This window comes from Primulina huaijiensis, chromosome 2, assembly GCF_012295235.1.
Source record: "Primulina huaijiensis isolate GDHJ02 chromosome 2, ASM1229523v2, whole genome shotgun sequence".
In the NCBI taxonomy this organism is placed as follows: domain Eukaryota; kingdom Viridiplantae; phylum Streptophyta; class Magnoliopsida; order Lamiales; family Gesneriaceae; genus Primulina; species Primulina huaijiensis.
The window spans coordinates 416,604-544,315 of NC_133307.1; the positions used below are offsets into that span (position 1 = coordinate 416,604).

General features: G+C 35.1%; 14 protein-coding genes and 1 long non-coding RNA gene across 24 annotated transcripts; 8 read left to right on the plus strand and 7 right to left on the minus strand.

Moving 5' to 3' along the window:
• The first annotated feature begins 545 nt into the window (after positions 1-545).
• Positions 546-7,774, plus strand: LOC140962624 (DUF21 domain-containing protein At4g14240-like). The gene is made up of 13 exons (XM_073421574.1): positions 546-951; positions 1,563-1,639; positions 4,041-4,124; positions 4,260-4,373; positions 4,585-4,668; positions 4,798-4,869; positions 5,158-5,225; positions 5,827-5,914; positions 6,000-6,073; positions 6,449-6,800; positions 6,865-6,911; positions 6,993-7,074; positions 7,446-7,774. Exons 1-13 carry the CDS (start codon positions 702-704, stop codon positions 7,521-7,523), a joined length of 1,470 nt encoding a protein of 489 aa, XP_073277675.1. The 5' UTR covers positions 546-701; the 3' UTR covers positions 7,524-7,774.
• Positions 7,775-20,655: 12,881 nt separating this feature from the next.
• Positions 20,656-23,559, plus strand: LOC140962629 (uncharacterized). Its single transcript, XM_073421578.1, has 6 exons — positions 20,656-20,926; positions 21,561-21,797; positions 21,958-22,069; positions 22,151-22,325; positions 22,461-22,701; positions 23,128-23,559. Exons 1-6 carry the CDS (start codon positions 20,752-20,754, stop codon positions 23,415-23,417), a joined length of 1,230 nt encoding a protein of 409 aa, XP_073277679.1. The 5' UTR covers positions 20,656-20,751; the 3' UTR covers positions 23,418-23,559.
• Positions 23,560-34,383: 10,824 nt separating this feature from the next.
• On the plus strand, positions 34,384-38,949 carry LOC140962656 (glutamine synthetase leaf isozyme, chloroplastic). Of its 2 annotated transcripts, XM_073421612.1 has the most exons (15): positions 34,384-34,677; positions 34,922-34,980; positions 35,216-35,484; positions 35,639-35,678; positions 35,769-35,872; positions 35,954-36,002; positions 36,114-36,220; positions 36,510-36,597; positions 36,824-36,952; positions 37,044-37,118; positions 37,548-37,601; positions 37,688-37,725; positions 37,821-37,980; positions 38,264-38,324; positions 38,594-38,949. In XM_073421612.1, exons 3-15 carry the CDS (start codon positions 35,231-35,233, stop codon positions 38,731-38,733), a joined length of 1,299 nt encoding a protein of 432 aa, XP_073277713.1. In that variant the 5' UTR covers positions 34,384-34,677; positions 34,922-34,980; positions 35,216-35,230; the 3' UTR covers positions 38,734-38,949. The 2 variants fall into 2 exon arrangements, with proteins under 2 accessions (XP_073277713.1, XP_073277710.1); XM_073421609.1 differs by lacking the exon at positions 34,922-34,980.
• Positions 38,950-39,417: 468 nt separating this feature from the next.
• LOC140962633 (protein FAR1-RELATED SEQUENCE 7-like) lies at positions 39,418-43,459 on the minus strand. Of its 5 annotated transcripts, none has more exons than XM_073421602.1 (4): positions 43,355-43,439; positions 42,592-42,693; positions 42,324-42,426; positions 39,418-41,943 (listed from the first exon to the last, which is right to left on the minus strand). In XM_073421602.1, exon 4 carries the CDS (start codon positions 41,926-41,928, stop codon positions 39,661-39,663), a length of 2,268 nt encoding a protein of 755 aa, XP_073277703.1. In that variant the 5' UTR covers positions 41,929-41,943; positions 42,324-42,426; positions 42,592-42,693; positions 43,355-43,439; the 3' UTR covers positions 39,418-39,660. The 5 variants fall into 5 exon arrangements, with proteins under 5 accessions (XP_073277703.1, XP_073277694.1, XP_073277701.1 ...); XM_073421593.1 differs by having other exon boundaries at positions 39,418-41,963; XM_073421600.1 differs by lacking the exon at positions 42,592-42,693 and having other exon boundaries at positions 43,355-43,459.
• Positions 43,460-44,674: 1,215 nt separating this feature from the next.
• On the plus strand, positions 44,675-49,127 carry LOC140962671 (serine/arginine-rich SC35-like splicing factor SCL28). 2 transcript variants are annotated; one of them, XR_012172587.1, is made up of 8 exons: positions 44,677-44,904; positions 45,490-45,567; positions 45,648-45,812; positions 45,922-45,980; positions 46,193-46,232; positions 47,591-47,792; positions 47,885-48,140; positions 48,396-48,630. XR_012172587.1 is itself a non-coding variant. In XM_073421629.1 (7 exons), exons 1-7 carry the CDS (start codon positions 44,768-44,770, stop codon positions 48,881-48,883), a joined length of 750 nt encoding a protein of 249 aa, XP_073277730.1. In that variant the 5' UTR covers positions 44,675-44,767; the 3' UTR covers positions 48,884-49,127. The 2 variants fall into 2 exon arrangements, 1 of the variants encoding a protein (XP_073277730.1); XM_073421629.1 differs by lacking the exons at positions 47,591-47,792; positions 47,885-48,140 and adding an exon at positions 48,877-49,127 and having other exon boundaries at positions 44,675-44,904; positions 48,396-48,659.
• On the minus strand, positions 49,009-50,865 carry LOC140962682 (uncharacterized). Of its 2 annotated transcripts, XR_012172591.1 has the most exons (3): positions 50,287-50,865; positions 49,964-50,062; positions 49,009-49,873 (listed from the first exon to the last, which is right to left on the minus strand). It is a non-coding gene; the product is annotated as an uncharacterized lncRNA (long non-coding RNA). The 2 variants fall into 2 exon arrangements; XR_012172590.1 differs by having other exon boundaries at positions 49,009-50,062.
• Positions 50,866-51,454: 589 nt separating this feature from the next.
• Positions 51,455-56,122, plus strand: LOC140962666 (uncharacterized). 2 transcript variants are annotated; one of them, XM_073421619.1, is made up of 8 exons: positions 51,455-51,726; positions 51,830-52,748; positions 53,250-53,367; positions 53,555-53,849; positions 54,391-54,463; positions 54,619-54,709; positions 54,790-54,869; positions 55,509-56,122. In XM_073421619.1, the coding sequence occupies exons 2-8, from the start codon at positions 52,290-52,292 to the stop codon at positions 55,644-55,646; spliced, it is 1,254 nt and encodes a 417-aa protein (XP_073277720.1). In that variant the 5' UTR covers positions 51,455-51,726; positions 51,830-52,289; the 3' UTR covers positions 55,647-56,122. The 2 variants fall into 2 exon arrangements, with proteins under 2 accessions (XP_073277720.1, XP_073277718.1); XM_073421617.1 differs by having other exon boundaries at positions 51,456-51,726; positions 52,341-52,748.
• A 267-nt stretch (positions 56,123-56,389) lies between these two features.
• Positions 56,390-58,412, minus strand: LOC140962713 (acyl carrier protein 1, chloroplastic-like). Its single transcript, XM_073421678.1, has 4 exons — positions 58,214-58,412; positions 57,209-57,301; positions 56,857-56,979; positions 56,390-56,703 (listed from the first exon to the last, which is right to left on the minus strand). The coding sequence occupies exons 1-4, from the start codon at positions 58,277-58,279 to the stop codon at positions 56,581-56,583; spliced, it is 405 nt and encodes a 134-aa protein (XP_073277779.1). The 5' UTR covers positions 58,280-58,412; the 3' UTR covers positions 56,390-56,580.
• Positions 58,413-60,217: 1,805 nt separating this feature from the next.
• Positions 60,218-62,660, minus strand: LOC140962693 (uncharacterized). 2 transcript variants are annotated; one of them, XM_073421653.1, is made up of 6 exons: positions 62,331-62,660; positions 61,892-61,992; positions 61,076-61,725; positions 60,798-60,995; positions 60,609-60,695; positions 60,218-60,507 (listed from the first exon to the last, which is right to left on the minus strand). In XM_073421653.1, the coding sequence occupies exons 1-5, from the start codon at positions 62,486-62,488 to the stop codon at positions 60,657-60,659; spliced, it is 1,146 nt and encodes a 381-aa protein (XP_073277754.1). In that variant the 5' UTR covers positions 62,489-62,660; the 3' UTR covers positions 60,218-60,507; positions 60,609-60,656. The 2 variants fall into 2 exon arrangements, with proteins under 2 accessions (XP_073277754.1, XP_073277749.1); XM_073421648.1 differs by having other exon boundaries at positions 60,218-60,695; positions 62,331-62,659.
• Positions 62,661-63,807: 1,147 nt separating this feature from the next.
• Positions 63,808-64,686, minus strand: LOC140962704 (uncharacterized). Its single transcript, XM_073421666.1, has 2 exons — positions 64,335-64,686; positions 63,808-64,221 (listed from the first exon to the last, which is right to left on the minus strand). The coding sequence occupies exons 1-2, from the start codon at positions 64,598-64,600 to the stop codon at positions 63,861-63,863; spliced, it is 627 nt and encodes a 208-aa protein (XP_073277767.1). The 5' UTR covers positions 64,601-64,686; the 3' UTR covers positions 63,808-63,860.
• Positions 64,687-65,628: 942 nt separating this feature from the next.
• On the minus strand, positions 65,629-69,526 carry LOC140958660 (E3 ubiquitin-protein ligase MIEL1). The gene is made up of 12 exons (XM_073416191.1): positions 68,973-69,526; positions 68,166-68,253; positions 67,936-67,992; positions 67,808-67,840; positions 67,636-67,713; positions 67,432-67,475; positions 67,306-67,346; positions 66,630-66,712; positions 66,465-66,556; positions 66,295-66,364; positions 66,051-66,092; positions 65,629-65,960 (listed from the first exon to the last, which is right to left on the minus strand). Exons 1-12 carry the CDS (start codon positions 69,026-69,028, stop codon positions 65,835-65,837), a joined length of 810 nt encoding a protein of 269 aa, XP_073272292.1. The 5' UTR covers positions 69,029-69,526; the 3' UTR covers positions 65,629-65,834.
• A 13,671-nt stretch (positions 69,527-83,197) lies between these two features.
• On the minus strand, positions 83,198-87,203 carry LOC140962722 (serine/threonine-protein kinase PBL27-like). The gene is made up of 6 exons (XM_073421689.1): positions 86,985-87,203; positions 86,711-86,889; positions 85,720-85,916; positions 85,000-85,189; positions 84,152-84,543; positions 83,198-84,052 (listed from the first exon to the last, which is right to left on the minus strand). The coding sequence occupies exons 2-6, from the start codon at positions 86,847-86,849 to the stop codon at positions 83,471-83,473; spliced, it is 1,500 nt and encodes a 499-aa protein (XP_073277790.1). The 5' UTR covers positions 86,850-86,889; positions 86,985-87,203; the 3' UTR covers positions 83,198-83,470.
• Positions 87,204-94,498: 7,295 nt separating this feature from the next.
• On the plus strand, positions 94,499-100,180 carry LOC140962733 (probable serine/threonine-protein phosphatase 2A regulatory subunit B'' subunit TON2). Its single transcript, XM_073421697.1, has 12 exons — positions 94,499-94,813; positions 95,320-95,411; positions 95,878-95,940; positions 96,149-96,247; positions 96,662-96,820; positions 97,105-97,176; positions 97,293-97,425; positions 97,506-97,570; positions 97,661-97,736; positions 98,544-98,645; positions 99,058-99,250; positions 99,764-100,180. The coding sequence occupies exons 1-12, from the start codon at positions 94,672-94,674 to the stop codon at positions 100,008-100,010; spliced, it is 1,443 nt and encodes a 480-aa protein (XP_073277798.1). The 5' UTR covers positions 94,499-94,671; the 3' UTR covers positions 100,011-100,180.
• A 1,901-nt stretch (positions 100,181-102,081) lies between these two features.
• On the plus strand, positions 102,082-104,910 carry LOC140962740 (uncharacterized). The gene is made up of 5 exons (XM_073421710.1): positions 102,082-102,356; positions 102,648-102,798; positions 103,387-103,437; positions 104,097-104,148; positions 104,300-104,910. Exons 2-5 carry the CDS (start codon positions 102,688-102,690, stop codon positions 104,542-104,544), a joined length of 459 nt encoding a protein of 152 aa, XP_073277811.1. The 5' UTR covers positions 102,082-102,356; positions 102,648-102,687; the 3' UTR covers positions 104,545-104,910.
• Positions 104,911-111,821: 6,911 nt separating this feature from the next.
• On the plus strand, positions 111,822-118,040 carry LOC140962749 (peroxiredoxin-2F, mitochondrial). The gene is made up of 5 exons (XM_073421721.1): positions 111,822-112,116; positions 112,230-112,259; positions 116,824-116,982; positions 117,507-117,601; positions 117,709-118,040. The coding sequence occupies exons 1-5, from the start codon at positions 111,913-111,915 to the stop codon at positions 117,812-117,814; spliced, it is 594 nt and encodes a 197-aa protein (XP_073277822.1). The 5' UTR covers positions 111,822-111,912; the 3' UTR covers positions 117,815-118,040.
• The last annotated feature ends 9,672 nt before the right edge of the window (positions 118,041-127,712 follow it).

The following is a 127,712-nucleotide window of genomic DNA, read 5'->3' on the forward strand; positions in this document are numbered from 1 at the left end:
TGTTAATGTTGTATTCAATGAAACTGAACTGATTGATGATCAAATTAACCTAGTTGATCTAAGTAATAAAATGAAAGACATCGACATGTTCAGATCCTATCAGATTCAAATGAAGGAAAAAGCAAAAATCGACGGCTGGGGACTGAAGGCCAATTTCTCTTAAAATGGGATGTTGAGCTAAATTGGGTAGAAATCTAAACAAAATGTACTACACAACATGAATGAAGAAAATAGTATTATTTACTCAAACAAATTTCGTTTGGAAAAATTATTAAAAAAATAAATGCACTAAACACCTTAAGAAAATAGAATAAGTCAAACACAAAACATTTGATTCATCTAATTTTTTTTAAAAAAATCGATAATAAATTATATATCAAACAATTTAAATGTTCAAAATAATATATTGATGATTTTTTAATTAAAAATAGATTAATAGAATGTTTGGACTTGTGATATTTTTTTTATATACATTATGTTTAAACGATGTTTTAATGAATTTATTTTTTAATAATTTTTTCGATTTAGACCAACGAGCTGGGGATTTCGTTCCAGTTTAAAGATCACAATTCACAAACGGCAAGCCCAACTCTCTCTAGTCTCTTCCTCTCCATCTCTCCTCCTCACACAGTGACGCAACGCAGAACACAAACCGTGAAGCTCCACGGGAAGAGAGGGAGGGAGCAATCTAGAAGGCGATCATGCACCTGGTGAATGCTGTGGCGCTGGCATCTGTGGCTATCAGGCATGGGGGGCTCCAAGAGAGCGGCTTTTTGTACGCAGAGATTGAATTCGGAACCGTCTGGTGGTTCGTGTACGCGGGGATCTCATGCGTGTTGGTGCTCTTCGCCGGTATCATGTCGGGATTGACTTTGGGTCTCATGTCATTGGGGCTGGTCGACCTCGAGATCCTTCAGAGGAGCGGCACTCCCTCTGAGAAGAAACAGGCTGGTCTGCCCGCTTTTCTTGCCCTGAATTCTATCCATATTTTGTTTCTTTTGGTTGATTAAAAAAATGGAAAGTATGGGATATTTGTTGTATTGTGATGGTTTATGAATTATGATTGGGGGATTTGATTGGAATTTGTCATGATTTTTGGAAAAGATGACATTTTAATTTTGTTTTTGTGTTTCCTGTGTCGGTCTTCAAATTACCTTTTTGCTTGTATGATATGTTGTATTGACGACAGTTTGTATCACATACTGATCTCTCAATGATAATCGGAGTCTGAATTTGATGCGTAATTTTCTGAAAATGCAAGCTTAATCAATTACATACATTCAGTTGCCCCGTAGACTTAAATTGTGGCTTGGGCCGCTGATTTCCACGTGTGTTTGTAGTTTAGGTTTAATCATCAGTTGTGGTATTTTTTCTGGCTCAGCTGAAAAATGAGGATAAATATCCATCCTGAATCTGGCGGTGCTTTAGAATATGCTTTATATATATTGCAGTTTTATGTTGGAAATCTATCACTTTTCTACTGCGCTGTCTTGAAATTTTTATGTTTGAAGTTGTCCTGTTATTTGTTCCTCTGATTTTGATGGTTAGTTTGTAATGTTCAGCTGCAATACTTCCAGTGGTTCAGAAGCAGCACCAACTTCTTGTGACATTGCTTTTATGTAATGCTGCTGCTATGGAGGTACTGATTATGACTTTAAAATTGTTTTATGAAATTTCTTGAATGTGGAATGTCGATGTTGTGCGAGGAGCTGTGCCTATTTTCTTGCTTCTTATTGTTTGTTAATGTGCTTTATTGAGGCAAGTGATGCGTTTTAACTGAAATTTAAACAGTTTAATTGGTGAAGTTGTAATGAACAAAAATCTGTAGTTTTCGTGTGTTTTTGGCCGTTCATAATGTTCAAATCTGAACAGATACCGAATATCAAGTAACTTAACAAATCAAGGTATCGGCCGCCTAAGAAATACCAGTGAATAGAGACCAACTAAGAATCGAATTTTGGAACTAGAACAGCATAAGGTAAGCATAATCATATAATACATGGGGCTACCGATTGGAAATTTCTGCAAATTATTTGGGCAACTTGCTGGAAAAATCATGAAACTTAATTCATTTTGATATGCATGGCTGCAACCCATGCAAGATTATTTAGGTAAAGTAAAGTGCTAAACTTGAGGTACCTCTGCCTTACAAATGAGTTGTGTGTGGGCTTAGAAGTCGTAGAGGTGCCTTTGCTTTGTTTTTCTCGTAGCTGTCTTATCAACTGAGGGAGTATAGAATTTTAATCATTCAAAATATCCATCTACATATGTTTAAATATTTCCCTTTTACTATTCGTGCCAAACCTTTTCCATAGGCCTCTCAGTTATGCATTTGGCAATGAGATTTTATGTGTTACAACTATTATTACTGTAGCACACTTACCCGAGCCACTACTAAACATACAGACTAATAAGCATGCATAATTAAACTTGATAACAACAATTAAACAACGGAAACTAAATAATTTAATCATCTTACGACTCAAACGACAACAGTACAATAATCTCAATCTTAATCGTTAATACAACTAAATCAAAGTCATAAATCAAATAAAACCTCCACTGGATCACCACCGAAAACCCAACTGCTCTAGACACTGCCCTGGCCGTCCGAACCATCTAACTTAAAACCTATCTTGTGGAATGGTGCGTCCAAAATGAAAACGAGGACGTGAGCGACAATTGCCCAATACGAGAATGTACGAGTATACAAACTAATATGATGCGTGTGAAATGCAATGTGCTCGGATATTAAGGATCAAGTCAAGAATCTTATGTTCAGTCCAGAGGCTTCTGAGTGTGTAGTCACTGATCTACCCTAGACATGTTTTGGTTCCTACACTCATCATCAAGACATGGACCTACAATGTCTAGGGTCATCAGAGCCTGCGGGTCCAGTCGGACACTGTAACTCTATGATACCCAACCGTCCACAATACAGAATAGGGCTGAGCGGCCCCAACAAATGAGGCATATCTCAAAAGATATCAGGCCCAACGTGATATGTCACGCATAATATGTCAAATCAGTAAAACATGTGTTATGCAACCGATAAATATGCAGCATATAAGTGTGTATACTACGCTTGGATATCTCAGTGAGTACATCACGTACCTCGTTAAAACAACCTGACAGAAAGTTTATTCGTCTGAACCTAGAAATACCAACATGTTGATCACTAATTAACGAGTTACTTAATAATGCTTAATTAACAACTCTTTAATCATGTCTTAATTAGTACTTCATTCAAAATAAGGCGTCGGGTCATTACAATTACATGAGGCTCCTGATTGCAATTTCATAACTTGCAGTTTAGGTTCAAATGGAAGGTGTAGCCATAACTAGAGCTTGGACACGAATTGGTTCCAAATCTTTATGTTCTAGTTTTGATTTGGTCATCGCTCGAACTGATTTGCCTTGAAGTTATGCTTTTAGCTTTTAATGGTAAAAAAAAATTTGTACTGCTTGTGGGTTCATCAACTATGAAATTAATTAATTATAATTATTGAATACATATCACAAATATCATGGATATTTTATTTTGTATCAGGAAAAAAAATAAGTGTGTTTGAATTTAATATATATAAATCAAGTAAGTCAAAATATATAGATTAAGTTATCGATGTATGCTCATGATTTTAACGCTTTAGATGAATTTGTCGTTCCTGTAGTTCCAATTTACTATTTCTAGGAATTGGAATGAAACCGCAAGTCTTGATTTTGGTTTCACTTTTGGTTCTGATTTTTCTGTTTCAATTTTTCAATGATGACTCAGATATCTGCTCACAATTAAAAATGAACCGGCTTGGGCCCAATGATACTATGTGTTACATTTGATAGGGAAAATGTGCATGTGATTTAAAAGAGAAGACTGTGAAAGGCATGAAAGTTGTGTGAACTTTTGTTTGCTTGCAATATTCTTGAGCTAATCTGGGGAATTTTTTTTTCTTTTATTTATTCAATTCAAGAGGTTTGTATGGATTATCTTACTGAATTACGTCGCTGATATTCTGCTTTCAAATCATTCTTGAATCTTGCAGGCCCTTCCGATATACCTGGATAAGCTTTTCAATCAATATGTTGCTATTATATTGTCGGTGACTTTTGTTCTATTTTTTGGAGAGGTACACATGCATCTACTATGTTATGTCTTTGATGTAATATTATTTCCATGATACATTATTTACTGAGCTGACATCGGCTAATTAAGTACCGAGACTCATATGATGATGGATTCTCTTGTTACTTGATGCTATCAGGTTATACCTCAAGCAATTTGCTCTAGGTATGGACTTGCTGTAGGTGCAAATTTTGTATATCTTGTGCGCTTTTTGATGATCATTTGCTACCCAATCTCTTACCCAATTGGAAAGGTAAATTTTATTTTACCTAAGCAAAATGTCTAAGTTTACTCTGGATTTAATTGTTTGACAATCAATTTATTTGCATGTTCCAAAATTTTTGGTGCTACAAATGCATGTTGATATATGGATATGGATTGCCTCTTGTGACATCATGCTTGAGACCTACTCATTCAAAATATATTTTGACCGCCATTTTTATTCATTATTTTCATTATCATAGATTCTAGATTGTGTACTGGGACATAATGAGGTGTTGTTTAGACGAGCTCAGCTGAAGGCTCTTGTTTCTATTCACGGTCGTGAGGTAATAAAAATTCCAATATATCTATTATGCCTCTTATTTTTCTAACTGTTCGTACCCGTTATTCTACTGAAATCTTCTATGCACTGAATGTTTTCCTCGTTTGGTATAATGTTTGTTCTGTATCTTTAGGCCGGGAAAGGAGGGGATCTCACGCATGATGAGACAACGATTATTAGTGGAGCACTAGATTTAACAGAGAAGGTATGTCTGATGCTGATGCTGTGTATGGCGTACATAATAGGGACTCATCATATATTTTCGATCTCAGCTATTAGAATCTTCAATAGCTTCCGTATTTGATTAACATTGGAAAATTTTATTAATGCTCTTTCATTAATAGTACCTTAATTTTCATCAGTAGTAAATTTTGGCCTCACGAGTCAAGATAGCGTCTAGTTCATCATTACTTAACTTTTTAGTGTTTCTATAGTTTCTTGAAAGTGATGTTCTTTCTGTTTCTCTCTCTTCTTTTACATCATCTTCAAACAGACTGCTGAGGAGGCAATGACACCAATCGAGTCCACATTTTCTTTGGATGTCAATTCGAAGTTAGACTGGTAACAAATGAAAGTTCTATAATGTTTGAGTGAGAGTGGAAATTTCTTATTAGAATCTAGTCTGGAAATTCTCTATGTGCGCAAAGGCATGTATTAAGATGGTGCTGAGATGGCGAAACTGTTTAAAAGTAGTGCTCTTTTTTAAAAATGCGATGAAAGCCCGACGTTGAGAATCTAAAAAATATGATTCATATGGTTTCTGTTTTTTTTAAAAAAACTAATATAATAAAGTAGAAACTTTATCTTTCACTATTAATGTAGACATAAAAGTCACTTTTTTGAGGGAAAAAACTCTTAAGAAGGCTTTGCTTAATTAATTGTTCATGAGCTAAGTACTTCTGCATCCAAACTCGCCATAAGTGAAACCACTCATTGACCATTTTGTCATTGTTCGTTGTCTTAAGATCAAATGTAAAACTATTCTCTTATTTTTTTGGAATATCTTAAATTTTGATTGTGGCAGTTACGCCTATCTCATATACAAGTACCAATCTGAAAGATGTTGGTTCCAGCCAGTATGACAGCGGGCGGCTTTTATTTCACTCTTGTTTTATAATTCTTCTTTTATTCTGTATATTACACAAATTTCTTGTTACATCAGGGAAGCAATGGGTAAGATTCTGGCTCGTGGGCATAGTCGAGTTCCTGTCTATTCTGGGAACCCAAAAAATATAATTGGACTTTTACTGGTAAAATTTCTTAACATTGGTACATTTTTCTTATTCTTTGTATATATGTACTAATAACGCTCGGAGGCCTCTATGTTATCATCAGGCTAAGAGTCTTCTTACAGTGAGAGCAGAAACGGAGACCCCAGTGAGTGCTGTTTCTATACGGAGAATCCCACGGTACAGTGGAGAACTTTACGGCATGATTAATGTTAGGAAGCAAATTATATCAAAAGATTTTTTGTAATCTCAATATTATTGCATCTTATCCCATGATATATTCTTTATTCCCAAAGTTCCTGCACAACTGCACAAGTTTTGTGTGTAAATTTGATCTGTGGTGTTCAACTTAAAACACAATAATGTCTTGAATAAAATCTTGCACCATGTTGTATTCAATCCCAGAGACAGAGTCGGTGATCAGAGATCTATTAGCAGCAACAACATTCAACATTTCATTTTATTCCATTATATGATTTCTCTGTACCTAACTATTGTTTTTCCAACTGTTTGTTTACGATGGTTGAAGTATTTATTTACAGAGTTTCTTCTCAGTGTTCCAGCAGATATGCCGCTATATGACATACTCAACGAGTTCCAAAAAGGTAGCAGTCATATGGCAGCTGTTGTCAAGAGCAAAAACAAAAAACCTCCTTCGATTGTGGAGAAGTCTGAAGAGAACGAACCCACGGATGGGGATTCAAATTTAACGGCCCCGTTATTATCCAAGAAAGAAGAAAAGGTGGATAGTGTAGTGGTTGATATTGAGAAGGTCCCAAGGCCTGGCTCGAAAAATAACCTTACATATGACATGATCGTTGGTAAATTGCCTCCATCAGATGACTCTGAAGATGGTGAAGTTATTGGAATTATCACCTTGGAAGATGTATTTGAAGAACTCTTGCAGGTAAAGTAATAGCGCTATTCCCCTCTATTTTATACTTCTACTCATTGTTCTATTGTTGACACAGGAGGAAATTGTTGATGAGACGGATGAATTTGTGGATGTGCACAAAAGGTGCTTGACATTTGAAGGTTCTTGTTGCTATTTTGTGATGATTATGGTTGAAAAACGATATAATGCTGCTTCATTTTGCAGGATACGAGTGGCAGCTGCTGCTGCAGCTTCATCAGTTGCTCGTGCACCATCTTTCCGACGGGTATCCGTCCAAAAAGGGCTTGTAAGTAAATAATCACAGAACTCACATTCTCCTAGTTTTCTCGATATGATTGGAAAATGCTCAGCATTCAGTGGAACTCATGGGACTTACTTACTCAGACGACTCGAGCTCTGTTCGGTTTTGTTTTTGGCGGTTTTTCGAAAATATTTTTCTCGAAAATATATTGAAAGCACGTCGTATATCCAGTTTTCTTTTCTGACCTTGACATTTTTACACGAGTATCATTTTCATGTAAAAAATGCCACATTATGTTACACACATTTATAACAGTATACCTGTATAATTTTATTAATTAGAATATAATATAATATCAAAATATTTCTGATCGTTGCTTATCAAAATTCATCTTATCCTTTCTCGCATCCTCTTAGGGAAGTCAAAGTAAGCTAGGACACCCTCTCAAGAAACCACCAGGTGAGGATGATGAAGTTCCAGCAAACAAGAGATGAAACCAGCAGCCGATACGGAAACCGAGACATTCGTGTAGGTAACATAGTCATCAAGAAGCTCATCGTTGCCGCGATGTCGAGCTTACGTAGTCGTTTTTACGTATGGACCCTAAATTTCGCAATGCAATAAAATAGAACTTGAGGTTGTGAAAAAGGCGACACCGAATGGTTCTTTAGTGTTTGTTGATGTTTGATGCAACGATAAATATTTAATAAAAAAATTAATATGATTGGTATGATCGCTTGTATGATATTTATCGTGAATTTAGGAATAGTTGTTAAGATGTTTGTGAGACATATACACTTATTATTATAATTTACATGAATACATATAATTTGGAGGATATAAATTGCACAATTAGTAATACTATAGACTCTCATTCAATTACAAAATTGTGAAATTTTCGACAATTTCTTTTATGAGCAAAAACCATCAATTGTATTTAATTTTATCGTTGAAATTCTTCAATTTAAGTTGAAAATTTAGAGTAAACAATTGTTGGTTTATTTTATTCATCGACTACGATTTGTGTTTTTTGAGGTAATTATATTTTCTTAATGAAAATTCAAAACGCACTCACACAAATATTACAAAAATTGAAGGCAATTAAAGCTGAGCTAATCCAAACGATTTCCGACATTATTATTTGATTAAAATACCTTATTCATTCATTGATGATTCTAACAACACTACTGTCTTTATTAATTAAATTTATTTCAAATTAATACTCTAATTAGATGATCTTGTTGGGGAAAAAATAAAAACATATATAAAAAAGAATCATGTCGATACAATCAAATCGAACTTTTAATAAAATATATATCATGGATTAGTTTTAATGTTCATTTTTCAAATTAAACGCGAACAATTAAATCATTTTTTCAACTACGAAAACTAATTATTTTGATAAATTTGAATCTTTTTTGGATAATTAAAAGTTTCATTAGCGTACATCATATTAGATATACTCAATACATATAAATATGTCAAGTGATGAGACCAACATTTAAGTAGGTTCAAAATATTAATTTGAGCTCGAACCATTAATCAACGAGAGCTAGAGAAATCAAATTTAAAACAACTTGGTTTCATATCATGATATTCATCATTCATAAGTAATTAATTAAAATTACTTATTGGATGATAGCACATGAAATATGTATGTATATATGGATGGTGCGAAAGAATAATGCATTTCTTCATTAATTATTAATACAAAACCCTTCAATTTATTAATGAATCAAAAATATTTTACATTATCTAATTAACATGCACATTCATCTTTTGAACTTTTCTCTAAGAAATCAAATAAGATATAGTGACAGCGGTCAAAACCGTCGCTAATAGTCAACGACTATTGATATAGTGACGACCGTCAAATCCGTCGCTAAAACCGTCGGAGGTCGCAAACTTTTTTTTTTTTTTTTTTAGCGTGTGCTATAATTAATACATTACAAGAGTGTTGCATTAATATATAATAGCTCAGATACTACACAAGATCATGATTTTCACACTTCCAACCCTTCATTACGCTAAAAGTTAATAATCCTCACATATATTTTTACACGAAAGAAAAATTTGAGCTTCAAACTTGTCAATATATAGAGGAACTGCTACTAAAATATATATACATGCATCAAATTAATTGCTTGCATTTTCCCCACCATATATACAACTTAACGATACATGTATCCATTTTGGCATTAAATGTCCTCTTCCGGCCTATCAATCTTCAAAGTTTACACGTTCAAATTTCAGTTGTACGAGCGTCACCGAGCACCTCCATACGATGTATATGCGGGTCCTTTGTTCTTGTATGTATCGGCAGCAGTACTTGGGCCATAACCGGAACTTCTGCACTCGAATCAAATCCATATATAATAATACGCTTAATTTAGGTGGACGGGATCTGAGAACCCTATTCAAGAGTTTAGTGATCGATCAAGAATTTGATTTTCTTGCGGGAGGGAAGAAGAAATTGGAGAAGGATTGAACAATAATTTTGGTAGCTGAGATATCGTCAATCTGACATGTGGTAGTAGGAATATAAATACAGGTTATATTAGGGCAAGATTTTGTTGTGGGTGACATGTGTCGGGTTCTGATTGGATGCCAAGTTTCAGAAGGCCCCAACGTTAGATGAACATGCAGAGTCATCGATTTGTCTGCCTCCAAAAACTCCATGGGAAAAAGATTAAGTAACTAACCCTAATTTGGCACAATATATATTTATTTTCATATCGATTACCATTCCCTGATGTTATGGATGGAATTGGATGTATTCTAGTCACGTGTGTGTTCTTCTTTAGATTTTTCTTTTACACGAAAATGAAATATATGTCGTACAATATTTCGAAATTAGCTCACATCGAAATATTCTTGAAAGACCAGTTCTTTCATATGACAAAAATTATTAGGTTATTTTCAAAACAATTATCATATAGTTAATGTTAGCTGACATCCTACATGGATCATCCCACTTTTTAATTACATCAATATGGTTGCTTTATCTATTTTTCAATTATGTATGTATGTATGTATGTATGTATGTATGTATGTATGAGGTGACATATTACATATGAATAGTACTAGAATATGTATTTTTTTTTATAATTTGTCATAGTAAAATGATATAGATTAATCATCTTATTTTAATATTGATTTCTTATTAATTAGCTCCAATTTGATTGGGAAATAAACTAATTACAAGATTCCAACAACAAGAAGTATACTTTTAAAAAAATAAAATAAAAATGAAGTGGCTATTAATATTCGAATTCTAAAATTTTCAACTGCCACAAGTTTATTGGTATGGATGTAAAAGATTGAGGGTTTGGTGTAGGGACATTGTGCAACCTTACACTACACAAACATCACATGGAAAAAACCATATCTTCAAATCTTGCATTCATTAAACATCATTTCCAACCGTGTAATCCATCTTATTTGAATCACATCTTTCTTCTCCTTGCTTTACTTGAATATCTAGATTTTTTTTTCTAAAACATAAATAAGTGGGGTCGGGCTGCTATATATCGATTGATTTACTTGTTAGAGTAGATTTTCTGTAAGCCAACTGTTGGCTAATAGAATTTATTGACTCAAATGTAATAAACAATCTTTATTTTAATATAATTTACATTTTATAGTTTTGTTTTACTCTATGTGTATACTCATGCAATCAACATAGATAAAGTCTTTGATTATACTTTAATGCAAATGAATCGTAATTCGATCTTGAAACTCGTTTGTAAACAATGTATCTTCTAAATTCGTTCCTAGTCGATTCAGCCGCCTAAAAACAAGGATAAAGGTCGCTTGAGCTTGAGACTAGCATATGTGATGTTGTGTACCATGTTTCATGGTAAGGGCATAGAGATTTTCAATCATACAGATGGGTAATCATAGAATGATTGTACCGAACAAACCTCCAGCGGACTTTCTAATTGGTTATCATTCATCGAGAGGAAAAGTCTGTAGTTGTGATTGTACATTATTAGTCCTTACGATCCGGGACAACACTGAGACTCTACGTACTAGGATTGTGCTTTGACTCGTTTACCGACTCCGTGAGGGTCACAAGGTGGCGAGGTTGGGTGCAATTGCAACATGTGTAGGAGCCAGTGCGTTGTAGTCGGGATTTCACCGCTCACCTATGGGTGTGGATATCCTATGTGATCTAACAAAATAATAGTGCATGAATTCTCTTGTCATAGTGTGAGATGTACATTAGAGAAAGAGTTCTCTAGTTGTGCATGATATGACATTATGAATATTTCATGATTGTATCACATAGCTATCGAATCTAATATGCAACCCTTGATGAACCAATGGTTGCAAATTTGATCGGAAAATATGAGATGAAGAGATCGTACTGTACGTTAATCATAATCGATTGGTTCTTGCAGGCGCTATCAGTGATGCCTAGGGAATCATGAGACGATGCTACTGGGCGCTCTTACCATGATTCAATGAGTTTAATCAAAAACATTCTCATGACGAAATGTTGGTACATGAAATGGGCAAATTAGGGTAAGCTCACATAAAAGACTATGTCCTGAATCACAAAGAGTTGTGAACACACAGCTAACTGTATCCTTGAATCATTGAGGGTCACACAAGCATTGGTTTACTTGTTCTCGTTGAGATAATAAATTCAATGAATTGAATTTATAAGAAATAAGTTTGATATGATCAATCGATAAGTTTATAAATAAAGTTTATAAAAGTCGATCGGGATTATGATGAGATTAATATAATGAGAGCATGGATCATAGGCTTGTAAGAGTATAAGCCCATCATGCTAATTTGTTAAAATTCAAATGAACTTTAATAATTAAATTATATTTTAATTGAGTTAAAATATAGCTCATTAAATTTTTATAAAATATGGTATTGATTTATGTAATATGGAAGTATTCATGATATCATAATTTTAAAAAACTTGCACACAAAGCAAAATAATATTAATGCATGATATTCTCAAAAAATATATGCATTAAAATCGAGATTGGTTTTTGTTATGGCATGCAATTAGAATCTATAATTAACTTAAGTAATCTAATTAATTAAGTAAAAGATGGATTAGAAATATAATAAGGATTTTATTATTCTTTTTACATAGAAGCATTCGAAAGAAATTTTATAAGAGAGAAAAAAATTTCAGCTCTCAATTTTTGAAGTTCTCGGCCACCTTAATTCATAAGTATTGAGTCGATTTCTTCTTCGTATTCAATCTCTACGCAAATACCAGAATAGTTGGCGTCAAGTGAAAAATTTCACAAAAGGTATAATTTCAAACACCTTATGTATGTTGATTTAATATAAATCATACGAGTGTCCAAAGAAAATTTTGAATGTCAAAATAAAATTTTAAAACTTCTGATGCGATTTGGACACGAAAAAATCGATAACTCAACATTACTTCGTAATCAAATTTACAGATTTAATGTGTCATTTTATTTTAAAAAAATGCGTGATTTTTCTGTAGAGATATTGTACTAAATTGTCGTGTTTAACTCGTCGAAGTTCATCCATTCCGTCGCGAAAAGGGAAGCGCAACCGATTGTGTAATCAAAATTATATAACATGCTTATAGCTTTTGAAAATTTATAAACTTGGCAATTTGAGTCCAATAAAAGTTCGGTCATGGATATATNATATAACAACTGGGCTTGATTGATAATATTTTTAAAAAAAAAATCGACGATATTTTCAAGAAGGCGACGTACGCACATTTTCTATATATGTGAAATTAACGCAAATAAAGAAATAGTGGGACATTATGTTTCGAATGGAGGGAAAATTGGTATAGACATTTCATGAAGTAGTTCAAAAACATTTTCTTCAACTTTACTTTTCATGAAGCATAACTTGCAATATTGCATCTGATCTCTCTCANAGGAGAAAATACTAGCACATACAAATGTATAGAGGGGAAGTCATGAACCTGAATAATGATCATATATTTAAGTTGAAATTTTACTAAAATTAAAAATCGACACTAATTTGGTCCTCTTTAATAATAATAATAATAATAATAATAACAAAGGTAATTCAAACGATGTCCACGAGCATGCAAAAAAGGAGTGGCAGAGAAGGGTTTTCAGAGTGTGACATGATGCCTTATCTCTCTAAAGCAATAGAATCAAAGATAAGATTTCTAACAACATTTTTCCATCCATATGGACCCGTAATTTCATAGATAAAATAATATTATATACGTCCGTATTTTTTTAAAAGACAAAAACTTGTGTGAGACGATCTAACGAGTCGTATTTTGTAAGACGGATATCTTATTTGGATCATCCATGAAAAATATTACTTTTTATGCTAAGAGTATTACTTTTTATTGCGAATATCGATAGGGTTGACCCGTCTCACAGATAAAGATTCGTAAGACCGTCTCACAAGAGACCTACTCAATTTCATTTTAGAAGTATAGAAAATAATAATAATAATAATAATAATAATTATCTCTACAAGTGGAGATGTGACCAACTGAAACACCTCCATCACGTCAATATTCTCCTTTTTTATGTAACAATAATAATTTGCATTTCTTTATTTGACAATGTCTTACAAATTCTTTGTATAATTAAATTTGATACAAGAAAATGTTGAGCTTTAGTGCAACAAGATCGAGTGATGGCAGATGTCTGCTAGTGTTGTTTGGTATTCAATTATATGATTTAATACATGGAGGACGACGATTGTTTTTCAAATTTAATAATTCATTATTGCTTTGTTTTTATTTAATTTAATATGTAAAATTTGGGCCGGTAGATCCACTGGGCTGAATTTATTGGGTTAGGCCCATGACTTTGCATAAAATTAAAGATAATAAATATATTTGTGTGTTTACATTATTAATGATAGAGAGTAATTAATTTTTGTTGAAAATAAGAGTTGAAAATTAGTGTGTGATGATGTATGTAATGATGTAATTATTTTTGGATTATTTTCAAAGAGATTCTATAAATAGGTCTATCAATTTGTAAAGAAGATACACAATTGAGTGAAGAAAATTTTATAATAGTGTGTAGTTTTTTTATATTTTGTGAGTTTGATATTTTTATTCTTTACCATAAATTTTTATTTTTAACACGTTATCAGCACGATACTCGAAGGTTCTCCATATTTTTTCAAGCTCCAAAACATAAGAAAAAGATAACAAGATTCAAAAATAAGAATATTTATTTTACTGTTTATTTATTTTTATTGTATATATATTTAATATATAGTATCATGTTATTACATAAAAGTAGTCTATGACACCTCATTATAATAAAAGAAGTGTGATCATTCTACTGTTTATATATTTTTATTATGTTGTATAATTATTATATATATACATAATTATTTAAACATGATTAACATTATATACATTATATTATTAGCATAAAATTATGCATATACATACATTTATTTTTTAAGATTTTGTATTTTTATAAACGGTCATAAACGACTAGTTTTTGTCCTATAAATATGTTTTAACAAACACATTCCATCACTCCAAACTTACTCTTCCTCCATAAAAATATTTCTTCATCAATTTTTCGAAGAAGAAAAAGATGGTTCTTTCAAGGTTATTTTGTATAATTATTTTAGTTATTATACTTACTAGTTTTTTATTTATCGGAGAATATTTGTCTCGCATTTTTTTTCTTTATTTTTAAGAATGCTTGTACTTATAATTTATCTGTTACTTTGTGTTGTCATATTAATATATTTAGAACTTAACTAATAAAATGCATTGTTATTTTTCTAGTACCACCATGTCAAATTTGGCAGAGTTCGAATTCGTTGTGCTCGACATTACGAGAAAAAATTATATATGATGGATTCTTGATGTAGAAATGCATCTTGAGTCATTGAATCTAAATGAGACCATTAAGGAAAATGGTATCTCATCATCTCAAGAAAAAGCAAAAGTTATGATATTTTTACGTCGACATCTTGATGAAGGATTAAAATATAAATATCTCATTGAAAAAGATATCATGTCTTTATGGAAATGATTAAAAGAAAGATTTGAACTTTTAAGGGAAGTTATACTTTCGACCGTCCGTGATGAATGGAATACGTTAAGATTCCAAGATTTTAAGAAAGTCGGTGATTACAACTCGACAATGTATCGAATAATCTCGCAATTAAAATTTTGTGGACATGAGGTTACGAAATCGAAAATGCTTGAAAACATTTTTCACTTTTCACGCATCAAATATAACTCTACAAAAACAATATAGAGTGCGTGGATTTGCGAGATATTCTGAACTTATCGCATGACTTCTTGAGATGGAAAAGAACAACGAGCTGCTAATGAGAAATCATCAGTCCCGACCCACTAGATCAACAGCATTTTCAGAAGTAAATGTTGCAAGTAAAAATGAATTTAAACCTCAAAATCAAAATCAAAGTCGAAGACAAGGTTTTGGTCGAGGTCGTAGTCGTGGTCGTGGTCGTGGTCGCGGTCGCGGTCGTGGTTTTGAAAACAATCGAGATAGTCACTTCTATAACTCATCTCAAAAGAGCGTCACAAACCACCCACTAAAAAGATATCATGAGAACATGAGTGTTAATGAAAATCACTCAAAACGATTTGAAAGTTCTTGTTTTAGATGCGGCACTCCAAGACATTGGTCTCGTATTTGTCAAGCTTCTGAGCACTTTTGTGAGCTCTATAAAAAATCAATAAAGGGAAAAAAAATAGACGAACTTCACTGAACATATTGACCGTTTGAGTGATTCAACTTATTTTGATGTTGTATATTTTTCTGAATGATTTCTTAGAAAATGATCAATATACTGGTGGAATATAAATATAAAATATTTTATTTTTCATATACTCATATGATAATGTTTTATTATATAATTATGATATGTGTTATAATCAATATACTGGTAGGATATAAATATAAAATATTTTATTGTACTCATATGATAATGTTTTATTGTATAATTATAATATGTGTTATATTTTTCAATAAATTACATATGTATTGTCAGTAATTTTTTTCATTACATATTTTTTTTGAAGTTCAAATATGGAAAATGCTATGAACAAAGCTAAACGAGGAACTAATCCCAAAGAAGTTTGCATACCTAATAGTGGTACAACACACACTATTCTCCGGGATAAAAAGATATTTCTTGTAACTAAAACCAACAAAAAAAATGGTGAATACAATATCAGATCTTGTAGACTTGGTTAAAGGTTGTGGTAAAACACATTTTTGTCTACCTAATGGTACAAAATTTCTGATAAATGATGTTTTGTATTCACCACAATCGAAAAAAATTTGTTGAGCTTTAATGACATATTCTTATGGGTATGATACTCAGACAATAAATGAAAGAAATGCGAAATATATATGTTTTACCACATACAAATAAAGAAAGAAATATGTAGTTAAAAAAATACCAATGCTCCCTACTGTATTGCATTATACACATATAAGTCCAATTGAATCAAACATGGTAGTTGATAATTATTCAATATTAATTAATTGGCATGATCGATTAGGACATCTTGTTTCAATAATGATGCGAAGAATTATAGAAAATACACATGGTCATCTGCTAAAAGACTAGAAGATCTTTCAAAATAATAAGTTTCATGTAAAGTATGTTATCTTGGAAAATTTATTATAAGACCATCATCAGCTAAAATTCAAACTGAATCACTCATGTTTCTTGAACGTATTCAGAGTGATATTTGTGGGCCAATTCATCCACCATATGGACCATTTAGATATTTTATGGTCTTGTTTGATGCCTCCATCAAATGGTCACATGTATATTTATTATCAACTCGGAATGTGGCATTTACAAGATTACTTGCTCAAATAATAAAATTGGGGAATCAATTTTCCTATTATACAATCAAGAAAATTAGACTTGATAATACTGGTGAATTTACTTCTCATACTTTCAACGATTATTATATGTCAATGAGAATCATTGTTGAACATCATGTTGCTCATGTACATCCACACAATGGATTAGCTGAATCATTGACTAAACGCCTACAACTGATTGCTAGACCAATGATTATGAAAACAAAATTCCTATTTCTATATAGGGACATGCAATTTTATATGCTGATGTATTAATTCGTATCAAACCAAGTGCATATGATAAATACTCTCAATTGCAGCTTGCATTTGGTAAAAAACCAGACATTTCTCATCTGAAAATTTTTGGATGTATTGTATATGTGCCTATTGCACCGTCTCAACGAACAAAAATGGGATCTCAAAGAAATATCAGAATTTATATCGGTTATGATAGCACATCAATCATTTGATATTTTGAGCCTTAGATAGGCGACGTATTTACAGCACGTTTTGCTGATTGTCATTTTAATGAGAAAATCTTCCCAATGTTAGGGAGAGAAAAGAAACATATCGAAAAGAAATTGCATGGTATGTATAACGTCCCAGATTCGACGACTGTCCTCACTGTATCAAAACGAGTCTTTCCAGCATGTTTTATGTCTTCACTCACACGCACCCTAGAAAACTTCCCAGGGGGTCACCCATCCCAAAATTACCCAACGTCAAGCACGCTTAACTTTGGAGTTCTTATGTGATGAGCTAACGAAAAGAAGATGCACTTTCTTGATATAAATAATACATATCAAATCTTTTAAGCCCTTCTCAACTGCATAGTCTCATACCTGAACAGTTTCGGATTTCCTCTCCTTCCTGTATAAGATCGGTTCATTCATGTTCTCTCTACCTAGAAACCTGCCAGGAGCCACCTATTGTCCGTGCAACCTCATGACACAGACGATCACCCCCCGCTCTCTTCGGCCCCGGGCCTCACATAACTGTAACGCCCCAGATTCGACGACTGTCCTCACTGTACCAAGACGAGTCTTTCCAGGGTGCTTATGTTCTCACTCACACGCACCCTAAGAAACTTCTCAGGGGGTCACTCATCCCAGAATTGTCCCAAGTCAAGCACGCTTAACTTTGGAGTTCTTATGTGACGAGCTACCGAAAAGAAGATACACATTCTTGATATGAGTAGTATATATCAAATCTTTTAAGCCCTCCTCAACTGCTCACTCTCATACCTGAACAGTTTCAAAATCCCTCTCCTTCTTGTGTATGATCTGTTCATTCATGTTCCCTCCGCTTAGAAGCCTTCTATGATCCGCTCATTGTCCGTGCTCATTAATGCTCGCATTCAAATTCCAAAGAAACAAATTGAAGATACTCATGATGTCATAAAATGATTGAAGCGTGGAAGGCCAACCAGTTCCAAGGATAAAAATACTCGAAAAAGAAAATGCATAGAGAAACACGATGATCACAAAATAGAGAATGATATTCCGACAGAAACACATGATGATGAAAATGTTCTGTTAGGACCAAAAACTGACGAGAATCGTGAAATCTCTATCAATTATATTAATACTGGAAAAATATGGAACCGAAAAATATATAAAAGAAATTGATGAGATATTTTCTTACAATACGGCATTGGACATCATAAATGACAATGAAGATCATGAACCAAAATCCTTTGGTGAATGTAAAAATCGACAGGACTGTATAAAATGGAAAGACTTTATCTAGGTTGAATTGGATTCGCTAAATAAACGTAACATTTTTGGACCTCTAGTCCTTACACCTGAAGTTGTAAAACCTGTTGGGTACAAATTTGTTTTTATTCGAAAGCGAAATGAGAAAAATGAAATAGTAAGATATAAAACTCGATTTTTTCCACAAGGTTTTTCTCAAAAGCCTGGAATTGATTATGAAGAACCGTATTCTCCCGTTATGGATGCAATTATGTTTCAATATTTGATTAGTTTGGATGTATCTGAAAATTTAAAAATGCATCTTATGGATGTTGTCACAGCTTTAACTCATATAATGATATTTGCAATTTCACAGAATAAAATTCTTTGGCTTTTGAACTTTGTGCTTCAGTTATGCTAAATCATTTAGGGCTTTTTATATCTATATATATATATATGAAAATCCCTAAATGATTTAACATACCTGAAGCACAAAGTTCAAAAGCCAAAGAATTTTATTCTGTGAAATTGCAAAGATCATTATATGGGTTAAAGCAATCCGATCGAATGTGCTATAATCGACTAAGTGAACACTTAATGAAAAATGGATATGTAAACAAATCAATATGCCCTTGCGTTTTCATTAAGAAAACAACATACAGATGTGTAATTATTGTTGTATATGTTGATTATTTAAATATCAGTGGAACGAATAAGGTTATTCAAGAAGTTGTGTTGTACTTGAAGGAAGAATTTGAAATGAAGGACCTTAGAAAAACAAAGTATTGTCTGGATTTACAACTTGAACGAAAAGAATGTGAAATATTTGTTCACCAATCAAATTATACAGAAAATGTCCTTAAACGTTTTAATATGAATAAATCAAATCTTTTAAGTACTTCAATAGTTGTTAGATCATTAAATATAAAAAAGGATATATTCCGTCCACGTGAAGATGATGAAGTTATTCTTGGTCCAGAAGTACCATATCTAAGTGATATTGGTACTCTTATGTATCTTGCAAACTGTACAAGACATGATATATCTTTTGTTGTAAATTTATTGGCAAGATTTAACTCATATCCAACAAAGGGACACTAGAACGGAATTAAATATATATACCGTTATATACGAGGAACGACGGACTTGGGACTTTTGTATTCAAAAGATACCAATCAAAGTATAATTGATTATGCTGATGATGGGTACTTATCTGATCCGCACAAGGCATGTTCTCAAACCAAATATGTATTTACTCGTGAATGCACTGCAATTTCTTGGCGTTCACAGAAACAAACACTCATAACAATTTCATCAAATCACGACGAGATTATTGCACTACATGAAGTAAATCGTGAATGTGTGTGGCTAAAATCAATGACCCAACATATCCAAATCTCATGCGGATTGTCATTCGGCAGGAAACATGTGACACTATATGAAGATAATGATGCATGTGTTACTAAAATGAAAGAAAGATACGTAAAAAGCGACAGAACTAAACATATTCCACCTAACTTCTTCGCATTCACCCAAGAGCTTGAGAATTCAATCAAGTGAGAACACATCATATCTCTTTACAAAGGCACTTCCTGCGATAATATTTAGAAAGCATATATATAACATTGGGATGCGCAATCTACGAAATTTGTGAAGAATCGTTCGTGCTAACATGAGAGGGATTTTACGTGACTGCACTTTTTTTCTTACTAAGGTTTTTATCCCAATGGTTTTTCTTAGTAAGGTTTTTAACGAGGCAGTATAAAAATACATACTGAAGACAATCATTGTATCATAATAATCATCACAAGGGAGTGTGTGAAAATAAGAGTGGTGTTGAAAATAAGAGTTAAAATATTGAAAATTAGTGTGTGATGATGTAATTAATTTTGGATTATTTTCAAAGAAATTCTATAAATAGGTCTCTCAATTTGTAAAGAATATACATGGAGAAAATTTTATTAAAATGTGTAGTTTAATATATTTTATGAGTTTGAGATTTTATTATTTACTGTAGATTTTTATTTTTAACAATTTTTAATATATTGGTTGAGCTTATTTCAAGCATTTATTTTATATATGATTATTTAATTTTTTGAAATTTTTTTAGGAATCAGAATATTCCCATGTGTGTATAGCTGCTTACAACATCAACAGGTACAGGTAGAGGTAGAGCGGGAGATCGAAGAAGAGAGATGTCGTGCCTCGCATCGTGCTGTGTGTCGTTGACGTGCGGGCTCTGTTCATCGGTGGCCTCCAGCATCACCAAGCGCTCTGCAAGAATCGCATACTGCGGACTCTTCGGCTTTTCTTTGATCGTGTCTTGGATTCTTAGAGAAGTAGCTACACCTGTGCTTAAAAAAATCAGCTGTGAGTGTGTTTTGATTGAAATTGAGGAGGATAAAGTTTTAATTTTTTGCTTTTTGGGGGATTCTGAGTTGCAGGGGGAATGGGTTATCAGTGGTTTCGGCTTTTCTTGGTCATGTAGCTCGGTTTACTTTGGTTTTCTTGGTATATTCGCAATTGTGTTGTTTCTGTGGGGCTCTTTGGTGGGATTATTTGGGGGACCTATTAACCAAGGGGTTAGTTTCTTTGGAGCTGAAGAAGTTTGTGCTTTCTCTTATTGAGAAAAAGATTGGATAATAACGGTTTTATGTTCTTTTTTATGTATGAGATAGGTACAAATGAGAGGGACCCCGAACCTGTGTTGATGTGTGAATAGATATATAAATGAATTGATTTATTCAGTTTGCTGTTTATGTGTACATGAGATTGCTGGAATCTGTTTATCAATAACCGAGTCGAATCAAAATTTTGTCTTCATTTGCTTACTTTGTGATGGATAAAGTAGCTGTTATTGCTTGAAATATTTGTGCAGGGTCCTCTTTAAAGTATCCAACTTTTGTTTCTTGATCAGTCCATACATGCATGAGTTGCCCGGTTTAAGATCATCATTCATGCGTGCAGACTGAGATACTGGTATGATCTTTGGTGTACTTTGTAGGGATAAACACTTCAGACAACCTCCCAAAAGAATGGTTTCAAATGCAAGCTGTTCTTCGTGTCGGCTTGGGGAATTTCTTGTTTTTTGGAATACTAGCCCTCATAATGATCGGAGTGAAGGATCAAAATGACAAACGCGATTCATTGCATCACGGTGGATGGATTGCTAAGATGCTGGTTTGGACTTTGTTGGTTATCCTCATGTTTTTCCTCCCGAATGCCATCATATCAATATACGGTCAATCCCTTTTTTGCAATATGTTATATAGATTTTTTGTAGAAGTTTAGCTAGTATTTGTAATATTTTCTTACAAAGTCTTCTCGAAATGCTAATATTTATCTGATGCCTGATGGTGACATATTATTGACGGCCGGGATAAAGCTTTTTGTTCGTGTAGGATTTATTTCGAAGTTTGGTGCTGGGCTTTTCTTATTGGTACAAGTCATAATATTATTAGATGCCACACATTCGTGGAACGATTCATGGGTGGCCAAAGACGAGCGAAAATGGTAGTCCAAATAAAAATCATATTCTCTTTTTAATCCTGGATGTTTTTGGTCTCCTGATAATTCTATCTTTCTTGTTTTCAGGTATATCGCCTTACTTGCTGTATCAATAGCATGCTATCTTGCTGCATTTACGTTTTCGGGAATTCTATTCATTTGGTTTAACCCTTCCGGACACGACTGTGGCCTTAATATCTTTTTCCTCTCGATGACCATCATTCTTGCTTTTATCTTCGCAGTTGTTGCATTACATCCCAAGGTGAATAATTATTTTATATATATTATTGTGTTAATTCAACTTAAATTTATAAATAACACAAACCTGTTGCATGACCAGCTAGAAAAGCACTAGTTTGTTATTTTTGAATTGGTGTAAAACTTTTTATTTTAACAGGTTAATGGCAGCCTCTTGCCTGCTTCGGTGATATCCATTTACTGTGCTTACGTTTGTTACACTGGACTCTCTAGTGAACCTATAGATTATGTATGCAATGGTCTCCACAACAAGTCAAAAGCCGTTACCTTGAGTACCCTTATTCTTGGTATGCTTACTACAGTTCTCTCAGTTTTATATTCCGCTCTTCGAGCTGGATCGTCGACAACCTTTTTATCTCCACCAAGTTCACCCAGAGCAGGTATTTAAAACTGGTTTGGAATCTTATTAACTTTTGATGCTTGTAGTATTTGCTTTTTCCAATTTATCTTTTGGAACTTTATTTAGAGACGTTTGGCTCACTTTTAATTATCAACACCTTCAAATGGTAAAATGTTATTGTTAGTTCCATATGGTGTTTCGACATATTTACTCATTTATGTTTATGGTCATTAATTTAATTCTTATTAAGGACTAAAAATCTCATGATCCTGTAATTACATGACTGTAAATGTAATTTTTACCTCGTTGATAATATCTCATCTCCTAATCTTATATATTTTTTTATTTCAAATGTACCCTTGACAATGATACTGTCTCTTACTCTGTTCAAAATATTTGCTCAATTATTAGACTGGGGCGAATGGGTATATTTTTTACACAGATTTTTATAGAATTTATGTGACAGGTGACAAGAAACCTCTTCTCGACTCAGACGAACTTGAATCCGGTAAAGGAAAGGACTCAGAAGCACGGCCAGTTACTTACTCTTACATGTTCTTTCATCTGATATTTGCTCTAGCTAGCATGTACTCAGCCATGCTTCTTTCTGGTTGGACGAGCAGTTCAGAAAATGCAGACCTAATAGACGTCGGTTGGACGTCGGTTTGGGTTCGCATCTGTAGCGAGTGGGTCACAGCTGGATTGTATGTGTGGTCTCTGGTGGCTCCATTGCTGTTCCCTGATCGTGAATTCTAAATCTTTGTTATTATGTTTAGATGTTGATATCAGTATGCGTGGATTTACAATGTGGTGTGCCAAGATTCTAAATAATCACATGTTTTATTTTATGTGTATGGAAATGCTTATTATATGAAAAAGTTTCCGGTGTGGCTTCCCATTTTGGCTTTTGGTGTGTCTTGAATACCTCTAAACTTTTGAACAATTTTAAGAAGTTAAGTTCGAATATCACGTTATTTTTAAAATTATACAAAAGTTTATATTGAATATTATTAACTTTTTAAGTTATATAATTAAACAAAATTCATTAAAAATCTAGAATCAATACGCCCTAATGGAGATTCTCGACTCATTTCTCAAGGAACATCCAGAACAAAATTAAAGGAGAAAAAATTAAAGCAATTAGACAAGATTCATAAGATAATTGAGATTTAGACAATAATAAGAGGCTAAGTTATCTCCGAAATGTTTCATGCGGCCTAGCTATCACAAGGGAGAAAATTGCAAGTTTGATATCTTATAATTGTTTCTTTACGATTTTGGTTATTTATGATGTTGAATTTCACTTTTAATCTATTTTTTTTATTTTATTTTCACAGTTTTGATATTATTTTTGACGTGACATTGATATGTTGTCGAATTAACGTTGACATTGTCCTAAAGTGAAGTTGAGTCTGCCAACTTGGCATGATATGATGCTGACGTATACAATGTCACACTATCACTCGAAAAAGAACTAACATTGTCAAAAGTTGAAAAACATATGATTAAAACACAATTTTAACAATATAGAACACATCACAAAATGGCAATTTCCCTGTTAATAAAAGTCCACGGAGCATTCTTGAATTTGCATCTGTTGGCCAAGTTATATGTCTACCATTAGAGAGTAGAAGTTGTTAAGGTTATTGCGCATAAGCGTACAGGAAATAAATAATAACAAAAATCAGAATAACAGAATTCTGTGTTGTGTTTGGTGTTGACAACACTGCACACAACACGGCAGCGGAAATTAATTAGTAACACACAAATATAACTTTAATAAATGAACACTCAGGTTTAAATCATGCACAAGTACTAATACTGTACTAATACTTGTGCGATACCTCATGGCAAAAATTCACTAGAAAAATATGTAAATCGTTTACACCAAGAACAATACTAGTGAGAATAACAAAATCAAATTCCTTGACACTCTAAGGAATTAAAATATGCATCAAAAACCCAAATCAAATCTAGATGCATAAAATAAAAATGTATTGTTCAAACACAAAACCGAAGAACACCCGTCGAACAAACACTCTGCGTCAGTGTTGTTCTTGGATGTTGGCAACACTGATCCTCAACACGGTCACGTCTTTGATGCAGTCCTTCAAGCTCCTTATGTAAACCTTCAGTCCTGAATTTTCTCCAGCAAAATTCCAATAGCCGTCGACGTAAATTCTCTCCGCCTCTCTCTCTCTTCTTTCAATGATTTGATCCCCTTTTTATATTAGGTGCATCTTTGACCTAGATCTTCAAGGATCCTTCCCACCTATGTATAAGGAAACTAGAGTTTAATAGGTAACAAACTCTAATTTAAAACAAATACCTTATATCTTATAGATAAATTTCCCACTCAATTAAATACTATATCTAGGAAAACAAATATTTTAATTTTGTCTAGGAGTGCAAAATCGAAATAAAATCTAATTAGATTTCAGGAATAAAATATTCCTTTCAATCTCCCCCTTTTTGCATTTCTGGACAAAACTTCCAAAATTGATGAACACAGCGTGAAGCTTCGTTACTCCCCCTGAGATTGTCAGGTGTATCTCCCCCTGAATTTGACAAGTTAGTTTAGTGGTATTTAGTAGTGTGCACTTACGCTCAACACATACCAAAAACAAAGTTCATCAAATATGAAGTAGGAACAAAGAACAAGGCAAATAGAGAAACAAAACAAAAAAAAAACATAAGCCTAATCAGCGCAGCCTAATCAGCGCGATTATCAGTGTCCTCCTCATCATCACTGTTTTCTCCCTTATCGGCAGTTGAAGGACCGGCCATATCTTGTCTCATATTTGGTGGCACATCATCTCCCCCTTTTTGGCCAGAATGCACGCCTACCTCGAGGAGTAGTCGATAATCCGCAATCAGATTTTCATAATATGCAATTGTGGCATTGGATTGGGTTATCTGTGTGTGTGCATGGGCGATGGTATCACGAGCCTGTTGAATCTGTTGAAGACCGAAAGCAATTTGCGCATGGACCTCAGGGATCATCAATACAATATAGTCTTCAGAGGCAGAGGCTGATGAAGTGGTGGTGTTGCCAACACCAAGGGCAACACCGGGAGTGACACTAGTAGTCGGAGGAACATGTGAGGGAGCCGAGTGGACAGAGCGAGGTCTAGTACCTGTTGCAGACCAAGGAAGATCAACAACCCTGTTCCCTTTAAAATATGCCGAAGCAATTTTCAATGGTTCCCCTATGTCAATCAATTGATCCTCAGCATCAGTTACAAATCCCTGGGATTCCAAAATACCAAAAATCAAGGAGGGAAACGGGAGTTTCGTCGACTTCAGACCTCCTTCTGCAAATTGTAGGACATTGGTGAAGACCAGTTGTCCAAAATTGAAGTTGCGTCTTGTTCCGATGGTAAAAAGAGCAACTGCCTGTGGCCTAGTAACCACAGTGGTGTTGGACGAGGGGGTCCAATTCCGAATAGCAGTTTTGTGGAGAACCGAGTAAAATGAGGTCAGATTTGCCGCAGCCAGTCGCTTGGGGAGACTAGGAAATTCAGAAATTATGCCCCCCGTGAGTTCAAAGGTAATATCATCAATGTGCGGGAGAGCATCCTCAGTTACAGGAGTGGGAGTGTTGTAAAACTCATTTATGGTAGAGGGAGAGAAATCATAAATGGTATCTCGGACAAACACCCTCCCATACTTTGCAGACCTCCTGTCTCCAACACTAGAGACCAAATTGCAGTAGAACTCGAGAACTGGTCTTCGTGCATAGGGCATTACAGAGTTGACAGTGGAACTTAGTCTACGGAATTGAAGAAAAGCAGTCACATTGTATTTCCCATAGGCTTCGAAATCAATGTTGCGTTCCTCAATAAATTCCCTGTGAGCGTATAGATACCATTGAGCCACAGCCTTTTCAGTGTAGAATTTGGAGGAGAAAGAGGACGCAAGATTGTAGTCATCCAAATCAGTGTTGGCACCACCTGGTTCAACACCAGGCTCAACACTTTCAGTATTTTCCTCAGCCCTAACTGCTTGATCAGATTCTTCCTCAGATTCTGCGGCTTCAGTCTCGGATTCTGATAGACTCTGCTCGAGAGTTTCTGGTTGAATATCGACGCCTTTATCCATAGATTCTTGTTGCCTCTTTGATTCACGCAAGCTGTTAAGGAAATCAGCTAGAGATTGTTCTTCATCAAACGAGAAGCTTACCTCTGGAGGATTGTCAGTGGATTGTGCAGGTGGAGCAGCAAAAGTAGAGGTGGAAGCAGATGACTTCTTCGAAATAGTGGGCCGCTTTCTGGCAACTAGCTCAAAGTTTTCATCATTGGAGTCATCTCCTGATGAAAAATCTGGATCAAGAGTAAAATAAGTGGCCATCCGCGGCTTCTTTGGTTGGTCGAAATTAGGGCTGTACCCTGCTTGCCGCTTTGATCTCCGTTGATAAGTCGGAGGTTGTGGAGGAAAGGCCCGCTGAAAAGCTTCGGTATCTGGAGGATTGTCAGTATCCCAAGGATTTCCCGGTTCTCCAGGAGCTATAGTTTCCAATGGGACAGGCTCTGGAGCAACGACCACCATCTGCAATGGATTTTCAGGACAGATCTCGGAAGGTGATGTTGTTGGTGGTGTTGTCATCGGAGGGGGAACACCATGAGCAGCCTTCATTTCACTTCGAATGTCCTGTGGGTCGAATTGATTATGAGCCATGTTACACGGTAGATACGCAAATCACGAATAAATTGGTGAGTGAGGGAAAAGCAAGATTGCGTGAATTCAGCAATTTAGCGAAGGTTAGCAAAAGTAAATTTCAACGAATTTAAGTGATAAGGGTAAATATAAGCCTACATCCTAACGGTAATATTTACACCCAAAACGATGCGAAGTAAAACGGTAAAATGATTTCTGAATAGCCGTTTCTACTCCAACGGTAACTTTTTATAATTTTTCAGCGACTAAATTACACTTTTACTCCATAATTAAACGATGTCTTAGGTTTGAAAGAGTGATTAAACATTTTCAAAGATGATCCAAATCAAACCCACATCGATTACACTCCATAAACATGAGAAGTCACTTTTTTCAAGAAAAAGAGAAGAAGAAACTCAACTGTTATACGATAGATATGAATAATCTGCTGGGCTTGATGAAGTCACAAAACAAATATGCATGTCCTAAGGATGCCTTAATTTAGATGAAGAATCAAAGTGTCAAGCAGTTATGTATGTGATAGTGTGTTGGTACTTAGTGTTGACAACACGAAGGTGCAACACCACTAACTTGTGCAACAGTCGTTAAAAAAAACTTAGACATGGTAGCCCCCACTCTAGAAGAACGGTCTTCAATGGACTCCTCTAGGTAGCTTTTTCCATTCCTATGTTGACTTTAGAAGTGGTAGCTCCCACTCTAGAAGAACGGTCTTCACTGGACTCTTCTAGATAGCTTTTTCCATTTTCTTCTAAACTTTCATATATGCATTTTGTTCCTCTTTTCTGTTTTTCATCTGATAAGTGATCATAAGGGATTCAACTCACTCCATTCGTATTGGATATATCCAAGAGGTTCTTGATATCTCACACCAGTTGTGATACTGAGTATAGAAAACTCACATATAAAGATAGAAGGTTTTTACACAACTAGGGTGCACGCTTAAGATATTTGTCAACACAGAGTACGCAAACACAGTAAAAGAATGATTTATGATTATGCAGAATGTCTAATATCCTAACAATGGCCATGCACAAACTGGTGTTGTCACTGGTGTTGTCAACACCCATGACAACACAAGAAAATACAATTAATGTACGCACATGCTGAGAGACTTCCGAAGGTTGGAGTATCTCTCAAAGTCCAAAGGTTTTGTGAAAATATCTGCCAGCTGATTTTCAGTTCTAACAAATTCCAGTTGGATTATTCCTTTTTCAACCAAGTCTCGAATAAAATGATGTCTTATATCTATGTGTTTTGTTCGAGAGTGTTGAACAGGGTTCTTCGCAATGTCTATAGCACTCGAATTATCGCAATATACAATCATTGTATCACTATGAAATCCATAGTCCTCAATCATTTGATTCATCCATACTAGTTGAGAGCAGCAGCTAGCTGCTGCCACGTATTCAGATTCAGCAGTGGATAAGGATATGCAATTTTGTTTCTTACTGGACCATGATACAAGGTTGTTTCCTAAATAAAAACACCCTCCCGATGTGCTTTTCCTATCATCTAGATCACCCGCCCAATCAGAGTCAGAGAATCCTACCAAGTTTGTGTTCGTTTCCTGTGTATACCATAAACCTAATTCTAGAGTACCTGCTATATATCTAAGTATACGTTTCACAGCTTTTAGGTGTGATAATTTCGGATTAGCTTGGTACCTAGCACATAAACACACACTGAACATGATATCGGGGCGAGTAGCAGTTAAGTATAAAAGGCTGCCAATAATGCTGCGATACATGGTGTTGTCAACACCTTCGCCAACACTATCGGTGGACAGTTTCTCACTAGACCCCATAGGAGTTTTCATGTGCTTTGAACTGTCAGTAGAGAACTTCTTAATCAAATTTCTGGCATACTTGGATTGACTCAAAAATATACCATCATGCAATTGTTTAACTTGCAATCCAAGAAAAAAATTTAATTCTCCAACCATACTCATTTCGAATTGTGATGACATGCTTTCAACAAAATTGTCAACAAGATTACGTGAAGAACCACCGAATATAATGTCATCTACGTACACTTGACATATCAGAATATCATGTCTCAACTTTTGAATGAAAAGGGTTTTATCGACCTCACCTTGCTTGAAGCCTAAGTTTATCAAGTATTCGGACAACCTGTCATACCAAGCACGTGGAGCCTGTTTCAGTCCATAGAGTGCCTTCTTCAGTTTGTAAACATGGTCCAAGTGGTGAGGATCTTCAAATCCTTTGGGTTGACTCACGTAAGCTTCCTCGTTCAGAATTCCATTCAAAAAGGCACTTTTTACATCCATTTGAAACAATTTAATACGCATGTGACAGGCAACAGCAAGTAAAAGTCTGACAGACTCAATTCTGGCTACAGGAGCGAAGGTTTCATCAAAATCTACCCCCTCAACCTGTGTATACCCTTGAGCTACCAGTCTGGCCTTATTACGAATAATGTTACCGGATTCATCAGTTTTATTTTTAAAGATCCATTTTGTTCCAATAACATTTACATTTAAAGGTCGAGGCACTAAATCCCATACTTCATTGCGTACAAATTGTTCAAGTTCATCATGCATTGCATTAACCCAGAATTCATCTTTTAATGCTTCAGAAATGTTCTTGGGTTCAATTTGAGACATGAAACAAGAGTGACTTACCTTTGAGAATGAGGAAGTCATGCATACTAGCCCAATCATTTTTCGGTAATCAACCTTCTCCTTTTTCCTAGTTTTCACATCTTCATGTACTTCACCAATGATTTGTGATGATGGATGGTTCTTCTGGATTTTGGTGGGAATATCTTTCCCGCTGTTGATTATCTCATCATCACCATTATCTTCATTTTCCATGACTTCAGTTCCGTTAGGGAGCGGTGTTGTACCTGGTGTTGTTACACTGGTTCCAACACCCGGCTCAACACCAGTACTGTTCACTGGCTCTCCTATTTCCAGTAATCCTTCGGTGTCATCATCCTTTGATTTTCCTGTTAGATCTGCAAGATCATCAAAAACAACATTAATAGATTCGATGGTTGTTCTTGTTCTTAAGTTAAATACACGATAAGCCCGACTATTCATTGAGTATCCGAGAAATAAGCACTTATCACTTTTGGAGTCGAATTTAGCAAGCCGTTCTCGATCATTTAGAACGTGGCATACACATCCGAAAACATGGAAGTATTTGAGATTTGGTTTCTTTCCCATGATGATTTCATAGGAGGTAATGGTGGAACCACTCCTTAGAAACACACGATTTGAAATGTGACAAGCTGTGTTTAAGGCTTCGGCCCAAAACCTTTTTGACACATTCTTTGAGCTTAACATAACGCGCGCCATTTCTTGGAGAGTTCGATTCTTCCTTTCGGCTATGCCGTTTTGTTGAGGAGTCTTAGGAGCAGAGAATTCATGAAAGATTCCTTTCTTTTCACAAAGGGAAGTAAAAAAAGAATTTTCAAATTCTTTACCATGATCAGTTCGTATTTTAACTACTCTTACATCATGCAAATTCGTTATTCTAGCATGCAATTTTTTGAAGACATCAAAACTATCTGATTTTTCCCTTATAAATCTTACCCAAGTGAAACGAGAAAAATCATCAACACAAACAAGAGAGTAGTTCTTCCCACCCAAGCTTTCAACCTCCATTGGACCCATTAGATCCATGTGTAAGAGTTCAAGACACCGTGTTGTCCCAAAGTGTTGCAACACCGGGTGCGCAACACGGGTTTGCTTACCTTTCTGACACGGACCACAGACATACGCAGTGCCTGAACTTAAGTTGGGCATACCTCTTACTGCATCATACTTACTCAAATTCTTCAAGGTCTTAAAACTCGCATGTCCCAATCTTTGATGCCACAAATCCAATTCACTCACCTTGGCACTACAGCACTCATTACTTTCTCCTACCAGATAGCAATTATCAGCAGACCGAATACCTGACATTACACAAACATTGGCGTCATTAAGAACTTCACAGTTATTTTTGTTGAACTTAACATGTAAATCATCGTCACAAAGTTGACTTATGCTTATTAAGTTCGAATTAAGTCCTTCAACATGCAGAACATTGTGAAGTTCAGGAAGGCCATCAACGTTCAGTGTTCCTTTGCCTACAATTCTTCCTTTGGCACCACCACCATAGGTTACACGCCCACTTTTTACTTCGATATAATCAGTGAGGTGTTCTTTAGATCCGGTCATGTGGCGTGAGCACCCACTGTCAAAGTACCATGCACCTGCAATGTTAGATTTTAAAGAACTATAAATGACATTGCATCGTATCACAGTTTTGGGTACCCATATTTTCTTTGTGGAAGGTTTCTTGACTGCAGTGTTGTGCTTGGTGTTGTGCAACACCCCGTGCAACACTCGATTTGAATGCCAATTCAGGTAGTCATCTCTGAGTTTGTAGCAGAAAGGTTTAATGTGCCCAGCCTTGTGACAGTAGTGACAGATGAAGTGACGCTTTCGCGTTTTCCGCTTTTGTTCAGTGGTGGACTTTGAGTTTGGAAATATTTTCATGGGTGGATTTTGACTTGAGGGAACAGTGGATTCTGCTACACCCTTCACAAATACTGTAGTCTTTGAATCAATATTGGATGACTCACCGTGTTCATATATACTTTTAACATATCCAAGACCAGTTCTTCCATCCTTTCCCATAGTTAGCATTTCATCAAGTTTAGATGAGCTTGAATTGAATTTAGTAAGAGTCTTTGTTGCCTTCTCAAGATCATCTTTGACTTTACATAGTTCAAGATCCTTCTTACTCAACAGAACTTCAAGGCGAGACAAACTGTTTTTTAGATCAGTGTTTTCTTTTGAGAGTATTGTATTTGTCTCATTCCTTTTGAGCCAATCATGATATAGTTCTTCATACATCATCTGAACAATCTCAACAGTGAGTTCTTCTTGGTCAGATTCCTGGTTTTTTTCAGCATTTGTGTTTTCCAATGATTTGGCATTTAGGCACAATGATTTTGGCAGAGTGTTGCGGCTGGGAATGGCAGCACCAGTGGCAACACCAAGAAGATTGATCTGCAGTTTACATATGTCTTTCTGAACAGCAGATAGTGAAGTGCAATCATCTCCTTCCTTCAAGTCACATTCTTCATCAGTATCATCGTCACTTAAGGAGACTGCCATGTTTTTATTTTTGCGAAGTCGATTTGCACACTCATTTGCATAATGTCCAAATCCAGAGCATTCTCGACATTGGACTGAATCAAGTTTTGTCACTTCAGGTCGTCCTGATAGATTGGTTCTTGATCTGGAATTTAATTGAGTCGGTGCAGTTGTTTTATTTCTTTCAAAAGGGGTAAATTGTGGTCTTGATGTTGGCACAGTTTTCTTTTTGTCTCTCATTCTTTTCAGGTAGTCACCAAACTTCTTTGTGATCAAGGAGATTGATTCCTCACCAAGATCGGAATCCTTCGCCTCTTGAATTAGACTATTCACCGAATCATCAGTCGACTGAAGAGCGATAGCCTTCCCAGTATTTCTTCTTTGTAAGTCTAGGTTTATCTCAAATGTTCTGAGAGAGCTAATCAGGTCTTCCAGATTAAGTGTAGAGGTGTCCTTGGATTCATCAATGGCACAGATTTTGATATTAAAACGTTCAGGAAGGGATCTCATAACTTTGCTCACCAATCTTTCGTTTGACATAGGATCACCGAGACTAAAGGCCTCGTTTGCAATATCACGTAGTCTTCGATCATATTCTACAATAGTCTCGTTTTCCTCCATCCTTAAGCTTTCAAATTTAGAGGTTAACATCCTAAGTTTGGTTCTGCGAACACTTTCAGACCCTTCGCAGTGCTTTTGAAGAATGTCCCAAGCTTCTTTGGCAGAAATGCAGTTGGTGATGAGACTAAACATATTGACATCAACAGAAGTGAATATAGCATTGAGCGCCTTTGAGTTAAAGTTCGAGGTTTGAACTTCATCATTGGTCCAAGTACTTTCTGGTTTACTTCTGCTATCACCATCATCATCAACTGTCCTCGGTGGAGACCAACCATCTAAGACACGTTGCCAAGCCCTTTCTTCGATGGATTTGATGTACATCCTCATCTTGACTTTCCAAAGGGTATAGTTTGAACCATCCAAGACTGGTGGTCTGAATGTTGTGCTTGATGCGAGTGGATCCATCAGGTTATTTGTATATTTTCCTCCCCTGTACGAACAGCAGAATAACAGAATCAATCACTTAGTGTATCAAGTGTTGGCTCTGATACCACTTGTTAAGGTTATTGCGCATAAGCGTACAGGAAATAAATAATAACAAAAATCAGAATAACAGAATTCTGTGTTGTGTTTGGTGTTGACAACACGGCACACAACACGGAAGCGGAAATTAATTAGTAACACACAAATATAACTTTAATAAATGAACACTCAGGTTTAAATCATGCACAAGTACTAATACTTGTGCGATACCTCATGGCAAAAATTCACTAGAAAAATATGTAAATCGTTTACACCAAGAACAATACTAGTGAGAATAACAAAATCAAATTCCTTGACACTCTAAGGAATTAAAATATGCATCAAAAACCCAAATCAAATCTAGATGAATAAAATAAAAATGTATTGTTCAAACACAAAACCGAAGAACACCCGTCGAACAAACACTCTGCGTCAGTGTTGTTCTTGGATGTTGGCAACACTGATCCTCAACACGGTCACGTCTTTGATGCAGTCCTTCAAGCTCCTTATGTAAACCTTCAGTCCTGAATTTTCTCCAGCAAAATTCCAATAGCCGTCGACGTAAATTCTCTCCGCCTCTCTCTCTCTTCTTTCAATGATTTGATCCCCTTTTAATATTAGGTGCACCTTTGACCTAGATCTTCAAGGATCCTTCCCACCTATGTATAAGGAAACTAGAGTTTAATAGGAAACAAACTCTAATTTTAAACAAATACCTTATATCTTATAGATAAATTTCTCACTCAATTAAATACTATATCTAGGAAAACAAATATTTTAATTTTGTCTAGGAGTGCAAAATCGAAATAAAATCTAAATAGATTTCAGGAATAAAATATTCTTTTCAGAAGTTATCTCAACTCTTGCAACATTGCATTTGCGCAAGTGAGTGAGACAAAGAAGCCTTATCTAAAATGTTCGTTTATTACATTGCCAAGTTAGTTGGTTCGTTGGTGACGGAAATAGGGAGAGTGACCATTCCAAGAATATTTTCCTCCACACACGCAGCCCTATCAACTTATCACTATTTTGCATTTATATGCAACTCTTGGATTCTTAATTCTAAACTATACCCCTCTACGTAAATATATATTCTGGGTTTTTAGTTTTATTTTTTTTATTATTCTTTCTGTCTCGAGACTTCAGGTACGTATGTTTTAATTTCATGCAAATTGCATTTATTCTTTTGATAATCAGGAGTGGTGGAGCCAGTTTCATTGACAGAATATTCATGCTCTTCAATTTATCGAGTATTAATCTTACAGTGTACATGAAGATTTTAAATGATATTATAATCCATTTTCTGCTATATTTTTAAAGTCTCCACTCTTAATCACGAAGTTGCACCATCGTTTTCGACTTTTACACACTACCTGGAAAATTTGGACAGTGGTTGGCAATCTGGGATTTCAAACTTGTGCAAGTAACTGAGTTCAAGAATCTATTTAGGTAAACTGTCTACCTCTCCAACAAAAAGTAAACTAAATAAACCCACATGTACTCATGCATAGTTTAGTTGAAGTTATATTTTTTTAGGTAAATTTCATTCATACCGTGTCCGTAAAAACTAACTGTTAATTCTTTCACAAGTTTGCCGTATATCTAAGGTCTCACGTGACATCTAAATACATTTTACTAGAGAATTTTCTCTCTCTCTCTCTCTCTCTCTCTCTCTCTANCTCAGCAAAATAAGGTGCAAATGGCACAAATCTTCGCTCCTTCAGCGCAATGGCAGATGAGAATTGGGAAGAACTCAGCAGATTCAAACCCGTTGAATACCAAGATGCTGAACTCACTTGTTATAAAGCAAAACAAGAAAGTGGTTAAAACTTCAACCAATTTTAAGGTCTTTGCTACCTTGTCTGAAAATGGCTGCACCGTCAACCGTCTTGAACAGCTCCTAAACTTAGACGTAACTCCGTACACTGATAACATTATTGCTGAATATATTTGGTACGGTTTCTGCCCATATTCGGCTCAATAGATTTCAGTAGCTACTACTTTGTGCTCAACTGATTAGCCGGTGGTGCATGGTGACATCGGTTTTTTCATGAGTTGCATGCTCGGGTTGACTAACATTATCTTATATCTTGCTGGTTTTTGACAGGATTGGAGGATCTGGAATTGATGTGCGTAGTAAATCAAGGGTATGGAAAACAGTGATACACTTATTGATCTACGCAGCGTTTGCAAAACCTAATTTGCATGTTAACCATGCTTAATTGTCAATTTGTCAGACAATATCAAAGCCAGTCGAGCACCCTTCTGAGCTACCAAAATGGAACTATGATGGATCAAGTACAGGGCAGGCCCCTGGAGAAGATAGTGAAGTCGTCCTATAGTAAAAATCATCCAGCAAAAGCTAGAAATATTCCATTTAATATTTCCGATGAAAACTTGAAACTGTCAATTTTCAATGCAGCCCTGAAGCAATCTTTAAGGATCCATTTCGTGGTGGCAATAACATCTTGGCGAGTCCAATAATATGATTCATTTTGCTGCTCTGCTTCCTAGTTTTCTTGAAGTGTCTTGTTACATGGATTTAAGGTTTGTTTTCCATATATATATGTGGCTTGAAACAGGTTATCTGTGATACATATACACCTGCGGGTAAGCCTATCCCCACAAACAAGCGCCACAAAGCTGCTCAGATATTCAGTAATCCTAAGGTTGTTGCCGAAATTCCATGGTAATTACTTGGGACATCTGGTAAGAGAATCTTATGGACTTTATCCGAAAATGCAGCAGACATTCCTCCGACACTCGATGGATAACTAGAAGCCGACCAAAAAAAACTTGATAGCTTTTTATTGAAATATTCAAAACCCTAACTAGGCGAATAAGGTTTCGCCTTAAGTTAGAAAGAGCTCACTATTATTTGTTTTTTCAGTTAGTTTCTTACTATAGAGGTTTGGCTCAGTCTCCTTTTCTTGTACGTTTTACTCGATCTCCTCTAAAATTTGGCAATCTTCAATTAGGTATGGCATCGAGCAAGAGTACACATTACTCCAAAAGAATGTAAAATGGCCATTGGGCTGGCCTGTCGGAGGTTACCCCGGCCCTCAGGTATAATCTTTCCAGTCTAATACTCTCCACATAGTACCTGAAAGAAAAATTTAAGTAAATCATAAGCAGGCTTCACGCCGTCCTCACGTAACGGACATTCATAAATTTGGCTCCTTACATGGACAATTTTTTTGGTTCAAAGCAGCACACTGTGCTTATAAATCAGCAATTCAGCTCGGATATGCTACATCAGAAACGTTTACTGATCCTAATGTGCCGTGTTTAGGGACCTTACTACTGTGGAGCAGGGGCAGACAAGTCATTTGGTCGTGACATATCCGATGCTCATTACAAAGCTTGCTTGTATGCAGGAATAAATATCAGTGGCACGAATGGAGAGGTCATGCCTGGACAGGTATCTTCCCCAGCTCGTCATGTTTCAGAACTGAACATATATTTTTAGTCCTCCAGTTACAGGATCGGCCCTTGATTGATGCATCTTGCAGTGGGAATTTCAAGTAGGTCCGAGTGTTGGAATCGAAGCCGGAGATCACATCTGGTGCGCAAGATACCTTCTCGAGGTCGACCATATTCTCACTTGATGGAGTCAAATGAAGATTTTCTTTTTTCCTTTTTCTTTTTCCAAGGACGAACTTCAACAAAGTGAATGCCAGAGACATCAGGGGAAATATAAGAAGTTTGGTTAGAGAGTGTGCAGATGAAATTAGCTCTGATTGTCATGAAGTGAAAATGGAAGCTTGTCATGGAAAGTTAAAAGAAGGTTTTAACAAAGAATCTTGGTTAAAAAGAGAGACACCATAATTTTAGGGACAACCGCCTTTTTAACCCCACCATGCTTGGTCCTCCACGGATCATATAGTTTCACCATTTCAATAGAAAAAAAGTGTGGCAATCCCCGTAATAGTGATTTTCTGAAAATATTATATTCAGAAAATATAGAAAATGAACAAATGCGTAATTCTAATATTTTAGATATGTTATCTATCCAGAGAATAACAGAACAAGCAGGAGTTGTTCTCTCTCTTGACCCAAAACCAATAGAGGTACCATTTTACATTAAGATAAACATGAGATTTCTTACTGGGAAAAAGCAAGAAAATCTAAAGTAGTTTCTTGATGGAACATTCAGGGTGATTGGAATGGTGCAGGCTGCCACACCAATTACAGGTATCCATTAATTTTATTAAACTTAAAAGTCCTTCAGCATGCTGAGGTTATTTGGTTTGGACACGGGTAACAAACAATATGTCTGAATTTTTCAGCACAAAAAGTATGAGAGAAGAAGGAGGTTTTGATGTAATAAAGAAAGCGATTTTGAACTTGTCGCTTCGCCACAAAGAGCATATAAGTGCTTATGGAGAAGGAAACGAGAGAAGATTAACAGGCAAGCATGAAACAGCCAGTATCAACACATTTTCTTGGGTATGTGTACTTAAATTACATATGTATACCGACTCGAACCCAAAATTTAGGCATTGTGAAACCAAATGCTTTACCAGCAAAAGTTCCACCTTGAATTCATACAAGATGGAACACATTATCTTGGGGGTGTATGCTTAAATTACACATGATACACCGGATACCTACAGTGCTATGCCATTGCATATGACTTGGATCCATGATTTAAGCATTGCAAAACCAAATTCTTTACCAGCAAAATTTCCATCTTGAATTCATACCCATCTTGCTTTATATTTATATGCAGGGTGTTGCCAACCGTGGATGCTCAATCCGTGTGGGGCGTGACACCGAGAAGAATGGCAAAGGTAATAGACGACACACCCTACATTTACCTCAGAGAAAGCAAATCGATATAGATTTCATTTATGCCAAAGGTAGGCCTAAACTTTCTTTTATGGAAAAATAAACCTATGGCAACATCTACCCGTCCTAAGGTCTAGAAATTTTTTTTTTTGATCGAAAACTACGATTATATTATAATAACAGAGAAGTTTACAAGGATAGTGGATGAGCAATCCGCAAAACACCTCACAATTTAAACTGATATCAAATGTTAACTGTTATTTTCTGATAGGTTATTTGGAAGATAGGCGCCCAGCTTCTAACATGGATCCATACGTTGTGACTGCACTGCTTGCTGAAACTACGATTTTGTGGGAGCCAACACTTGAAGCTGAAGCTCTTGCTGCTCAAAAGCTCTCATTGAATGTCTAAGCCATCAGATATTCAAGCAAACTGGCATGGAGTTAACAGGGTTTATGGGCCAAGGTGCAAAATCGTGTTCTGCTGTTGAGTGATCCCTCATGTAAGATATTTGTAAATAGGGGATTGAAATAAGGGTCATGCTAATGTGCAAAAGGTTCCTTCAACTTATATTGTTGGAATTGGTTCACAGGAATATCTTGATCTTGGACTGTTTGGCACAATTCATTCTTATTTGGTTACCATAATCTATTGTAATCTATTGTGTTTTTAACCTATACTGTTTTGCAGCATCCCTTGTTAATTGCTTATTGCTCTAAGAGTAAGTGAACTAAATTGTTGCCTCGTGAAGCTTAATCTAATTACATAAGAAATATTAAGGTTAGAATGAAACAGACACCCTGTCATGGGTGGTTAATCCTGCATTTAAACTTATTGTAACTTCACAAACAACATTTTGAGGGAGAGTAGTGATTATTAGGCATTGACAAGTGCTTATGTAACACCACACTCAACAGATTGCCTGATGTAATTTACCCTTAAAAATACTACGGAAATGATGGGAAACGAGGAAAGAAAATAGTGAAAACAAAGAATATGGTAAGATGGAAAGCAAATAAATCAGCCTATAAACAGCTTAATGCTACGAGTTTCTTGCCTTTGCATCCAAAAAAGAAAAGGAAAAGAGCACATTGGTTGACAAAATACATTCTGTAGTGATGATATATTCAAGATCAATGATACATGAGATATAAATCAAGCCAGCCAATTTGCTTTTAAAGAAGAGAGAAAAAGAGCTACAATCAGTGATATTACATGGTGTCATGGCTGAAAATGTGCAAACCAAGAACAGTACGTAAGAGATACCATGTTTAAAGATCAGATGAATATTTTATTAGAATGACAAAAGATCACTCTAACCTGTTTTTGCGATATTCGCTAATTCTGCCAACAGAAATTCCTTCTACCCTCCTGCATGATCTCAAAGGCAAGTTTGTATCTTTCTAAAGATGCAACTCCTGCTTCGATATAATTCTGGGCCTCTTCTCTTAAACTCCACAGCATCAATGGTTTCAAATCTTGCAGCCCACCTCCTGAATCAGTATCTCTTAGTATACCATATTTTGCATTTTTACTCCATCGATGCAAGATATAGCGAGACGGCAGTTCCTTTATATTCATTATTTGGAACACCTTCAAAGCATGCCTACAAAGAATACCTTCAAACTCAAACATTCTACAGCTACAACTGATATTCAGATTTGATGCATTAAAGGCAATGGTGTTCCTCTCATCACCATTTCCACACTTTTGCACCAGATATCTATTAATGGATCCTTCAACATTTATCTTTATTCCAACATAACTAAAGCATTCCAGAAGCTCTTTCTGAAAAACTTTGAACATTGAGACCGTGTAAAGACTTCTACATTGCTCTTCTATCGGGTCTTTCGTGTGCAGAATTGCTTGCAAATTATATGAATTGAAATCTTCCTTTTTTTCCTCTTCACGGCAATTTTCCAGAGCTTTCTCATACCGTACAACAAATTCACTCAGAGGTGTTTCTGCAGTCAAAAGTGTACCGAAATATGACTTTAAGCTTCCATCCACTGGGATTCCAGCAAAGAATGTTCCCTTTATGTACAAGGGAACCCAACTTTTACGCATTCTATACATCTCTTGAAGCCATGCATTCTCTCTTAGATTGTATTTGTTCATAATCATGTTCCAAGCAGAATCAAATTCACTGGCTGTCTGACTTTGGAAAATGCAAGTTTCATATTCATATTTGAACTCAGTATTCATGGAGAATAATGCACCCAAATTCTCCTGCTCTTTAGCGAGAATTTGCCAGGCAGAAAATCGATGATGTGTCCCAGGAAAAACTTGTGCAATTGCACGTTGAATGTTCGTGTCCTGATCGGCTATTATAGACACAGGGCGGCGTCCCGACATTGCTGTAAGCCAAGCCTTGAAGATCCAAGTAAACGACTCCTCGGATTCATCAGCAATTAAAGCACAACCAAGAAGAACAGGTTGGCGATGATGGTTGACACCAACAAACGAAGCAAATGGCACCAAATAATTACTTCTCTTGTATATTGAATCAAACACAATTGCATCTCCAAACTGAGCACAGGAAAACCTAGATCGAGCATCAGCCCAGAAAATATTCATACCTTTACCATCACGGATTTCCACAGAGTAAAAGAACCCCGTATCTTCAGATTGCCGAGATTGAAAGTATTCAAGAAGCGTATTATACCAATCACTTCCAATTTTGCTTTCATGAACTCGTTTGACAAGGCTAAGGCCTCCATTTGTTTCAACCAAATCCAAGTTTTCCAAAACACTGCTTCCTTCCTCTTTATATCCCTTTGATGCCACAGTCACTGGTCTACTAGGAGCTATTGGACTGTCAAATTCATGATTGTGTTCTTTCTGAAGACGATCGACCACCCACCTTCCCGATTCTTGTCTTTGAATTCTCATGTATGCTCCACAGCCAACCCTTGAAGGATGCTGACGCCCTTCCTTTGAGCACACAAATCTTCTAGATGTAATTGATCCATCATGTTTAGAGCGGAATAATTGGCCGATCCTGACTTTGAACCCAGCACTAGCAGCAAAAGTGTTGTAGAATTTGTATGCTTCATTGGCAGAATTAAATTCAAGACCTTTGTAAGGTTCACAAGAGGAACCTACATATTCATCCATCCCTTCATTTCTGCGCCTTTTTACATCAACGTCAGATAGATCATCATTCTCATATGATCTGATTCCTGTCCTACTAGCTCCACCAGCAGATGATCGTGGAGTTGGAAAACTCTTCCTCTGTACCTGTGGTGGAGAAAGTTCTCCAGAGACTTCAAACTCATGATTGTGTTCCTTCTTTATATTAGCTAAGACCCATTTCCCAGAATCTACCTTCTGCACTCTTATGAAAGCCGGACAACCAGTTCTTGAGTTCGTCTGAAATCCCTCCTTCGAACACACAAATTTCCGGGAAATGATAGCACCATCAACTCTGGATCTATACAGCTGCCCTATCCTGATTTTGAACCCCAATTGACTAGCATAGGTATTGTAAAATTCTTGTGCCTCTTCAGCCGAATCAAACTCTAACCCCACATAAAGTTCCATCTTAGATTCTCCATCATTCCGATGCCCATTAGCTAGAGGTGGAAGCTTTGTTCTAACAGTCATGATATTTCCCAGTACCTCCAAATTCATATCAAGTTCTGCAAATGTCAGTAACATAAGAAATTATAAAAGCAAAATATGCTCTGTGCATATGTATTCAAGCATATCTAACAGTAGACTGCTTTTGAAAAACGAGTGCAATCATGGAGGTAATAGGCAGATACGAAAACATAAACATTACCTCAAAAGGCCAAAATCCACATAAATGCAGGAACCATACAGTGTTATGGTAAGGACTAAATAAATAAATCTTAAAGCAATTTAACCTTAGTAAAGTTCAACATGATGATTTTGAACAGAATAATCGGTCTAGACACAACGAGTTAACAAAATTATTAGAAACTGAAGCATGAAAGAAAACCAATTCCAGAGAGGTCATAAGGTTCAGTGACACATACCAAATTACACCCAGTTTGAAATCCACATAAACAGAAATTTGTTATAGAGAGTGCAAGATTGTATATCAGCAGAAACTGGCCATCAGATTTTCTGGAGGACTACCTGCTCAGCATACAATATTATCAACTTACAAGCGTAACAGGGAATAAACTGAAACTGACATCCAATATAGTAGGTGAAACCGAACTTTAGAATAAGGATTGCTGATTTGGGTAACAGGAGATTAACTGAAATGTACAAGTGTAACAGGGAATAAACTGAAACTACCATCAAATATAGCTGGTGAAATCGAACTTTAGAAATAAGGGTGGCTGATTTGGGTGCCAGGAGGTTAACTGAAATTGTTAATGGAGTTAAATTGTCCGAACACTACATGATAATTTTTATGTTACAATTTAAAACTGAAGTTCATGCCGAGTCGCCCACCAATAAAATAAATTTCCATCAACGCATCCATCTTGCAGAGGTAACCATTATAATCAGTAAAACAAATCTTTACACCCAGATTTGACATACGAGATAGAAAAAGCCCATATATTCATAAACCCCGTGAATTAGATCCCACCACAGAATTAACTACACAAAAAAATTCATACACTAAATAGATTCCAAAGCTACAATTTGCATTTCTTCTTTCCTCCCAGCTAAACTCTACCAGGTAAAAAAATATCAATCATCCATAGACTCAGCAGTTGGCAGACCTAAAAGGAATCAACCGCATTCCAAAATGCTGACCAACCAGTTCAGTACAAACAAGAAGCGTCACAAACGCACAGAAAACAGTGACGATCAAATGTTTGGAAACAAATGAGGAACACCGAAAAACAAGGAAATAAGCAATCAAAGTCCACAAATAGCCGTGTACCCACTAGAAAGGAGTTAAAAATCCAAACTTTTCAGTTCCCAAATAAAAAAAAAAAAAAAAATGAAGATCGATCTAATTTCATCACACTCCAACAAAGATCACACACATACGCACATAGATCAAGAAAATACATGAGTAGAAATTAAGAACCAATTAGGGATTTACCTATTGCATACCCAAGGAGCTGAATCAAACTCCCGGACAAAGGGTTCATCCCATGTCAAATATCACAAAAAAAAATCAGCAAGCCAATGAACAACTCGCCGCTTAGCAACACCGAATATATATATATATATATATATATAGTTTTGATATGCTGCACACCTACCTTGCCCACTTATGTGAGCACGGTAGGTGTGGAGCATATCAAAACTCTATATATATATAAACAGAAATTTTGAAAATTTATTAATATTAATACATTCATATGTTATATTAAATATTTGAACAAACATACGTAATTAAATATAAATTTTTTTAATAAAAATCAAATTTAAATTTGATGTTCTTGGAAAATATAAACTATATTTAAATTTAAAATTTAAATATATTAATTATCTTATATCGATAATTTTAATTTTTCGATAGTTATATACGAAAATAAGCTAGGAACAAGAAATTTATCAATAAGGTTAAGAGGTTGGGCTCGGTCGCAATCTAGGCTTCTGTGGTCTATCGATTTTATTAAATTTTAATTTATTTTGCGATTTCATTTACAAAGTTTAATTAATTTGATTTACGTTGTTTATTACTTTATTATGTATTATAATTAATTAATTGATTAGATTTTAAATTCATGAATTTAGAATTTTATTTGGGTATGGGTAAAAAAATTTAATATAATTTGGAATTTGTTTTAATCATTAAAACTAATTTATTTTATATTAAAAAAAATCATGTATTGTATTTATATAAATATTCTTATTTTTCTATCAAGAAAAAAAATATTTTTGAACATATAAAAAATATTTTTAATTGAACAATTTTTTTAATAAAAATGTCTTATTCAAAGAAATTTTTAATATAAAAAAAATTAAAATTGATTTTGAAATAATTTTCTCAAAAATATATATAATATAAATATTTGTGAATTGATAATACGTATTTTTGGATAAATGGTATTTTATGAAATTTGAGAAGAACATTTTAAAATTACGAGCAAGTTATAAAAATTTATTAATAAAAATATTTTTATTTCTTTTTACGACTCAAGTTACATGAAATCCCATAAAATCTTACATATTTTACAAAGATTTCACCTCGTTAAATAAAATCTAATCAAATTCCACCAAATATCAATCTCATTTTGAAATTTCATATTTTCAAATATTAAAATAATATTTTCAATTCCAAATCCAACCAAATGGCCATGAATTTTATTGTTCCAAATACTAAACAAATTTTGTGAAAAAAATACATTTGGGTCAATAGGCTTTATTGGGCCACTTTGATATAGGCCCAACTAACTAATAATCGGGGCCACCCCTTTTACCTGTTTCGTCTTCCTAGGTTAAGGGTTTCCAGATTGCCTAAATTAGTTATCGGGGTTTTTTAATAACTGCAAAATCAACAGTAATTATGCCGAGATACAGAAGCCGCAGTCGCAGCCCCGTGAGGCGAAGCAAGCACTACGGCGACCCACGTGACCGCCGCCGCGAACGGCGCTCGCCCGCACCCTCTGGTCTCCTTGTTCGAAACATCTCTCTCAGCGCGAGGTCTTATTTTTTCGGGCCAGTTAGCCTTCGTCATTTCTATGCTCTGCGAATCTGTGCTATATGAATATTGCTGGGTTTTTTTTTTCATTTTTTTAGTTAATTGGAATTTCGTTTTGGAATGCTTCGAAAACTTTCCTGAAATGCAGGTTGTCATGAATTTGAATGGGTTTTCAATTTGTTGATTGGTAATTATTCAATTGTGTATTTTATAAAAAGCTATTTTTTGTGTTGTTATCATGCGATTGGTGTACATTGTCATAGTTGAGTTATTCAGGGTGTTCGATTCTCTTTGTACACAATTTTCGGGCTTGCATTAAAGAAAATTCTGTGACTTATTTTCTTTAATTCTCTATATTCTTGTAGAATTTAAACCTTTCATATTACGTTTGGAAACCTTACAATTTGGTGTTCTCTTAGATGGCAATGGTGCATCTATAAACTATATTCTTTGTTGTACTTGTTCCATAGTAAGCATGTTATTTTACGAAAGTCTGCCAAATCTGTTTGCTCTTCATTTGTTTCATTTCATTTCATAAATCTGTATATGTGAGAAGTGGAGAATTATCTTTATTTACTTGTTGGCAGGCCGGAGGACCTCAGAGTTCCTTTTGAACGATATGGGCCGATAAAAGATGTTTATTTACCCAAAAATTACTACACTGGGTATGCTTTCATCTCTTGATGGCTTTTTTTTTGTTTCTCAAATACCATATAAAATCTCACACATTTTTAATGAAATGTAGGGAGGCACGTGGCTTTGGATTCGTTAAGTTCCGTTATCCTGAAGATGCAGCTGAAGCAAAGAGCCAATTGAACCACACGCTTATCGGTGGACGTGAAATAAGAATTGTTTTTGCTGAAGAGAACAGGAAGACTCCTCAAGAAATGCGTAGGGTTTCACGAGCAAGGTTTGTGTCCATGTTGATGTTTACTGTGTTGATGGTTGCTTCTTTTTCCTAATCTGCAGACATGTACCTCTTCGTTGCTTAGTCTTTTTACTTTTATCTTCTGTTGAAGCTCTCGTGGAAGTTACCGGAGGCGGAGTCCATCACGGTCCCCCAGGCGGCGATACCACTGTTAGTAGAATTTATTCTCCTCTCAGTAGGCATTTTACTCCAAAAGTTTTAAGTAATATTTAATAAGTGCAATCATCTATCTGATTAAATTCCGATTGGACAGACAGACTCATCTAGAACATCTAAGAGCACAAAGAAAGCAAGAACGAACAATTAATATTCTCTTATGATATTGTTATCCTGCTGAAAGAGTTGTGTTTCATATATGGCAGCTGAATCACGTTCCCCTTCTCCAGCACGCCGTGAATCAAGGTCTGCTTTATAATACTGAAATGTTATTTTTTCATCTGGTTTTTGGCTTCTTTCAACTTCTTTTCACGTCTTGTGCTGAGTTTCGAGGTTTAGAAATTTTTTTCATCTATCTTCTCTTTCTTTATCTTGATCTTGAGTTTTAAAATGTCTGTCATGGTTGCACACAATAGCAGGTAAAATAGAAATTATTTTTGTTTTGGCATATTTGCTTATTATTATATCGTGGATCAGTCTGTTGCCATAACCTTTTTTAAAATATATAGTGCCATTCAGTTGGAATTGGATGGCTATGTCTCTTGTCAAATTACAGGACTTAAGAAGAAACTAGTGTGCACTCTCAAAAACCGCTTAATCATAGTTGTCAATAGCCTCCGTAGCCCTCGCTATAGCGAATAGCGTGACGAAGCGACACCACATGGCTACTGACCGTTACGCGCCATGGACTTTGCAATAGCGCTCGCTATCCTCGCTATTGGCACTATAGCGACAATCGCGGTAGCTGAAATAGCGGCGCTATTGCAAAGCGAAGCTACATGCTTATTTTCTGTCCTTTTTTCCTCTAATTTTGGTTTTTTTGGCATGTACTTAGTTAGGTTTTTGCTGGAAATTATATTTTTCTGCATTTCTTACTTTATTTTTGTGTCTTCTATGATATTTCAACGAAAAAACTTAAAATAATTTCAGGTTTTAGTATTTTACAATTAAAGTTGATGGAATATTATGCTGGAAATTAAGGTTTTTGAATTGATGTTATTATATGCTATATATTATATGTTTATATAGTTGTAGCGCTTTACTTTCAAATAATCCTTGCTACGCTATTCGCTATGCGTTATAGCCAAAGGCAACCTTTGCGCTGCGGGGCGCTATGTGCGATTGACAACTATGCGCTTAATATTATTTAGTATTTCATTTGTGTGATGAGTGAAGCTACTGTAATCCCCTGCTTATCCTTTATAGTTTGGAATAAATACAAGTATATCTGGAGATTTTGATAATAGTATGACATTTATCATATTCTTCTACTGGGAGGAAGGTGGTGAAGAGGTTTTCTTATCTATTTGTTTGATTTATATTTATATTTCTTTGTATCTTTTCACGGCTACCCTATAAATATGATGCAGGAGCTATAGAGTTTAAAACTATATTAGTGCATTAATACAGGAACACAAGCTACTGCTTTTTTTTTTGTTCCAATTTATGTGCAAAAATTGAAATTCATTCTTAGTTCTTTTACTTGGTTGGAAATTGGTCTTTTACTCATCATTTTCATGAGATTACTTTTTAAATTATCTCAAGCATCTGATGGATGACTTCCGTTAGAATTGAATGACGTGCTGATGCCCTTATCTATGCAGATCTAAATTGACAAAGACAGACATAAAGAACTCAAGACTAATAAAGGGAAATGAGAAAGGGATGAAAAGTCAACTTGCTTTATATTTTTGTCAATACCTTCCAAAATCATCATGGATAAATTTCAATTTGAAGAAATATTTTTTTTATTTCTCTTTCCAGCTTGTAAGGTTTCTGCCTTGCATTGGACAACCAACTGACTTGGTATGGAGTATCACTGTTATTACAAGGAAAACAAAACTTTATTTCTTTTTTGTTAGCTTTTTAGTTTGATATCTATGTTGCATAACATCCAGTCAAAGAAAGAACATAGAGCATATAGTTGCCAAAGAAAGAAATCATCTTCAAAGAAGCAAAGCCTTTCAAAGTTATTACTGATTGAGATGATGTGAAAATGTCCAAGAAAAGATAGTGTGAGGTTTCTAATTGTTGGGCGCAAAGACAGCTATGAAGTTTTGAGATGCTGATGTACCTGTATACTGCTATAAAGCCTTAAACAGTGTGTGGATCAAAATATCCTTGTTTTTCCGAGAAATTCTGAAAAAGTTGCAGGTAAAAGGGTAATGCTTAAGTCACTAGATATTTCAAGGGAGATTCTCGTCTTGGCTGAGAATATTATGTTGTTATTAAATTTTTTACTTGTGATTTTGTTATAAGTGGGGGTTCTGAAATGCTTTCTGGGAAGGCATTCCTTTTTATTAGAATTTGGTATTGCTAGGCTATATTAGCTGGTTTGATGTGTTTACAAAATTTATTATTGTCCAGTGAAAAAGTTGCAGCAAATGATTTTATTTTATGAATTGGCAGGGGCCATGGAGCTAGGGATGATTACTTGTCACCCGGCAGATCAAGATCTATTTCTGGATCAGTTCCTCCCGGGGATGATAGAGATCACAAGTATCATGAGAGATCTTCCCGACATTCCAGATCAGTCTCTCGTTCCCCTTCTCCACGTGATGAGAAAAAACACAGCCCAAGTCGTGAATCCTCGAGTCCTACAGGAAATGGTCGGACTGGTTATGCACCAGCTAGCACATCCCGGAGTCCTAGGAACTCCAGGAGTCCAGCCAGGTCTCATTCTCTCGATCTACGGCTTTGTGTTGCGTTAAAATTATCAACTCTGAGCAAAATATGCTATCATGTACCTAAAAATGCTTTGAGGCCGGTTTGTGTATGAATTTTTCTACTGCATTCCATGCTACTCTCTTCGGCGACCATTCTCATTTTAATGTATTTTAGCATATCTTGCATTTCAGTAGGAACTGATTACTATTTTTCTTATGTTCAGTCACTGAAGCTCCGTGTATGTTCTGTTCTGTTCTGGGCCGTTGTAGTGCACTAGCAAGTGTTGTGTGAAGCATCATCACCCGAAAATGTTGGAGAGTTGCGCATGGGGAACTGCTTGATTTTTTATACTTCAATACTTCTATGTTTGATGTAATCATCAAGTGCTAGGCATTGGGTTGGAGCGTGTAATGTTTGTGATTGTTCAACTGTTTTAAATTTGAAGCCCTATCTATTTCACTAGTTATTCTGCTATGTTTGGGTTAAAATTTGTTTCCGATTAGATTTGGTGAACTGTGATTTGCTTTATCTGAAAAGTTGCGATCACAAGAGAGGTTAGTGTAGGATAAGGGAAGGCAGATGCTCCTATTTAAACAAACGTCCCCTGATTTTTCTATATTTTCGTATAGTGAATATTTTTTAAGATACCGCGCTTCCTCTCGTGTTTCAGGTACTTGCCCATTGATATGGGTTCATTCAATTATATTTAAGAATTTTCTTTATGTGAAATAAATCACTGACGAGTACATTTGACTTGAAACTAGAAGAATGCTTATTGCTTCTCGGGTAGCTAACACAGTTCAAATGGTATTTCCATGCATGGTAACCTCAGAGTATTGTTTGTACGGAACTCCAGATACCATATGATAAAACATCCATCATAGTTGGCTAGGACGAGCCATATTCCCCTGATCATCTACACTCTCACTTTAATTATATTGTTCATCTTACTGCTCGCTTTCTGCAAATGAACAAAGAAAATGACAAAAAGACCGAAGAAGAAATCATCAACGCCATGGCATTATCCATCTGTTCACACAACTTTCAACAATTGCACAAACCTCTAGACAAGGTACAAAAATAAAATTCGATTTTACCTATAGGCAGCAGCTAATTTTGCCCATATCGATGACATGTAGGTGATATATGCTCAATGTGTCTCAACTCTCAAGACTGTTTGCCTACACCAAACATCCCTTCAAAGGAGCTAACTCATACTCCTAGACGAAGGATTTTCAGTGCTTTCATAGGCCGGTCATTTAAAATTCAATAGTTCCAAAAATAATAACAATAAAACATGGCTTGTTTACCATGTTTTCTCCAGGGATTGACGGCATCTCTAATGGCCTGAGCTTCGGGGGTGTTCTCCCAAGACCTCTTCTCCGCTCCCAAAACTATCGCTTTATCATCTGCAATTATCCACGCAGAAAATCAAACAAAGTTGTCCATCTCAAAGTGATTGACCTGACCAAACAAATGAACATTAATCTGAACTTGATAATTCACCCCAAGAATCTATATTGCAATTATAAACATTCCTAGTTCTTCACAACAAAAACAAGAAAATGGAAGTTTAAAAGAATGACATCCAAGATCACTCAAATCAATCATAAGAGAGGCTCGCAGGATCTACCTCGTGGCTAGAAGGAAGGTCATCAATTTGCATCACCCAATTCAGTACCTCAAAACAAATAATGCTATTTTTGACTCCTGATTATGAAAACAAGTATTTATCTTTGGACACAGCAATTAAGCCGTGACACATTGTCTCATCTTCAAAGTTCAAATCTAGTCCACGAAAATGGGTTCGGGAATCGATATTCAGATATAATGTTTTCAACAGGACCAGCATGAGGGAGCAATGTCAACAATATTTCTAACATGCTATCCTAATATACATGTAAGTGACACCACTGAGCGCCTCAATCCTGGTTTCACCTCTACTTTTTTCCAAGCACACTCAGTTACAGCCATAGTTTCGATGATACTAGAGATGGGTTCACATCATTAATGGGTAAAGAACAAAATCAAGAACTGAAAAATGGAATTCTGAAACGTGGAGATTGGATGTGAAAAGGAGGGTTCTCACACAGACCCCAGTTTTGATCATGAAGTACTCCATGGAACCTCCAATCATGGCCGAAACAATCGCTATCTCAAGTACCAATCCACAAACTTCATCTTTTTTATTCTCCGAGCTTCCCACTAAGCTCTACTGAATTGGGATGAAATGCAATTTTATTAAGAAAAAATATACAATAATTCAAAATAGGATTTGAGTAAAGATTTGAAATTTAAAATAGAAAATGGCAAATGAAAAATCGATTTCACTCAATCGGCGTTGTTGGCTTCAGACTCGGAATTGATGATTAAATAAGGTGAAAATGTCGCATTCTGATGCAATTTCAGTCAATTCAGGATAAATATTCCTGATTGGCATCAAATTTGCATTTTATTCTTTTTCTAATTTTTTTTTTTTTGCCCGACTGACTGATTCTGGAGAGGAGGATCTTCCCGTGATTCGTGTTCAGGGTCAATACAAATGTGGTAATCGGAGTGGACTCTAATTTATTTTTAACTTTTTTTTTTATATGAAGTGGTAATTCGTTGTGTTTTTTTTTTAAATTTTTTTTTATTAACGTTCAAACTACAGTTTGCAAATCATGTTATTAGGACAGACTTATCTGATGTTGGTAAAAAAATCGAACTAGTGTTGCTTAAGTTATCATCCAAATGTTTTTGCCGTTGCAGTGTGCAAAGGGCATTTTTTTTCTCTCTTCTTGTAAAACATTCTTGCGATCATTTTTAACGTAAAATACTGTAAGAAAAACGACAGCCGCTGTCGTGGGGCCTTCGTAACCATCCAAACAAGACCAGAGACAAGATAATTTCACGACACTGCTCATGTCCTACACGTTTACTGTCGATCGTGCAGTCCAAAGTCTTGATTGTATTTTTCATTTTTTCTGGCTCTTGTTCTGTGAAAATGGATAATCCAAAAGAAAAGGATGGAGTGGATAATGCGATTTCGGAGGAAAAAATAGCAGAAACGCCCACTACAGCAACATCACCGGTTAGCTATTTAGATTTGATTGATGGGTTTGTCTGGATTTAGAAGATATCTGTAATTTCAAAAGTAATATGTATATAATCTTTCTATATATGTACACATACAGATAACAGATGATATCAAAGAAGATTTTCTACATATGAAGTACGTCTGTACTAATTTGGAGCTAAGGCCTCTACTAGTTATTTTTGGTGAATATAAGGCTGCGCCCATGTTTCCTTTACAAGGAAAGCTAAGAGAAATCATATTACTTGCTGCCAAGTGATTACTTCTAATTTTTCCCCCCGAACTTAAGCATGCTTGAAACTTGTATAATCTTCACTTACGCACCTTATGCTAATTATTTTTTTATTATATACATCTCCGTGAATCTCGTGGTAAACCTCATGTTTTTTAGTTTTACATATGTTAATCGTGGTTCAGATCTGAATAAAGTGACGAGGTTTATGGTTGAAATAATTGCCAATTTTTGTGTGCACTCAAGCATCAATCTTGTCCCTTGGAATGACAACCATGTCAAGAATATAATTTCTTGACTCTCTTCTAAAGTTTCTTTATATTTGATTATGTCATGTGAAGTCAAAATCATATTAGGGAGAGGTTTCTTTTTCACACAGGCCGACTGTCTTGGCAATGAATCCAGGAATACGAAGGCGAATGCAGGGTCTATCAACCGTTGTTCGGATTTAATTCTTCAAATACCTCCAAGAACTTCAAGTACATCGGGCATCAGAAGTGGCAAGGATTTGCTCCAGTCTCCAAGTGTCTTAAATCGAAATTCTTCAGCTGGAGGGTTTTTTCGTGGTTTAAGCTTTAAAAAAAGGACTACGACATTAGATGGTGAAAGAAGTCATCTTCTAAATTCAGATGCTAAGGCAACTCCTGAAAGTCCCATCTTGAAAAATCTTATGCGAAATTTTACTTGGAAGTGTATGTCCCTTCCGGTGACTCCTGATTCAAACTTGTCCCCTTTGATTACCACCCCTTCATCGACCACAACATTTAGTGAAAGACAAAGAACTCAGGTAATATGAGTTATATACCTCTTTGTGGTTGATGTGAATATTCTCGTTCAAGTTTGGTGTCAAAGATTGATGAAAAGGTCTATTAGCGTACCTTATTATCAAATTTGTATTCAGTATATGTGGAATATGATTTAAATTTATTTTTCAAGATTGGATGCCCATTTTTGAAATCTTCTTGTGATTATAATGTTTCTAATTCTTGTTTCCATTGTTGAATATAACCTTTAAAAGTTGCTGTTCACTCAATGGACTGTGGAATGTTAGTTCAATTATTTTACATTGTTGTTCTGGTTAACCTCATTCAATATTTTTAGATGGATATACAAAAAAGAAGTATCTTTTGCTCTTCCTTGTGGCTGGCTTTCCTTCAAGTCCATTCCCTCTTTCCATGCCTATTTGAGCGTTAAGAAAAAGAATTTACTGTTTATGTATCTTAAAATTGACTAGAAATTAATTAAGAGCTGTGCTGAACTCTCACATTATTTGGCATATTTACTGTAGGCAAGCACATCTCAAGCTACTGTTTCACGATCTCTCTCTATGCCCGGGAAGAATTTTGTCATTATAAGATCTTCATCTTTTGCCATCAAAGAAAATCTTGCTACAGATAATGATGTTGGTATGTTTCATAAATATGGACTTTGTTATTTATCTCTCTTTTAGCTGTCTTGGTGAATTTCATGCATACTTTGTTAATTAAAATATGATTTTTCAAGGTTTATTTTATTTTGATATTACACTTTGATTTTTTTGCTAAAGCTTTCATTATCTTCCATTTGTGAAATTGACGGCTTTGTGTGAGTTAGATCAAATAACACCTGCGCCTGTCCCGGAGGATCAAGAGATTCCAGAAGAGGAAGCTGTCTGCCGAATCTGTCTTGATACGTGTGATGAAAGAAATATACTCAAGATGGAATGCAGCTGTAAAGGTGCGCTCCAACTAGTTCATGAAGATTGTGCAATCAAATGGTTTAGCACGAAAGGAAACACGTCTTGTGAGGTCTGTGGGAAAGAAGTTTTGAATTTACCTGTTATAATACTTCGAGTGCCAAATGCTAATCAGAGAGAGAATCGAGAACAGAGCCAACCAAATTCAATTAGGTGATCTTTCTCTATCACATAAAGGCTTATACTTCCAGATTGTCACTATTCTTGTTTAGTTTGACAATTGAAGTTCATCGAATTCGCTATTTTGCCATGATCTGTCTTTTATTAGGACTTGCTATGTAACACAGGCAATGCTTGCATGTTGATAATCGTTTGTTGTTAGTTTAATCAGATATATCAAAAGCTGTTGATTTTTTTCAACAATAATCAGATTATTTTAGTTGGTTCAAAATTTTATTTATGATAAAAGAAAATTTTAAGTTCTAACTGTCTATATAAATAAAAAAGTAAGGATATTTTGATAAATTCGATCATTGAGGAACCAAAGATATCAAAGAAAACCTTTTGCTTGATATGTAGCATGAATACTGGTATTTCTAATCATTAAACTCACGTTATTGAAAAGTGTCTATGGTATTTTGATAATTTTATATATGTCACACCAAAATACACCAAATTTCTTCCTCTAGTGTGACATACGGTTATAGAAAAATGATTGAGGGACTTAACTGTGCTTATTCAACGTGTTACCCAGCGCTTGGCAAGACTTTGTGGTGCTCATCTTGATTAGCACAATTTGCTATTTCTTCCTCCTTGAGCAGCTATTGGTAAGTTATTTAGCAATAAGACGCAGATAATTTGGTTCACTTACATATTTCCCCCATCGAAAGATGGAGTTGAAACTTAGCCGTCTGACAATGCATATTTGGGATTGACATTTTTATATATTTTTACTGTATAAGCATTCTAATTTATCTCACAGATTCCAGACTTGAAGACTAAGACACTTATAGTTTCTGCGCCATTTGCTTTCACAATGGGATTTACAGGATCTGTCTTTGCAGTTATCCTAGGTATGCAAATATTCCATGACGTTTTGTTTGGTAGGTACCTTGACAGCATGTATCTTGGAGTTTACCTGTTTTGTTTGCAGCTGTTAAAGAGTACATATGGACATATTCAGCTGTTGAGTTTGCACTTGCAGCCTTGTTTCTCCATATTTTCTATGCACTGGTGAGAATCATTTAATTATAGCTCTAACTCGATGCCTAAAATTGGTTTCAACGTGAATGTCAATGTTTTTCCCCATTTGGAATAATCGTTTGGAGGATTGTTGGTCCCTCAGGCCAATAATTTTTCTCTTTCGCCTCTGGCATAACAACAGAAACATATTGAAGTGAGCTAAATACTTCTCGTCCGTCTAAATTTGATCTTGAGCTCGAACTTTCTTGGGGAGCTCGGAATTGAGTTCAACTCAAACCAAGGATTGAATTTTACTTCAAGTTGAACCAAACCATTAGGTTTAAAAGTGGAGGCTAGAATATTGCTTGAATTCGTAAGCTTGATTAATTTGAAATATGTTCATGAATGATAATTTGGTGAAGCTCACGAGCTGTCGAACATGATAACTTTGTCTCGAATTTGGTTCGAAATATGTTGGAACGTGGAGTTCAATAATTATCATCGAATCAAATAATATGGAAGTTAGCTCAAAAAACTCGTGCTATTGGTTTGAACCTTTTGCAAAACCCGAAAAATAAAGCAAGTTGAGACACACGAGAATGAAACCAAGTATGCTTATCCTCTAATATGCATATTTGCTACCAATGTCTTTTTTTCTTATCCTTCGTTTCATTGTTGTTGGTTTTGCAGCTTCAGTTATCACCAGTTTTATCAATTCTGCTAGCATCAGGACTAGGATTTGGACTGACCATGTTTTTCAACACTCTGTTTATTCGGTTCCTTTCGTGGCGGCGCGTACAAGTTGCTCAAAACAGCAATCTGGTATAAGTAACTGGATAACAGAATTATGAACTGGTGGCTCAATGATTTGGTTGCTTGATATTAGACGAAATGGGAGCATATAAGACGATGGGATCGACTAGCAATGAGTTGGGACGATATGCAGGCCATTGCTGAATTCTTTGTATGCTGCTGATGGAGAGGCCACGTTATCAGCAACTGGTTCTATCAAGTAAATTTTGTATTCTTAATCATGTAACGCTAACGCATGATGGAAACAAGATTTGTTGAGTCCAAATTCATTGGATTGAATTAAATAAACTGTCTATTTCTGTCGTGTATGTGAATGAAGTTACGTGTATAAACTTGTGAATTGTTTATTGAGCTATTGTGTGGTTTGGTTTAGAATTCCAATTGTTATTGTTTGAACTTTTCATCACTTCGATTAATCAAAGGATTGAAACGTTCAAACTTTTTTTATGTAGAATTCAACTATTTAATAAAGTTGTTAAGATCATGTTCAATTATAAATACTTCTACAAATATGATTATGGTTAGCTTCTAAAGTCAAAACAGTGGCCTTAATTAAATCAAATCAAGAAGGGGGGGAAAATCAAATAATTTACAAATAACGATGGATCACATGATAACATTTGCATTTTAAAGTTAAACCCAAATGAAAATCGATTCTAGTGGGGTTACTGTTATGACATTATTAAATATTTGTGTCATCGGAAGATAGTTTCTGCCTCGTATTCTTATTTTAATGTAGCTAAACATAAGAAAACAAGTTATTCAAACTTCAAACCAAGCAGGAAGAGCAGGTATTATTAGCTATATTTTAGGCATGGCCCAATTCAAGTCTAACATGAAAATGTAAACAAAACAAGCTAAGCAAATCTTTGCAAACTAAGTAAAAGTCTCCAAAGATCTGCAGTTGCTAAGAAGCTTTTCCTAAGCAAGTTGTCAACTTCGAGGCTCATCAGTTTTTCGCCATGAGTTTCTCTATGAGATGTGCAGCATCTTGAACGGTGGTGATACTCTGGGCACTTTCTTCCTCCACGCTTATTCCGAATTCCTCCTCGAGCCCCATCACTATCTCAACCTAAAAATGTCGAGAAAACCAAGTTTTCTACTGAGTTGTCACCAAGAGATCCTCGTTTCATTTATTAAATGCCATCTAGCTATCATGCAAAAGGATTAATGATTATATAAAGAAAGTTTGCCTTGTCCCAAGTAATTTTGAGCCAAGGATTACCGTGTCAAGAGAATCAGCACCAAGTGTTGCAAACTTTGAGTCTCCAGTGACGTCACGATCAGCAGGAAGAGCCAGTTGCTTTCTCACAATTTCACACACTTTGTTCACTGTTTCTGGTTTGGCCTGCTCAAACAAATCATCAAGAAACTAATGTAAGAGATTCACAAGTGCATGCTGAAATTACTTCCCATCCAGATATTCCCCTCCACTGGATTCCTACTTCTTTTCTTGCTAAAACAATTCGATCGACAGAGAGTTACAGCAAGAAGCTTAAGCAAGCGATGAAGAATATAATCTAGCAAAACATGTTAATATGATGAAGAACTGTGATAATAGTCATATAAAAACATACTGCGTAGGAAACTCGGAAACGGAGGGCTGGACGTTTCGAATTCAGGAAGCCCTTTCCACTGAACGAAAGTGATGCCTTCCTCAGATTTGAGACCTGCTCAAGCCCGTAAACACAATCAGTAAAACAAGATGCGGACATTGACAAATACTACATTCAAGAGACTTTTTGATAAAATGAAACCATCTTAAACAGAATTGATAGAATGAATAATGCTAGCTCAAACAGCCTGAATAATGGTTCCAAGACAAAAATTCATCAAGAAAATCGATAACAACAGAGCCAGTGAATTTTTTAAAAAAGTTGGAATGAAGCTGCAAATTCCCAAGAGTATATTCCAGCTCTCGTGAGTTGAGATGCACCAACTAAGTTCTTTTTCGACAGATAACAAAGATGGGATTGAATCAGTTGGACGAAAAACACATGACTCCTGAGATTGAGAGATACTCTGCACCATCAAATTAAACCAGAACTCAAGAATCCTAGATTATAAATAAACCAACTTGGTAAGCTCAAACTTATAACCAAAGCCGTCATCGAAGAAAGTAAACTTTCATGCAGTAAACAACACATCACAAAAAAAAGCCGTTATAATACCGAATAGAGATCATGAAACAATTATGCCCAAGCTCAATAAATCTCCAAACAACGAAAAAATTGATTTTTTGTCCAATAATCGAGAAGCAATACTAATGATCAGGCATACTAATATAAGACGTAATAAAAATAAAACGCTTAAAAACGCATGCCTCATTCCCAAAAATCAATCGTTCAAAAAAAGGATTAGTGTCTAGTCTACAAATAATAAAATCAGGATCAATGACACGCATCGCCTAAAAATCTGTCGACAGATTCCCGATTCAAGAATATCATATTTTCTTAAGAAAATGAACCAACAAGAACAACAAAGTTCAAAAATCAAACAGACTTCACTCGTACCAATGTACCATGAAAATAACCAAAAAACAAATAAAACAAAAGCTGCCGCAGATATCGCAAGATTGTAACCTGATTTTGTTTGAATGAGCAAGAAACGGGAGAGATGTTAACGGTGGAAGCAGCGAAAGACGCCATTTTTTTACGATCAAAGGGAAATGGATCTGAGAAATTCAGCAACGGGGAACGAGAAGAGGGTGGCGGAGAACTCAAAGAATGTTATGTACATGTAAACAAGTGGAAGCACTCCACTTTTATACACTCCTTTTCCTATTCAATCCAATTGTTATTTTTTAAATATTTCTAGTATATATTCTTTTTTTTAAAATAGTATATATTCTATTATTATGTCATACATACTAATTTACATGTAATTTACTAATATTTATCAAACAAAATATGGCATCCTTTCAAAAATATTTTTTTAAAATAATGGTATTGAAACGTAATAATTGTTTATGTTAAGAGAACGATCGAAGTATGAAGCTCGAGCTGGTGTATAATATAAATATTAGAGTTGCAATGTTACACCGACTATAACTTTTGATAAAGTGACAAATGTTTGGTCCTACAATTTTACAATTGATATCAGAGTCTAAATCACGTGTTCGAATCTCATAAATATCAAAGAGCACAATTATCGGGGTTGCACATGTACCACAATCTATAATTATTGAAACATGATACTTGAATTATTGTTACCACTTGCTATTATAACTTTTGTTATATTGTAACTTTTGTTATATGGTAAAACGTTAAAAATTATACCAAACATAGCAAACTTTATGCTTTCTTCTACATACATGGTTGGACTCTTTCATATAAATGTCATCATCATAGGTAAAAACAAACATTGAGCCTCATTTTATAAAAATAATACAATCTTCATGATATATTCATGTTGTGTTTGGTTTGGATATTAAATTACGATGGAGACTTTCAATTGCTACATAGAGCTCTGGTGTAATTTTGCATTCAGACATTAAATAAATTAATTGCAAGTGTGAATCCAACCTAAGAAAAAGTATTTAAGTTTATTTATAGATAAAAGAAAGATGCAATAATCGAATCTGATGTTTTGTTTGAGATCGATAGTACTTAAAATAATATCGAATAAGATGACTCCAGTGTAGATATCGGTGAATCAAGCAGCGCATGTTTTAGCACAGACGAAGTCTGACTGATTCTTCGTCTGATCACTGACCCTCCTGCATTTATTTTTGTTGTATGGCTTAATAATAGTTTCGTGTTATTTATTTAAAATAAAAGAAGAAAGACATGTAATTCTCCAACCTATTATATGTTTTGAACTTTCTGCAACCTATTATATATTTAATTAATTATTATAAATACCATTTTATATATAAATAACTAGTTGCGCGTACGGAAAAGCCTGAAGTACTTTTATCAATCTATTATATATATATATATATATACACAATCCTTTCAGTTTCAGCAATCGAGGGGAGAAGAATGAGATTTACAACACTTTTATTTTACGAAGCCCAGTAGCCCACTAATTAAATATTCATTTTAAAATTTAAACGAGTGCAGCCCAATTTAGTTAAAACTTTTGTAAAACAATCATATTAAGTCAATTTTATTATACAAATATTTTATTTGAATCGCTCATTATTTTTCATATAAAAAATATTACTTATTATTATAAATATTAGTATGATTGACTCGTTACAGATAAAAAAATCCATGAGACCGTCTCACACAAGATCTACTAGTTTAGTTTATTACTTTATTCTCCTTCTCCCATTGGATTATTTTGTTGAAATGTTTTTTGAATTAGTTGATAGTGATGATTTAGTTTTTTTTATAAGTACAAGCTCGAATGTTTTTTTAATTTCCTTAAAAATATATATATGTAAAAATAAAATTCAAAAATTTTCATTAATTTGTGAGTATGTCAAAGTATTGTCCATCACATGGATGAAATTAGATGTACATTTATTCATTTTAAATAATATGTCTAGTTTTTTTAATCAAAAACTATATTCAAACAAATAAAATAAAATTATAAAATAATTATTAATCTCCTTTACACTAAAAAATGTAATTTAATAATATATAAAAACTCCCCAAAACTTTGATAAAATGACTAGCATGTATCTTAAAGGAAAAAAAAAAGACTTTACTAAGATGTAGCATGCATGGTTCGTGATGGATCCAACTGGATTAGGGAAGATCATATATTGACCATTTGCTCTGACGTGGCAGTGATTGGCTTAGGAATGTTTGGGCTCGACACCTTGATTGACTTAACATGGTCTCCTCCATTAGCCCTAAACAAAACTCTCTAGTACTCACCACCAGAATACCGAGGTGTTTTCAGCCATGGACACACACACCTACAGCTGCTCAAATATGTCGGACCAAACTATTGTTTATTTTCATTACAATATTGTACACTGGTAGTATCCAAAAGTATAAGCAAGTGCAAGAAAGCATATGCCACCTTTACTGAGCCATGCTACCAAGAATAGAAGCTCCTCGCAAGCAAATACTACACGGAAGTTGCAGTTTCAACTGCTATAGCAATTTCCTGAAGGAGATTTAGTGATTGGCAAATGAGTGATTTAGGCAAAGTAACGCAGCAACCGATATTTATAAGATCGCAATAGGAAAACAAGTGTACTTAAATTACCATGACCTCCGCAGCACTTGAAAAGGTGCATTTTGAGGTGATGGCTTGTCCTTGATCCAATAACCAGCCAACTTCACAACAAGTTTCCTTGTTTTCTCCTCTCTTGATTGAACACCAAATATTTTTTGGCAGCAATATGAGGTCTCCTTCATCTCTAATTGACTTGCATACATATTCATCCCCGAGTTGTTGGATCATCTGTGAAATAACAACACAACTCCATAAGGTTCGTGTAAGATTGGAACATATAAAACAATGATCGTGTGAGCAGTTATTACTTTTTGAGAATTATGGAATGCGGCGATAGCACCGACCCCTTGCCAAGACCCGGTAACTTTTGAACCACTCAAGGGCTGTGTAGTGGCAAAAGCATAATTGCTTATAGCACATCCACCTAGTTGATCACCATTTCTAAAGGGGCCATACCATTGCTCAACAAACACCTTTATATCCTGCAACCTCAACTCAGAGTTATTAAACCGGAGGTCTTGAATGACCCTCACTCGAGACTCTTTGTCCCTAGGATCAATCAAGCAGTGCTCCAACTCCAATACTTCATTCACACTTTTAATCTCGTCCTTTGAAATGGGCCACACAGAAACATAACATCCACTAGATTGATAAGCAAAGGCAGAATGATGGGGTGGAGTTACAATCCTTTCTTGCACACTGTACCTGGTAGCGGCATCAGCTTCACATCCAACAGTGGGAAGAAGCTTAATGGCTTTGTACATGAAATACGGGACGCCATGATTGAAGTGAGCAAGAGTTGGACATTGGGTTTGCCAGTCGAAAACCTTGACCTCCCATTCTCTGTAAGCCTCTGGGACCACTGATTCTGGCAATTCAACAGGCTTCCCCTCCACGGTGAAATCCGCTCTAAATCCATCCCACTCACCGGACACTCGTTCAGAAAATTCTGACCAACCTGTATTAGCCGATGAAAAGACATACCCAATAATTTAGAAACATCTAAACCTATTACGCACACAACAAATTAGTTTGAATTTACTTTTGGCCACATTATTGCACACCTCGCATACCTTCCAAGTAGCAAGAAGTAAGTTAACTAATGAAGTAATTACAGAACATACCAGTGTTGATGATGCTAGTACTAGGACTAGTTAATATTGTTTCCGCAGAAGTTACTCGTAGGCCAGGGTGATTGGCCGAAGCCATAAAAATTTGAGCATCCCTGCAAGTATTGAAAGTCGATCCCACATCACAAAATTTAAAAACCCAGCAATTCATATTATTTTATTTATATAATCCTTTTTTTTTCCAGATTAAGGAGAAAATCGATGTCGAATTAGCAGTTATTTATCAAAATTAAAGACTCCAGTTTTATCGAGTCATTCCAGAAAGGGTAGGGAAGGTAAAAAAGAAGAAAGGAAGATAAGCAGAATACCACACAGACTGAAACTATTCACATCTATTTTCTGCTTTCATTAATCATTAGCAAACGAAAGGGCTGAAAAAGCTAAAGCTTAACACCCAAAATCGATTAAATTAACAGTCTCGATGAAAAATTACTTGCTGAAGGAAATTCCAGCGTTCTTGGAACGGCGGAAGGCGCATGCTGCTGCTGCGGACGAAGAAAGCCTCAAGTGGCGCTCCTGCTCATGAGTTTTCGGCAGTGACACCGGAAGCGATTGCTTACCCTGAATCTGGAACATCGACCGGCAGCTCATTCTCCGATTCTATGAGCTAGGACTCTTTAGGCTATAAATATATGGAACAAGTTCCGTAAGCGGAAGGCCAGAATTCCAGATATGGCGGTGGAGTGGCGGCAGAATCCAAGGATAGGAGGTCTGGCGATATGGAATATTCTTCTACGCACGGTGCGTATTTATATCCAATCCATATCACGGGCTGCTCTAATTTTTTTTTTTTATTTCAATGTCACTCTTTAGACCCCTTTCTGCTTAAAAAATAACTCCATTTTTAATTTATTTTTATATTACTTAAATACCTTTTTTTTTACTAATAAATAATTCCAATATTTACTTTTAAAAAATTGAATTTTATTAATGCAAATTCAAGCATTTTTTTTTGTCAATTTTATACAAATAGAAACTTGTATAATTAAATTAAAATTATATGAACAAAATTTATAATAAAAGGTAAATGAAGAAAATTTTAAAAATCTAATTACGGCTAAATTCGTAAAACGAACACAAAAAGGAGCTATGCTGCATAATAATCAATTAATGGGCATTTTAATTTTATTAACTTGTTTTTATTATTTAAGATACAAAATTACTTATATGACCTTGTTTTGGTGAAAGGCAAGTAAGGATGGCAACTTTCTCCATAGGTTTGATGCCCCACGGAAAAAACTCGAAATGAAAACGGGTCTCCCCCATTTTTTCGGTTTCGGTTTGGGTAGTTTGGGATGGATATGAGATTAATATCTCATCACGAATCCTACCCGAAATTAATATTAATAATAAAATAATAATATTATTAATATGGATATTAATATTGATATTATCATTAATAATAATAGATAATAATAATTTTTTGTTTGAGAAAATCCCCGAACCTGTCATCTTCTTGTTCCATCAATAGTTTTGAAACGGAGAAGGGGGCGGAGATGAGAATTTGATCCCCGCGGTTTCGCCCCCGAACCCAAAAAAGCGGGGATCGGGATGAATATGGGTTGGGGGTAGAATTCGGGGACGGGAATGGGGTTGACAAACTTGTCCACGCCCGTCCTATTGTCATCTCTAAAGGCGACGGATGAATTTGAAAATGATTTTAGATATCAGGGATGAAATTAAATTTCAACCTTAAATTCAAATATGTAAAGAAAGGGAGCAAAATAATTTATCATTTTCAAATTACTAAAATCCTCATTATTATAAATCTCAATAAAAAAAAAATATTAACACTCATCTTCATTGATAATTTTTCCTTATAAATTGAGGAAGAAATATATTTCTAGTTCTATGATGACATATTATTTCTTATTTTATAAATTAAATAAATAAAACATATTATTATATATCTCAAATAAACAAAAAAATAAAATAAACACGTTATTTTGATATTCTCCACACTTCAATCTTTTCTGAGAATGTTGAAAGCAGCAAACAGCATGTTTCTAAAGAAAGCATTGCTCTCACTCACATCTTTGGCAATTCGGACGTGTTCTTCCCCCGATTTATCGTCGTCGGAATGGAAGGATTTGATCTGAGAATCGCAAGACACGATGTTTGCGATCGCGGCGTCCATGAACTTCTCAGCGTCGGAATATACGTTCGCCAGCACTGCATTGATCGCGTCCTCGATCAGATCATCGACGGGATTGTACTGATCCATGCAGTCGCTCAGCGCGGATTGAAGAGTTGGAGGAAGATATGGAGTCGCGGCGAATTTTTTTATCTTGAATGAGAGATTGGCTGCGCGATCTTCCACGAACCTAGGAAATCAAAATAAATAAATAAAATTTAGTTATTTAATTTAATATATGTTTTCCGGTTGAAATGCATGGTCTTTCTTATTCAATATTTGTTCTGAATATCAGTACTTTACCTGAGAGTGAAGAAAGCCAATCCATTGGGGTCATTTTTTTGGTGGGGAGCTGAGGATTTCAGGGTGGATAAGCAATCCGATTCATAATCGCCTAAACCGTGGCACGCCTTTTGAATGAGAGTGGTTTCTTGGAGGTCGGAGGTTCTTTGGATGTGGCTGATATGGGGGAGAAGGTGGTGGCGAAGGGCTGCAGCGACCGGAGGAGACTCGAGGCCAAGGCAAATGAGGAGGATTAATGCCAATGGCAAGAAGTGCTTGGAAGACATGGTCGTGTTCTTTGTCTCCCTTCCACAAGTATAATTGTAGGAAAAGAGAGTCAAGAAAGTTAGGAGGGATGTGGTCTGTGTATAATAATTGTAACTGATGGCTTGAAATTATTGGCAAATGAACAATGTCCATTCAAGGGAGGTGGTGATGCTTCAATTAAAATGGCATGAAATTTGAAGGGTGTTGGTTTTTCTTTTGTAATTATTATTATTATTATTATTATTATTATTATTTTTTTTTGTGTGTGTGGATGAAATTTGATTCCAATTTCGAATTTATCCCTATATTTTTAATTTCTTCAGACTCATTATTATTGTACTTGTCATTCTTCAGTACAAATCCATGTTTACAGTACCGTCGGCTTATATATACAAAATATTATTTATGTTATTTCAGATATTTAATTTTACTAATGCCCCTGCATACATATTATAATCTTTTCCTATTAAATAGTTTTTGTATGAAAAAACTGCTTTGGCGTCTGACTTGATATATGTACTGATGCTGGGTGACTGATACAGTTGCTTGGTCCAAGTGCCGCGAATTGGACAGTCCGCAGACGGTTGCAAGGGAACAAGTTTGGGAGCCCAAGGTTAAAAGATGCAGAATATCATCAGAATGCAGGTTCAGAGTGGATGATGTTGGAAAAGCTGGAATTGGATGTCTGGAAGCTATGACCTTAAGAAGATCAAGCCTATGTGATCGGTCTCAGTCGTATGCTAGCTTAGGAGGAAGTCCACGAAATTGTAGCAAATGGAGCTCTACTGATTCTATTGAGTTCTACGACAAGTTCTGTTCAAGAAAGTTGTTTGTTGAACTGAAATTGATCGGGGTGGGGCACAAGTATACGTGAACGTTTATTCGCACCACAGTTTGTTTGGCTAGTTCTATTGTGGGAAAAAATGTGGCCATGAACCAACATGTTAACGTCAGAATACCCAAGCATGGCTTTTCTACTTCCATGGATGAATATATATACTTGTGGTTTATCCAAATGAAGAACTGAGAAAGTAGTCACCGCAGATGGTCGAGTAAACAGAATATCTTTTGTTTCCAATATAATAAAGAGCACACTGTAAATAACAAGAAAAAAGGACCGGTCTCCGACGAACTTATATAACACATACACATTGATTTCGAGTCAGAAAGTGTTTGTAAGTCAGTTTTCTGGCTCGCTGCACTAGCTTTTAGTGCAACAATACAAAAGAATCCAATCCGATTAACGACAAGGGCTTACTGTGGGAGAACTGGAGGCGCGATTGTGCGTGTATTGTATGATCCACAATGGCTGCATTTTTGGCCAATTATGTGGAAGTTAACCTCGGTGGTGTCGTTGCAGTCGTTACAAAGAATCCAAACCTGTAAAGCATTGGGGGATGTGTTTTTAAGGAAATGGAAGCTTTCATGAGATTTTAGAGTAATATAGCAAGGTTGCTATGAGTTAAATACCTTCTTGTGTCTGTATTCATCTGGCATGACAGTTGCTTCAATCTGTGTATATGGGAACATTTTAAAGTGAGACAGCAAAGGGTGGGCATAGTGGTGGAAGTAAATTGAGTCGATCAAGTCCAACATAGTTTAGCTTTCGAAGATCGAGCCAGCTCGATAAATTCAAATATCTTAATATAAATAGGGATCGGCTCAATGTGATTTGTTTATACCCCTGATTTTAACGACGAATAACATGAATTACCTCCTCATCTATCATCTCCCATGCTCGGGACATATCCATGATGGATCTTGAGCATATTGGGCAGCAGTACCTACGTCCACATTCCATGAAAGATCCAGCAAATCGTGTAAATATGATTAGTGGATCGTAAAAATGTTCAAAAATAATTCTCCAAGGAGACTGCACTTTACTTCTCACGCTTTATCATCTCATGGTAACATTCACAATGCATCGTGTGTCCACATTTCATGACAGCCGTGTCTTTCAATGAGTCGAACAGATACTGCAAATATGCTTTTTTTTTTAAATCGCGAGTTAGATTATATACCAGACATTTAAGAAAACTAGAGGAAGACCTCGTAGCATATCGGACAATGATGCCTCATGGAGTTCTCCACGCACAAGTGATTGTTCCGTAAACTAACCGAATAACACGACCCTGCACAAGTAAACTTAAAATGGGATGAAAATAGACCTTATGGAAAATACAGTTACATGTTACAAAAGGGTAACCTCAATGCTCCTTGAAATAAGCTAATCTCAAGATTTAAGTTTTATGTGGCGAGAGATCGAAGAACGAGTTAAATATAAACTTTAATTACAGTTAATATGTTAGGAAATTGCTTACTAAGAATAGTAATTTGTGAGCACAGTATTATTCTAAATCTTTTCAAACATCATCAATAGAGCTGGAGTTCGAGTTTGACGTTACGTTAATAAAAATACTCTTCTCGGCAGTAAAGTATATGGCTGGAGAAATAGAAAAGCAAGCAAGCTCGATTCAAATTGTTACTCGAACTTGACTCAGGTCTTGATCGAGCTGCCATAAGCAGTTTGGTTCACTTACCGTCTAGGTTTAGGGACTGATTAGCTTAATTACTATCACAGAATCCTGATATTTGTTTTAGACGAACTAAGAAATATACAAACTTAAAAGAAGAGAACATAATCAGGTATTCTTCCAACAGATTCTTACAACACGTGACAGGAAATTTAGTTAAATCGATCGAATAGGTAACAGTTAAAGCATACCACATTTGTTGCAGTGAAAGAAGTTCTCGCGACCACCAATTCTAACAAAAAAATACATTCGATCAATTTTCACAAGCACTCCAAAATCAAACATCTGTATGAACGCATGTTTGTCAGTTCACTAACCTGCAGATTCCACAGTCATCACAATGAAATAGTCCTTTGTCTATCTGCACCAAGTTAACACAAATTTCGTAGTTGAGATTTCAAAGGTCGTAAAAGAAATTTTATAAACATTTTGAGCTCGACTAAAAGGTATGAAAATGGTGAAAAAGACTAAATATTGAACTACTTTGGTTATCTTTTTCTGTAAGGTAGCAGGTTTATTACATCATCATCAAAAAATTTGCACACTTTGCAAAAGTATTCTCCCATGTTTACGCCACAATTTGTACAAACACGCGCAACCTGGATCAACACGAAAGAAGACAATTATCTTTAATCACTCTGAACATAGGATTATAGAACAAAGAGTGTCACGAAACAATGGAAGAAAACCTACGGGCTGCTCTGTGTCACAAACAGAACAAATAACCTGCAATATTAGCAAGAATTTAAATCAATCTTCAATAAAATCCTATACCAAGAAGATTGCACAATATGAAATTAAAATTTCTTTGAGAAACATACTTGCTTCACATCGTACCGGACCATTTCATGGCGATCAAAAACATTACGCAGCATATTCTGATGATTCACACAGAATGAAATCCATAAAAACCAGATAAAAAACACAGTCTATGTCAATCATTCAAATATACAATTTCTACAACTTTGAATTACGAGGTGTATTTCCACAAGGAAGATCCATTTCCGCCCAAGAATTGGAGACCGTGATAAAGAGAGGAATAATAGGTTACCGCTGCTTCATTGTGGCAGTGGCGACAATCATAGACCTCGTTGCAGCATGGAGTTCGAATCTTGCATCTTCTTCTATAATGCTTGCACCTACAACAAGATCATTTTTTTTTTTAAAAAAAAAAGAAAAGATTCAATATCTGGATTTTTGATGGTCTATCAAATGATACTTGTAGAATATATATACTCCGCAGCTGGATACTGAAAATTTTATATATGTCTAGCCCCAAAATAGCTAATCGGCTAGCTTCATCTCTTGTCCCAAAAATCTTATGCTTTATAAGAGAAATCCAGATAGTACAAACCCATACTTATGCGGGTCAATAATATCAAATCGAACTATCAATAACGAGTAAAACATGAGCTTACAGCAAATACCACAGAACTTTTTCTCGCTAAAGAGGATAATAATGGAACTTAAAAAAAACAAGAATACTACACATCAGAACCAAATAAAAGAAATATGGGAAACACAAATATTTTTAAACAAATTACAAGAGGCCCTGAACACAGCTGTGAAACAGATAGTCGAAAAGATTCAATTATCATGCATAATGTATCACCAGAATACAAATTTGGCTCCAAGAAAAGTGGGACAGTATCTGAACACACAAGCAAGTATACACCAAAATACTAGCTAGTTAAGCAGCTAGATGATTCATCTCTTTCCTCAATGATGGAATGCTTTCATATATCACGAGTAATTCATGAACAGAGAAATTATAAAAAAAACAAAAAAAAAATCCCCATGAATTATCTGAACACACAAGCACGTATACATTAAATAACAAGAAAAAACCAAAATTTACCCATAGCCCATCTTCCCAAAAGTTAGGCGATCTTTCGAGGCGCCTTCCATAAGCATTTCCAACCGATAAAACAAGAGCACAAGCCGAGGCGCAAAAGTGGATTAGGGGAAGATGAGATGTGCCCAAAATCCCAAAATTTCCCAAACCAAAAATACCATCATATTTTTATACCAAACGGGCAGTGACCGTTTATATACCCCCTTCATTCAATGGCCTGAAACAAAACAAACCCCCCATTTTTTAATTATTGTGGCCCTTAAATTACTATATTTGGAAAGTGTTGCACGATAGCTTTAATGGAAAGAAGATAAGGTGGCGTGATAGAGACTAAGTAGTTGGTGACAAGGGGGACACAGCACCGCATAGATAGGCCAATGAGAAAGCAGTCTCAAGAAAATAGTGCTGATTTTCTTGATTTCATGCTGAGAGTTGAAATCGTGTGGCCCGTACTTTTTTTCATGTTTGTTTTTGAGTTGAAACTGAAGCGATGTGGGGATTGATTTCTTTATAATTCCTCCATCTTTTTGGTCAATTCTCCACCTTTGTTTGTGAGGATATGTTTTCCACACACTCACCACATTCATATTTCATATACAACAATAAGGTCTTTAAAAATTTTGGAATAGAGATTTATTAAAATTGAATATCTAATATTTAAATTAGATATTTTGGTATTAAATAAGTTATAAGTCATCTGACATAGGGTAAATCATAATAAAATTTTAAATTAAATCATCTCGACGATAATTCAGAACGAGGAACAAATAGATGAATTCGAATTAATTGAAAAGAGACATTCATCAGAAAAATTTCCCTCTCCACGTTTAGTTGATTTGATATATTCATCCTAAATCCAGATGGTCGATACTCGATGCCCACTCATTTGATGCATTCGAGTCATTTGGTTAAATCAAAATTTTATATGTACATATTAAGTGGAATAGTATGTAAACAAACTTCTCCAAAATAAATAAACTGTATAGATGGAAATTAGATATTTTTTACTATTTCAATAATTTATACGTCGTTGACACGTTTCTTCCCATACTTTGTAGAAACCGAAACACGATTTCGCTAGAAGTCTTAAGAATGATGTCAACTGAAATGGGGTGTTGCCCATTCCCAACATCGTACTTGATCATCTTCTACTGCAAAATGCTGGAAAATAAACCCTAATAAAATAAATAAATTGTGAAGAGTTATTTGTCTCATTAAGTTAATCAGACGGCTGAGATCACTAATAGCCAAAGGGGACTTCATCCAACGGCTGTGCCTTGTATCTTTGAAGTCAACTGGATTAAATGAAATGAGACAGTTAAGGGTTGTTAACATATATAACAGAACAGAGTCTTCTTCTTCTCGCAACACCGGGAAAACTTTCTGAACACGGAGCACTGAATTCACCCAGTCTCCCTTCTTCTCTTATAGACAATTCTTGAGCTAAGAGTTGCTGATCTTAGGGAGACAGAAAATTTATACAAGCTTGTAATACATATATGGTTGTATGTCGAAGTCTCTATGGTGATGTGATCTTGAGAGAGTTGTAATCGTGATCGACTTGTTCATTTTAGTGGATTTCATTGGGGTGTTCCCAGAACCTTGGATGTAGAATTGATCTCAATCCGAACCAAGTAAATGCGTGTTGTTTCTTTGCTCTTTCTTTCTTTCTTTGATCTCGCTTGAGTTTCTTAACTTCAATCTCAACAAATTGGTATCAGAGTCAGGTTGGTCTTGTGATAACCGGATCTTGACTGACCTGAAAGAAGCCACTTGATCGAGATCCTGACCGAAGTCTTGAGTTGATTTCTGGAGGATAGTCTACTGGCCAAGGGGCAAACCTTCAATATGTCAACATCAAGATTTGAGGTGGAGAAATTCGATGGAAGAAACGACTTCAATTTGTGGAGGGAAAAGATGATTGCATACCTGGGAAACTTAGGGTTGGATGATGCTCTAAATGGTGAATCAAAATTGCCAGACACAATGCTGAACAAAACCGAGATTCTAAAGAAAGCAAGAAACACAATTGTCCTGAGTTTGAGCGACCAAATTCTCAGAAAGGTGGTGAAAGAAAAGTCTGCCTGTGAGATGTGGACTAAGCTAGAGCAATTATATATGACGAAGGCACTCCCTAACAGAATCTACTTGAAGCAACGTTTTTATGGATTCAAGATGGACGAGAATAAGTCCATAGATGAAAATATGGATGACTTCACAAAGTTACTCTCTGATCTAGAAAATATAGAAGTAAAAATTGATGAAGAGGACCAGGATATCTTCTTGCTGAACTCCTTGCCGAAACAGTATGATCAATTGAGAGACACTCTGAAGTATGGGAGAGACTCTCTTACTCTTGAAGAAGTCACAGGGGCTGCCTACTCAAAGGAGTTGGATCTCAGGGCTGCTGGAAAGCAATATAAACTAGCTGGTGAAGGCTTAAACGTAAGAGGCATATCGGTTGAAAGAAAAAAATATGGGAATAAACAAAGACCTCAAACCAGATCAAGGTCAAGAATGATAAAGACTTGCTGGACCTGTAAGAAAGAAGGGCATTTCAGAAGAGATTGTCCTCAAAGAAAGGTAAACCAGAGGCCTGAACTAAGTCTAGGAACAGAAGTTGCAAATGTACTCCAGGGATATCAAGAGGCTGAGGTCCTAACTATATCGACTGATGATCCAAAAGAGCAATGGATCATGGATTTAGGATGCACATACCACATGTCTCCTAGAAGAGATTGGTTCTTTGACTTCGAGGAAAAAGATTCAGGACAAGTGTTAATGGGAAACAACCAATCCTACAGAGTACAAGGTGTTGGCTCAGTAAAGTTGAAGATGTGGGATGGATCAGTGAAAGTGATCACTGAAGTTCGATTCATCCCTGAGCTTAAAAGGAATCTAATCTCTTTAGGAACACTGGACCAAAAGGGATTCAGCTATAAGGCACAAGATGGTGTACTAAAAGTTTCAAAAGGGTCCCTAGTGATCATGAAAGGAAATCTGAAACTAGGATTGTATGTTTTCCAAGGTAGCACCATAACTTCATAAGCAAATGTCATAGTTCCTGTCAAGGATAAAACAGCTCTATGGCACAAGAGACTTGGGCATATGAGTCTAAAAGGACTCCAAGAACTAAGCAAGCAAGGCCTTCTGGACTCGAAGCAGATCAGCAATCTGGAATTCTGTGAGACCTGCGTACTGGGAAAAGCACATAGATTGAAGTTCAACACAGCAACTCACAATACAAAATCAACCCTTGATTACATCCATTCTGATTTATGGGGCTCCTCTACAGTACCTTTGTCACTTTCTGAATCTCAATATTTCATTTCTTTTATTGATGATTATTCTAGAAAAGTGTGGATTTACTTTCTAAAAACAAAGGGGGAAACATTCACAAAATTCCTTGAATGGAAAACCATGATTGAAAACCAAACGGGTAATAAGATAAAGAGATTAAGGACGGATAATGGGTTAGAATTTTGTAACCAACAATTTGATAACCTTTGTGCAAAATCTGGAATTGTTAGACATAGAACATGCACATACACACCACAGCAAAATGGTGTGGCAGAACGCATGAATAGAACTATTATGGATAAAGTTAGATGCATGTTAAGTGAGAGTGGTCTGCCAAATAAATTCTGGGCTGAAGCTGCTTCAACAGCTTGCTATCTAATTAACAGGTCTCCATCTTCTGCCATAGGATTCCTTGTTCCTGAAATGAAATGGTCTTCTATAAAACCTGATTATGATCACATAAGAACCTTTGGGTGTGTAGTATATATTCATGTGAACCAGGGTAAACTCAATCATAGGGCAAAGAAAGGCATATTTCTCGGATATCCTAATGGTGTTAAAGGTTACAAAGTTTGGCTATTAGATGATCTCAAGTGTGTGATAAGTAGAGATGTAATTTTTAATGAAAACGAGTTTTTTAAAACTAACACAAGTGTTCCAGAAAGTGCCAGCTCTATACAAGCTGAGCAGAATCTCCAAAAACAGGTGAATTCTCAAAATTTGGATGGAAACACTGAAGCAGAAAAACCAAGGATCCAAAACTCTGGTGCAAGCACTTGCTCTCAATCTGAAAATGCCTATGAAATATGCCAGAATCAGCCCCAAATAGACTCTCACACTGATGATCAAGAAGTCCAGAGAAATGAGGAAGCTCAGATCGATAAAGATTATACTCAGCCCCTAGATGACTATGTTCTGTCTAGAGATCGTATTAGAAGACAGATTATGAAGCCACCAAGATTTGCGAATGATAGGCTCATAATAGTTGCATTTTTTGTTGTCATGTCTCTCGTTGTTACCACTTCCAACGTGCTAAATTGACACATTTTTGTGTGATTTTATTGTAGGAGGAAGTTTCTGCTCTCGCGATAAATCTGGACTAAAAAGGGTGATTTTATATCACAATTAAAGTTGTCAATATGATCTTAGTGGAAGAAGTGGATCATAAAAATTCAGAAGATGTTTTTGGGTAAGGCGTGATCACGTCTTGTGACGATTCCTTGGCTGCCTAATGAGATAAAGAATTTTTATATCAAGGAAGAAATATAAGATAGAGTTTTTTCCATAAAAAACTCTATATTATTGGAACATATTTTCTAAGTATCTTTTAATTTTAGGGATTAGGATTTATTTTAGGTTATTAGTCTTTTATGTTTTAGAACCCAATCTTTCTTTTGATAACCTACACCACAATTCACGTGAGAGAGGGGCAAGATAAGATTTTTAGTAACAAACACAATCTTCAAAAATCAAAAGTGGGACCCATGTGGAAGAGGGAGACGGTAAAAAAGAGATTGTTCAAAAGAAAATATCCTCATACCAATATATGCACAGTAGAAGAAAAAGAAGATTGAAAAAGAATTCTTCCTCTACCAATCTCACGTGAAGAGCATAAAAGAAAGAGCGAGGATTTTCTCCGATTCTCTCCACAACCCTAGGCTAAGTTTTATTTCTGATTTGAGGGTTGTTTTTATTGTTTAATTTATCACTGTGAGGTTTTATTTTTTTGGATTTAATATTCTTGTTATTCCAAGTATTTGTTGATTTATATTTAATACTATGAAAGTTGTATCTCGGTTAATCTGACAATTTAATTCGTTATATAATTTTCTACTGCTAGCCATGAATTCAATGATCCGTAATTGTCAAGAATGATTGGTACACGAGTAGCATAGATTAGTTGTGTTGTGCTATCATAGCATATTTAGTCTAAATAAATCAACGAAACTCGATCTATCAATTGCAGCTATCTCGGTTGTTAGATTTTAGGATTAACTGTTTTCACAAAAATGAAATGCTATTTTTAATTAATATGGAACGCTATCGTGCCCAGTTAATTATTAATAAGTTTTGACTGGATGCTGGGTTCGGTCAATGATTTTAGGAAAACACAAGAATTTTAGCGGCTATCCCTATAATTCTAAGGTTAATTGCTTGGAGCAACTTGAATAAATTATTTGTTAGCCGATGAACAGTGATATAATTAAATAGTAGAACTCCCTTGAATCAGATCTTTCTCGTATTAAATTCTTCATTTTAGTCTAGTAGACAAATTATCATTTAAATTTATTGTTTTCATTTCTTGGATAAGTTTAGTTTAGTATTTTATTAAATTCATATCCAAAAATCCCCCCTTTTATTTGCATTTTTACTCGAAGAAATCATCCCCCGTTCCCTGTGGATTCGACCCTGCTCACCATTACACTAATTTTATTTAAAGAGTAGGAATTTAAGTTTGGTGGCACAACGACAGCACACCACTGGGCTCCCTAGATAGGTAGGTTAAGTTGATAATTTCTTATCCGACTCATCGAATATAATTAAAAACTGGGTATTGACTTTGGAATTAATTACCTTTTTTTTTTTTNCATGGGAGAGATTCAATTATTTAACAACAACATTCAGGAATCATTATTTTTCTAACTATGTTCTTATTCGACTTTTCCTTAAAGGTTTGGATGCAGTTACACGAAGATGGGTATTTAATGGGGCACTGACAACTGGTAGTCCGCTACTTGGTCGACATTTTAATGGTGTGATATATTTGCTAAATGATATGGCCGACTTTGACTACCATCAGTATTGGGATCTTTCGCTGCAGAGTTAGAGCCACCAATACACTCCAGAAATTAGCCACTCTGATTTTACAGACCAACTTTTCGAGCATAAAAAAGATGAGGAACATAGTCTTGAATTAATCATAAGTCGACTGAATGATATGGTAAACAAGCGCATGGCATCGAATGAGGAAACTGTAAAGCCTCAGTCTGAAGAAATTTTGGAAGAAATATCAAACGAAGATGAGGCACCAATGAAGTTGAGAGATGAACAAGCTCATGAGACTATCGATTTGAGCTCGTCGATAATATTATCATACATACATCTGGGAGAGCCTTGTCTTTCTCCATTGTCGATTTCAACAGATTTCGTTCTTCAAGAGCCAACGATGATACTCTCATCTCATTCATATTATTTAAAGTCACGTTTTGTTGAGGAGACGAGCTTACATTGTATACATCAAGCCAAACTTGAGGGCACATGGAATCAAGACCCATTTATGATGTCATATGACACGTACTTTGGGCGTCAGCCGCTCTTTGAATGAGTGCTATTGAGGGTCAAGCTGACGACTAAAAATCAAGCGCTTTTGGGAGGCAACCCAAATTTTTTGTTCTTATTATTTTTATTTTTTTTCACATAGTATAATTTTTATTACCTTTGTGCAGAAGATGTCTTCTAACAAGGCGTGATCACGTCTTATAAGAATATCACTTCTGCACCAAAAAAAAAAAAAATTTTGCCCTAAACACAGTAGATGTTTTCTAACAAGGCGTGACCACACCTTATGAGAAAACATCTTCTGCAAAAAAAAAAAAAAAAAAAAAAAAAAAANTTTACGTTTTTTTTAATCTAACTCTATTTTTTTTTCTTCCCCCTTCCCAAATTTCTTGCAGGCTTCTTCTTCCTAGCACCGACCTCCATCTCTCGGTCCGCCACAACTTCGCACAGCAGCGTCGCTCAACCACCGGTACCACTCCGCCCGATAGGAAGCTTTGCTCTACGATGCCCAACAATTTTCAGGGGAGTTCTCTAACTTCCCTTGCTTGCTTTTACTGTCTGTGTTGTGCATCTACTTTTTGTGTCATTGAGGACATTGCCACATATAGGTGTAGGAGGGGGTATATAGCCTTATTTATGGTTTCAATTTTTTTTTCTCATTTTTTGCATGTTTAATTGAAAATAAAAAACAAAACAAAAAAAATAAAAATAAACATGGTAGAGTGAATTTGTTTGATCCATAAAGCATGTAGTGTTTATTCGTTATCTCTCTCATTTGAATCTTGAATGCCTCTGATGCGAGTCTATGAAAAAAAAAACTGATGTTTTCTTTGTATGCAACTGTTTTTGCATTCTTACTACTACATTTGTGGGTAGTTGCTCTTGATGATATGTTGAAATGATAAGTGTATGGGGTCTAGCACACATACCGTTTTCTTTGGTGAGCTTTGAGCCTATGAGCAAACATTATATCATGCTCCATTTTATTTGATTGTGTGTTGGTCATGCATTGTTAATTTTTCTAGAACCTGCATTGTTATACATGTCTTTGTTGATACCTTGTGATGGATTAGGTGCATAAACAAAGTAAAGGGCATTAGGTTCAAACCTTTTCTTTCGCATCATCAGTGCCGTTCTTTTGAGCCTACCCTGATTCATTTACCCCTAGTGAGCCAAGTTCGAGCCTGAGCCTATTTGTTGGAAAATAACCATGTTACAAGCCATGATAAATCTTTTTTGTTGGTTATTCCTCTATTTGAACCTTGAATTGGAGAATCATACAAACTTTTCGNTATGTATGTGTTCTTCAGTTCCATAAATCGTTGTACTTCTTTCCTACCCTACCTCTAGCCACGGTACAACCCGTTTACAGCCCTTGTTTGCGCATTCTAATTCATTCATTTGGTGGAGGATGTGATATATTTGCAAGCTTATGGTAAAAATTTTCAGTGTTTTGACATGAGAGCTCTTTAATACATACCTAAACACTAACAAGCGAAATGAGCGAATCTTGTGAGGAGTGTTTGAACCCTATGCCTTTTTTATTTCTACACATTCGGACGGAAGCAATTGTTCATGATGTTGGTATGTTAGGTGCTTAAAAATTAAATTGCTTTGGTGCATGACAAAATATTTTGCGGACAAGTGAATGAAGCATATAGAGGATAATGATTTGAGATAATGAATTGAACTCTTTTATGCTTGAGGACAAGCATGGTTTAGGTGTGGGAGATTTGATAGGCTCACAATAGTTGCATTTTTTGTTGTCATGTCTCTCGTTGTTACCACTTCTAACGTGCTAAATTGACACATTTTTGTGTGATTTTATTGTAGGAGGAAGTTTCTGCTCTCGCGATAAATCTGGACTAAAAAGGGTGATTTTATATCACAATTAAAGTTGTCAATATGATCTTAGTGGAAGAAGTGGATCATAAAAATTCAGAAGATGTTTTTGGGTAAGGCGTGATCACGTCTTGTGACGATTCCTTGGCTGCCTAGTGAGATAAAGAATTTTTATATCAAGGAAGAAATATAAGATAGAGTTTTTTCCATAAAAAACTCTATATTATTGGAACATATTTTCTAAGTATCTTTTAATTTTAGGGATTAGGATTTATTTTAGGTTATTAGTCTTTTATGTTTTAGAACCCAATCTTTCTTTTGATAACCTACACCACAATTCACGTGAGAGAGGGGCAAGATAAGATTTTTAGTAACAAACACAATCTTCAAAAATCAAAAGTGGGACCCATGTGGAAGAGGGAGACGGTAAAAAAGAGATTGTTCAAAAGAAAATATCCTCATACCAATATATGCACAGTAGAAGAAAAAGAAGATTGAAAAAGAATTCTTCCTCTACCAATCTCACGTGAAGAGCATAAAAGAAAGAGCAAGGATTTTCTCCGATTCTCTCCACAACCCTAGGCTAAGTTTTATTTCTGATTTGAGGGTTGTTTTTACTGTTTAATTTATCACTGTGAGGTTTTATTTTTTTGGATTTAATATTCTTGTTATTCCAAGTATTTGTTGATTTATATTTAATACTATGAAAGTTGTATCTCGGTTAATCTGACAATTTAATTCGTTATATAATTTTCTACTGCTAGCCATGAATTCAGTGATCCGTAATTGTCATGAATGATTGGTACACGAGTAGCATAGATTAGATGTGTTGTACTATCATAGCATATTTAGTCTAAATAAATCAACGAAACTCGATCTATCAATTGCAGCTATCTCGGTTGTTAGATTTTAGGATTAACTGTTTTCACAAAACTGAAATGCTATGTTTAATTAATATGGAACGCTATCGTGCCCAGTTAATTATTAATAAGTTTTGACTGGATGCTGGGTTCGGTCAATGATTTTAGGAAAACACAAGAATTTTAGCGGCTATCCCTATAATTCTAAGTTTAATTGCTTGGAGCAACCTGAATAAATTATTTGTTAGCCGATGAACATTGATATAATTAAATAGTAGAACTCTCTTGAATCAGATCTTTCTCGTATTAAATTCTTCATTTTAGTCTAGTAGACAAATTATCATTTAAATTTATTGTTTTCATTTCTTGGATAAGTTTAGTTTAGTATTTTATTAAATTCATATCCAAAAATCCCCCCTTTTATTTGCATTTTTACTCGAAGAAATCATCCCCCGTTCTCTATGGATTCGACCCTGCTCACCATTACACTAATTCTATTTAAAGAGTAGGAATTTAAGTTTGGTGGCACAACGACAGCACACCAGCGAATGTTGAGTTCATAGCATTTGCTCTGAATGTGGCTGATCTAATTGAGCTTGAGGCACCAACCAGTTATAATGAAGCCAAGATGAGCAAGGACTGGATCAACTGGAGAAAAGCCATGAATGAGGAACTCGAATCATTATATAAAAATCACACTTGGACTCTTGTTGATAGGCCAAAAGAAAAAAGGGTCATTGGTAGTAAGTGGGTATTCAAAAGAAAACCAGGGATTCCAGGGGTAGAAGCAGCCAGATTCAAGGCCATATTAGTGGCAAAAGGATTCTCTCAAGTGGAAGGTGTAGATTACCATGAAGTTTTTTCTCCTGTAGTAAAGCATACCTCAATCAGAATTCTATTGTCAATCACTGCTGTGTTCGACTTGGAATTAGAACAATTGGATGTCAAGACTGCCTTCTTACATGGCAAATTAGAAAAAGAGATATTGATGACACAATCTGAAGGATTTGTACAACAAGGTGATGCTGGAAAAGTCTGTCTACTGCACAAATCGCTTTATGGTCTCAAGCAATCTCCCCGGCAGTGGTATAGGCGGTTTGATGACTTTATTTTGAGTCGAGGGTTCCAGAGATCAAAACATGATAGCTGTGTTTATTATGCCAGACTTCTAGATAAGTCATATATATATCTACTAATCTATGTAGATGACATGCTCATCGCATGTAAGGACTTGAAGGAAATACAGAGATTGAAAGATCTCCTTAACTCTGAATTTGATATGAAGGACCTCGGGCCAGCCAAGCGCATCTTAGGAATGGATATCATTAGAGACAGATCTGCAAGAACCCTGAGCCTATCCCAAGAAGGATACATATGTAAGCTATTGGACATTTTCGGTATGAAAGATGCTAGGAGTGTAAGCACTCCCATTGGTGCACACTTCAAGCTAAAGTCGGTCAAGGAGGAAGATACTGAACTAGAACATACTTGCATGAAGGATGTACCATATTCAAATGCAGTAGGAAGTATTATGTACACCATGGTATCAACGAGACCAGATATAGCATATGGATTGGGTTTAATTAGCATATTTATGAGCAAGCCAAGTATGGAACACTGGCAAGCCGTGAAGTGGTTGCTAAGATACTTGAAGGAGACCAAGAAGCTGAAATTGGTTTACTCTCGATCCCAACAATCAACCTGTGGTGTCATAGGATACTGTGACTCAGATTATGCTGCTGACCTTGATAAAAGAAGGTCATTATCCGGATATGTTTTTACGCTTGAAGGAAATGTTGTAAGCTGGAAATCAAGTTTGCAACATGTGATAGCCTTGTCAACAACCGAAGATGAATACATCTCTCTCACAGAAGCTGTAAAGGAAGCATTGTGGATCAAGGGCTTTGTCACTGAACTGGGATATGAACAGAAATCTGTTACACTCTTTTGTGATTCACAAAGTGCAATTCATCTCTCTAAAAATGCAGTATTCCATGAAATAACAAAGCACATTGACGTGAGGTTACATTTTGTGAGAGAAATCATCACAAGGGAACTTGTTAATGTCAAAAAGATCAACACAAATGTAAACCCCGCTGATATGATAACTAAAGTTATTCCAGTGAACAAGCTCAAGGATGCCTTGAGTCTGCTCAAAATAGAGGAATGATTGTCAGGTCCTGAATATGGGAACATACATCTGGAATCACTGAAATGAGCCAAATAGGTGGAGAATTGTGAAGAGTTATTTGTCTCATTAAGTTAATCAGACGGCTGAGATCACTCATAGCCAAAGGGGACTTCATCCAACGGTTGTGCCTTGTATCTTTGAAGTCAACTGGATTAAATGAAATGAGACAGTTAAGGGCTGTTAACATATATAACAGAACAGAGTCTTCTTCTTCTCGCAACACCGGGAAAACTCTCTGAACACAGAGCACTGAATTCACCCAGTCTCCCTTCTTCTCTTATAGACAATTCTTGAGCTAAGAGTTGCTGATCTTAGGGAGACAGAAAATTTATACAAGCTTGTAATACATATATGGCTGTATGTCGAAGTCTCTATGGTGATGTGATCTTGAGAGAGTTGTAATCGTGATCGACTTGTTCATTTTAGTGGATTTCATTGGGGTGTTCCCAGAACCTTGGATGTAGGATTGATCTCAATCCGAACCAAGTAAATGTGTGTTGTTTCTTTGCTCTTTCTTTCTTTCTTTGATCTCTTTATTTTATTCACTCTCATGGGCTTTATCATTTCACAAAGCTTTATTTTAACTATTTACATGTCATCAAAGATGTAAATGAATAAAGCCGCTCGCAAACTATTCAAATTTTGATTCGGTAAAAAAACCTTATTCGAAATTGTTCGTTAAGTCTATCGAACCGAGCTCGATAAGCTACACAATTTTATCGAACCGAACTCGAGTTCGAGGATATTCGGCTAGTAAGCTCCCGAACATTTTCGTGAACTCAAGCATGAGCTCAACTAGTTTTGGATCTTGAGTGTACAATAATAACTTGCATTGTCTCCCGTCGAAATAGAATGTAAGGGAAGTTATTGAAAGACTATATAATGAGAAGTTTACCCTCTTAAACTGTCATATCTTAGTTGATCTTTTTGACTAAGAATGCTCGATGAGTTCGAAAACAAACTTGTTTAACGAGCTCAAAAATTATCTTGTTTAACGAGTTCGAAAACGAGCTCGCTTAACGAGCTGCGATCGCGAGCTCGAGTCAGACTCATTAAACACGATAAACGAGCTATTAACGAACCGAGCTTGAGCTATTCGCGAGCTTAATAATTTTAAAACAAGACGAGCTTGAACCTGATACTGTTTGGCTCGACTCGTTTACATCCATATACGTTACATGCATCATCGTGGTACAGAAGAAAAATGGCTTTATTTTAAATTAAAAAAATGATTGTTCGTTATCTCTTTCTCTTTGAAATTGAAAATGAAGGTTGTAATTTGAAATTGATCACACCAAAAGACAATTCAATTATTATATATGTTGACTTCTTGCTTAATAAAATAGAGTAGATTTATTATTTTCAAAGCACACTATGCATCAGAAATAAGAATAATTATAACTAAAGAGAAATAAGAATAATTGATTAGTGATTAATTGATTATTGTTATAATCACCATGATGGATTGATAATGGTTAATTGCATAAATGTAAATAAAATCACACCAAACCAAGAACACAATTAATCTCATTTCATTTTTTATTTAGAGTTAATTTCCTTTCTTTAATTAATTTCTTCCCCTCAAATCCATCAGCGATTGTTCAAAAAATTGTGGGGAATCCAAGAAGGCCGTTAATGTCACAAAAAGCACATTTCCAAGAACTAGAGCCTTTCCAAGAACCGATCTCAAGAGAACCGAACCCTTTTATTTTGAGCTCGCACGAGGTCGAGCTTAATCTTTTGTAATCGTGTATGATCATCTCCTCGACTCGTTTTCACTCTTAGTTTTTACCCTATACACCACCATGGTAATGCCAATGTGTGCCTAAGTTTATAAGTTGTTCGAAATCATTAATAAACTTTTAGTGAGTGTTTGTTTAAATTTTTTTCTGCGAAATATATAACCTTATAATATTTAAGAATAGGCCATTGAGCTCTTATAAAACATTTTTAAAAAATAAAATGTACAACTTACTTTTAAAGACTATTTAAATTTTATTTAACCAAAATTATCTGAATACTTATTATAATTCTCCAAAGTTTATTTATGCACTCCTTTTACATAATAATAATTTTGTTTTATAAAAGTTAAGGTTTCTGTTCTTCCATAGTTGTCTGTTGGTTCTTTAAAACAGTCCATATACCAATTCAAAGTGGCTCATGCACCATGGAAATATGTTCATTGTTGAAATAAATAAAAGCACCTAATTAACATAATCAAATCATTAATTCTAATTAGAATCATTCAGCTAAGATCCAACGTTATTTTTTATTTTATATTCATTGTTGAAATAAATAAAAGCACTTAATTGACACAATTAAATCCATTAATTACGATTCAATTCATTCGGCCAGGAGCCAACCTTATTTTTTTTATCTTATAGATATTTCCTTGTATGTCCTAGCTAATATTTTGCGTTTGCAGTTGTATCCATGGTGCATGTTTTAATGCCATCTTCAATCCTTTTCTGTGCATGTTTTTCTTGTGAAAAACTGAAGGAACGAGACTAAAGAGACAAGGCTTGCTTTTATGAAGAAATGACGACATATTACTCTGGTAGAGCAAGTATGATTTTACAAAAGGGGTTGAAAGGTCATTTCGTCATTGAATAAGCCGATGACAGAGGAGACTCATTCGGCTCAAATATCCACATATAGTGTAACCATACAACACAAGATTGACATCCCAATTGGCTCTGTCACCCAAAACCAAAGGAAGCATCCTCATGTAGTGGACAAGTAAAACAAGGATCACAAATTTGAAATCTTCCCTAAGTTCTTTAAATACATATATTTAACACAATCCATACACCCGTTCTTCAATATCATATCGTAAAAACCTCGGTTTCTGTGACGAAGTTACTGAACCATTCAGCCTAATATCAAACTACAAGAATGATGAGAGGACAAGTAAAAACAATGCATGAAAATTGGATAATGAAGCTTCACGTTTTTAGTTAGAACCTGAAGCCCAGTTCTTGGTGTGTCATCCTCTCCAAGGAAATGGATCCTTAGACAGATAAACAATGTCATTCATTCATGCGCTTTCTTTCCCTCCAATTCTCACCCCAAACTTTGGCCTCAGCAACCGCACGTTCCCTGTCTAAGTCCCGGTTTCTTGGAGTCTCCCTTGCCTTGCCACTAGGGCTATTTCTCTGAGAATCGGGTTCTTCTGATTCTTCCAAACCCCATTTACGACCCGACCCACATCCAGTTTCGGCCCTTCTCAACTCTGCCCCGTTGTTGAACTCCCTCTTTCTCAAATTGGGGGAGTTTTTATGACTGGACGGGGAACCCTGGGTGGTGGACTCGTCTAGGTTATCAGTTCCATCAGATACACACCTTTGGTCAGCCCGGAGTCTGGTTGTGGGTCTAGATGGACCGATCTTGTTACCTTGTGAGACAGGTGCATTATGATCGTAAGTTTGGGATGCTAGATAAGTCAAAGCGGTCACGACGTCTCCAATAAGAGGCCTTGTGGCAGCTTGCTCTTGCAAGCACATGGCTGCCACTGCCAATGCTTGATAAAGCCCACGAATTGGATATCGACCTTGCAACAGAGGATCAGCCATTTTCGGAAACTTTCTTCGATCTTTGAAAAGAGGCCTTGCCTAAAAGTGAACAAGAAACCATTATAGGCCATTTCAACATATCCTAATTAAAGAATTAACATGTAATTTCCCCTTTGCAAGAATAATTTATGAACTTACCCATGCAACAAGATTATGCTCCCCCGCTCCCTTTGTGTTGTCAATAGCCTTTCGGCCGGTGATGATTTCAAGAAATACAACTCCAAAACTGTACACGTCAGACTTCAGTGTAAGTTGGCCGGTCATGGCATATTCAGGAGCACAATAACCATAAGTCCCCATCACCCTCGTTGAGACATGAGTTTTATCCCCAACAGGTCCGAGTTTTGCAAGTCCAAAATCTGATAACTTGGGGAAGTATCCTTCATCGAGGAGAATATTTGAAGATTTTAAGTCTCTGTATATAACCGGGGGATTAGCTTTGTCATGCAAATACTCCAATCCCTTAGCTGCACCAGCAGCAATCTTCATTCTTGTATTCCAGTCCAAGGGTTCTTTATCTGGTTGAAGATCTACAGAGACATGGAAATAAACTTGGATAAATCACTAAATAGTATCATCAGATGAACCGATGGATGACAAACATAGTATCATCAGATGAACCGATGGATGACAAACATGGCCGTAATCAAGGATTTTATCAATAACAAGTCCAAAAGTGGTAAAGAAGATGATATGTTAGAATTTCGAGTGTAGCAACACTCATGAACGAAAAACATTTTGCAATATTAGTGGTCTTGCTCACTCAAGTTCCATAGTATTCCATACAAGCCAAGAAATCACATAAAGTCGTCCATTTTTTAGAAAGCTTTTGTATTGATATCTAGCTGTTCGTGCATTTAAAACACAGTAATATTAACCAAGTATTCACAGCCAAAGATGCTGATTTTGATTCAAATTACTCTCAACTTCTTGAGATTTAATGTAGACGAATCGATTTGTGATAAATAATAAAATTTTATGCTAACCATGTAAATGGTCCTCTAGCGATCCAAATGGCATGTACTCATAAACAAGAAGCCGTTGGTCGCCATCAGCACAATATCCTATTAAATTGACAAGATTTTGATGGTGTAAGAGGCTAAGCATAAGAACCTCCACCAAAAATTCTCTATTCCCTTGAAGGCCATTCCTGTCAAGCTGTTTCACCGCAACCACCTGCAAAAAGCATAGGTTTTCCCACTTCAAGTAAATAAAACACTCAGCATCGTGAGTAAAGTACTAAGACATCATATTTATTCAAAGAATTTTTTAAAAAAAGTCAATATTTCTTGGCTGGGTAGTAATAATTAATCCCATTGTTATGTGTGGCTACCTATATTAAACACCCAGCGAAGCACGGTCTCTAGGCTGTTTTGGAATCCAAGACATTCAAGTCAGGGCTAATGTCATATGTTTGATTGCCATAAATTTCAAGTAGATGCAACTGTTGTGAAAACAAAGGTTGGATAGCAATAGTTATCACACATTCTATGGGATTTCCTATGAACCATAACGACCAAAAAGTGGTGGATGAGTTAGTGTACTGTTAAAAGATTTTAACTGCATCATTGCCACAACTATGATTTACTACAGCCAGAAGCGATTGATCATAAGTCTTGACTAGTTCAACTTCGAACTTGACATAATGAATGGAAATTTTGAAGTAATAGCAATATGATTTATTCATAATAAGCAACACAATCTACCTGGCATGTGCTTTCCAGTCGACCTTTATAAACACGTCCAAAACCACCTTCACCAAGCAAACACTCTGGTCTAAAGTTCTTTGTGGCTGCAGCAAGTTCACGGAAAGTAAATGTTTGTGCCGCAATATGGGCTATTGACTCTTTGGCAATGGCAGTTTCCTTCTTAGACTCATTGCCAATCCGTGATTTTGATTTATCTGAAATGTGTTGAGGCAAATGCAAATTAAAAATAGATTATTTAAAGAATCTCGAAGCCAAGACATCAACACATTCACACAATTTCAAAAAGGAAATGAATCGTGACTGCCTCTTGAATAACATACCATCTCAAATACTTGACCTACACTAATCAAAATAATTCAATATCCTGAACCAAACACATTCCACTATCTACATCTGATTTCAATCAATATGCATCTCAAATCTCGTAGGGATCCGACACATAATAGCAAGTCACCTGCATTTACCCTACCCACTTCACCTTCTTTCTTATATCAAGATATAGTTCAATTCAGGAAATTATGGGTCGACCAATATAAACTGTTACCAGTATCCCCTTTTATCATGTTCAAGTAGAATTCAAAATAAATTAAAAACCAAATAAAACAGAGAATCTGTCTCCAACAATCCATTCTAAGGCAACATTTCAACACAGAGAGGCAAAAGTTCAAAGACACGGCATAATTGATAACCTGATAAATATTACAGCAAAATGAGAAATAAACCAACAAGCCAATTTTTTAATTCTTTAAAAAAAAAAAAACCATGTGCCTTGGCCCTTGGACCAGCAAATCCAAATCACTAAAAAGAAAAAAATACAAAATAACCACGGATCGAGACAGTGAAACCAACCATATTGCATCACATCAAAAAAGAAAATCCAACAAACAAAATAACTCATATTTAAGACATTCAAACACACTCATGAACCCCCAAAATTCAAGAAAATATAAAATTCAAAAATTAGAGAAAGAGGGTCAAAATTAAATACCAGAGCTAACTCCCTTCAAATGACTGTGACACTGAGCTGCTAATCCTTCTTTAACAGACTCCTTAGCAACTTCCTTAATTCCATTGTTATTATCACACCCGTCTTCTTTTGATGATCCAAAACAAGGAAAACACCCCATATCGCCTCCAGAACAATAAAACAACCGCAAGATTCTCACACTGAATCAATATACAATCTTCCAATTACATAATTTTGAACAAATATAGTAAATTTTAACAGCTATTCCAAGTATCCCATCTCATAAAAATCCCACCTTTAGATAAGATTATGAGGAACCGGCAACTCATCATCGATCACTCAGAACAGATCAAGACAAGAGATCAGTACGTACACAGCTCGTTTTACAAGCAAAAGCAGATCAACAAATCGAAGAAAATCTTGATTCTTTAAGACAAAGGTAAAGCAAGAAAAGGAAACATGAAAGAATATTTCAATATATAGTGAAGAAAATTGTGTTGATGCATAAATGTGTACATTTTTCATGTAATAATGGAAATAAAATAAAACGTGAGTGGTGAAAAGTCAAAAAGAAGATATTTTATCTCTCTCTTTTTTTCTTTTTTTTTTAGTTTAAATTTTGCGTGAGCGAAATTAGGTGAATGGAGTGTGCGTAGTCGGCAGTCTTCTTGGGTTAAGACTCAAATTTTACTAAATTTTAGGGGCCAACATGTAATTAACATTCAATTTGAAATTTTTATGTACAATTACTCTAAAGTAAAGAGGACGATGTCAAAATAAATTCTAACAAAATTTTCAGTTTAGACTCCACCATTTAGTTGTCTCCCAACATTGAGGAATTTGTCATGTAGAATTATATTTGATTCGACTTGGAAAATAATGTGAGACTGAGAGTTCAAGTTGAAATTCGGACTCGATTTAGTGAAATTTTCACGTTAATCAAACTCGAATAATTTACGTATAACTAGATTTCAGTCCAAAATATTCGATTTTTAAGAATATCGAACTCGAACTCGAGCATTAGTTTTAATCATTTTTAAGTTAAAATCTACCGTTTAATCAATTTATGATATGTATAGTTGTATACTATATATATAAAAGCAGAAAAATATGATAAAAATAGAATCAATAATTTTTTTGCCTAAAATTATTACTGAAAGAGTGATGTTATATGTACATCGATATTTGTAATACACAAAAAATTCAATTTATCAAAATCTCACTATATATTGAGTACAAAATCTCGCGATATAATGATTTTAAATATCGCTGTAACGATATATTGATGATATCTTTAGCATTATTCTTACTGAAAATAGCATAGGAAACATAATATTAAATATATGTATCTAATCAATTAATACATTAATTAGAAAATATCATGTTAAATATATGCACCTAATGTATTAATGAGAAAACATCATATTAAATGTTAAAAAGTAAAAATATTAAATTTACATTTTAATCTCAGTAAATCTTAAAAACATATTTATAAAAAAATTGTTACATGAATTATAGCTTTAGAAAAATCAGTTTTTTTAATGTTTAAAAGGAAAAAATCATATTAAATTTGTATTTTAATCTCAAGACCATAAAAATATATTTTAAAGTTAAATTGTTTTAATATACTCAGTTCTTCAATGAATAATTCTAAATTAAAAAAAAAATCCAACGACAGTTGACCAAGAACACAACTACATAAATTTGAATTTTAATAGATGTCTGTCATCTGAAAATTTAAATTTGAATTTTCAGATTAGCTAAAAACCTTTTTTCGTCATCAAAAAAAATTTAATTTTGCTTTTAATAGGTTGGTCGTTTTGCCTATATGCATATATACATAGAATAGGTCTCTTGTGAGACGGTCTCATGAATATTTATCTGTGAGACGAGTCAACCCTATCGAATACAATAAAAAGTAATACTTCTAGCATAAAAAGTAATAATTTTTCATGGATGGCCCAAATAAAAGATTCGACCAACGAAATTGATCAGTGAGATCGTCTCACAAGAGTTTTTGTGATATACATATACCCAGCCTTCAAAATATACATACAACAGCAGATTCTTTTTTCAAATTCACTTCGAAAAAATCAACCTAAGATTTAGAAGAATGGCACCACTGTTGAGTGTAATCGACCATCAATTAAATTTTTTGTGTCTTGAATCTACGTTTGATGAACCTACCTATATCCAATTATAAGAACGAAATTTTCATCTTATAATATATGTTCAACGATCGAGAGGTTAAGTTATTAAATTTTTCTAAAATATTACATATATTCTGTTAGAGTAGATGTCTTGTAAACCAACGGTTGGTTAGGGAATTTACCATACGAGTGCTCAAACAATATCTTGAAGTTCGAGATTTAAAATTTTTTAAAAAAACTTCTGCTGCGTTTAGGCATGAGAAAACACGATTCACAACATATTCATCTAAACTTTCTATATAATTGTCATATTCTCTAGGATTCACACATTCATGGGATTCTCAAAATGGGGACATTTGTTTGCTGTTAAAGACGTGAAATAAATACAAAATCATTGTTGTAAAGAACACTCAAGACACGTTTCCATCCTATATGTATCAATTCAGATCATTTGGTAAACTGGAAATTCAACAAGTAGTGGATGAAAAAATACTTTATGATTAGTTACATTTATTTACTTTTTTCTGAAATGTTATATACAACTTTCAGATTTAAGTGTTTGTTTTTCAGATGTCATAGGCAATTAAGGTGGTGACGAGGGACTACCAAAAAATAAAGAGATAGATAGACGACGTCTTACGAAATTAACTTATCGATATCCTCCTTGATTGAAGACACAGAATAAGTGCTGATATTTTTAATATCTTGCTTAATATTCATACTGATTCAGTGCTATTTATCCTTTAGAAATAATCGATTAGTGGGGAAGTTTGGTTGGTTGACAATGTGATGGGTTAGTTACTTGGATATATAAAATGATTCACATGGAAAAATGAGGTTCGTTCCCGAACCCTATTGTTGTAAGTTTAGAGTAATTTTCCAACTATGATAAATCTGATAAATTAGCAAATTTGGGTTGATTTCATATGTTTAAGATACAACTCCGTGTGAAGGACCACACCGGCAATGCACTATTATTGCTATGGGATAGATTGTGTGTCAAAGGATGTCAAAACCGATCCTACATGTTGTTAGGCATAATTAAAACATGCATATACATGTTACTTTTTTGAATATTGTTGAGTCAATAGGGTATGAGTATTTAAACAAAGAAAATACGATGAAAAACTCGATTTTACTAGAAATCTAATTTCTATGATTTCCGATGGTTTAGTGGGTTGACCGATGAGGAGTTTAAGCCTGGAATTAATTTTTGAAATACTATTACGCTGAATTAATGTCTCATTACTTGGCTTAATTTTCATATTTATTTTTCACCCGTTGAAATTTTACCGTTGGTGCAGATGTTGAAGAAGGCCTCCTACCGGACATACATGAAGCAACGTCAACAATCACCGGAGGCCTCATCAATCAATTTCAGGCACATCCAAATCGGTTGTCTGCCTCAAATCTGACGTCTTTTTATTTCGTTCTTCATAAGATTGTTGTTCAGAATTGGACCCCTTCCACGAATTCTACAACCGTCACCAGACAGCAAGCAATGACTCTTTTTGCCATTGGTACACCTGGTACCTTCAATTTTGGTAAACTTGTATTCAAGACAGTACTTCAATTTGCCGAGGGGGTGGACTGAAAATGTCTAAGCTACTGTTCCCCTCACTGATTTATTGGATCCTTGAGTCTCAAGGATTCATTAGAGACATTGAAGAACAAATGTCTGATGCAAGTCAGGTACTAAAAATTGCGCATGCCCTTCTCAAGGCAATCAAAAAATAGACCTTCCATGGTCCGAGTCTAGTACAGCCTATGCTGTCTCTGATGTCCCTCAAGGCACTACTGATACTCACACACTCACGCGATATGTGATGATTTCCACTGCTGCCAACCAAGCCCAGATCGATCATGCCCTTGCAAAGATTCTTTAAGCCAAGTCTGATCTGGCCTACTATGAGAATCTCGTTGCAGACTATAGGCTAGCGTTGGAGGTCGCTGTCCATTCTGGACAAAAAGGGGGAGATCACACTGGAGCAGAAACTGATTCGGAACAAGAGAAGGAGATGACACCGATGTAGCTAAAACTGATACTGATCAGTGATTAATCACCTTGTTTTGTTCCTATGATATTTTGTTATTCTGTCTTTTTGTGTGCCTTATGTTTTTTGTTACTTTGTTTTAATGTTATGTTTTCATACTCTACCTCAAAGATATGTAGTGAATGTTTGTTTCTCTCAAGTGTTGTCTTATGTGTTGCTAACAATTCTGACAACACGTATGCTAATTTGATCAAATTTAAGAGGAGACGTGTTATCACAATTAGGGGGAGAAGGATTCTCATATATAATGGGAGACCAAATGGAATCAATATGAAAAATAGTGTTTGTGCTGATTTTGTCCAGAAAAGCAAAAATGGGGAGATTGAAAAGAAAATTAGTCTTAGTTTCCAAGATATAATTTAGTCCTTGAAATAATCTTTTTCTTAAATTTAATTTCCTTATTGATAAGATTGTGTGAAATATTTTATTAAGGGTTTTGTCTTTTTAGATATGATATTTATGATAATGATTTTATAAAAGAGTTTATTTCTAATAAAACTCTTGATTTTCATATCTTGTAGAATTCTTTTTTGAAGATAAACCATAGGAGATGAGGAAACTATAAATAAGAGAAGCAAGCTAAGGAAAAGATTATTTCAATGACTAAATTATATCTTGGAAACCAATACTAATTTTCCTTTCAACGTTGATGTGGCAACGATGTGGCGCTGAGTTGACGCCAGCATGGTGATGACGTGTGCAATCAATACTTCCGATGAAATATGAGTAAAATTGTTAAAAATTAAAATATACTTTACTTAAACTGAAATTGGATAATATACAAGGCAAAATCACAAAAAACACATATATGAAAGCAAAAAATGTAAATTCTCAACATATAATTTAATAAAATATTCAGTTTTACTCTCTTTAATTTTGTTGTTTCTGATCTTTATATTATGCATTAAATATCTAGTTTTGAAAATATTTTAATTAGTCTTTTATCACATCATACCTTAATTTTAACATTCTTTACATAAATAATAGATATATGCACACGTTCAATAATGTAATATGTATGACCACTATTACATAAAGAAATAATTTTGTTTCACCAATAATATCTCGCAAGAACAATGGTCGTCCTTGAAATGGTGAAAATGAATTCTATCCCTAGATATAATCGAAGATCTTAGATATAAGCTTTGTAGCAGAATGACAATTCCCACAAACCCTTAAATTTTTCACAATTCTTAAGGCTATTCCGGGTTTTGTAGTAATCAAACCAAAGGCAACAGCCAACATCTTAAAGCATTACATTCAGCACTCTCACTTGATCGAATATTAAGTTTGCGTGTGTGAATAGTTTTTTACATACACAATTTTAATTTTTTTTTTTTGTGGGTATACGATTTTGCCACTTGTTGCATGAGTTGCGTGCTTCGAGCTTGTATGCCGGGATTTTGTGTTTTAAAGCATCAAACGCAACGACATCCGGTATATTTGCGTGTTACCTGTGATTACTACTTTTGATAAACAGAGGAGATCAGGAAAGATAGAATTAGGCAATTGTCTAGCTTGGACAAGCATTCAGTCAAGGAGATGAACGCATGTTTACGCCCTTATTGACCAAGTCAGATTTTATTTGTTATGATAAAAAGTGGGGTGTTGCTGCTTGTTGTCCTGTTGTTGGGGAGGAATAGTCGATACTTTGTGGATATGTTTTTACAACATCATTCCGGTTCTAAAATAAATTCCTTTAGATTGTTTTGTTGTTTTTAAGGATACTTTTAGAATATTGATGAATTTTGTTGGCACATCATATCGGGAGTGGAAAAGCTTACCCTTGAATTCTGTTGACCTTACAATTTGCTTAAAAACGATCCTCTTGCTTTTTTGATCGATTTTCTCACAAAACATTCTTTTCAAACACCAAACAAAAATGCTCTCGATGTTCTTGAATTTGATCATATTACTTTCACTTATGAGGTTGTAGATGCATGCTGTCGAATTGGGATTCTTGAACTTAGCATATTGTTCACTCCATTTGAAACTACAAATTCATGGTCATGTTCTCTAATTAAAGAGTTTGTTTCTATTTAAAGTGATAAAGTAATATATTTCTTACAAAACTTGCTAGGTAACGAATGAAGTCTCTACCCAATTTATACTAGTGGAGCTCTACAATGAATGACCAAGATCTACTTAATCCAATGATAATGATTTAGTCTTCAAAAACTACATACAAAGATTCTAGATAATTTCACTCTACATTGTTCTAGATGATTCTTTTATATACAAAAGAAGTAAAGAAAATTATATACAAGTGTAGAGAGACGAAAATGTTCTAGAAGTGAGTGAGCCTCTATAGACATCATAGGTAAAAAGTTCTGGAATGCACATAAAGATGCATGTTTGTGATAGTTAGCTTCAATTTATGGGTTCAAAGTGAAAATTACTATGAATTAAATTATAAAGAATTTTCAAATAAAAAAATTAATACTTGTTAATAATGTGGATATCACTTGAAAATGAGTAGTTAAGAAAGAATTGAACTTTCGGTCAATATTGAGAGTAGGAATTTATAATATTTTCAACCTTAGAGTATATATTAACCATTTTTCACTTGTTTTAATTGTACTTACGATTAAATTGATATTTCTTTTAGTTCGATGAAATCATAAAACTATATGATTTGTTCGAAATTGGCATAAACATGATTATTAGTTTCTCGCTTGTTATATTCGGAACATTTTACCCTAAATGATTTGTATATTAATATTTCTTTCATTGAATTTTTCTTTTATTTATATAGTTCAATATTTCAAAAAAAAAAAATTATTCGAAGCACAATAATTGGCTCAAGTGTTATTTTTACCTAATGCTTTGTTTCTTCAGGCCTTTTAACTAAAATACAGAAAGTTACACTATTAGTATCATCTCTTCAATCTAAGTGGTCAATAATGATTAATGTACTTAAGTACGATGATATTAAGCTTTGTTCGAGCTAGATGATAAAGATTATCATGTTCGGTTTCTTCAAAGGAAAGATATATCACCTATCCTAAATCCTAATATGAAATCACACACACACACACACACACANTATATATTAATTTTTTTTATAATAAAATTTTCGTCAACCCCAAAAAATTCAAATGCAATAATTGTGTGTTTTAACAATCAAAATTTTCATATTTAAAAAAATTAGTCAAAATTTATATAAATAAATATAACATAAAATAACAAAAAATCTAATTTTATTCTCAAATTTCAATATGTTTCATAGATTACCCCCATGTTTTAATAAGGAGGTACACAATTTTGGTGTTTTTTTTATAAAGTATCTAAAACTTTGGAGGGCACAAAATTTGAGCTTAAATGTAAGATTTTTAAGTTATTTTACAAAATATATAATATATTCTTTATAATTTATGTAAAGTAAAAATATTATTTTGAACTTTGTTTATATATATATGTTTTGTTTTTGTTATGAAAAATAATTTTAAGAAAATACATAACAATAAATTAATTTTTTTTAAAAAAAACTAAAGTTTATAAGTTAAAAAATAATAAGAAATAAGATAAAATATAAAAAATAAGAATTGAACTGAAAAAAAAAAATTAGAAGTACAAGAAAATGTGAAACAGGGTGTGTGCTCACAAATTTATTTATAATCCTCCTTCCAACCAAGAAACCCCTTGTATTTTATCTTCGTTGATTCGGGTTTTCGGAGCTTCCGAATTGCAGCATTTCCCATTTTGAAAAAATTGGTCTTCGTTTTTCTCTTAAATTGGCCTTGATTCACGGTTTAGGGTTTTTTTTTTGAAGTGAACCATGTATAGTGGATCGAGTGATGGCGAAGGTCACGATACGTCTGTGCCAAGGAAAATTCCGCCTGCTTCTTCGATGCTTTGGGTCCGAAACATTCGCAGATATATCGGATCTGGAGCGGGCCTAGGCTCCGAAGCTCTCATGGGTTTGTTTGTTCTTCCCATCAAACTCTAGTTGTACGAACTAGCAGCATTAATTAGGGAGTTATAGAATTTCAGTTGACTAAGCTGGAAATTTTCATATGTTTCTTAAGAGAAATTCTGTAGTGATGAGCACAATATATTTGTTAATTGTTGTGAATTTTAGTAAAATTGGACGTTCTCCTTTTGGCAGAAGTTAAGTGTGGTTTTGAAATATAAGAAATGGAGACATGGGTGTGTTTTTAGATCAAATAGGTTTGATTCTTGAAGTTGTATCTGGACCCCCTCAGTTTTGCAGACAACCAAAGGATCCATTATGTGAATTAAGTGGCAAGCATACATTTTTTTGCAGTTCTTTGTGCTCAGTTTTGTGGTTGTTTGGATATGATTTGCTTAAGTTATCAGATTGTGTCGTTATACTGTGTAGCTGTAGACTAAAGCTTTTTTATATGAAACCAAATGCTTATGAAGTACCCTTGTAAACTTAGAGCCTGCAATTTTTGTCTGTCAGAACTAGAAACGAAAAGGATTTTGCTAGAAATTTTTAAAGAGAAGCAACAAAAGAATGCTGAAGCTGGCACGATCCCAAGCTTCTACAAGAAGGTATTTCTTCAAAGTTTCATGGAACATGAGTTACTTGAAGAAACAAACTCCAATATTTTGATATATAATCCCCCTAATTCTTTAAATGTTGTCCCGCCTGGTACATTGTGTTATATGGTCTATTCTCTTTTTACACATTATCCCACAAGTGGGATTACATGTTTTAAGCAATGTTTTCCTGTCATTTTTCTGTATCTTTTAGGTTTTGCATATTGATTCTTTTGCATGCAAACATTCTGCACTAATCCTCAATCATGCATGTACCTTTGGGCATTGATAGTGGTTGGTTTCTTGTTCTTCTTATTGGGTTTTTCTTATTGATTCTTATGCATGCAAAAGTTCTGCGCTAATCCTCTATCATGCATGTACCTTTGGGCATTGATAGTGGTTGGTTTCTTGTTCTTCATATTGGGTTAATTGAGTTACCTTTCGTTAGCACTGCCACTCATATTCCTGTTTCATTCAGAAACCAGAAGAAGGTTCCATCAGCCATAGGGTACAGAGGCTGGCAAAGTATCGGTTTCTGAAGGTATTTACTTTGACTCGTGAGCTGCGCGTTACCGATATTAGAGCTTTCTATTCATAACATTGAACATTAAAATTAATTTTTGAAGTGTTTTTGTCAAGGAGATATCTTTTTGTAAGCAGGAAGTTTGTCCTACAATATTTGGTCCGTCATGAATTTATATGATCCCTTTCTTGTCCTGAGCCTAATAAAGTTCCATTTCCTCTGTCAGAAACAATCTGATCTTCTGCTAAATGCTGATGATTTGGATGCTATGTGGGTTTGCTTAAGGGAAAATTGTGTCATAGATGATGCCACGGGTGCTGAAAAGGTGAGTTAGTATCTAAATTTCATCTGAGTTATTATTTCTGCAATGTTTTTTTTATCCAATTTTTGCTCCTTTCTTCTAAGTGAGAAATATTTGTTTGTGGTGGAACTTTCCCCACACGAGCACTCCAACGCATTCTGAATTTATTTATTTTCTCAATAGATAGGCATAATCATCTTGCTATATTGTTTATATTCCCATGTAGATTGCCTGCATGATTTTTTTTAATCTTGTTAGGAAATATATAATAGTATGACAACCTTTTTGTTTTGTTCATTATAACATATTATTTTTTTCATATGTCCGTTACCCAGGATTTTTCTACTCTTCTTTGTCTATGGAATTGTTTTGTTTTAATCATTATATCTATTTAACTGAATGTGATCATGCTGAAATACAATTTTTGTCATTGTTTAGATGAACTATGAAGACTTTTGCCACATTGCCTCTGTATGTACGGAACAAATAGGCCCTAAATGTCGACGTTTTTTCAGTCCTTCAAATTTCATGAAGTTTGAGAAAGATGAACTGGGAAGAATCGCCATCCTACCTTTCTATCTTTATGTAATGCGTACGGTAAGTGCTGTTTCTCCTCTAAGACCGGCTTGGTGTGGATACTGCCTCCTCCCTTTATATCACATATTTGGATTTTATAGTTCCAACTGTTGGTATATACCCACCTGCAAAGCAAAACCGGGCACTCAATTAACATTAAGAACGGGTTACTGCAGAACATGTGTGTTCCCCTTGTAATTGAAAAAGAAAATTCAATGAGAATTTACTATTTTTCAACAACAAGAAGAAAAGGAATCATATATAAATGAAAGAAAGCCTTGTAATTTAAATTGGTTCCTTTCCAGGTTTCACTTACTCAAGCCAGAATCGATATGAGTGAGCTTGACGAGGATTCTGATGGCTTTCTCCAGCCTCATGTATGCTTATTGTGCCTTTGAGCATTTTGTTCAGCAAGATGGTCGTGTATTTATGTTCTAATTACCATAATTTGGTATCTTATATGTGCTTATTTCTTCACTTTTACAAAAATTAGGAAATGGAATCATATATTGGAGGTCTTATTCGTAATTTGGCACAACTGCGGGATATGCCGGGAGCTTTTGTGCAGATGTACTGTCGTATAGCTGCACACAAGTTTTTCTTCTTTTGTGATCCTCATAAACGAGGTTCACACTCGACTGCATTTCCTTGTATCAGGTCAATTAATTTGGTTCTATCTGCATCTAACAGTGTTCGATGACTACAGGTAAGGCATGCATAAAGAAAGTCCTACTCAGTAATTGTCTCCAGGAATTGATGGAGCTTCACCAGGTAGATTGTTTGAATAATTAGTTGATGAAAATAAATTTTTCTTGTGATGTTTGTTTGATTAAGAATTTTTTCCTTTTTTATTCACCCTAGGAAAGCGAGGAAGAAGTTACTGATAATGAACAGGCAGAAAATTGGTTCTCTTTGACTTCTGCTCAACGCATATGTGGTTAGATTTTTTACTCTGGACATGTTTTACTTAATTATAATGACTTGTTCAGATTCATGATTTTGCAGTCTCTTTTCTCTGGGCTCATATTGATATCTGGAGTTGTATTTCATGCAACATCTTATTCTTTATCTGATCTTCTTCAAGTAGCTTTTGAGTGTAGTTGTAAGATTTGACTTAGTGGTGTAAGTTAGGGATAGGAAGAAATCGACTCAAAAATCAAGTTTTTGCCATTTCTAATCTGCGGCTATCGTCTCTTATCATACTGGAGCATTTTTCATCTATTTGCGTTCATAGAATCAGGTCCTATCATCTTTGAAATAAAAATATGTAAATTGCTAATAGATAGCTTATACTAGAAACCTAGCACAGAAGATGAAAAACACTAGAAAAGAGAGAGACGAACAGAACCAGAGACTTTCAGATGTAGATAGAGGCCGCTGCGCTACTCCAGAAAGAATTTCAAAGAACGGTAAGAAAAAGAACACACATGCAGATTGTAGGGCTTTTTTAAAACATTAAAAAGGTCTTTTGTTTGTTATTGGGCTTTAAATTTTATTGGGCTTGAGTTATAAATTCCTATCACATCGTGTAATACCAAAGCGCACAAGCGCTCGCCTTTCTTCAGCGGTGTGCCTGGGCCGAGGCGCACCCCAGGCGCGCGCTTGTTCAATGTCGTGACCCAGGCGCAACAGGTGCGACAGGCGCAGCCAGGCGCTCGCCTTTTATAACAATGGCTTATAGTTTACTTCTTTTTTATTTTTAGTCAGTGCATGAGCTTATAGACCCTATGGGTGATGTTTGCAGACATGTTCCTTGCTCTTGATAAAGACATGAACGGAACGTTGAGCAAACAGGAGCTACGGGATTATGCTGATGGGACATTGACAGACATTTTTATTGAGAGAGGTAGAAGCCAAATTGAGTTTCCTCTACCTCCTGTTTAAGTATGAAATTTAATTACAATTTGATCATGTTGTTCAACTCCAATTATTACTTCAACTGAAGGGAAAAAGTCTTTTTGACCATTATTTATATCTATGTAAAACCAGTTGGCTCACTAGAGGAGAATGTTGGTACCTAACTTCCTACAAATTTCAATTTTAAAATATGACCTCATTTTTATAAGCAGTGTCCATACTTTGGACCATGTAGTTATAGTTTTGAAGCATTTATCCTACACGTAGTGCTTTACTTTTGTTTGCAAATGTGAAGGTTATGGATAAAAAAAGGTCAAATAAGTTTATAAAAAAATGTCCCCACTCAGATGTGTTTAATTTAATGCAACCTATTAATTTCCAGTTTGTCCTGTTCTTAATAGTGTTCGATGAGCATGTCCGACGTGGAAAAAGTGGTGGTGGTAATGCTCGAGAGATGGATTTCGAGAGTTTTCTTGACTTTGTTCTGTCCCTAGAGAACAAAGACACTACCGAAGGATTAACGTATTTGTTTCGGTGTCTTGATCTTGGTGGTAGGGGATTCCTTACAACTGCTGACATACACACGCTGTTCAGGTAAACGCTAATGATTATTCGATTTGAGATAGGATGTTTATGGATTTTTTATATCTGCGTCACACTGAATATTTTGGTTGAATATACTGCTAAGATCTTGAACTTCTTTTATGTTTTCCAATTGAATCATCCAACAAAAACTTCTGGAATTTTCTGCTCGTGGCTTTTGAGCAAAGATATTTCTGGAAAACATTTCAGATTATTTATACTACCTGTGGAGCAATTCCATAGTTACTGCAATCTTGTTTTTTTTGGGAAGTTTTGTGGTGCTTCTGTTACTGTTTTGAGGTACCCCCACAATGATCCGATGAACTAAGGTTTTCAAGGTCAACACACTAGGTGCGCCACAGTGCATAGGTGGAGGCAAATCCAAGATTTTGGATGAATGGGGATGATTCGATAATTTTGGTGGAGGAACTAATAATTTTAGAATAAGTACAGATTAGTTTAATTTTTTTCTTCTGGCTGTTGGCTACTTACGCTGAATAACGTCCCATGCCATGTGTAAAATAGGGATGTGCATCAAAAATGGATCGAGGGAGGGAACTACGAGCTGTGTATCGAGGATGTAAGAGATGAAATATGGGATATGGTGAAGCCGTCAGATCCGTTGATGATAACATTGGACGATCTTTTGGCTTGCAAACAAGGTGGCACAGTAGCAAGCATGTTAATAGATGTCCGCGGCTTCTGGGCTCATGACAATAGAGAAAACCTTCTGCAAGAAGAGGAAGAGCCAGAAGAGGAACCACAAGGTTGAGTTCTTGGCATTAACTTTTAGTATACGTGTACTAGAATTGTATTTTCCGTTTGTTCTGTTTAATATGAAATCTTGTGTTGAGAATTTTATCAGTTGGACATTATGTGTTGAGAATTGCTACTGAGTTATGGAGACGTGCATGTGAGTGTTGTATGTGGTTTTTGAAATCATCGAATTCATATTTTAGAAAAACGAGATATATATGCAACAAAAGATATTTTAGTTGGGATAATCCGCCAAACCCAATTGCGGTCGGTGTGTTATAAAAATGGAAGGCACCAAATTTTGTTACATTTAACAAATTCAAGGGCCATTTAGTGATTTTTTTTGAACAAAAAAATACCCTTCGATGTTCTATGATTGCCATGAAATTGCGTTATGTCACCACATATCGCAACAACATATTACTTTAAAATAAGAACATTACCATTATTTTCATAACATGATGATGTATTGTGGTCATAATACATGACTTTTCAAGGTCCAAATAAATACAACTTAATAATGACTCATTAATAATTTTGGAAAAATTGATAAAGATACTTTAAGCTTGCTTACCATAACGTGGGATGCTACTTTTAGCAATTAAAAAAAAATCTAAAAGTTTTATTGGTTAATGGTTAGTGAGTCAATCACGTGGGGTTTCTTGTATTCTAAAAATTCAAGTTTTATATTTTGTATTTTATATCCAAAAATTAATCATAAAACTACAGTTTAAGAAATAATAAAATAACTTGATTAAATAGTTTCTTCTCAAAAATGAGTCAACAATGACTACCTGCATTTATTTATTATTACAGACAAGTACTCAAAAGAATTTCTCCATTAATTTTACTTTTTTTCTCCTACTTATTCAGAAATATAAGGTCAAATTTAAAATTTTTATTCATTATAATACAATTTTTTTTAAACTGTTCGTAATAATAAAATTGAAATCAATATAGTATTTAAAGAAGGTCAACATTATCAATTATAAACTTTATGGTTAGATCTTCATTGCTATTTAATGGCATAAAAATTCATATTAAATCTATTATATTTAAATTAAATTCATCAGAGAAAAAAAGCTATACATTAAAATATTTATTAATTAATACTCGATAAATTAATTATCTCTTTAAAATACTTTTTTTTCTTGGTTTTGACTTGGATCAATGTATTAAATTAATAATTTCGATAAATTAATAATATAATAAATTTATGGAAGATCTTCGTATAAATCTATGGTCCGTCAATATAAAAAAATTAATAATTTTATAAAACTATAAACATAAATATCACAACATAATAAAATATGATTATACTGTTGTTTATTTTTTTAATAAAATTTAATTTTATTATTGTTTTTGTTTGTACGCTAATTTTATTTGATTATTTAATATAATAAAATTAGTTATTTATTAAAAACAATATATATCACTTAATTTTTTAATAAATAAATACGTATTATGAATTTTTTTGTATATTAATTCAAATAATATGGTATAGATATTTGTTAAACATGGCTATATGATTAAACATATGTTCGATCAATCAAAAAATAATCTCCAAATAAAAAATTATTACTTTATTAATACTTTTTAAAATTAATAAAGAAATGTAATCTCGATATTATTAATTAATAGAGATTTTATTGTTTATGGTTTCATTTAGCACTTAAAACACATTTTAAAATACAAATTAGAAATTCAAAAACTCAATTTTTTGTGGTTTTGAATTTAATTATTTGTGGTTTAATATATTCGTTACTCATTTCAATAATACACATGACTAATTATTTTTAGGAGTATGTCTCTTGTAAAACGATCTCACCAATCTTTATCTGTGAGACGGGTCAATCTTATCGAATTTCACAATAAAAAGTAATACTCTTATCATAAAAAGTTATAATTTTTCATGGATGACCCAAATGATAGATCCGTCTCACAAAATACTACCCGTGAGACCGTCTCACACAAGTTTTTGCCTTAATTTTAGTGTAATGACACTTCTTCTTTAAGTGGACGAAATTATCCCTAGTCATAATTCTATATAATTTTTATTAACAAAGGCACTATATTTTGATAAATTAATCGAAATACAAAACATCTCAAATTATTTATAAATTTAATAACAAATAATAATATACAAAATAATTAATAAAGTTGAAAGTGTGAGAATTATCGCGATATAAAAATGTCAAATAGTAATATAAGTAGGGTTATTCTCGGTAATTCACAAGTAGCTAGTTTGGCAAACCAAACTTCGACCTCCAAAGGCGCTTTAATCAAAACAGAAAATAATAAATTTAGGTATTTACTCCAGAAACCCCCAATTCAATCAGCAACTCCAAGCTTCGACTGACTGGTAAAAAACCTAATCTTTTAGTTAACCTTAGATTAACTACAGTTTTTTGTAATATTATTTGCAGAAATTATTTGTTTTATGTCTCGTTCAGGGATTTTTTATTGCTGAAAAAGGTCGGGATTTGGTTTTGATTTTTGTCTGAACTATGGTTGTTTCTGCATGTGTATTTTGGGTTTTTTGTTTCGATTCTTATTTATTCCGATTCTGTTTCTTTTTTGTGCAACTGTTGTACGCTTTTTTTCTATGGTAGTACCTATAGAAAGTTTATGAAGTTTCGGGGCTGCTTTACAGGTTGTCAGAGTGTTTTGGAATTTGTGCCATTAAATAATCCATGGGCCAAGATAGTGAAGAAATAGAAAAGGAAGAAGAGTATGTACTGCTTGACTTGGATAGCGTTTCAGCCGACATTGATATTCCACAGGATGCCCCATATGTTCTTTCCGTACGATCGCTGCCTTCCAATCAGTCGTGTTTAATTCATATATTTTGTTCTACTAGTTTAGTGCTTGAAGTTTTATGCAGCAGCCTATTCCAATTTGTTCTTTTCTTAATGAAATCTAAACTGGAAGTGTAATATTTTGGGCAAACACTCAATCTTTCGTTTAGCAGTTCCGGAACCTAATAAAAGAAATTGATAACGGAAAAAGGTGAATACAAATTTGAACTTGGTGTCTTCATTGCTTCACTCACTATTTTGTGTACCTCCTTTTTTTCAAAGGCGCAATTGGGTGCTCTTGGGAAGTGCGATGATTCATGGAAATTGGATTTGGGAGTATTTCTGTAGAATATTGATTCTTAAGACCTAATTGTTTTTATCAACCATGCAAAATATACAACGTTTAGAGAAAAAATTTCTCATATGTTTTGTTAAGGTTTTTGTTTTTGTTTTTGTTACTCCAACCTTGTGTTATGGGCATCTAATTCATGAATGATAGCATGATTATTGCACTTACTTTCTTTCTTTAGTTATTTCGTTTTTCTTTCTTCATTTCATACTATTCATAATTTTATTGTTGAACAAATAATGCAGGGTCTGGATACGCTCAACCCTATTCTGATTATCGATAACAAAATTAAGTTGGTAAGTGAGAAAGACTTAAAAAAAATGTATATTGCGTTAGTGGGCTTCAAAATAAAGTGCCTCTTTCTCGTTTAATTTTTTCCTTTTCATGAGTGAGTTTTAGTGTTGATTTTGTTCTGCTTATTTTGTTAGGAAAAAATTGTGATGGGTAACTAATTCTAAAAGCTTACCTTCAAAGGACAAGTATTCTTGATGCATTGTCATTTCAGAAATATATCTTAATGAGCTAACTTTTGTATGTTTTTTATTTTCTGCAACTGTTTTTAAAAGTTTGTTTAACAGAATGATCTTTGTTAAGAGGTTACGTTATGTAAGATGTAAGCATTCTGGAACCTGTGGCTACCTTTTACCATGATGTGAGTTGGAAGGTTTCATTATCTTAGTTGCCCGTTCATACTCGAATATACTGGTATTAGATGATTCCTTAGTGGACGATGCTATCTTTTTTGTCAATCCACTTCCTGAGATATGTCTCTTTGATTCAGATTTATACAATTTACTAGGCTGAAGCAAGCTGCTTTGAATCGAGCTAACTGCAGCATAAAACATAACGGGGGCATGCACATTATTTAAAATTATCTGGAACCTACCACAATTAGACTAATTGACTGTTACATCTGTTTCTTAAACTTAATTCATTTTTGTTTGAGTGCCACCAGATTGGAGAATATGAAGAAACAATAGGGACCTGCATCATCTTCGATGAAAGTGGTGAGTCACATTTACAATTCTTTGAGTTTAGATTGGTTCATGTAGTTGAGCAGTTGCCTTTCGTATCATATCTGATGTTAGTCTTAAAGACTCATAAGTTGGGTAGTGAAACTTTATCATTTACTTTGACATAAGCATTTTGTTTATGCAGAAGTGGCACCTATTGCTCATGAACAGACGGGGCCTTCCGAAACGAACCTTTTGTCCAGCAGACGCATAATGGACCCCAAGCAAACCCCAGCTAAGCAAGTCAATCCATTGGCAAGTCTTCATAAAGTTCTCAAGTTCAAATTATTTTTGGATGCTGACGATGAAAATGGAGAAGATGTGGCACCTATTGCTCATGAACAGCTTACGGATTTGCAGAACCCATTGACCATACGTGCTATTTGTTGAATTCCGATACAACTTACGGATTTGCAGAAGTTATTGCTGGACCGTGTTTCTTGATTTCAGTGGCTCAAGGGAGCATGTGAAGTCTGTAGTCAGGCAGATACACGACGATCTCTAGATACACAAACGCGTGCATGGTATTTAATATCTATCTCAGCGGGATTGTCAGTCACTCAGTCTACTCCGTGTTAGGGTCATTAAAGTTATTGTTGAAGTTGTCAAAGTTGATTCAGTTAATAACTCCTATTATTTAGGACATGTAGGTGGAGTTTGACCATTTCATTAGCCATTTATTACGTTGTTCTGTTTCTTTCCTATTTGGTGTTATTGTAAGGCTTATATAAGCCAACGGTTTGTTCTAATAAATGTGTAGATATTTTTCTGTGAATTGATTTGTACTTGGAATTTACAACAATCTGGTATCAGAGCCCTATCACGGGGCTTGATTGTAAAGAAACCGCAGTTTCTTAAGAAGAGAGAGAGTGAGAATCCAAGCATGGCAGCTGAAAATAACTTCGTTCAACCTGCAATTCCTAAGTTTGATGGCCATTACGATCATTGGTCCATGCTTATGGAAAATTTTCTCGCTCAAAGGAATATTGGAGTTTGGTGGAGATTGGAATCCCTGCTGCAGCAGAAGGAATGGAGCTTACTGAAGCACAACAAAAATCAATTGCAGACCAGAAGCTGAAAGACTTGAAGGTCAAGAATTATCTGTTCCAAGCCATTGATCGAACCATTATGGAGACGATCCTCAATAGAGACACTGCCAAGCACATTTGGGACTCTATGAAGCAGAAGTACCAGGGTTCTACAAGAGTTAAAAGAGCACAGCTCCAAGCTCTTCGGAAGGAGTTTGAGGTTCTACATATGAAAGAGGGTGAAAGTGTCGATGCGTACTTCGCTCGAACACTCATCATAGCAAACAAGATGAAGATTCATGGTGAAAAAATGGAGCAAGTGGTGATCATTGAAAAGATCCTAAGATCAATGACATCAAGGTTCGACTATGTTGTGTGTTCAATCGAAGAGTCTAATGACTTAGACATCTTAACTATTGATGAGTTGTAGAGTAGCTTGCTGGTACATGAACAGAGGATGAACGAGCATGGAGGAGATGAGCAGGCATTAAAGGTTACCTATGATAATAGAGTTGGTGGAAGAGGAGGCGATCGAGGTCGTGGATTTTCTCGAGGAAGAGGCAGAGGAAGAGGTAGACAAGCATTCNGATTGAAGAGTCTAATAACTTAGACATCTTAACTATTGATGAGTTGTAGAGTAGCTTGCTGGTACATGAACAGAGGATGAACGGGCATGGAGGAGATGAGCAGGCATTAAAGGTTACCTATGATAATAGAGTTGGTGGAAGAGGAGGCGATCGAGGTCGTGGATTTTCTCGAGGAAGAGGCAGAGGAAGAGGTAGACAAGCATTCAACAAGGCTATAGTTGAGTGTTATAAGTGTCACAATTAGGGCATTTTCAATATGAGTGTCCTAAATGGGAGAAGGAAGCGAATTATGCTGAGCATGAGGAGAAAGAAGAAATGTTGTTGATGTCATATGTGGAACTTAATCAATCAAAGAGAGAAGATATCTGGTTCCTTGACTCAGGGTGTAGCAATCATATGTGTGCAAATAAGCAGTGGTTCTCAGATCTTGATGAGGAATTTCGACAGTCCGTAACACTCGGGAATAATTCCAAGATGGTTGTGTTGGGAAAGGGTAACATCAGGATGCAAATTGCTGGAGTTATTCAAGTAATCACTGATGTTTTCTATATACCTGAGTTGAAAAATAACTTATTAAGTATTGGACAATTACAAGAAAGAGGTGTAGCTATTTTGATACAACATGGAGAATGTAGAATCTATCATCCCAAGAAAGAGCTTATTATGCAAACAGCAATGTCTGCAAATAGGATGTTCATACTGCTTGCAAGAATTCTACCGACAGCTCCCATTTGCTTCCAAACAATTCTCGAAGACAACACTCATCTTTGGCACTGCAGATATGGGCATCTAAGTTTCAAGGGTCTGAGAACATTACAATATAAACAAATGGTGAGAGGGTTACCACAGTTGAAGGCACCATCCAAAATATGCACTGATTGCATGGTGGGAAAGCAACACAGGGATGCAATTCCAAAAAGGAGTTCATGGAGAGCATCACAAAGACTGCAGTTGATACATGCTAACATATGCGGACCCATCAAACCTGTCTCCAATAGTGAGAAGAGCTATTTCATAAGCTTTATTGATGATTACAGTCGTAAGGTGTGGATATATTTTCTTACTGGAAAATTTGAAGCTTTTACTATCTTCAAGAGTTACAAAAACCTCGTTGAAAAAGAGACAGGAGCTTTTATTTGTTGTCTACGCACAGACAGAGGTGGAGAGTTCATATCTCAAGAGTTCAATGCCTTTTGCAACGCTAATGGTATTAGCAGGCAACTCACTGCAGCTTATACTCCCCAACAAAATGGAGTAGCTGAGCGCAAGAATAGGACAATCATGAACATGGTTAGAAGCATGTTATCGGAGAAGCAAGTTCCGAAAAATTTCTGGCCAGAAGCAGTAAATTGGACAGCACATGTGCTCAATAGAAGTCCTACCTTGGCAGTGAAAGATATGACTCCTGAAGAGGCTTGGAGTGGTGTCAAACCCAATGTTGATTATTTTCAGGTTTTTGGATGCATTGGCCATGTTCACGTGCCAGACAGTACAAGAAAGAAGCTGGATGATAAAAGTTTTCCGTGTGTGCTGTTAGGGATGAGTGAAGAGTCTAAAGCATATAGACTCTATGATCCAACATCCAAGAAGATAATTGTAAGCAGAGATGTGGTTTTTGAAGAAAATGAGTGCTGGAATTGGGGTAGAAGTAAAGAGGAAGCAAGACTTGATATCATTGAGTGGGGAGATAGTAATGAAGAAGAAAGTGAACATGATCAAAGTGAAGAAGAATCTGAAGAAGGAGGAGAGGCCAGCTTATCTTCAGATGAGTCACCTGGAGAGAATTCTTTAACATCTGAAGGAATCTCACCAGAAAGGAGGAACAGAAGAGTACCATTCTGGATGGAAGATTATGTGAGTGGGAGAGAATTTTCAGAAGAAGAAATTGAGCAAAACAATTTGGCTCTGTTTCTCTCAATGGCAAATCCAACTGAGTTGCATTTGCAAGCTGCAAAAAAGGTGCTACGATACTTGAAAGGTACTATGGACTTGGGAGTCTTTTATCAAAAGAAAGGTAGTGGAGAATTGATGGCATATACAGATAGTGATTATGCAGGAGATGTGGATGACCGGAAAAGCACTTCTGGTTATGTGTTTCTACTCAGTGAAGGAGCTGTGTCCTGGTCCTCAAAAAAACAACCTGTAGTTACTTTGTCCACTACTGAAGCAGAGTTTGTGGCAGCCGCATCTTGTGCTTGTCAAGGGGTATGGATGAGGAGAGTATTGGACAAGCTTGGTCATTCTCAAGGCAAGTGTACTACTGTATTATGTGATAACAGTTCTACCATTAAGCTATCCAAGAATCCAGTCATGCATGGACGCAGCAAACACATTGATGTAAGGTTTCATTTCTTGCGTGATTTGACTAAAGATGGAGTTATTGAGCTAAAGCACTGTGTCACACAAGAACAAGTTGCAGACATTATGACAAAACCACTTAAGCTGGATATGTTCTTGAAGCTACGTGAGTTAATGGGTGTATGTGTGGTACCATGAATAAACTGAAAGCATTACTGCAATCAGTTTAGGGAAGGAATTGTTAGGGTCATTAAAGTTATTGTTGAAGTTGTCAAAGTTGATTCAGTTAATAACTCCTATTATTTAGGACATGTAGGTGGAGTTTGACCATTTCATTAGCCATTTATTACGTTGTTCTGTTTCTTTCCTATTTGGTGTTATTGTAAGGCTTATATAAGCCANACAATCTTTATTTTAATATAATTCATTATTTCATGGTTTGTTATTTCTTTATCTGTATACCCATGTTATCAAACATAGATAAAGACCTTGATTATACTTTAATACAAATGAATCGTAATTCGATGTTGAAACTCGTTTGTAAACACTGTATAATCTAAATTCGTTCCTAGTCGATTCAGCCGCCTAAAACATAGATAAAGGTCGCTTGAGCTTGAGACTAGCATCTGTGATGTTGTGTACTGCGTTTCTTGGTAAGGGCATAGAGATGTCCAAACATGCAGATGGGTAGTCATATGATGATTATACCGAACAACCCTCCCTCGGACTTTCCAAGTGGTTATCATTCATCGAGAGGATTAGTCCGTGGTTATGATTGTACACCATTAGTCCTTACGACCCGGGACAACACTGAGGCTCTATATGCTAGGGCTGTGCTTTGACTCGTTTACCGGCTCCAGGAGAGTAATCGGGTGGCGAGGTTGGGTGCAGTTCCGACACATATAGGAGCCAGTGCATTGTAGTCGGGGATTCACCTCTCACCTACGGGTGTCGATATCCTGTGTGATATGATGAAATAATAGTGCGTGAAATCTCTGGCCAGAGTATGAGATGTGCGTTAGAGAAGGAGATCTCCAACAGTACATGCGATGCCACTATTTATAGTTATCACATAGTTATCGAATTAATACGCAACCCTCGATGAACCAATGGTTGCAGATTCGATCGGGATATATGAGATGAAGGCACCGTACTGTACGTTAATCGTAATCGACTGGTTCTTGCAGGCACTATCAGTGATACCTAGGGGATCATGGGGCGATGCTACTAGACGCTCTTACCATGATCCGATGGGTGCAATCAGAAAAGAGTTCTGACATTCTTGATCAAGGTGTTGATGAAAAGAATGGGGCTGACTAGGGTAAGCCCGAATAAAGGATTATGTCCCGAATCACAAAGAGTTGTGAACCCACGGCTAGCTGTATCCCTGAACCATTGAGGGTCACAGAAGCACTGGTTTACTTGTTCCCGTTGAGATAATAAATTCAATGAGTTGAATTTATAAGAAATAAGTTTGATATGATCAATCGATAAGATTATAGAAATTTTGAGAGCTTGACTGCTAAAGACAGTCAAAAGAAGTACACATGCCTTATTTATATTTTGGTGATCTCACAAATATATGTTTTAAAAGAAAATCAAGATTGGAAAAGGTTGGCATGCATATTTAGAATCTTTAATTGACTTAATTGATCTAATTAATTAAGTAAATTGAAGGTTAGACAAAAATATAAGATTTTGATTCTTGTTTTACATGAAGAATCAGCCCAAACTTTCAATAAGTGGTTTTCAATCTTTCGGCACTTCTAGGCTGCTCTCAAAAATTTTGAAACAATATTTCTTGATCTCAAATACGAAAAAAAAAAAAAAAAACCATCTTATAATTTTCTAGTGCAAATTATAAGAGGAACAAGTTTCCCAGTCGTGGACCGGATTAGTAGATCGAAGAACGTTCGTAGGGAATTCACGAAGAGCTATCTCCGCTGACCCCGGAATAGTTGGAGACCAGTGATTTATTCACCAAAGGTATAACAATTTCTAACATCCTATGCATGTTTATGTATTTGTTAAAACCATACGAGTGTCCAAAATTATTTTGTTTTCAAAATAAAATAAAATTTTTAAACTTCCGCTGCATTTTGGGCATGTAGAAAACCGAGATCCAACACTTCATAACTTGTCATGTGCTGATAACTTCCATTAGGCCATCTTTACACCATTTTGGTGCAGTCTTTCTTCTTCCAATGGGGGCTGGCAGAGAGGTTTGTTTCTTTTTCTTTTTTTTTTTAAATTTTTTTATTTGTATTTATTATAAATATTTGTATTAAAAATTATAAATATTATTTAAATAATAGTATAATATTTATTTTATTATTTTAATAATTAGATATTTAATCATATAAATTTAAAAATAATAATTGTTGATTTTTAAAATATTTATTTATTTATGTTAATTATTAATAATTAAGGACTAATTTGATTTAATGATTTATAATTAATATAATTTTAATAAAAATGTAAAAAAATTAATATAACAATACATTCATAAATAATTTAAAAAAATAATTGAAATACAAATACAACTTGAAACACATAATTCAAATACAAATGCAAGTACAAAGACTTGAAGTAAATTGGTTGGAGATAAAAGAATATTTTGATAATATTTTTTTTTTTGTGTAAGATTTGAATTAAATGGGTTGGAGATGTATATTGTATTTGGTGCAGAAATCGCATTATTTTAGTGTAAAATTTGCACCAAAATAAATTTTGTGGTTGGAGATGGTCTTACGTTTTTCTAAAATTTCATTTTCTTATTATTAATTCGTTTGTTAATTTTTAAAATTTATATAAATGAACGTCGACCTATGCTTAAAAAAAATAAATTTCAATTCTGTTTTGGAGGTGTTAATCGGGTTAATTTATGCTACACACAGAATTTTTTTCTCCGTATTTCAATATTATTATATCATATGGGTTCTTCACATTTTTTTAAAAATTGATTATACAGTGATGATCTAATAGTTAATATTTTATCACATCATATGAATATAATACTCTAAAATAATCCTTTGTTTTTCTTAATTGTCAGATTTAAAAAAGATTATCCCATTGTAAAGGTGGCATGCTATTTTATTCCCTAACTCAACAACGTGTGCTGTATTCTAGTCTACAACCAAAAATGAAAGACAAAATATTTTAACATAAATTTGAATCAATTTAATCAAAATCACTAAATGATTTGTCAAAAAAAAATTAAAATTAAAAGGTTTATTTAAAAGTCTAATATAAAATTGAATTTAAATAAAAATTAAATTATTTGGTTGATCTGATTTCTTTTCAGAAATAACCCAAAATATGTTAATTGGTCAATCTAATTTCTTTACAGAAATAACCTAATCAGATTGAATAAACAAACCATTTTTTCACAGAATCGAAACGAACTTTCGAATCGAATAGGTTATTTCGGTTTAATAGAAACTGTACTCAACCCTAATTTTGTTAATATTATTTTAGTATTATTGTTAATATCGTTATTTTTAATATTTCTAATAATATTAATATTAATATTTAAAGTCACATTGTTTATCGTTTTTCATGATATCAATATCATTTATTATTATTAGTTTATTCTTTATTAATAATCATAATATAATTGATTTATTAGCTAGATGTATAAATTAATAATATTATTTTTAAAAAATTAAAGTTTCATATAGTAATTTATTACAATTTTTTTTATATATTTTTTGGTAATTTATGAACGATTGTTGGGAAAATAAATATCAAAAGGATTTTGCCTAGAGGTTTGTACGTGTACTACATATAGTAACAAGAACAAAGAAGAAAGGAATCGAGAAAAATCGAAGGAAGAAGGTAAAGCTATGGCTTCCTCTGCATTCCTGGAGCGAATGAGGTTGGTGAACACAATGGTCAAAGGGTTCCAAGCATCAAGGAGCTACGCGTCGGTTGCGGTTGGGACGGATTTGATATCGGCGGCTCCGGATGTCTCTCTCCAGAAAGCTCGCACCTGGGATGAAGGGGTTTCCTCCAAGTTTTCCACCACCCCTCTTAAAGACATTTTCAAGGTTCACTTGCTGATGGGGTTTCAGTTATTCAATTATTTTTGTGGGTCTCGTTTATGTTTTGGTTGTTTTATCTATTGATATTGTGTGCTCTTTTTTAAAATATTGTTTTTCAGGATAAAAAAGTTGTTATCTTTGGCCTTCCTGTAAGTTACGCTATTCATTTTGTGTATTTTATTTCATTCTGTCATCCCGATTTGATATTTCGATTGCTCGAAGTTGTGTATGATTCCAGCCTGTAATTAGGGGTAGTTAGAAAGGATTGATAGTTAGCTAACATGTTTCCAGATTCTTATTGTATAAATACTTTTCCCTCTTCTTAGGTTTGTTTTGAATAGAGGAATTAATCTTTGATATCAAATGCTCTCTATTAACTTCTAATATGGTATCAGTTGAATCTCTTTCCGCTAACTTCCATCTCTGATTGTTTGCCACCGTGAATCGGGTGTTTTTCTGATCAAATTTGGTCGTCGCTTATCTCTGCTTTGCCACAACCATTGGAGATCTATTTTCGCCAGTGTCCATGGCATCTCAATCGATCAATCTTCTGGTTCCTTCATCGACAGATCCACCATTGACGACCCTCTCAGTCCCTACTTTCTTCATCACAGCGACAATCCTGGTAACGCTTGTTTCTCAACATTTAACAGGTGATAACTACGCATCTTAGAGTCGTGTGATGTTGATCACATTTTATGTCAAAAACAAGTTGGGATTTATTGATGGTTCAATCTCTAAGCCTAATGCATCAAATATTCCTCTTCTGAATGTCTGGATTAGAAACAATAATGTGGTTATTTCTTGGATCCTCAACTCTGTTACCAAGGAAATCTCGGCCAGCATCGTGTTTTCTGATTCTGCACATGCTATTTGGATCGATCTTAAAGAAAGATTTCAACAAAGCAATGGTCCTCATCTCTCTCAATTGCGACGTGAATTGACTAATCTTGCTCAAGGTCAGAATTCGGTAGAGCATTTTCTTTACAAAGCTGAAAACGTTATGGGGTGAATTAAGTAACTTTCGTCCGGCTTGCACCTGTGGTCTATGTTCTTGTGGGGGTACTAAAGAACTCCACTATTTCTATCATTCTTATACTCAAATAAGGGGTCAGATCCTTCTATTGGATCTTTTACCCCCTAAGGTCTTATCTCTAATCCTTCAAGACGAACGCCAACGCACAATCAATCCTTCCAATGTTGCCTCACTTGACTTACACAGTAATATGGCTCTTGCTATCAAAAGTCACCTCCAGAGTAATCATCACATTGATGATCTGAACAAGTTGATGTATAGGAAGAAAGAAAGGCCTTACTGCACCCGATGTCAGATTCATGGTCATTCCAAGATTTTTCACTATGATTGAGACACAGTTCAACACCAAGATCAAACAATTTCATTATGATAATGCTCCCGAGTTAAAGTTTTCTGAATTTTCCACGAAAAAAGTGTCCTACATCAATTTTCATGTGTAGATCGACCTCAACAAAATGTTGTGGTCGACACTAGCATTTGTTAAATGTGGTTTGTGCCCTTCATTTCCAGTAGCGTGTTCCTCTTCAATTCTTGACTGATTGCTTACTCATTGCGTGCTATATTATTAATTGTTCTCCTTCACCTTTACTCGGCCACAAAGCCCCTTATGAACTTCTCTACTCACCATTGTTGTTTACTCTCATTTCAAGGTATTTGGATGCTTGATTTTTGCATCGACTTTGGCTCACAACCGTTCAACATTTCATCCTTGTGCACGTGTTTATTGGTTATTTTCCCGGAGTAAAAGGGTACAAACTCTACGATATTGAGTCCAAGAAAATATTTTTGTCAAGGGATGTCATATTTCATGAACAAATAGTTCCATTTCATTCAATTCATCAATTGGATTCGATACCTGACTGATTTCGGATCTTGTCCTACCAAAATCATTTTCCACATGCCCAGAACCCTCTTCATCTACACCTAATCTATCATCTTCCATCTGTAGTTCTGATCATATAGTACCTCGCAGGTTATCTCGCCAACATCGACATCTTGTCTATCTTCAAGATTACCATTGTAATCTTTTATCCAATTCGAACTCGGTCCCTGACGCTTCCCATCATATTAGATATCCTATATCCCCATTTTTGTCCTATGATTCTTTATTTGCTTCATACAAATCATATGTCTTAAACATCTCCTCTCATTTTGAACCACAATTTTTTCATCGAGCAATCAAGTGTCCAGAATGGAGAGAGGCCATGCGATTTGAATTACAGGCCATGAAGCAGAATAACACTTGGTCGGTTGTTCCTCTACCAGCTGGTAAGCATTTTGTCGGTTCGAAATGGGTATATAAAGTAAAACTGAGGGCTGGTGGTTCTGTGGAGCGCTACAAAGCTCGGTTGGTAGCCAGGGGTTATAACCAACAAGGAGGGATTGATTTTTTGGATACCTTTTCCCCCAGTGGCAAAACTTGTTACCATAAAGATATTTTTGGCTCTCTCTTTAGCCCTATGTCTCTTATCCCTAGGAGGTCTTCCTCCACTAGCAGGTTTACCATAAAGATATTGCTTGTTGCTGCTAGTCAGAATTGGAATTTAGTCTAACTCGACGTCAATAGAGTTTTTCTTAACGGTGATCTTTTTGAAGAAGTATACATTGATCTACCCTTGAGATCACATCGACTGGGGGAGTCTGGCCCTAATACACTCAAACTCGTTTGTTGTCTCCATAATCCATTTGTGGGCTTAAGCATGCCTTGCATCAATGGTTTGCAAAATTTTCTCAAGCCTTAATTGCATTTGGATTTGTTCAATCCAAATCTGATTATTCATTGCTCACTAAGGGATCGGGTGCTTCCTTCGTAGCGTTGTTAGCATATGTTGATGACATTATTCTTGTGGAGTCCTTCTCCGATCATTCTCACCTAAGACATTTCTCAACTCTCAGTTTAAACTCAAATACCTTGGTGAATTAAAATACTTTCTAGGACTTGAAATCATCTGTTCTTCAAGTGGTTTAGTCAACTTTTAACGTCAATATACTCTGCAATTCCTTGAAGATACTGATTACTTGGGAAGCAAATCTGTTGAAGTTCCCGTGGATCCTAAGACTTCCGTCAACTCTTTTGATGGTGATCATCTGCCTGATATCACGCAATACCGTCGTTTGGTCGGTCGCCTTCTATATCTCACTTTGTCGCGTCCTGGCATTACTTATGCAGTGCATAAGTTGAGTCGATTCGTGTTTCAACCCAGATCACCCCATCTACAGGCTATTCTCCACTTATTGAGATAACTCAAAGGCACTCCTGGTCAGGGGCTTTATTTTTCTTCAACATCCTCCTTGCAATTAAAGGCATTTTCTAATGCAGATTGGGTTCATGTATGGATTCCCGTAAATCAACAACTGGATTTTGTGTTTTCTTAGGAGAATCCCTAAGTTACAGACTTACAGTCTCTCGCTCATCTTAGCTTCTACAGCCAATGAACTTATTTGGCTACGAGCTTTACTCAAATCTCTCTCCTTTGATTCTTTCTAGCTTTAGTCATCTATTGTGATAATCTGGCCGCAGTGCACATCGCATCAAATCCTATCTTTCATGAAAGAACGAAACACATCGAAATTGACTGCCATTTTGTTCGACATATACTCGGTGATGGAACTCTAAAGCTACTCCCAATTCGCTCACAACAACTTGCCGACATGTTCACCAAGTCGCTGCCTTCTTCTACATTATTTCCTACGTTGTCCAATTTGGCTGTCAAAATTTTTACCAACCAACTTGAGGGGAAGTTTTAAGTTAATATATCCCAGCCTGTAATTAGGGGTAGTTAGAAAAGATTGATAGTTAGTTAAAACGCTTCCAGATTCTTCTTGTATAAATATTTTTCCCTCTTCTTCTATTAGTTTTGAATAGAAGAATTAATCTCAGATATCAAATGCTCTCTATTAACTTACAATAGTTTATGTATTACATTTCTTTTGGCCTGGAACAGCTATATTTCGTTAGTGAGTGATATTGTACAGTTTGTGGGCTTGATTGTATTTCTGGGAAGGTATTAGTGAAATGGGACATTATTTGTAGAAGTTCTGAGAAAACTATAAGGAGACAATCAATGAGGAATGCACAGAGAATTGTGTTACCCTGTTGTTTCTGTACGTGCGCCTGCTGCCCTGTAGCTTCTCTTACGGATCGCTGTCCTGCTCGGTTTCATCATATCATTGATGTGTCTAACTCATTTACTGGTAATCAAGTGGACTCACATATCATATATTCTAAATGGAAGGTACTAAGTATGGATTAGTTGGTATGGGCTTTTTTCCTAATTGATCACATATGTTTTTTCAGTTAGGCTGAAGAACTCCCTGGTAGTAAACCCATACAGGGTGATAGGTATCCTGATAAGTAGTTGCTTAGCACAATTGTACCTTCAGTTAAAGAAACATTAAATAATGAATTAATGCTTTAAAATCTTATTCGAAACCATTGATCACATGTGAGGTTCTTGTTTGGTTAGTCTACTTACCAAAGTCAATTACATTTTATTGGCTCAGAAGGTTTTATTTATGTTATAACTTCTAACTGAGTGATAGACTTTAGGAAGTATCTTTAGCAAGATGCTAGTAGGCAAGTAGAATAACTTCTAGCCTGTTCTATTTGCAATTTCTTTTTGTTTTTTCGATTTGATATTACATGGTATACGAAGTTCAATTTTTACGATCCACAGGGAGCGTATACTGGAGTTTGCTCGATGCAGCACGTCCCTAGCTACAAGAACATCATTGATAAGTTCAGAGCAAAAGGAATTGATTCGGTCATATGTGTAGCTGTCAATGATCCTTATACAATTAATGGCTGGGCAGAAAAACTTCAGGCCAAAGACGCTGTAAGTTATTAACTTTTTCTTGATTTTTGAACTCTCGTGAAGATAGAAATTACTCACGTTATTGTATGGTACTAGTAAGTTAACCTTTTTCATTGTAGTATGTATTTTATTCCTAATGTTTTAATTCTTTGAGGTGTAATATTGTATTTCACGTCATAGGCATGTAGAATGAACCACCTTGTAGGTGCAGAAAATGAAGAATAAAGAATAAATTGAGGCATTGTATAAAGTATTCCCGATGCTTACATGTTGTCATGAAATTTTCTTTTCACACACTCCAAAACATTGTTCGGAAAACTCCTATACAGTGATTGATTTTGGGTTAACACATGTAACTGTGCTCGCGCATCCGGCATAAGAATGAAAGATTCAAACCAATCCTTTAAGTATGAAACTTCTTATTCTATACTTACTTTTTTCCTATTTTTTTGTACTTGCGTCCACATCTCGACATTGTAAACCTTCAGTTGTGCAATGAGAATTATTATGTGCTTTGGTTGAACCTTATTCTTTTGTCATTATAGATTGAGTTTTATGGAGATTTCGACGGTAGCTTCCACAAGAAACTGGACTTGGTGGTAGATTTATCATCCGCGTTACTTGGACCTCGTTCTCATAGGTACGCACTTATATCTTAAACTTGGGACTTCACGAATAATGCATATGGTTCCCTGGTATATGCCTCGAGATAGAAACCGATATATTCATCATGGTATTGTTACAAAGGTGGTCTGCTTATGTTGTTGATGGCAAGATTAAAGCTCTTAACGTGGAAAAGGCTCCGTCAGAAGTCAAGGTCTCCGGCGGGGAAGTTATTCTGGGGCAAATCTAGAATGTTTTTTATCGACTGAGTCAATCTTTGTATTCGTTAAAGGTTTGGACAATTTTCAGGGAAAAAAAATGCACCGGGTCTCGGGACTTTGGTTAATGGCTTTTCGAGCCATACCCAGTCAAACTCAACTCGATGTCTGCATGGTATATGCCAAATAAGAAAGGTGTTGAAGTTGTAAAACTCTGCTTTCTTACAAAATTTGACATGTTTCTTGAACCTTACCCACGACTACCAACAAAGAAAAAATTCATTCAGCATTTTCTTACAAGTTGGCAAAATTTGTGTCAGCAATTGGATAGCAATATGCAACACATATATAATTATTAGCTCAAAAAATATTTAATATATAATTATACTATATTAATTGAAATATTAAAGTTATGAATAAAATATTTTTCAAGTCGGAAAAACTCGCAACAGCTCAATTCGTGACTCGCAAATCAGCTTGATTCATTTCCATCTATTGAAATATTAAAGTTATGAATAAAATATTTTTTAAGTCGGAAAAAATCTCGACCAGCTCAATCTGTAACTTGTAAATCGGTTTGATTCGTTTACATCCATCGACAATGGGATCCTTGAGCGCGATTCTTTTGTCATTTTCAAAGAATTATAATTGAAAATGTAGGGTGCTTGTTATGTATCATGAGCAAAAAGGAACACGTCAGAATACTAAAGTAAAACTATAATTCAAAGTAATAAGTTCTTATAAATAGTCTCGAATTCTTCTAAACTCTCCGGAGATCATAGAGAGATAAAAAATACGGAACATAACTATGACAATCAGTTATACTATATATCACATAAAATTGAAGAAATCCTTGAAAAACAAAAAAAAATATTCTTATAACATTAAATGATATTCAAACAAGAATCCAAATTCAAAAACAAGAACCAAGTTCTAATAAAAGATCTCGAAAGGAATGTTATAATCATCCTTTGGTACCGAACTTTTATTACACTTAAGAAGGAAGACCAAGATAATGCAAAAACTTTTAACCGACGAAGAAAAAATAATCAGCCTGATTGCCTCAGAAAATAAATTAAGTTGATGCCAACTATAGAAAGTATTAGTCTAGAAGATCTTCAAAACCTTTAAGAGTTTTTGCGAAACTCATGGTCGTATATATGAAGATAAATACAACAGAGGGTCAACCTACCTCAATAACTTGGTCATCTTCCCATGAACAAATCTCATAATACAAATATGAGAGGACCCCAAAAATATTTCCAAGTGGAAAAAACACACCCAGCGGGAACAAGGATAAGAGAAATCAAATTCTCTTGCACAAAACACCTTATGGGAAGTCTGTTTTATAACAAATACACCATGATGGGGTTATGCTTAACATTGATGTATTGGATTTTAAAAACAGATATATTGGATTTTAAAAACAGAGAAGACCTCAAAGATGACTGGATATCGGCTATGAGAATCGCAACATGAGCACTTGATCTTAACAAAGAATGATTCATTAAACTTATATAAATGAGTCTGATAGGCTCAGTTAAAACCGCTTAGGACATGACTTCGGCAAAAAAAGTGAGATAACTGGGAGAATGACAACCCTATTTAAAGCACAATAAATAACGGTAGACTATTTTAACAATCAAGACACGAGGAAGAAAAATAAATATACTCAAACTCTGTATAGTTTTGAATTACATGACATCTGTTTGGTTGATTAATATATTATGTTATTCACTTAATATAGATATAATTCAGGAGTTGAAGAAAATATAAAAATATAAATTTTATTCACCAAAATGTCAAGTCCCTGGAGAGAAATGCTGATTAAGGAATATATCACTAGCAATCCAGATACTTTGGTACGAATAACCTCTTTTCTCAAAAGAAAATTGGAATAGTGGTGTCATATGAGAGCATTGCAAAAGAATTACAAACGATTAAGGGGTATAATAAACGTACTCTTTTATGTTGTAAAGAAAATGACCTTCAGCAAGCTATCAAATAGTAAAATAAACTCGTTGGAAATTCTACAATATGACTCATGTGAGAAGATGATCAGAATGAATCTGCTCAGAATGCCCGAAGCAGAAAGAGACAAAATTCAGAAAAGGTGTTCGTCCTAGCTCTGACCGAATACATAATGCGGAGACAAATTGAAGTAGTGAAAGTCCGCACATGTCACGTTTTCCACGGTGACCATAAAAGCAACAGATTTCCCGACAAAGGTAAAGAATGCACGTGATCCAAACACTTCATTAATGGAGGATGGACACTCAATCACCACAATATAAAAGACGACTAACTATTGGTACATCAACTAAAAGATGTTAGCCACAAATGACAAAGCAATTCACAAGTTTGAAACCGGATTTCAAATTCACCAAGACTTCAATATATAACAGGAAGAAAATAAAATGAATACATCATTTAACATCTTCATTTTTCTTTCAAAATAATTTTTTTAGTTCATATGTGTTGTAATTCCAGATACTATAAGTAGCTAAGCAAGTTTTTTCTCCTCTACACGAGGTTGTTATTTAATAATATGTTGTATGTATGAATAAAGAACTAAGACTTAGATAGAAAACGATACATAATTGTGCTAAGTGTTGTTACAAGAATCTACGTCAAGAACCATCTGTGATGAGTAATTTGTAAAACCTGATGGATACAACCGGACGACATTCTGGTCAAAGATGTAAATGCTTAATTTACTATACAGAAGCATGATGAGATAAAAAAAAACCTCATTTATAATATATAGCCCTAAAACCTTGCTTAGCCCAATGTTTTTAGGCCGACTTGATAGGTATAATAAAGCCACATATTGAAAATGGAGTTCAAAAACGATTTTGCAAAATCTTAAATATAACATAGAGCTTAAATTAACTTTTAATGGATAATGGAGTAAATTTTAAATGAAACTTAAACATGTTGATTTATTTAAAATTCGCCCTTCATTGTATTCTTAATTAAGTAGTAAAGATAGGTAAAACCTTTTTCCCACGGAATATTAACGTAAACTCCAAAAATTATCTTATAAAAATAATCTAATTTTATCTTTTAATTTATTATTATGCAAGATGGTATTAGACCCTAAATTTTAATGTTGTAATATGTTTTTATTTGTATATATAGAAATTTCATTCTTCATTATTATGTTATTTAATACTCATAAAAAATTTCTCTTCAAATTAACCAATTCACAACTACTTTTACCAAAATCTTTTATTTACCATGTTAAAAAAGTTATTATTTACTTTGAAAATATCTTTTAGATGGGAAGAGGTGTGTGTATATATATAAAAAGGAATGGATACTCGAAGTCCACGATCGTCTCTTGTCTTCCTCTTGAATAATCTGAATATGAACGATTCAATATCCTCGTTGCATCTCAATAATTGGATCACACTTTTCAAGAAAATTATGAATACCTCCAAAATTATATAAATTATTATTTTTGTGTGTGTATATATATAGATAGATATCTTGTAAGACTGATATATTATTTGTATCATACATGAAAAAATATTATTTTTTATTCTAAGGTCTAAGAGTATTATTTTTTATTGTGAATATCAGTAGGATTGATCTGTCTCACATATGAAGATTCGTGAGATCGTCTCACAAGATATCTATTATGAAATAAATTGCAAACAATTTTGGGAATTTTCATTATAGTGTGTGCATATACGATCGAAATCCGCATCTTTTTTTTTTGGGTTAATTATGTATCAGTACATTTTGAAAAAGGATGTAGGATTTAGTACCTAGAGAGAAAAATTTTCTTTAAAAATGTCAAAAAGGCCCTTATTCCTTATTTTCTTTTAATTGATCCTCGCGCTTTCGAAAATGGTATCAGAGCCATATGTTGATTTATTTCAAACACAAAATTTATTGTTACAAAGAAACGAAATGTTTGAGGAGGAGAATTTCGAAAATTATGAATCCGAACTTAGGTTCGAGAAAAATAATTTACAAGAATTATTCCAATATTTTGGAATATAAACAAGGGAATCTAACTATGGTTAGATATCAGAAACAGAAAGGGAAGCATCAGCATCCTCAGGTAAACTTATGATTCAATCTAATAAGTTTATGGAAATTATACCAGATTCTTCTAAGCTCTCTTTAGATCTTAGAGAAACTCAGAAAACAGTACAAAACTATGGTAATATGCTATATTTTGTACCACAACGAGTTGAAAAAATCCTTGAAAACCAGGAAGAAATTCTTGGAATATTAAAGGATATTCAAACAAGAATTCAGAAACTAGAACAACAACCAAGTTCTAGTAAAAGATCTTCAGGAGGATGGTTACCACCATCATTTGGTACTGAACCTTTGTTACATCAACAAGGAAAGGCCAGAGTGGTGTCAAAACCTTTGACTGAAGAAGAGAAGATGATCAATCTAATTAAGTCTGTCTCAGAAAAGAAATTAATCTGATGACAACTTTAGAAAGGATTGGTCTGGATGATCTACAAGAACTTGCGGAATCTTTCGCAAATCTCAAAGTTGTAGATCTAAAGATGAACACAGCAGGAGGTGAAACACCTGCTATAACCTGGTCATCTTCACAGGAACTACCAAGGGAAAGTGTGGGATCTCAAAATATACACATGAGAGAATCTCAGACTGATTTCCATACTGGTGGAGGTTCACACCCTGCGGGAACAAGGACAAGGAGAAATCAAATTCCCTTGCACCAAACCCCCTATGGGAAAACTGTTTTAGATCCTATACATCCTTACGGGGTTATGCTTAACCTTGATGTATTAGATTTCAAAAACAGAGAAGAACTCATAGATGATTGGACATCTGCTATGAGAATTGCAGCAGGAACACTTGATCTCAACAGAGAAGGATTCATTAAACTCCTAGAAATGAGTCTTATGGGATCAGTGAAAATTGCTTGGGACATGACTTCGGTGGAAACTAAAGAGTCGGTCCTAGCTGGAGAATCTCTAAGCGAGATAGCTGGAAGAATGGCTACCCTATTTAAAGCACAATTTATAGGGGTAGACTATTTTAATAGTCAAGACACAGAGAAGAGGAAGAAATATACTCAAGCTCTGTATAGTCTTGAATTACATGACATCTGTTTAGTAGATGAATACATTATGTTATTCACCAAATATAGATGGAATTCAGGAGTCGAAGAAGATACAGCTATGCAGCTTTTCTTCGCAAAAATGCCCAGTCCCTGGAGAGAAATGCTCATAAGGGAATATGTACCTGGAAATCCAGATACATTGGCACGAAGAGCTTCTTTCCTTAAAGGAAAATTGGCGGAATGGTGCCATTTGGCAGCATTACAAAAGAATTACAAACGATTAAGGGGTATTAATAAACGTACGCCTTTGTGTTGTAAAGAAAATGATCTTCCAACAATTATTGGAAGTAAACCACAAAAGCATAAAAGGAAAAGTTTTAGGACTCATCCTTATGCTAGAGGGGGAAGGAGTTCTTGGAAACCAAGAACAATATGGTCTAGACAAAAAGCCAGATCTTATAAATCTGGACAAAGAAGCGGACCATCAAGAAGTAGGATATCCTCCCAGGCATCGAGTACATCTCGGAGCACAGGAAGAACACCTACAAAGAAAACTTTCAGAAGGGCTCATACACGAGCTAATGAGAGTTTTAAGGACTGTAATTGCTGGACATGTGGAGCAAGAGGACATATCTCGACTAACTGTCCAGAAAATGAAAAAAGAGGTATTAAACGCTTCGATCCAACTCCGGATATTGAAGAAGCAGTTTATTACCAAGATCTTATTCAGGTATACCGATTTGAGGACATTGCCTCAGATGAGAGTATATATGAAGAAGAAGAAGTTTTAAGTCAGGGAGAATCCGATGGAACTGAATCGGAATCTGACTGAAAACGAGGTGTTTCGACACGAAACACATGAGGATTTGTCTGGGTTCTTTAGCCAGACAACAATATCTAATAACATGGTTCAAAGAATCATGAAAGAAAATCCTAGTCTACAGAGATACCAAGGATTCTCTGCAGGACAGGTAGAAAAGTTCTTAGGAAATCTTGGCCTAAGAAACAGAAAGCATCATCTAATCTATAAAGTCTCCAGAAGGGAAATGGCAATCCCAATGGAACTTACGGGAAATAGAATGGAGATGCAATTAATTCCTTCTGAAGAAATAAAGGAGGAATTACAAAAACTCAAGATCGAAGTAGCAAGGACTATGTCCTGGATTCATATTGGAGCAATCCAAATTATGATAAAAGCTACTTTCAAAGAAGGTATTGATTCACCCATTGATATTGCTATATGCGATAAAAGAATGGGGAACCTTCAAGATTCAGTACTGGGAACTATCTCAGGAAATCTCTGTGCAGGAAAGATTGTAGGAGTTATCTATCCACGGATAGCTTACAACCTGGCAGATCGAGATTTTAGCCGAGCCTTGACATTACATCAAAATTTCAAGGAGAAAAGGCTAATGAAGGAAGGTAATAGACCATATTCTATTACCTATCAAATCTCATATGCTTTATCTAATACACATCATTCAGAGTTGTTTATTAGAAATGAGTTTATTGAGATACCAGAAATATTTGGAAAAGTTGCTCAGGCAATTTATCCAGAACGAGTTGAGTTTCCGGTAATACAGGAAACAGATATCCAAATACAAGACAAACCGATTCTACAAAGGAATCAAAGTCTTAGATTGGAATCAAGAAGACTATCTTTTCAAGGAGATAGGATTACAAGCTACAGATGGGGAAAAACCCCTGTTCAAGAAATCCAACAGGAGCTAAAAAGTTTTTCAACAATAGGAAAGCTTAGATGCCCAGAAGGGTGGAAGGAAGTCGAAATAGTATTTGATATTACGAAACAAAGGAATCAATTTCCTTGTAATACCATCTACTATTTAGAACAACCTATGATAGGAACTTACCAAGGAATGATCCAAGTTGGAGAATTGGAAGTTCATATCACAGGAAGTCCAGGAAAAGAATCAGATCAACTGATTCTTGGACTAGAGTTTCTTGAGGAACATAAACCTTGGAAACGTCTAGAGTATGGAATGGAGTTTATGGCAGAAGATAAGATGTGGAAAATCCAATGACCACAAGTCCATTCTCCATATACGTTCCAGTCGGAATGTTATATGAACAATATAAGGCAGAATATTTTGCTGCTTATATTGATTCAGGTGCTGGTATTTGTACAGCAAAACGAGGAGTTTTTCCAACAAGTTTGGAAGAAGAATTACCAAAGATTGCTGGAAGAGATTTTTCCAGAAGAATCTTAATCTTATGTAAAGGGATTAAGATGACTGAAATAATGATTGGCGGTGCTGGGCAAACACCTTGGTATAAGGTGAAGACACCACCAATTTATTTTCATGATACAGGAGCTGACATTTTACTAGGAAACAATTTCCTACAAATGTTCAAATCCTATACTCAAGAAAATGAGACAAGAAAATTAGTGTTTACAACTCCTTGTAACCACAAAATCATAGTCCAGAGACTAAGAGAGGCATTTTACAGAAAATTGCCAATCCAGTTTCGCAGCAAGCGTGGTGATTCAGGACAACTTCTGAACCCAAAAATGAAAGATTCTAGAAGGTTTGGAGAAACAATGCTCCAGTTAAGAGCAGATAAAGAACTCCAACCAGAAGAGATAGAATGCCTTAAGATAGCTCTACATAAAAATGAAGTAGAGTTTGAATCTAAGGTATCCCTGGAAGATGTCAAGAAGAGGATCAAGGAAAATTATAATGAAGATCCCTTGGCATGGTGGGACAGAAATCAACTCAAAGCTTGCCTTAAAATTAAGGAAGGCAAAGAGTATGAATTTGTCCGCTGCAAGCCTATCCCAATGAATATCATTGACCAAAGGGATATGCAGATTATAATCAAGGAACATTTGGACCTTGGATTAATCAAAGCAGGAATGTCACCATATAGTAGTCCAGGTTTTCTGGTAAGGAATCATGGTGAGATAAAACGAGGAAAACCCAGATTAGTTATTAATTATCAAGAAATTAATAAGATTCTGGAGTTTGATGGGTATTTTATACCTAGTAGAGAACATCTAATAAGTTGCATACGCAACGCCAAGATATTCTCTAAGTTCGACTGTAAGTCTGGATTTTACCAGATTAGGATGCAAGAAGAAAGTAAGAAATTCACAGCTTTCTCTACACCTCAGGGACATTATATTTGGGAAGTATTACCAATGGGATTGGCTAATTCACCCCAGATATTTCAAAGAAAAATGGATAATCTTTTTAAAGATTATTTTAAGTTTATGTTTGTTTATATTGATGATGTTTTAATAGCATCTAAAGATATGAATGAACATGTTAAGCATTTGGAGATTTTCTCCAATGTCTGTAAAAAAGAAGGACTGGTCTTATCTGAAAAGAAAGCAGTCATTGCAACAAGGAAGATTGAATTCCTCGGAATTGAAATCGATGAATCAGGAATTATTCTGCAAGAACACATAGTGGAAAAAGTGCAGAATTTTCCAGAAAGACTCAACGACAAGAAGCAACTTCAAAGTTTTTTAGGAGTTGTTAATTTTGCTGGGATGTTTATTAAAAACCTAGCAAAACACAGGAAAGTCTTTAGTCCATTATTGAAAAAAGATGCTAGATTTATATGGACGGATGAACACACAAAAGGACTATGCCAATTAAAGGAGAGTTGTAAGAATCTTCCAAAAATGGCTATTCCTCAAGATGAGGATAATCTGGTATTGTATACCGATGCCAGTGATCATTGGTGGGCAGCAGTTCTTACTAAGCTCACACCAGAGGGAGAACAACCATGCAGATATTGTAGCGGTTTATTCTCAGATGCAGAAGCCATAAGATGGCATATCAACGAGAAGGAATTTTATGCAGTAAAAAGAGCTTTTGAAAAATGGCCATTATTTTTACTTGCAAAGAAATTCACTTTGACAGTTGATAACACACAGGTGAAAGCGTTCTTAAGGAATATAATTGAATCTAAACCTGAGAAGGCCAGATTATTAAGATGGCAGGCATTATGTCAAAATTATATTTTTGATATTATGATAATTAAATCTCATGAAAATATTCTTGCAGATTTTTTAACAAGAGATAGACAGCATTGACATTGATGCTATTATCAATATGCAGAGGCATTTGAGGGAACACCTTGAAATGCTTCAAACCGAGTTCAACAAGTTGGCCGTAAACGCAGAAGTTGCGGGAAGGCTACAACAAGCCGATAAGAGAATTGTCTCTGATCGAATTACAGGATGTTTACAGGCATATACTCAGTTATGGTCTGTAATGCAAAGGCCTATCCTCCAAGGCATTGAGAAACCATTGGTTTCCCAAATGGAGAGTTTTCGAGTACAGGACTCTATACCTGTAGCGGGGGATTCAAATACCCCTTGCACAAGTGTTAAGTCGGGATCATCTATAGATGAGTCGGCTAAAACAAAAATTGAGACTCCAGATCCTTATCTCGAGTCCTCAAGTCAACCCTTCACCTCGGGGATTGAAGAGGGAGAGATCAACCTTAGGCCTCGTACTGACAAAGGCAAAACTAAGGTTGGTACTAATGAAAATGCAATTTCTCCATTTCAGGTTTACCAACAGAATTGGGAGAAATTAAACACAAGAATTGGCATCAACCCAGCCATGGTTCGAGTTGATGTTGCAGGAAAATATCCTAGGGTATGGATGAAACAAAATTCATATCCAAAGGAGGTCAAAGCCTGGTATGAATTTGGGGCTCTTGCCTCAGTTTATACTACTTCGCCCAGCTTCCCGGAGATATCAGCATTACCCAAATGGATTCAGGAAGCTGTTCATGAGACTTGGGCAAATAATGATCATTTGTCCAGAGGAGATGTTTTGGAGCTATACTTTTTCAGTGCAGCACCAGAACCAGCAGGAAAAGGCTCACACGAA

What these genes read in the sequence shown, in the direction of transcription:
- LOC140962656 (XM_073421612.1), top strand. Translation starts at nt 35,231, where the DNA reads ATGGCACAAATCTTCGCTCCTTCAGCGCAATGGCAGATGAGAATTGGG. An exon ending in GTGGTGGCAATAACATCTTG is followed by an intron (nt 36,003 to 36,113) that starts GCGAGTCCAATA and finishes GGCTTGAAACAG; the next exon opens with GTTATCTGTGATACATATAC. An exon ending in GTATCAACACATTTTCTTGG is followed by an intron (nt 37,981 to 38,263) that starts GTATGTGTACTT and finishes ATTTATATGCAG; the next exon opens with GGTGTTGCCAACCGTGGATG.
- LOC140962722 (XM_073421689.1), bottom strand. Translation starts at nt 86,849, where the DNA reads ATGGGGTGTTTTCCTTGTTTTGGATCATCAAAAGAAGACGGGTGTGAT. An exon ending in GCTAGAGGACCATTTACATG is followed by an intron (nt 84,544 to 84,999) that starts GTTAGCATAAAA and finishes ATGTCTCTGTAG; the next exon opens with ATCTTCAACCAGATAAAGAA. An exon ending in AGCATAATCTTGTTGCATGG is followed by an intron (nt 84,053 to 84,151) that starts GTAAGTTCATAA and finishes GTTCACTTTTAG; the next exon opens with GCAAGGCCTCTTTTCAAAGA.
- LOC140962713 (XM_073421678.1), bottom strand. Translation starts at nt 58,279, where the DNA reads ATGGCGTCTTTCGCTGCTTCCACCGTTAACATCTCTCCCGTTTCTTGC. An exon ending in GTTTCCGAGTTTCCTACGCA is followed by an intron (nt 56,980 to 57,208) that starts GTATGTTTTTAT and finishes TTGTTTGAGCAG; the next exon opens with GCCAAACCAGAAACAGTGAA. An exon ending in GTGCTGATTCTCTTGACACG is followed by an intron (nt 56,704 to 56,856) that starts GTAATCCTTGGC and finishes CGACATTTTTAG; the next exon opens with GTTGAGATAGTGATGGGGCT.
- LOC140962671 (XM_073421629.1), top strand. Translation starts at nt 44,768, where the DNA reads ATGCCGAGATACAGAAGCCGCAGTCGCAGCCCCGTGAGGCGAAGCAAG. An exon ending in AACATCTCTCTCAGCGCGAG is followed by an intron (nt 44,905 to 45,489) that starts GTCTTATTTTTT and finishes ACTTGTTGGCAG; the next exon opens with GCCGGAGGACCTCAGAGTTC. An exon ending in CCCCAGGCGGCGATACCACT is followed by an intron (nt 45,981 to 46,192) that starts GTTAGTAGAATT and finishes CATATATGGCAG; the next exon opens with CTGAATCACGTTCCCCTTCT.
- LOC140958660 (XM_073416191.1), bottom strand. Translation starts at nt 69,028, where the DNA reads ATGCTTATGGAAGGCGCCTCGAAAGATCGCCTAACTTTTGGGAAGATG. An exon ending in GAGATGATAAAGCGTGAGAA is followed by an intron (nt 66,365 to 66,464) that starts GTAAAGTGCAGT and finishes ATGTGGACGTAG; the next exon opens with GTACTGCTGCCCAATATGCT. An exon ending in ATGAATACAGACACAAGAAG is followed by an intron (nt 65,961 to 66,050) that starts GTATTTAACTCA and finishes AATGCTTTACAG; the next exon opens with GTTTGGATTCTTTGTAACGA.
- LOC140962624 (XM_073421574.1), top strand. Translation starts at nt 702, where the DNA reads ATGCACCTGGTGAATGCTGTGGCGCTGGCATCTGTGGCTATCAGGCAT. An exon ending in TATTTGAAGAACTCTTGCAG is followed by an intron (nt 6,801 to 6,864) that starts GTAAAGTAATAG and finishes TTGTTGACACAG; the next exon opens with GAGGAAATTGTTGATGAGAC. An exon ending in TTTGTGGATGTGCACAAAAG is followed by an intron (nt 6,912 to 6,992) that starts GTGCTTGACATT and finishes TTCATTTTGCAG; the next exon opens with GATACGAGTGGCAGCTGCTG.
- LOC140962693 (XM_073421653.1), bottom strand. Translation starts at nt 62,488, where the DNA reads ATGAGCTGCCGGTCGATGTTCCAGATTCAGGGTAAGCAATCGCTTCCG. An exon ending in GCTGGAATTTCCTTCAGCAA is followed by an intron (nt 61,993 to 62,330) that starts GTAATTTTTCAT and finishes CAATACTTGCAG; the next exon opens with GGATGCTCAAATTTTTATGG. An exon ending in CAAGTGCTGCGGAGGTCATG is followed by an intron (nt 60,696 to 60,797) that starts GTAATTTAAGTA and finishes AATCTCCTTCAG; the next exon opens with GAAATTGCTATAGCAGTTGA.
- LOC140962633 (XM_073421582.1), bottom strand. Translation starts at nt 43,403, where the DNA reads ATGAACCCTTTGTCCGGGAGTTTGATTCAGCTCCTTGGGTATGCAATA. An exon ending in GCTCCTTGGGTATGCAATAG is followed by an intron (nt 41,964 to 43,354) that starts GTAAATCCCTAA and finishes TGACATTTGCAG; the next exon opens with AACTTGATATGAATTTGGAG.
- LOC140962733 (XM_073421697.1), top strand. Translation starts at nt 94,672, where the DNA reads ATGTATAGTGGATCGAGTGATGGCGAAGGTCACGATACGTCTGTGCCA. An exon ending in TCCCAAGCTTCTACAAGAAG is followed by an intron (nt 95,412 to 95,877) that starts GTATTTCTTCAA and finishes TGTTTCATTCAG; the next exon opens with AAACCAGAAGAAGGTTCCAT. An exon ending in ATGCCACGGGTGCTGAAAAG is followed by an intron (nt 96,248 to 96,661) that starts GTGAGTTAGTAT and finishes GTCATTGTTTAG; the next exon opens with ATGAACTATGAAGACTTTTG.
- LOC140962666 (XM_073421617.1), top strand. Translation starts at nt 51,640, where the DNA reads ATGGATAATCCAAAAGAAAAGGATGGAGTGGATAATGCGATTTCGGAG. An exon ending in GTGAAAGACAAAGAACTCAG is followed by an intron (nt 52,749 to 53,249) that starts GTAATATGAGTT and finishes TATTTACTGTAG; the next exon opens with GCAAGCACATCTCAAGCTAC. An exon ending in TCCTCCTTGAGCAGCTATTG is followed by an intron (nt 54,464 to 54,618) that starts GTAAGTTATTTA and finishes TTTATCTCACAG; the next exon opens with ATTCCAGACTTGAAGACTAA.
- LOC140962629 (XM_073421578.1), top strand. Translation starts at nt 20,752, where the DNA reads ATGTCGTGCCTCGCATCGTGCTGTGTGTCGTTGACGTGCGGGCTCTGT. An exon ending in TGCCATCATATCAATATACG is followed by an intron (nt 21,798 to 21,957) that starts GTCAATCCCTTT and finishes TTGTTCGTGTAG; the next exon opens with GATTTATTTCGAAGTTTGGT. An exon ending in ACCAAGTTCACCCAGAGCAG is followed by an intron (nt 22,702 to 23,127) that starts GTATTTAAAACT and finishes TTTATGTGACAG; the next exon opens with GTGACAAGAAACCTCTTCTC.
- LOC140962704 (XM_073421666.1), bottom strand. Translation starts at nt 64,600, where the DNA reads ATGTCTTCCAAGCACTTCTTGCCATTGGCATTAATCCTCCTCATTTGC. An exon ending in TTGGCTTTCTTCACTCTCAG is followed by an intron (nt 64,222 to 64,334) that starts GTAAAGTACTGA and finishes TTGATTTCCTAG; the next exon opens with GTTCGTGGAAGATCGCGCAG.
- LOC140962749 (XM_073421721.1), top strand. Translation starts at nt 111,913, where the DNA reads ATGGCTTCCTCTGCATTCCTGGAGCGAATGAGGTTGGTGAACACAATG. An exon ending in CTCTTAAAGACATTTTCAAG is followed by an intron (nt 112,117 to 112,229) that starts GTTCACTTGCTG and finishes ATTGTTTTTCAG; the next exon opens with GATAAAAAAGTTGTTATCTT. An exon ending in AACTTCAGGCCAAAGACGCT is followed by an intron (nt 116,983 to 117,506) that starts GTAAGTTATTAA and finishes TTGTCATTATAG; the next exon opens with ATTGAGTTTTATGGAGATTT.
- LOC140962740 (XM_073421710.1), top strand. Translation starts at nt 102,688, where the DNA reads ATGGGCCAAGATAGTGAAGAAATAGAAAAGGAAGAAGAGTATGTACTG. An exon ending in ATGCCCCATATGTTCTTTCC is followed by an intron (nt 102,799 to 103,386) that starts GTACGATCGCTG and finishes CAAATAATGCAG; the next exon opens with GGTCTGGATACGCTCAACCC. An exon ending in TCGATAACAAAATTAAGTTG is followed by an intron (nt 103,438 to 104,096) that starts GTAAGTGAGAAA and finishes GAGTGCCACCAG; the next exon opens with ATTGGAGAATATGAAGAAAC.